The 130,581-nt window shown below is 35.4% G+C and overlaps 3 protein-coding genes across 3 annotated transcripts; 1 reads left to right on the top strand and 2 right to left on the bottom strand.

Moving 5' to 3' along the window:
- Positions 1-12,885: 12,885 nt before the first annotated feature.
- Positions 12,886-15,975, bottom strand: LOC101893685 (elongation factor Ts, mitochondrial). The gene is made up of 4 exons (XM_005179683.4): positions 15,868-15,975; positions 15,197-15,447; positions 13,721-13,969; positions 12,886-13,648 (listed from the first exon to the last, which is right to left on the bottom strand). The coding sequence occupies exons 2-4, from the start codon at positions 15,353-15,355 to the stop codon at positions 13,136-13,138; spliced, it is 921 nt and encodes a 306-aa protein (XP_005179740.1). The 5' UTR covers positions 15,356-15,447; positions 15,868-15,975; the 3' UTR covers positions 12,886-13,135.
- On the top strand, positions 15,457-117,682 carry LOC101897091 (dynein axonemal heavy chain 7). Its single transcript, XM_059123932.1, has 28 exons — positions 15,457-15,787; positions 18,611-18,931; positions 19,292-19,544; positions 19,692-19,907; positions 21,604-21,766; positions 21,824-22,057; positions 25,827-27,116; positions 27,172-27,461; positions 27,523-27,645; positions 31,735-31,888; positions 31,949-32,557; positions 35,583-35,741; positions 35,804-36,331; positions 36,390-36,950; positions 38,505-40,021; positions 40,078-40,864; positions 42,233-42,415; positions 42,475-42,821; positions 42,878-43,613; positions 43,822-43,925; positions 46,817-47,182; positions 63,262-63,549; positions 63,724-64,139; positions 67,268-67,446; positions 92,329-93,702; positions 95,071-95,443; positions 114,110-114,261; positions 117,057-117,682. The coding sequence occupies exons 1-28, from the start codon at positions 15,766-15,768 to the stop codon at positions 117,561-117,563; spliced, it is 12,252 nt and encodes a 4,083-aa protein (XP_058979915.1). The 5' UTR covers positions 15,457-15,765; the 3' UTR covers positions 117,564-117,682.
- On the bottom strand, positions 97,312-113,991 carry LOC109611953 (cilia- and flagella-associated protein 91). The gene is made up of 4 exons (XM_020035434.2): positions 113,258-113,991; positions 109,287-109,524; positions 100,604-101,399; positions 97,312-99,258 (listed from the first exon to the last, which is right to left on the bottom strand). Exons 1-4 carry the CDS (start codon positions 113,625-113,627, stop codon positions 97,375-97,377), a joined length of 3,288 nt encoding a protein of 1,095 aa, XP_019890993.1. The 5' UTR covers positions 113,628-113,991; the 3' UTR covers positions 97,312-97,374.
- Positions 117,683-130,581: the final 12,899 nt, after the last annotated feature.

Here is a 130,581-nt window from a genome sequence, read left to right as displayed (position 1 = left end):
GTTTGTGTTTGGTCAAAGAGTGCTTTTCTTTCGTTCCTCTTTGTTTTTGTTGGATTTTTTTTTGGTCATTGTCGTAGTTTGGCTGTCAGTTGGTTGGTTGGTTGCTTGTGTTTGGACACATTTTGCGTGTCGCACAATGGGATCACAATTTTGTGGAAAATTAATAATGGGAGCACACCTAACGTATGTATATAAGAAGTTGTAAATAGGTTTTAAATAAAAAGTTAGTACCCTTGGGATCCTATTTGAAATAATTTAAAATTTGACCTGTTTAAGTCTATACTTCCCGAAGTTTTGAACTCCAAATGTGCGTAAGTGCGATTGCGTTGTTATTAAACCTTAAAATCTTAAAAAAATATAATTTTCGGGGCTATGCATATTTTGTATTTTTTGGTTAATGATTTTGGTAAATGATTAGGTTGAATATTGACTTCGAAATAATCAATTCAAAATACCAAAAATTTGGCAGAGGATTTGAAGCACTTTCTTTTGAAAAGAATTCCGCCGGAAGTGCCAAAATTCACTCCATTTGGGTAAATATTACCCATTTGGTGCACAAAAAACCATAAATCGGATAAATATATATATGGGAGCTATATTCAAATCTGAACCGATCTTGACAAAATTTTAGGCACCTACTTCTGATCGGTATCTGATGTCTGGTGCCAAAGATTACTGTTGTAGAGTGCATATTTAGCATGTGAGGGATTTAAAACCCCAAATCGGATGAAACATGTATATGTGAGCTATAGCAATATCTGAACCGAATTTCACCAAAATTTGAAGTACATGCTTCTGGGCTTAATTCCGTCGGAAGTGCCAAAATTCAGTCCATTTGGGCAGATATTAGCCATTTGATAGACTATAATATGTGCTATAATGGGGCTATCTATATCCAAATCCAAACCGATCTTGACAAAATTTAAGTCACTTATTTTTGAGTGGAATCTGACATCTGGTACCAAAGATTATTGTTGTGGAGTGCATATTACGCATGTGAAGGGCTTAAAACCCAAAATCGGATGAAACATATATATGGGAGCTATAGCTATACCTTAACCGTTTCAAGTACTTGCTTCTAGGCTGAATTTCGTCGGAAGTGCCAAAATTCACTCAATTTGGATCGATATTAGCCATTTGGTGCTCAATAAACCTGAAATCGGATGAAACATATATATATCTAAATCTAAACCGATCTTGACAAAATTTTAGGCCCTTACTTCTGAGCGGTATCTGACATATGGTACCAAATATCATTCTTGTGGAGTGCACAATACTCATGTGAGGAACTTAAAACCCCAAATCGAATGAAACATATATATGGGAGCTATAGCTATAACTGAACCGAATTTAACCAAATCTGATGTACTTTCTTGTAGACTGAATTCGGTCGGGTGCCCAAAATTCAGTTCATTTGGACTTATAATGGCGATTTGGTGCACAATTAGGCCAAAATCGGTTGAAGATATATGGGAGCTATATATATAAATCTGATCCGATTATCACCAATTTCAATAGGGTTCGTCCTTGGGGCAAACAAATATTGTTTTCAAAATTTCGTCTCCATCGGATAATAAATGCGAACTGCATTTTGCTCAAAAAATACATGGACTGATACCTTAACTTATGTGGTGTAGAGTAGAAGAAACCAGGAAGTGCCGTTGTATGGGGACCATACTAATCAGTGGATCTTTATTGAATAATTTTTGCGGGGAATTTAACATACCACTTAGAAATCGTTTAACAAATTGCAGACGATTTGGTTGGATATTGGAAACGAAACCTCCAAATTTTCAAAAATTCCATTTATATGAAGGCTACACCCAAAAGTGGGCCTAAACTTAATATTTTTTCAGAAACTTAAACAGACACCTTCAAAGTACGGAAAATCAGGAGGTAACATTCTATGGATTATATTAATGCCTGTGCAACATTTCAAAGCTCTAGCGTTATTTGATAAGCGGACAGACAGACATATATCGTTATTCGACACAGTATTTTACGCTGATACTGAATATACATATATCCCATGGGATCTCCACACAATATACATATAAGTTGTTGTTAATTGAAACCTTCCATATTCAGGTGGTTTTGGAAATTCTGTTTCTAAATGTACCCCCATTTAATGACCCTTAATTAGTGATATTTCAAACCTTCCAAAAACCGACATTTGACTATAATTTGTTAAAACATACCCCACTGTGCCTCGGACGCTATTGTCCATTTCCCATTTCATGTTAAATAATCGCTCTTTATTTTGGCTCGATGGCTAATGTTGTTGTTGCTGGCATGTATTTTGGTGGTGATTATTGTCACCTCATTGTTGGAGTTTTGTGTTTGGATGTTGTTGTATTTGGATGACCGAAGCTATGTAAATTTTGTTTTTGTTGTTGTTTTTCTTTCTCCCTCTCCCTATTTTGCAAATTTGTTTCCTTTTGTTATGAACTTTTTGAGTTGCCCTACAGGTGAAATGCTCTTAAACAAATTGAGATAAAAAGATGGGTAAAATTTTGTAACTTTTCTATATGAAGTGTTCAAAAATGCCGTTAATGGGCCAACAAAACCTTATTCATGTGGTATCCGCCTACTATGTAAATATGCTTTAAAACGTAATCCCTCACTATCGTGGTGCTGATACGTATATTCCATGTCCGATATAATTTCCCATATGTTCATTAATCCCATGCATGATAAAACCGAAGTCCTTTTTAAAAAATGTCGACTTATTTTAGTTTTAAAAGAAAATATTTTACTGAACTATCCGATTTTGCTTCAACTATGCGAATCGTAACATTTACATCAATGCTAGGTCAGATACGAAAATGGACAGTATAGGTCCACTCTATCAAGTACCTCTCCACAGAGGGTCAACATTTTGAATAATTATAATTCATATAAAATGCGATATAAGTATCGGATTGCCAAATTACACACATCAAAATATTTTTATTAACCCAAGGTATGGTGTTAAGATGGAATATATCGGTACCTCCCCCACAAAGGGTCAAAATGTTGCATATCAATGAAGCTCATAAAACGCAAAATTAACATCCAATTCCATTCAGACTTGGCACATCTCAATATTTCTATCAACACAAGATCTGCTACAAAGAGATCGGACAATTGCTTTTGGTACCTCTCCCACAAAGGGTCAAAGTTTTGAATAGACAAAACGGTTATAAATCCTGAAATAAGCATCCAGCTCTATACATGTTTCACACATTCCATTTTTTCCACTAACTGAGATCAGCAGTGGAGATGGAATATATCAGTCCACTTCTTCTGGTACCTACACCACAAGGGGTCAAAATTTTGAATATCTATGAAGCTCATAAAACGTGAAAGTAACATTCGATTTCATTCAGACTTGGCATATCTTAATATCTAGATCAACATATGTTAGATCTGTTATAAATATGGTAGAGATCGGACCATTCCTTTTGGTATCTCCCCCTACAAAGGGTTAAAGTTTTGAATAACCAAAACGATCTTAGAATCCGAAATAAGCATCCGATTTTCTTCATATTTTACACATCCCATTATTTTTATTAACACAAGATCTGCTGTGAAGATTGGATATATCCGTCCAATCCTTCTAGTATCCCCCCACAAAGGGTAAAATTTTTAATATCTATGAATCTCATAAAACGCGAAATTAACACCCGTTCAGGCTTCCACCAACACAAAAACTATTATACAGGGTGCGATAAAAAACTGCAACAAAGTCAAACGCCATTATTTTTACATTTTTTTTTTAATTTTATTGAATGAAGGCAAAAAAGGTCGGAAATAGCATCAAATTTTAGAATAAGTTTAGATTTATTCGAATTGGTGAATGAAAGCGTCACACGCTGCCCGAATGTTGTTCTGCGGTATTTTGGTCCATTCCCAGCGAAGCGCTTGCTTGAGGTGATCGACACATTGGTATTTTTTAGTGCCAATCTTGATTTCCAAAATATTCCAGACAGAATAGTCCAACGGATTGGTGGCCATTGTGCCCTGGAAATGAAGCAAGGAACCTCTTTCTGTAACCATACTTGGGTGGCGCGTGCTGAGTGCGATGATGCTGAGTCCTGTTGAAATGTCCAAGGTATGTGGCCAAAATGTTTGCGTGCCCAAGACTTTAATGCACCCTCCAGAATGTTTTCGCGATAATATTCAGCATTTATTCTAATGCCACGGTCGATTAATACGAGTGGAGAGCGACCATCGGCTATTATGGCGGCCCACACCATCACCATGGCCGGCGCTTGAGTTCTGGTGGCCGACCGAAGATGCACATTTTCAGCTGACCTCTTTGGCAAGTAAACACGATCATTTTGTTTGTTTATAAACTGCTAGACAATGAATGTTTTCCCATCGGAGAAAACCAAATTCGGCAGTTCACCACTTTCGGCCAACCGAAGCAATTCTTTAGCTCTTTTGAGTCTATTTTCTTTCTTTTGCGGTGTAAGTTCTTGAACTTTTAGGAATTTCAATAGCTTTACCTCGAGCTCATTTTTCAATATTTTCCGAATGGAATATTTCGATATGTTCTGCTCACGAGCCATTTTTCGGCAACTCCGACGCGGGTTTCGATCAAATCGCTTCTGTATTTTTCGACCCATTTCTGCTGATGTTGCCGTCCACTTCCTTAACGTCGGGCTAGGCTACCAGTATCACGGTAACGAGCGATGGTAGGAGACACAAAAATTTATTCACATTTAAATGCTGGAGTGCTTTAACGATAGCCACTTGCAAGTTTCAAGCCAAATATAAAGAAATCACACTATCAGGCTTCAATTCAATCACGAATAACTTTTTTTCTAGAAAATTCTCACCAAAATGCTTTTGTACGCTTGTAAACAATATAATGAACTGTCACTGAAATAATTTTAACAGGTGTCGAACGAGTGGCTTAGAAATGACAGCAGTCAGAAATTGGTTGCAGTTTTTTCATCTCACCCTGTTTGCATCTCATATATATCATATAAAGTGAAGGAAGCAACCAATGCAGTCCAAACCTGGCACGTCACAATATTTACATCATATTTATTTAGGTCCGATATAAAATGGACAATATTGGATCATTCTTTCGGAACCTACTCCATAGAGGGTCAACAATTTGAATAAACATAAGAGAAGTCAAAATATAGTGAAATAATCGAACATTGGCTGAGGGTATACATCTGTCAGCAAAATCGGCTGATACTTTTTAAATAGTTTTAATCAATTTTGAAACATTTTCCTATAAGCTATCCCCTTTGCGCTAGCACTTCCTTTACATTCCTTCATATTTTCCGTTTTGTTTTCTGAAGCTTTACCAAATATTCCAAGTATACATATGTATATAAATGGTCAAATACTGAGGAAATTTATCTGTCAACCCACCACCTAACATTTTCTAAATTGTTCAAATTAAGTAGAGTACCTCTATAGCCACAACACCAATCCCAGCGGATATATTGCCCTTATTTCGCTTTTGGTTTTTGCACTAGGAAATGATCAAATACAAAAAATTCGCAAAATAAAAAACTTATGCCTCAAGTTGTTTTGACCAATTCGTTTGCTTTTCTTTCCTTTTTCCATTGTCTTTCGCCATTAGAATGTACCGGCGACTTGCCTCGTGATGGACATTTCTCCGGAAGAAAACAAAAAAAAAAACTAATTATTTTGCCATTATAACCATTTCTAGCCCTGGCAATGCGAAAAGTTTACAAAGTCACGTACATACGGGTGTTCGTATGTACAATGTTGTAGTTGCTGGCAGACAATGAGTGGTGATCACATCACCTCTTCGATATGGAAAAAACAGTGTCCACTAGAATGTCACCATTTTTAAGTAAACGGTGATGATGATGAAGTTTTATTTTCTGCAATAGGCCACCGGTAGCGTTAGAACACCAGCCAGCTATGTATGACCATCATATAAAACGCCTGTCTGCTGTTTGAGTTTTTGTTCTCTGCTATGGCATTGCGTGTGTACTCATTGTCTCATTTTTTTTCTTTCTTTTTTTTTTGAACGTCTGCGGTATGAGACCACTTCTGTTGGATGACATTGTTCTTATGGGGAGTACACTGGCCGTAAGTGGTCTTTGGAAGCATTATTTTAAGTAATTAAAATTGATTTAAAAAGTTTTTTTCTTCAAATTAAATAAATTAGCAATTTTTCCTCTTAAACTTCCCTTAACATCCGTTCATATTTCCCCTTTTCCTTAAAACTTATATAAATTTTGCAGAAAATTTGAATTTGAGAAAGAATAATCCGATTTTACTCTAGCTTTGTGAATCCTAATATTTGCATTAGTGCTAGGTCAGGTGCGAAAATGGACAATATCGGTCCACTCCATCAAGTACCTTCCCCACAAAGGGTCAACATTTTGAATAATTATAACTCCTGTAAAATGTTATGCAAGAGTCCGATTGTCTGCAAATTACGCATATCACAATATTTTTATTGACCCAAGGTCTGATGCGAAGATAAAATTTATAATCGCCTTGAAACGTAAACGTTCTCCCATATAATTGTTCCTCTCGGGGTCGTTTCTTCGTCGCATCACTATACTTTTTCAGAATCTTTCTTGAGTTGTTCATTAATTTTCTAAAAAAAACAAGTAAACAAGCTGTAAGTTCGGCCGGGCCGTCATTTGCAACGAATTTGCCAATTTTCAAAATAAAAAAACCATTAAAGAAAGTCTTAAAGTCGGGCGGGGCCGACTTTATGATACCCTACACCACTTTGCTAATTTAGTAGAGCTCCGCATATCTACTAAAAGTTTTATGGGAGAATTCAATCATACACGCTATGATTATAATTATAATTTAAAGTTCAATGGACTAAATATGCCGAAGCATTAATATCTTTTAAATTCGGACTTGTATTGCCCATTTGGTGCACAACTAATTTGAAATCGGATAAAAATATATATGGGAGCTATATCCAAATCGGAACCGATCTCGATAAAATTTGGCAAAGATATTTCTGAGCTGTATTTGAAATATTTCCCTGAATATCGTTGTTACGGAGTGCATAATATGGCAGTGGGTAACAAATATAACTAATCGGATGAACAGTATATATGCGAGCTATAGCTATATCTGAACCGAACTTCACCAAATTTGATATACTAGCTTCTAGACTCAATTCGGTCGTAAGTGTCAAATTTCATCCAATTTGGGCAAATATTAGACGTTTGGTGCACAATAAAAGGTAAATAGGACGAAGTTATATATGGGAGCTATATCCAAATCTGAACCGATCTCGATAAAATTTAGCAAATGTATTTCTGAGCTGTATTTGATATATTTCCACAAATATTGTTGTTACAGAGTGCATATTACGGCTGCGAAAAATAACAAATCGGATAAACAATATATATGGGAGCTATAGCTATATCTGAACCGATTTCGATAATATTTGGCATACTTATTTTCAGGCCTAATTTGGTTATATGTGCAAAATTCCATACTATTCGGGCTGATATTACACGTTTGGTGCACAATAAAAGGAAAATCGGACGAAGATATATATGGGAGCTATATCTAAATTTTTACCGATTATCTCCAATTTCAATAGGGTTCGTCCTTGGGAAAAACAAATGATTTGTGCAAAATTTCATCTTAATCGGATAAGAAATGCGACCGTCATTTTGTTCACAAGAATACATGGACAGATGGACGGACGGAAAGACTAACTGACATGCACAAATCAACTCAGAAAGTGATTCTATGGAGATCCTCAAAAGTAACTATGGGTCTATCTCGTTTCCTTTTGCCTGTTACAAACAAATGCACAAAGACAAAATACCCTGACCACCTTGTGGTGTAGGGTATAAAAAAATCAATAAATAAGATCCGTTAAAAATTCTGTTAAAATCGTAGAACTTCCGAATGTAGCCGTTATATTAGGGACCATTACAATAATGAAATGCGAAACTTGAAAAAAATCCGGTAAATAATGTCTCTTAAATCATCAAAATACCGAATATCGGGAGGTACCGTTATATGGGGGCTATACGAAGACGAGGACATGCACAGACAATTTTCTGTCTTAGGCTGTAGAATCCATTACTAACTTCAAACACCAAATTTTTAACAATTTCGGGAAATAATGTCGCTAAAATCATCAAAATACCGAATATGGGGAGGTACCATTATATGGGTGCGATACCAAAATGTGAACCTACATGGCCCATTTTCAGTACCAAGAGTCATACGGACATAATACACATTTGAGTAAAATTTTATCAACATACTTCATTTCGTTCGGAAGATAGAGTGACCGACGGACGGACATCGCTAAATCGACATAGAATTGTATGCTAATCAAGAATTTATATATACACTTTGTGGGGTCTAAAATGTATATTTCGAGGTATTACAAACGGAATGACAAACTGAATATACCCTCCATACTCTGGTGGAGGTTATAACACCACACTTCGTCTTCAAAACGATACCTTGAATTTTAACATCGAAAAGTCAATATTTACTTGCATTGAAAGCAATTATTTTTCTTCCTCCCTCCCCGACAAATACTAAGCGCAAATATATTTCACCCTCGAGTCACTGTACTTTCTCAGCACCTTTCTTTAAGCGTAGCCTTCATTTTGTGAAGAAACACTACTTTGCTTCTTGCCCACCTTCATACATCATTATGAGCATTTCGTCTACCAAACGGCAAGTTGGACTTGCCACTTCTCTTTATGCACTTCTTTTGATTGCAACCCCAAAATCCAAAGTGGAATAGAAGACGTTCTATATTCGGTGTTTTGGCCAACAGACCACCAGCCAACAACCAGCTGTTAGTCGGCACGTATACATATGTATGGACGTGCCGTGGTCTCTTTTTAACATCACCACTCTTATTGTCATGTTTTGTTTTGTTTTTTATATTCATTTGTTTATGAAATTGTTATGCATGCACCTGCTGCCGGTTGTCACTCATGCGTAGATCCCTCACTCAACTGGAGTTCAGATATCAGCACAATTGTGGAGGAAGAACTGAAAAAATAATAACAAACAAAAAAGCTATGTATTGTGATCATCACCAAACTGATGGTGACCTTTTGGAAGATAATGGAATGAAATTCAAAAAAAAAAAAAAAAAATAAGTTCTAACTTTAGAGAGGGGAAGTGAGTTTTTTATTTGTGGTAACTGAGTTCAATGAAACTCTATCCCCATCATGGCAATTATGTTTTTTTATTTTCAATTTTGTAACCTTCTGTGGAATAATTGGAAAATGTTAATGTATGATTCATAAGCTTTTATTTATTGGAGACAAAGTTCGAAAAATCAACGTAATCAGGTACACCGCTTAGAAGCAATATGAGATTACGGGTTTCCAGAAGGCTAGTATCATAGAGCCTAGTGTTTAGTATATGGGGGCTATACGAAGGCGTGGACCTGCATAGACAATTTTCTGTTATAGGCTGTAGTATCCATTAGGAACTTCAAATACCAAATTTGAAACCCTTCCGGTGATTAATGTCGCTAAAATCATCAAAATACCGAATATCGAGTGGTACCGTTATATGGGGGCTATACGAAGACGTGGACCTGCGCAGACAATCTCCTTTCATAGGCTGTAGTATCCATTACGAAGTTTAAATACCAAATTTGAAACAATTCCGGTGAATAATGTCTCTAAAATCATCAAAATACCGAATAGCGGGGAGTGTCGTTATATGGGGGCTATATGAAGGCGTGGACCTGCACAGCCAATTTTCTGTTATGTGCTGTAGTATCCATTACGATCAAGTATTTAGTATCAAGTATCTAAGTATATGGATATGTTAGGACCATTCGATCTTTTTCTTAAAATTCGAAATAATTGATTGTTTATAATCAATTTTTTCGAAAACTCGAATAATCAATTTTTTCGAATCCTAGTAAGTGTTTAATTTGAAACTAGATGTAGTCGTTGCAAAACAAGGAGGCTTAATTATTTTTTTTTTATAAAAACTACAATGACAATGTTTACTGGGGGATAAGGCAGGAAAGAGCCATCAATCCTGGACAGTTCCCTTGTTTTTTTGTTTGGGGATATTCATTCCAAAAGTTATTTACAAACCGCTCATATCACAAAAACTTTTCTACAATCAATGTCAAAAAAGTGGAATCACTACACTAATAAATAAGTGTTCTTTTTATAAAACACATAACAAAAGGATTTCAGTTCTGCCGGCCCGATTTTTTATAACTTCCACCACTGTATTTATCAAATTAAAACGAAGTAATGGAAATAGAAGAATATGTTAACTTAAAATATCAATCTGTTTTACTTAAAATAAAACAAGTAAAAAAACAGCTAACTCCGGCCGGGCCGAACTTTTTATACCCTCCACCACTCGGAAGGAGCTTGAAAATTAAAAAAAAAAAAACTGTCAAAAAATATAACTCAAATGGAAACTTTTATGTGGAGGCTATACGAAGTGGAGCTGGATAAGTATTTTGTTTTGTCATAAGATGTAGTATCGATTCCGGACTTCGTATAATAAATTCGAAACAGTTTCGATGAATAATGTCGCTAATATTATCAAAATACCGAATATGGGGAGGTAACTTTGTATTGTGGCTATACTAAGACGCGGACCTACACGGACAGTTTTCTGTCATAGGTTGTAGTACCCATTATGAACTTCAAATACAAAATTTGACGCAATTCCGGTGAATATTGTCCCGAAAATTCTGGAAATACCGAATATCTCGGGTTAGCCTTATATGGGCGCTTTAGTAAAACGTAGACCTATATAAAAATTATTTACCAGGGTGTAAAGTACTAAGAGGGAACACCTTGTGTGGATTTTCAGACTATTCCATTGAAAAATTAGGCTAAATTGATAAAAAAAAATACCGACTATCGGGGGCAACATTGTATGGGGGCTATACCATATCGTGAACCTATATAAAACTTCTCTTTCAGTGGGTAAAGTACTTAAAGAAAACTCCAGACAATACCATTGAAAAATGTGACTAAAATCATCAAAATACCGAATTTCGGGAGGTACAATTATATGGGAAATATCGTGGACCTATATGGACAATTCTTCTTCAGCGGGCGGAGTAATCACGAAGGACTCCTTGCGTAGATAATTCCATTGAAAAATTTGGTAAAAATCATAAAAATACCGAATATCGGGGGTACCGTTATGTGGGGGCTACACGATATCATGGACCTATTCCTTGACCTGGAATGACAAAAGACAGGACGATGCAAAAATTTAGTTTCCCATCTGTATTTGTTTTGACTCTAGCATGATTATAATAGGCGGATAGGCGGATGATCGTCTAAGAATTTTACGCTGGTCAAGAATATATACTTTGTTGGGAGTAAAATTATTATTTCGATGGGTTACAAACGGAATGACTAACTTAATATACCCTCCCTCCATACTATGTATGGTGGATATACAAAAAGGGTATACAAAATAATACAAATAGCGAAACTCAATTTGGTTGGAAATTGTGGCAGAAATTTTCAAAGTGCTGAAAATCTTGAGATATCGTTATATGGGGTCTATATCTATTTGTGTACCTGAATCGAACATTTTTTGCAAAGAGAGAACAGTTTTTGTAAGGGCAGAACGGACCTGGCGGGAACCCTAACTGTCAAGTTTCATCTAATTTGGTTGGAAATTTTGCAGAAACATTGAAAATTCCGTAAATCCGGAGGTACATTATACGGGGGCTATGCCAATTAATTGACCTGAATAAAACCATTTTTGCAAAGAGAGAACTGACCTACCGCGAGCCTCAATCTAATTTAGTTAGAAATTGTGACAGAAAACTGCAATATACCGAAAATTGGAAGGTACCGTTATTTTTTGCAGGGAGCGAACAGATCTAACAAGAAATGTAAAGTGTCAGCTTATTTGGTTGTAAATCGTGGTAGGAAGTTTCAAAAAACCGAAAATCTGGAGTTACCGTTATATGGGGCTATACCTAAAAGTGGTTTCATATAGCCCCTTTTCAATACCAACCAGCCTGCATATAATATTAAACTCTGTGTCAAATTTCAAAGCTCCACAAAAAAAATAGTTATTTCAACAGACGGGCGGACATCGCGAAATCCACTTAAAATTTTATGCTGATCAAGAATATATACTTTTTGGGATCTCCGACGAATATTTCGTGATGTTGCAAACGGAATGACAAATTTAATATTCGGCGTCTGTGTTCAACGTGTCCTTCGTTTTTTTTTTTTTTTTTTGGAATGATTATTTTGATGTCAGTGGCTTCAAAACTTGAAATCGGTTCGAACCTCATAAGATTTCCACATTGGAGGAACTTCGCAACTTTTTAAAATTTTTCCATTAAAATATAATTAAGCTAAACTTACCAAATTTATATAATTGTTGTACAACTCCAGGACTTTCTTGCAATTGGCAAAGGTGTAACATATTTTGGCACATACGACCGAATTCAGTGTAGAGTTGAATTTATGAGATTTGATGGAAATGAGTTCAGATATTGCTTAAGCTCCAATATATGATTCAGCAGACCAATTCAAATTAGATATTTATAACTTTGACATACAGGTTTCATCCGATTTTATATATTTAAGCCTTTGCAAAGACATAATTTTTACTCTATTGCATTAATATTTGCTATGAGAGGTCGCATGCAGCAGAATCCAGTAACTCCTTCAAACTCAGTAGAAATATATTCAAATTAAAATATGTCTCCTATCATCTTATATTAAAATCCAGTCGTTCGAAAGCCGTAAATCGCATAGAGTACCGATCATAGTTGGTACGATGTACTTTTTACAATTGCCTATATAAATATGTATCTGTTACAGGTAGTTCTGTTAATTATATGCAGTGGTGTGAGACATCCTATAGTAGGTCCCGCAATTGTTCATTCTGTTTGCCCTAAACACATAATAAAAATATAAGTAGTTTAGGTCATGGTATAGGATAACATTGTATTTTTATAACTACAGTATGTTTGTTTCATATTTATTTAAGCTTTAACAATAACATTGAATGGAAAAAGCGTCCATATGTGTAAATATATTCTGTAGCTTTTCATTTAAAATCATATACAGAAGAATAACATAGTATTCTATCAACAAATTATTAAATTTTAATTATTCACCTCTCAGACCCCTTCGGGCAGACCCTCCAATACTTTCCCCTGGCGCATTTGTCAATTGCTCATTTTGGCTTGTTCCAAATCATCATTTGTTGCCACTTCACCACATTCGAAACGTTGATAATCAATAATGGCAACATTATTCTCTTTCAATACTTCACCAACAGTTTTGTCATCATCGATCAGATATTCTTGATGTATCAGACATGTTTCTTCATCCTTATTGGAGTTGGGCTCATCCTTGCCCTCCTCGCCGACCTTTTTGGGATTCAACCCCACAATATGTTGGCAAAGATTTTTCTGTAGCTCTTCATCGATTTTATTACCACGGAATGCAACAATGGCACCATATTTACCCAACTGTGTAACATTTTGTGGACAAATGGCAGCCGATGTCTGGGGATGGGCATAACCGGAAAGTTGCAGATCATTGCTGACCTTAAAGCAAATGGCCCTCTTGATGGAGGCATTTTCACCTACGGTACCAATGAGTAGGGCCAAATGATCGGCCAAAGATTTGCCATCGGGTGTTTTGAGATTTTTCAAGGCTTCAGCTTCGAAACCGGACTTAAAATAGAAGAGAGGGAATATATGTGTTAATTATAAGATCCATAATTGTTGGGTTTTGTTACAACTTACCTTCCATAGATCTCCATCAAATTGCGTCAATTCTGTGTATTGGGCACAGACCCGGGAAACATGGTCAACGAAATTCTTGAAATTATCATTGCGAGCCACAAAATCAGTTTCACAGTTCACCTCTACCATGGCTCCAATATTACCACGTACCAAAACACCAACTAAACCTTGAGCTGTGGCCCTTTCAGCCAATTTGGTGGCCTTGGACCAGCCAAGACTTTGAGCTTGCTCTTTCAACCATTTTTCAGCCTAAAAGGAAAATAAGATTAGGAAAAAATGGAAATATTAGTAGTGGACACTGAATCGGAGGCGTGATTATAAATGTATTTGACCAGAAATCTTGATAGACAATTGGGCAGATATGTAATATCCTGCAGGTAGGAAAGGACGTCTTTTTGGGTACCACATTCAATTTGATCCAAAACAGAAAATGAGAAAAATAAAACAAGATTTCCGATATTAGAAACGATATCTTATATTGTCAGAGGTCTGTCCTACAATCCTACCCTTTATTGAGTGTATTTTAATGCAGTCTGGGCCGAGGAACTTAGATGGGATTAATTTGGAGATAAGTGTAAAGGTCACACTTATTGTCCACTTAACGATTGATTGACTTGTGAATGCTGGAAAGTACCAAAGGCGAATGATTTTTTTGTTTTTTAAAAGGATATCCTCTATGACTAAATATGTTTTAAACTGATGTTAACATAGTCAAGTTTCTGCGCCTATTTGGAGCGACTGGATTAAGATGGACTTTCAAGAGAAGTCCTAAGAGGAGGCTAAGGTCTCTCCTGTGTATGTCATTATTTTCATAATTGGAATCTCATAGGCATGTGTCGGTAGCTAGGAATAAGATAACTCGAGGCACAGGTTGAAATCACCAGGGTATATTTCGTTATACCCTTGAAGTAGAACGGCTATGTTAGGGTGAAAAGTAGCTCCATGGACTGCAAGCGAAAGAAATGTAGACGTGGTCTATTTCCTCTACGAAAGTATCCAAATGGATTTTAAGGTGGGGGAGTTATCCATGTCTTTCTAATGCAGGACTTTATAACGAAGGCAAAGCGTCTACCAAGAACCCTGATTTTACGGATTTCCATAGTTTTTCTAAGACTGTATGCTAGGAGTTCTAAAAAATAAAAGAGGAGGCAGTGTGTTAGAAAAAGGTAAAAGAATAACAAGCTTGACTATTAGAAAGGGTACGACATGGCAGCTGTGGTACGGTAGACCTCCTTTAGGTGTTTTATAGGGAGAAGTGAGACTTCTTATCAACCTTCTGCAATTATGTTTTATTTATCTCCCCAGAGAACCTATTTTGTTTCCGATATTGGTGTCCAAAGTGTTCTTCGTTTTGTTGGAAAGTTTTTTTTTTCTGATGCCAGTGGCTTCTGAACTTTAAATCGGTTCCAAATTCATAAGATTTTCACACGGATAGAACTTTGCTATTTAAGTTTTTTGAAAGATAATAAAACTTACCAAATTGATATCATTGTTGTGCAACTCCAGGGCCTTCTTGCAATTGGCAAAGGTGTAGCCGGTCTTTTTTCTCAAGGCGGCCAATGCACTTTTCTCAGCACCGGCATACACAGCACGTGTGGTGTGGAGGAATCTGGCAAACTGTTGGAAAACAACCATTGTTATGCTGTGATGGCGGTCAGTAACTCTGGGTGACGAAACTTGTTGAATTTACGTTGAATTTTCCTTAGTGCTGACAGTCCCAACACCGGCTGGTTTCCAAGGTAAAAAAATTAAATAGAAAAACAAACAAAATCAATAAAATGGCAATACAAGGAAAAACTCGTCAACGACAAAACGTCTGGAAGTGTAAAAGTTTTCAATTGGAAAAATATATTTCAATAATACATTTAATTAAAAAAATAGAAAAAAAAAAAAAACAATAACATTTAATAAGATTGTGTAAAACGCCAGATAAATCGTGAAATTATCCCCATTGAAGAATCAAACGAAAAGCCTTTGGCTGACTAGCCGAAATTTCCAACGAAACAACACTTCTCAACTCGCATATTTTCAATGATTTTACAACAATGAAACGTCGCTCGGATTCTGGTATGGTTTTTATTTCACATTTTATTTAGTTTATTTGAGATTTTTATAAAATAATTAAGAAAATTCAATTGAATTCGTACTTTTTGTGATTCTGTGTTGCACAATAAGAAATTTTTGACAGCACACGTTTTGAGAGAACGTTGTTTTTCGATAACGTAAGAGAGTAAGCCGGCGAGAAGAGAGAAAACATGTGTGATTTGACATTTCGTTTAATGCAGTGATGCCAATGTAGTGTTTTAGCAGTGTGTTTTATATGAATTATAGGTAGTGTCAAAGCTGTGGAAAAATACGTTCGAATTTGCGTGGAGTTCATTTTTATTATAGTGGGTTTATTCAGAGGTTTGTAAGATAGATAACCTAATATTTTCTACAAAATATTGTTCGATTACCTAAAAGTTCAATAAAGTGAAAGCGAGTGAAGAAAAAAAGGCAAAAAATATGTGTTCGGACAAACCATGTTGGAGGGTATATTAAGTTTGTCATTCCGTTTCGAAATATACATTTTAGACCCCACAAAGTATTTTAGACCCCAGCATAAAATTCTATGTCGATGTCTGTCCGTCTGTAGAAATCACTCTAGCTTCCGAACGAAATGAAATAGGTTGATAAAATTTTACTCAAATGTATATTATGTCTGCAGAACTTTTGGTATTGAAAATTGGCCATGTAGGTCCACGTTTTGGTATAGCCCCCACATATGTCCACGTCTTCGTAAAGCCCCCATATAACGGCACCTTCCGATATTCGGTATTTTGATGATTTAAGCGACATTATTTACCGGAATTTATTCAAATTTGGCATTTGAAGTTCGTAATGGATATTATAGTCTATGGCGGAAAATTATCTGTGCATGTCCACGTTTTGGTATAGCCCCCATATAATAGTACCTCCATATATTCGATATTTTGATGATTTTAGTTACATTATTCACCAATTTTTTTTGCAAGTTTCGCATTTGAATATTGTAATAGCTTATGACAAAATTTGCCTATGCAGGTCCACATCGTCCTATAGACCCCAATCATGGTAGAAGAATATAGGTAGGCGCATCGACACATCTGCTGGGACAATTAACTGTCAAACCAATTTTGGAATTGAAAATGTTGAATGAAAAATTATTTAAATTTGTTAAAATTGTTAAAAACCGCTTATTATAATAACCTCAGAATGACGTCGTATAAGAAAATATATAAAAATCTATTTAGTTTTGGAGCAACATTTAAAAATTGTTGACATATCAATATTCCCAAGCGTTGATGCATCTACCTGTATTCTTCTACCATGACCCCAACATAAAGGCTAAATTCGGTATTTTTAAGATGTTAACAGAATTTTTTTAAGGATTTTTTTTGAAAATTGCCTAATTCAAAGTTCGGCCCGACGAACTCAAAGCTTTTTTACTTGATTTTGTTGCATAGTTTTTGTATGTGATAATTAACTGCAACATTTCAAAATTTAAAATTTTGCGAAGACTCTAATTGTATTCATATTTTTCGATAATATCTTTGCATTTGTCAATGATAGTGCTCAATTCTTCCAAAACTCTTTCAATAGTTTCGCTATGGTGCATGTTTGTTACAATTGAACCTAGTATTTACTTTCTAAAGAGAAAAAAATGCATAATTTTCTAAAATTCGCCAACTGTTCTATAATGCGCCAAAAAAATCGCCACGTCGCCAGATCAAAAATTAAGTCGCCAAACGCACTGAAAAATCGCCACTTCGTGCAGACCCTAATATAACGGCTATATTTGGTATTTTTAAGATTTTAACAGAGTTTTTTAAAGGATTTTATTTTGTTGAAAATTGCCAAATTCATTCCAAATGGTGGGGGTTATTCAAAGTTCGGCCCGGTCGAACTTACAGCTTTTTTACTTGTTCATGGTGCTTAGTATTATGTATACGATTATTGACTGCCACATTTTAAAATTGAAAATGTTGCCAAGACTCTAAATGTATTCATATTTTCCGATATCTTTTCATTTGTCAACGGCAATGCTTAACTCATCTAAAACTTTTTTAATAATTTAAAACTTTTGTGTATTCAATTGTAACAGAAATTGAATCTTGGATTTATTTTCAGATGAGAAAAAATGTGTATTTTCCTAAAATTCGCCAACAAAATCGGCAACTGTTCTATAATGCGCCAAAAAATCGCCATGTTGCCAGATATAAAATTAAGTCGCCAATCGCATTGAAAAATCGCCACTTTTGGCAAGAAATCGCCAAATCAGACAACACTGATGGTGGAGGGTATAAAATGCATTATTTATTGTTACAAATTTTGCTTTCCCATCCCTGTTGTCAAATTCACCACCAAAGAATATTTATCAAAGTTCCATACCCAAGTGGAAATATTTTACCTGCTTTTCTCAAATAAAGATGGCGCTGCTTAGTTTAGACAAACACCGCGAAAACTAACGTACATTTGGATTGTACGACATATCGTTCAATTTTATATGAATTTAGACAGATATTTAAATATGGAAAATCATTTGCAGAATGGTTTGCTCTTTCGATTTGATATTTTTTAATTTAGTTAAGAGATACAATGTATTGATGTAAGGTGCTGAAATGGGTCAACATCAATTTTTGCTAAGGTATTGTTTTGGATATTTGGGTTTCCAAAGAATGTAGGGCAGCCTTATAAAATATGATGTATTTCAGGAATTGGTTGTATCAATTATCATCAGGTAGAGGTGGAAACGAAAAGCTTTCCAAATTGTTTTGAAAAATATATATTTTTAGGGGTTTCGATCTTTATGAAGGATACTTAGTTTAGAATGTATTTGAATATCAAACATTTCTAAATTTTTCGTTTCAGCACAACCCAAATACTATACCTCCCATCAACATGCCACGAGTAGTAGTGGTGCGAGCGGGTCAACAACTTCAGTCAAGCGTCCCTGCTCCAAGCAAAAATTTGTCTACAATCGCCCCAAGCCCGATGTCCTGCAAAGTATTCTACAATCCAAGGCCAATCCGGCCTACAATGCCCGACGCCTCTGGTATGAAATGAATATGCCCGAGTGTACAAGTGAAATATTGGATGGGAGAATGTTGTCAACTACCATACCTGAGAGTTTGCTGTGTCATAGTCGGGAAATGCGTCCTAAACGTAAGGTGCCAACAAAGAAGAAGGAACGTAAGTAGCATTAGTGGTATTATTGGAAGAAGGGGAAGATGGCAGCAGGAACAGCTGCTGGTGAAGTTTGGCAGTAGTAAGAGGATAAGTAGGAAAAGTTGGTCCTTGCAGAAACTTTGTTGTTTTGCGTTTTTGGCATTACTCCGATGTGGTCCTTACCATCATCAACGGCATCATCATCGTGGCCAATGTTGGAACATTTAAAGTAACTAACGTTTAAAGTTCCATTGGGTGATTACCACAAATAAAGGAAAACAAAAATGGAAAACAACAGCAAAACTTGTTACATTCTTCTTTATGCCGGCAACACTATTTGCCATTACTCTGCCTTGTTCTTGTCCCCCCATTTTTTTTTTGCAGGACGCCCTTCATACATGCAAATGCGCTTGGAACGAGAAAACTTTCGCAAAAAGTTGGTGGAATTAATTGCCCGTAAAGATGATGAGGCCACCACTGCCACGATAAATGATGATGGTGCCAGCGGTGCCGCCATGGACTGGGATGGCGAATTTCCCAATCAACATGAAAAGGAGGTGTTACGTTATTACTACTACATTAAGCATGGCATCGATACCATTCACGTTTCACCAATGAGCAAAAAAGTCTTAAACAGGTTAGCAAAAGAGAGGAGGATGATAATGTCATTATTGGCATTGACTTCTTCCGAAGAAAAAAAAAATCAGATCGAATGATTAGCATATAATTGGTTGTCTTTTCCCTCTTCCTCCCATTCCCATTTTTTTCTCTCTCTCCCCCGCAGAATTAAAAGTCAAATTCCACCTGTCTTAAATAAATGGGAATCAGCTCTGTCGGAGAATATCAATGAAATCAAATCGGATTATATCTTCTCGATGAAAAAAGCTGTGGTGGATTTTGTTTTGCAAAATTCTTTGACAAATCTCAAAAAGGATACAAAAGTTGCCATGACAAAGGAGAGAAAGGAAGTCAATGCCATGTCGAATAAGTGGAGATATCGGTGAGTAAAATAGGATTTTGAGAAACAGTGAGATTTTAAGCTTTTAAAGAGCTTACATAGAAAGAAGTTATTTTAATTTTCTTGTATAAAACGAAGAGCTTTTGAAAGAAGGTAACACCGACTGAAAAGCTTTTACATTTCTTCTAGAGATAAAAATCCCTTAAAATTCCTTTTATGGACAGAAGGCTTTTAAAAAATACCTCTTACAGATCGAAGAGCTTTTGAAGATAGTGTGGAGCTTCCAAAAATTTTCTGCAATAGAAAACGTTTCAAAAGCTTCTGTGGACAGACGACACCTAAAAGGCCTTCTCAATATGCTTCAAAAGCCTTTTGTAGACAGAAGAGCTTTCAAAGTTTTTCTTTAGACCATATGGCTTTAAAAATCTCCTATATAGCAAAGAGAGTGTTGAGTATTGACCTTTTGCAGATCGAAAAGCTTTTGCAGATAGTTTTGAGCTTTCATTTTTCTATAATTGGAAACGTTTAAAAGCCTCTAGGAACAGAAGACATTTCAAAGGCCTTCTCAATATCCTTCAAAAGCTTTTTATTGACAAAACAGCTTTTACAGATTACTTTAAACTATAGCGCTATAATAGGTAATTGACCCATAAAAGGTCATTGAAAGCCTACCCCAGACCTTTCAATAGCCTTTTATAGACAGATGATCTTTCCAAGTTTTTCTTTAGACAGAATAGCTTTAAGAGATCTTTTATATAGCAAGAGAGTATAGAGCTATCAAAATTCTTCTAAGGAGGACCTTTTAAAGACCTTCCCCAGGTCACTCAAGAGTCCTTAACAGCCAGAAGAGTTTTCAGAAGATTGAAAAGCTTTCAAATATTTTCTAGAGATCGAAAAGCTTTCACAGTCATTTTATAGATTAAGGAGCTTTCAAAAGTTTTTAAGAAGAATTTTCAGAAGATAAAAAAACTCTAAAATATTTTCTAGAGATCGAAAGGCTTTCACAGTTATTTTATAGATTAAGGAGCTTTCAAAAGTTTTTTCAATAGAGCAAATAACTTTCAGAGATCTTCAATCGGCCAAAGTCCCTTTGTTTTGGTTTCCACTCGAGACCTTCAAATATCTGTTTTAGATGAAGGAATCTCTTTTCGACCAAGAACTTTCAAAGTTCTCTAATAGACCTATAAGCTTTCAGATGTATTCCATTCACAGAAGGACTAAAACATAACTACAAAAAAATCCTTTATAGGCCGTTGAGCTAGAATGTGTGTTCTATAGACTGACGAGCTTTTAAAGTTTTTTTTTTTATAGTATGAAGAGCTTTTAACGATCTTTCACTATATATCGAAGGATTTTTTTAGGCCAAAGAACTTTCATAGACCGAAGCCCTTACAAAAAAAAAAAACTTCTAAAGACCTAAGATCGTTCAAAAAGCTTGTATAGAACGATTTAGGCTGAAGATCTATGGAAGACCTTTTATAGACCAAAGGGTTTTAAAAGTTTCGCAAAGACCGATGGGCTTTAAAAGATATCCTGAATATCGAAGAGCTTGCGTAGGCAATTCTAAAAACAAAAAAGCTTTACAAGTTAGAAGGCCTGTTAAAGGTAAGTCGATCTTTCAAATTTCTCCTAAAGACGGAAGACCTCTCTTAGAGCTTTTATCCGCTGAAGATCTTTCAATGGTATTTTACAGACAAAAGCCCTTCAATTATTCCCTCCTTTCTACTTTTTCCCTTAGCTACGATGAAAACCGCTGTCGTCTCAAGAAAACCCTCTTCTGCATACATCGTTCGGTGGCACACATTTTGGAGTTATGGAATACCAAATACAAGGAAATTACTTTGGTTGATGCTCGAGAACTTTCCAAAGTCACAACACCTTTTGAATTATTTGAATTTGCGGTAAGCTCCTGACCTTTTTTAAGTGGAATAAATTTAATTAATTGTTTAACTCTGCAGTATACCGTTGGGCGCCATGTTGACCAGGCCAAAAATATGCTGGAAAATCAATGGTATAGTGAGATCCATGCAATCCTATTGAGAGCCAGCAATCGTGGCCAGTTGCCAGATGTAAGGAAGACTCGGCTGATACAACGTTTCTATAATTGTGTGGCAGCTCTGATGACCCAGCAACTGGAAGATATGTGCATAAGGAGTTTGAATCGTTTTGCTCATTTTATATGTGATTATGCGGTAAGTGTGAAAAAAATAAAGATATTTTCCTTAAGGATATTTTTAGGTGACTTTAGGACCCTCAGACTATTAAACGTGGATTTTTTAAAAATATTTTTTCAAGGACTCTCAGACCATTAAACGTGGATTTTTTAAAAATATTTTTTAAGGACTCTCAGACCATTAAACGTGGATTTTTTAAAAATATTTTTTAAGGACTCTCAGACCATTAAACGTGGATTTTTTAAAAATATTTTTTAAGGACTCTCAGACCATTAAACGTGGATTTTTTAAAAATATTTTTTAAGGACTCTCAGACCATTAAACGTGAATTTTTTAAAAATATTATTTAAGGACTCTCAGACCATTAAACGTGTATTTTTTAAAAAAAATATTTTTTAAGGACTCTCAGACCATTAAACGTGGATTTTTTAAAAATATTTTTTAAGGACTCTCAGACCATTAAACGTGGATTTTTTAAAAATATTTTTTAAGGACTCCCAGACCATTAAACGTGGTTTTTTTTTTTAAATATTTTTTCAAGGACTCTCGCACCATTAAACGTTGATTTTTTAAAAATATTTTTTCAAGGACTCTCAGACCATTAAACGTGGATTTTTTTAAAAGTATTTTTTAAGGACTCTCAGACCATTAAACGTGGTTTTTTTAAAAATATTTTTTCAAGGACTCTCAGACCATTAAATGTGGATTTTATAAAAATATTTTTTAAGGACTCTCAGACCATTAAACGTGGATTTTTTTAAAATATTTTTTAAGGACTCTCAGACCATTAAACGTGGATTTTTTAAAAATATTTGTTCAAGGACTCTCAGACCATTAAACGTGGATTTTTTTAAAATATTTTTTCAAGGACTCTCAGACCATTAAACGTGGATTTTTTTAAAATATTTTTTCAAGGACTTTCTGACATTTAAATGCGGATTTGTTTTAAAATATTTTTTCTAGGACTCTCAGACCATTAAACGTGGATTTTTTAAAAATATTTTTTAAGGACTCTCAGACCATTAAACGTGGATTTTTTAAAAATATTTTTTAAGGGCTCTCAAATCATTAAACGTGGATTTTTTAAAAATATTTTTCAAGGACTCTCAGACCATTAAACGTGGATTTTTTAAAAATATTTTTTAAGGACTCTCAGACCATTAAACGTGGATTTTTTAAAAATATTTTTTAACGACTCTCAGACCATTAAACGTGGATTTTTTAAAAATATTTTTTAAGGACTCTCAGACCATTAAACGTGGTTTTTTTTTAAAAATATTTTTTCAAGGACTCTCGCACCATTAAACGTTGATTTTTTAAAAATATTTTTTCAAGGACTCTCAGACCATTAAACGTGGATTTTTTTAAAAGTATTTTTTAAGGACTCTCAGACCATTAAACGTGGTTTTTTTAAAAATATTTTTTCAAGGACTCTCGGACCATTAAACGTGGATTTTTTAAAAATATTTTTTCAAGGACTCTCAGACCATTAAACGTGGATTTTTTTAAAATATTTTTTCAAGGACTTTCTGACATTTAAATGCGGATTTGTTTTTAAATATTTTTTCAAGGACTCTCAGACCATTAAACGTGGATTTTTTAAAAATATTTTTTAAGGACTCTCAGACCATTAAACGTGGATTTTTTAAAAATATTTTTTAAGGGCTCTCAGATCATTAAACGTGGATTTTATAAAAATATTTTTTCAAGGACTCTCAGACCATTAAACGTGGATTTTTTAAAAATATTTTTCCAAGGACTCTCAGACCATTAAACGTGGATTTTTTAAAAATATTTTTTCAAGGACTTTTAGACCAATTCAAACGTGGAAAAAATATTTTTTCAAGGACTTTTAGACCATTTCAAGCGTGGATTTTTTTAAAATATTATTTAAGGACTCTCAGACCATTAAACGTGAATATTTTAAAAATATTTTTTAAGGGCTCTCAGATCATTAAACGTGGATTTTATAAAAATATTTTTTCAAGGACTCTCAGACCATTAAACGTGGATTTTTTAAAAATATTTTTCCAAGGACTCTCAGACCATTAAACGTGGATTTTTTAAAAATATTTTTCCAAGGACTCTCAGACCATTAAACGTGGATTTTTTAAAAATATTTTTTTAAGGAGTTTTAGACCATTTCAAACGGGGATTTTTTAAAAATATTTTTTCAAGGACTTTTAGACCATTTCAAGCGTGGATTTTTTTAAAATATTATTTAAGGACTCTCAGACCATTAAACGTGAATTTTTTAAAAATATTTTTAAGAACTTTTAGACCAATTCAAACGTGGAAAAAATATTTTTTCAAGGACTTTTAGACCATTTCAAACGGGGATTTTTTAAAAATATTTTTTCAAGGACTTTTAGACCATTTCAAGCGTGGATTTTTTTAAAATATTATTTAAGGACTCTCAGACCATTAAACGTGAATTTTTTAAAAATATTTTTAAGAACTTTTAGACCATTTCAAACGTGGAAAAAATATTTTTTCAAGGACTTTTAGACCATTTCAAACCTGAATTTTTTAAAAAATATTTTTTTAAGGACTCTCAGACCATTAAACGTGGATTTTTTAAAAATATTTTTTTAAGGACTCTCAGACCATTAAACGTGGATTTTTTAAAAATATTTTTTCAAGGACTCTCAGACCATTAAACGTGGATTTTTTAAAAATATTTTTTCAAGGACTCTCAGACCATTAAACGTGGATTTTTTAAAAATATTTTTTAAGGACTCTAAGACCATTAAACGTGGATTTTTTAAAAATATTTTTTCAAGGACTCTCAGACCATTAAACGTGGATTTTTTAAAAATATTTTTTAAGGACTCTAAGACCAATTAACGTGGATTTTTTAAAAATATTTTTTCAAGGACTCTCAGACCATTAAACGTGGATTTTTTAAAAATATTTTTTAAGGACTCTAAGACCATTAAACCTGAATTTTTTAAAAATATTTTTTTTAAGGACTCTAAGACCATTAAACGTGGATTTTTTAAAAATATTTTTTTAAGGACTCTCAGACCATTGAACGTGGATTTTTTAAAAATATTTTTTCAAGGACTCTCAGACCATTAAACGTGGATTTTTTAAAAATATTGTTTTTAGGACTCTCAGACCATCAAACGTGGATTTTTTAATAATATTTTTTCAAGGACTCTCAGACCATTAATCGTGGATTTTTTAAAAATATTTTTTCAAGGACTCTCAGACCATTAAACGTGGATTTTTTAATAATATTTTTTCAAGGACTCTCAGACTATTAAACGTGGATTTTTTAAAAATATTTTTTTAAGGACTCTCAGAAATTTAAATGCGGATTTTTTGAAAATATTTTTTTAAGGACTCTCAGAAATTTAAATGCGGATTTTTTAAAAATATTTTTTAAGGACTCTCAGAAATTTAAATGCGGATTTTTTAAAAATATTTTTTTATGTTGTTGCAAAATGGTCAGGCTTTATCCGTTTATTGATGTTTTTATAAAAACAACGTTTGTTTATTGGTGGACAACGATTGTAATGTTTTTTTATGGAATCTCAGTCCATCAAAGTTGGATTTTTTAAAAATATTTTAAGGATATTTTCCAAGGACTCTTTGAGTATTTTAATCGGGGTTTTTAAAAATATTTTTCAAGGACTTTTTGATTATTTTAGTCGGATTTTTTAAGAATATTTTTAATGACTCTTTGAGTTTTTTAACGGATTTTTAAGGATATTTTTCAAGGATTCTGAGTATTTTAATCGATTTTTTAAGAACAATTTTCCATGCCCATTTTCTCTTTTAGAAATCCAACCCTGGCTTCAAAATATCCCTGATGTTAGAGGATGAAGATGTCATTGTTTTCAATCCGAACTTTTCTAAGTTTCAAAGTGAAATGGTACGCATCATCGAGTCCATAGTGCTGGCAGTGCAAAATCTCCCCCGAATTGAGAGTAAACTATATACAGATTTGAAAATCTCCGACAAGTTGATATTGACTCCAGCCATACCCGAATCCCTCATAGCTGAGACCCGAAATCGTATTTGTGCTTTGCTCGAGGAGGAACGTATTGGACCCGAGCTACGGCTACAAGATTTCGATGAATATATTGATTTGATGAATGGTCGCGATGCGGAAAGGGTATCGAAATTTATTCATGCCCAACCGGAATTTGAAGCCTTCTGCCAAATGGTCCATGAATATCGAGAGAAAGAGGATAAGATATCCCGTGATATATGGGGTGTTATACGTATGGGTTTGTATGAGTTTCATAGGGAGAAATTCATTGGAAATCTGGAAAGTTTTGGGCGGTATATGCAAGAACAGCTGCTCAACCATATGGTCAATGATCAGCAGAATAAAATCTCCAAATTGGGTAAGGAATATGAGGCCATTGCCAAAAAGGCATTGACCATACCAAAGGATACGGCGGAGTTAATGAGCCTTAAGGCCTATGTCATAAATACCGAAGAGAATGTGGTGCCCGAAATGGAACAGCGTTTGAGGGTGAATATGGGCCATATATTGTGGCTGATGGACCACACCCTGTATTCGCCGCTGCAGATTAAAAATAATTCTAATACCTTTCAATGGTATTTGAAATTGCCATCAATATTTGAGGATCATAGGGTCATAATTGCCGATAAGACCATTGAGTATCAGGAGCTTCTGAAGAAAAGAATTGATAGTTTTCGTAGGGAGTTGCAGACCTATTTTGATCAGGTCCAGACCTATGATGTATGGGGCGATATTAAGCAGCTGGCGAAATATAAACGAAAGGCCAATATTCTGGATAATCGTTTGGTCATGGCCATGGACACCATTGATCGTATCAATGAAGAGGAGACTTCGTATGGCTGGGATCTTTCCCAGTATTTCATACGTAAAAAGGCCCATGACCAGCTAAAGCCGTATAAGACTCTTTTTGATGCGGGTCAGGAATTTATGGATAAATACGATTTGTGGATGAATGCCCAAGTGGGGGCATTTGATCCGGATGAAATTGAAACGGAGGTGGCGAATATGTATCGTATTATTCAAAAGCTGGAGAAGCAGATGGGTGATCACCCGACCACCATGACATTGATAAAGGATGTAGGTTATACCTCGTAGTAATTTTTGAAATCTAAAATATTTTCTTAATTTGCAGATCAAAGAACAAATTGAGGCCTTCCGTGAGCATATGCCCATAATTTCCACCTTAGGTAATCCGGGCATGAAAACACGGCACTGGGAATTGGTCTCGGAGATAATTGGTTTCCCCATCAAGGTCTCGCCTGAATTGACGCTGGCCCGCATCATTGAATATAGCCTAGAGGATTATGTACCGAAATTTGAAACGATTTCCGAAAGTGCCACCAAAGAAAATAATTTGGAAAGAGCCATGGCAAAAATGGTCTCCGAGTGGGAGGATATATCGTTTTCGGTGTCGCCATATAGGTAAGGGGGGAAATGGGGGTTTCAAATTTAAATAACTATTTATACTTGAAATCTTTTGCAGAGATACTGGCACCTATAAACTATCCGCCATTGATGATATTCAAGTTCTGCTTGATGATCAAATTATCAAGACCCAGACAATGAAGAGTTCGCCGTATATCAAACCCTTCGAAAAGGATATATTGTAAGTAGCAATTTAAATTGAACATTTAAATTTAAGGGAATTCTGAAGAGGCTTCCCTTATATTCCCTGAGGTCTAGGGCAAAATACTCGCATTCGATAATGACAAAATTTCGTAAATGGGCCATGTTGAACCACTTCTTCGTATAGCTCCCACATAAAGAAACTTGGCGATATTCGGTATTTAGATGATATTAGCGACATTATTAACCGGAAATTTTTTTGTTTGAAGTTCCGAATCGGTATCCGACTATGACAATGTCTTCGTATAGCCCCCATATTACAATAAATATTGAAATTTAAGGGAATTCTGAAGAGGTTTTCTCGTATATTCCCTGAGGTCTAGGGCAAAATGCTCGCATTCGATAACGAAAAAATTTCGTAAATGGCCCATGTTGATCCACGTCTTCGTATAGCCTCCATATAAAGAAATTTGGCGATATTCGGTATTTAGCGACATTATTAACCGAATTCTTTCAAATGTCGTATTTGAAGTTCGGAATCGGTACCCGCCTATGACAATGTCTTCGTATAGCCTCCATATTACATTAAACATTGAAATTCAAGGGAATTCTGAAGAGGGTTTCTCATATATTCTCTGAGTTCTAGGGCCAAGTACTCGCATTCGATATCGAAAAATTTCGTAAATGGGCCATATTGACCCACTTCTTCGTATAGCTCCCATATAAAGAAACTTGGCGATATTCGGTCTTTAGATGATATTAGCGACACTATTAACCGGAATCATTTCAAATTTCGTATTTGAAGTGTGGAATTGGTACCCGGCTATGACAATGCCTTCGTATAGCTCCATATTACATTAAACATTAAAATTTAAGGGAATTCTGAAGAGGTTATCTCATATATTCCCTAAGTTCTAGGGCAAAATACTCGAATTCCATAAAGAAAATATTTCGTTAATGGGCCATGTTGATCCACTTCTTCCATATAAAGAAACTTGGCGATATTCGGTATTTAGACGATCTTAGCGACACTATTAACCGGAATTGTTTCAAATTTCGTATTTGAAGTTCAGAATCGGTACCCGTCTATGACAATGTCTTCGTATAGCCCCCATTTTACATTAAACATTAAAATTTAAGGGCATTCTGAAGAGGTTTTCTTATATATTCCCTGAGTTTTTGCGACATTATTAACCGGAATTGTTTAAATTTTCAGGAGGTGTCTAGTTATCAAGAAGATTATGGTTCTCTTTGTACTGTCCAGATTTTTAGATCTCATAATCTAGTTTGTATATGAGTTATATTTGCAATTGAAACAATTGGGCGCCAGGTTCCCTATCCTTGCTTCATTCCTTTCAATATTTGAAACAGTGACCTCAATTTTTCTGTTTGAGGTTAAGATATGGAGGTGGTTTTGGAAATGTGTACCATAATTGTGCGAAAAGTACAAAATAGTACTATTTTGGTATTGGATAATGTGAATAGAGGTGGAATTCTGAAATTTTGTATCGTGGCCACTGTTGGTGCCTAGGGTGGAGAGATGGAGGTGATTTTGAACCTGTGTAGAATAACCGTATGAAATAATGCTAATAAATTTTAATTTGGTCTTAGGAAAGAGCCGATGTTGGTATATAGTTTTGAGAGAAGCAGGTGGATATGGGAATGCGTACTAGGATTGTTCGAAAAGTACTAAATTGTACCCAATTTTCCGTTGAGTGAGTGGATAGGGCTCCAATTCTGAAATTTGATATTGAGGTCACAGTTGGTTTTTAGGATTTAGATATGGTAGGGGCCAATTTGATACCCTCGGCCCTCAGGCTAGAAGGGGTATATATCATTTGATACGGCAAAAACGTGCCTAGTCGAAATTACGGTTTTAAACCCTAGGTCCCTTTGGACCAAATTCATTTCAGGACATTTGGAGTCGATCTAGCGATGTCCGTCCGTCTGTCTGTCTGGCTGGTAAGCACGATATCTCCCGCCGATTTTATCCAAACTTGGTACATCGTAACATTATTGGCAAACTTAAATCGAGTTCGGGGATGGGCAATATCGGACCACTCCTTCTGGTACCTCCCACACAAAAAGTCAACATTTTCAAAGAAAATAATTTACTGCACAGAAAGAGAAAGGATAATCCGATTTTGATCCAACTTTGCAAATTCTAATATTTGCATCAGCGCTACGTCAGGTGCGAAAATGGATAAAATCGGTTCACTCCATCCAGTACCTCACCCACAAAGGGCCAAAATTTTGAATAATTACAACTCTTATAAAATGTGATGTAAGAGTCCGATTGTCTTCAAATTTCACACATCCCAATAATTTTATAAACCCAAGGTTTGGGGTTAAGATAGAATACATTGGTCCACTCCTTCTGGTATCTCCCCCACAAAAGGTCGGAATTTTCAAAAAAAAAAAAAATATATATATTTTCTGCACAGAAAAACAAGCAATAATCCGATTCGGCTCCAACATTGCAATAATATTTCCCTCAGTTCACCCTCACCCACAGAGGGCCACAATTTTCAATACTTTTATCTGTCATAACTTTCGAAACTTGCTATTTTTTTGACAACTTGCCATATCTAAATATTTTTCTCAACCAGAAACCTGAGATGAATATGGAATTTTTTATTTCCCATAAATTGGATATATACAGGGTGAGATAAAAAACTGTAACAAAGTCAAACGCCATAATTTTTAAATTTTATTGAATGAAAGCAAAAATGTCGGAAATAGCATCAAATTTTAGAATAAGTTTAGATTTGTTCGAATTGGCCACCTATGGCACGAATTATGGCCTTCTAACGGTCAATGAAACCGTCACTCGCTGCCCGAATGTTGCTCTGCGGTATTTTGGCCCATTTCCGGCGAAGCGCTTGCTTGAGGAGATCGACATTTTGGTACGTTAGTGCCAACCTTGCTTTCCAAAATACTCCAGACACAATAGTCCAACGGATTGGTATCCGGAGGTTTTGGTGGCCATTTTGCGCTGGAAATGAAGCGAGAAACCTCATCTTGTAACCATTCTTGGGTGGCGCGTGCTGAGTGCGATGGTGCTGAGTCCTGTTGGAATGTCCAAGGTCTGCGGCCAAAATGTTTGCGTGCCCAAGGCTTTAATACACCCTCCAGAATATTTTCGCGATTATATTCGGCATTTATTCTGATGCCACGGTCGATAAATACGAGCGGAGAGCGACCATCGGCTGTTATGGCGGCCCACACAATCACCATGGCCGGCGCTTGAGTTCTGGTTGCCAATGAAGGTGTACATTTTCAGCTGACCTCTTTGGCAAGTAAACATGACCATTTTGTTTGTTTACAAACTGCTAGACAACAAATGTTTTCTTATCGGAGACGTAGAAAACCAAATTCGGCAGTTCACCACCTTCGGCAAAGCAAAGCAACTCTTTTGAGTCTATTTTCTTTCTGTTGCGGTGTTAGTTCTTGCACTTTTTGGAATTTCAATGAATTTACCCCGAGCTCATTTTTCAATATTTGCCGATTGGAATATTGTGATATATTCAGCTCACGAGCCATTTTTCGGCCCCTGCGACGGGGTTTTCGATCAAGTCGCTTCTTTACTTTTCGAACCATTTCTGCTGATGTTGCTGTTTTCTTTCGTCCACTTCCTTGACGTCGGGCTACGCTACCAGTATCACGGTAACGGTAACGAGCGATGGATTTATTTACATTTAAATGCTGGGGTGCTCTAACGATGGCCCCTTGTGGTTTCCAGCCAAATATAAAGAAATCTCCCTAACACGCTTAAATTTCATCACGAATAACTTTTTTTCTGGAAAATTCTCACCAAAACGCTTTTTTTAGCTTATAAACAATATATTGACCTATCACTGAAATAATTTTAAAAGCAATCGGGCGAGTGACATAGACATGATAGCAGTCTGAAATTGGTTGCCATTTTTTTTATTTCACCCTGTAACCCCCATTACCAGGAAACTGAGATGAATATTGGATATAAATGTTCGATTTTCTTGTAATATTGCAGAGAGATTCTTATTAACTTATTTCTATATTATTCCGATAATTTCATCAGATTGACATTCCGTATAATTGGAAATGGATCCATAACCTATTTCACATGTTTTATTGAAATTTCTTCCAGGAAATGGGAAGCCAAGTTAATTCTTCTGCAAGACATATTAGATGACTGGTTGCGGGTTCAAGCTACATGGATGTATTTGGAGCCGATATTCTCAAGTCCCGATATTCAACAGCAAATGCCCGAAGAGGGTAGGCGTTTTAGTGCAGTGGATAAGGTAAGAAATAAAACAATTCCATCCTAATGAAAAAATCTCTTATATGCCTCCCAATTTCAGATCTGGAAAGAGCTAATGAAACAAGTCAATGCCGATTGTCGTGTAATGGCCGTGGTGGAAATCGATAAAATGTCCGAGAAACTGAAAAAGGCCTTCAACCTGCTGGAGATCATACAAAAAGGTCTCAATGCTTATTTGGAAAAGAAACGTTTGTATTTTCCACGTTTCTTCTTTTTGTCCAATGATGAGCTGTTGGAAATCCTTTCGGAAACTAAAGACCCTACGCGAGTTCAACCGCATCTTAAGAAATGTTTTGAGGGTATTGCTACTTTGAAATTTACCGAAGAATTGGAAGTTACGATAATGCGTTCATCCGAACGCGAGGAAGTGGAATTGGTGGACGTCATATCGACGGCAAAGGCTCGCGGCCAAGTGGAGAAATGGCTTTTGGAATTGGAGTTGTATATGAAGAAAAGTATTCACAAGAAAATGAGTGAGGCGTTTTATAGCTATCCGAATAGCGTTCGGCATGAATGGGTACTCATTTGGCCGGGTCAGTGTGTGCAGTCGATATCGCTGACCTATTGGACCCTGAATATAACGGAGTGTTTTTTGTCCGACGATCCGTGTGGAAATTTGGAAAAATATTTGGAAACAAATATAACGCAGGTGAGTGTGATGAGAGAGAGAGAGAAGGGGGAGAGAGGGAAACAGGCGGGGAAATTAGTATCGTCTTTGGGAATTGTACGTGTGTGGTTTCTTAGAAATATTTTTGGAAGTTACATCAAGCATGTAAATGTGGATATTTTCGAAGGATTATCAAGGATATAAACTTGTCTTTAGAGATATTTCTGGAAGAGCTATAAACGTGGATATCTTGGGAGGATTATTAAGGATGAAAACGTGAATTCCTAAGGATATTTTTAAAGTGAACATCGGGGTTACAGGCATGGATTTTTGTAGGACTATTAACGACATAAATATATATTTTTCAAGGATATTTTTGAAGGAACTATTTAGGCTAAATATGTGAATTGCTTGGAAATACTATCAAGGATGTCAATGTGAATTATGAAGGGTATTTTTTGGAGGATCATCAACGCAACAAACGAGGATTTTTAAGAATTTATTTGAAAGGACCATCAAGGCTGGAAACATGTATTTATATTATAATTTTTCAAGGACTAACAGATTTTCGACTTAGTATCTTAGGAATGCAGACGTGCTTGTATTGTATATATTTTTGGAATGATTTCAAAGGATACAACGCGAACTTTTTTAATGGATATTTTTGAAGGACGATAAAGGCTTCAATCGTGTATTCTTTCAAAAAACTACCAAGACTTCAAATTTGGGTTTTTGGAAGGACCTTTAAGGATACAAACTTTCAAGGAGCCAAACTATTAGGGAATCAAACGTGGTTTTTTAATGAATACTTTTTGAGGGACTCTGAAAAAAACAAATGCAGCTCTTTTATGAATATTTTTGGAACGACTCTGAAGGGTACGAACATTGTTTTTTAAGAATACTTTTGGAGGGATTTTCAGGGATACTAACGTGGATTTTTAAAGAATTTTTTTGGAAGGATAGAGTATTTTTAAAGAATATTACTAGCAACGATAGAAACGCTTAGTTATGTAGAATATTTTTGGAAGGACAGCCATGGTGAATTGTTATTGTTATCGGAAGGACTCTGAAGAATATAGTCATGGATTTTTATGAATGTTTTTGGAAATACTCTAAAAGATATAAATTTGATTTTTTTATGAAAATTTTTGGAAGGTTTTTATGAAAATATTCAAAAGGTTTCAGGAGGGTACAAACGTAGATTTCTAAGAATATTTTTGGAAGGACTCTAAAGGATATAATGGTGATTTTTTTAGAAAGACTCTGAAGGATATAATCGAGAATTTTTTATGAATATTTTTGGGAAGGACTGTGGAGTATACAAACGTAGATTTTTGAGAATATTTTCGGAAGGATTCTGAAGCATATAAACATAACTTTTTTGTGAATATTTTTGGAAGATTTCTGAATGATATTAACGTAGATTTTTAAGGATTCTGAAGGATATAAACGTGAATTTATTTCATAAATTATGTACAAGTTTCTGAAGACTGCAAACGTCGGTTTTCAAGAATATTTTTGGAAGGATTCTAAAGGATATCAATTTGGTTTTTAATAATATTTTTGGAAGGACGCTGAAGGATATAAATGTGCTTTTTTATGAATAGTTATAGAAGGACTCTGAAGGATATAAACGCGCATTTTTATGAATATTTTTAGAAGGACTTTGAAGGATATAAAGCTGAATTTTTTATGAATATTTTTGGAAGCTTTCTGAAGGACACAAACGTAGATTTTTAAGAATATTTTTGGAAAGACTCTGAAGGGTATAAAAGTGGATTTTTCTATGAATATTTTTGGAAGGACTCTGAAGGACAAAAACGCGATTTTAAAAAATATTTTTGGAAAGACTTCAAAGAATATAATCGTGAGTTTTAAAAGACTTCCAATTTTTTCAAGAATGTTTTTTTATATAGTTTTCAAGGCTTCAATCTTGGATATGAGGAGGACTCTTAAGGCTTTAAAGGTGGAAATTTTGGATGGGCTTTGGATTTTTTTATGAATATTTTTCGAAGGAGTATCAAGGACACAAACGTTGATTTTTCAATATCAGAAGAACGTTGACTTTTTCAGATTATATTTGGAAGTATTATATAATAAACGTGGTTTTTGAAGGATATTTTTGGAAGGACGCAAGGCTTTCAACGTGTGTTTTTTGAGATCATTTTTGGAGGGCGATACAAATGTGAAATTTTGAAAAATGTTTTGGAAGAACTCTCAGCGATAAAATTTTTTTAAGAACATTTAGACTATTAAACTTGGAATTTTTTCAAGAATATTTAGAATATTTTTCAAGGGCATTCAGGACAATTAACAGAAATTTTTTCCAGGAATATTTTCAAGGTCTTTCAGGCCAATAAAGATGATGTTTTTAGAATATTTTCAAGCACACTCAGGCTAACGCGCAAGAATTAGTTTAGAATCTGTTCAAGGACATATTTCAAGAATATTTTCCAGGACTTTTCCGGCAATAAAAGAAGATGTTTAAAATTATTATTCAAGGGAATTTTTAAAGAACTTTAAGGCCGATAAGGTTATGTTATTTTGAAATACAGATTTTTTTTTAGATTTTCTCAAGGAAATTTTTTAATTTTCATATTTTCAAAATCCCCCTATAAACGGGGATTTTTAAGAAAGGACATTTTCCAAGAATATTTTCAAGGACATTCAGGCAAACATGATTAACTTTTGGGATATTTTTAAGGACATTTTTTAAAAATATTTTTCAAAGACTTTCAGGTAAAAAAAGTTTTGTTTTTAATATTTTCAAGGACATTTTTTAAAAATAATTTTCAAGGTCTTTCAGGCCAATAAAAGATAATTTTTAAAAAATAATTTTCAAGGGTTTTAGGACAATAAACGTGGATTTTTAAATGATTTTGCAAGGATTTTTAGGCCAATCAACGTGGATTTTTTAAAATATTATTTTTAAGGAGTTTCAAAATCCTGTTTTTAAATACTTTTTAAGGACTTTCAGACCCAAAATGACGATTTTCTTAAGGACTTCAGACCAAAATCTGAGTTTTTCTATAAATAATTCTCAAGTCGCCTTCGCTTCTTTTTTCAGATCAATCGCATCGTGGACTTGGTACGCGGTGATTTGAGTGCCCAGAATCGCATTACATTGGGAGCCTTGGTGGTGTTGGATGTACATGCCCGTGATGTCTTGGCCGAGATTGTGGAGAAGAAAGTATCCGAACTCAATGATTTTCAGTGGTTGTGTCAGGTGAGAACTTTCCCCTAAAAGAACTTTGCATTTTCGAACCCATCTAATATCATGTCACACAGCTTCGTTACTATTGGGAGGACAACAATTTGGATACCCGCATGATCAATTGCTCTCTAAAATATGGCTATGAATATTTGGGAAATACCACCCGGTTGGTGGTAACCCCTCTAACAGATCGTTGTTATCGCACCCTCTTCAGTGCCTTACATTTACATTTGGGTGGTGCCCCTGAAGGACCTGCGGGTACGGGTAAAACAGAGACCACCAAAGATTTGGCCAAAGCTGTGGCCAAACAATGTGTTGTGTTCAATTGTTCCGATGGTCTGGATTATATCGGTTTGGGGAAATTCTTCAAGGGTTTAGCTTCGTGCGGAGCCTGGTCATGTTTTGATGAATTCAATCGCATTGATTTGGAGGTGCTATCAGTGGTGGCTCAACAAATTTTGACCATACAAAGGGGTATTAATTCCGGTAGTCCAACACTGGTGTTTGAGGGTACCACATTGACATTGGATCCCACGTGTGCGGTGTTTATTACCATGAATCCTGGCTATGCGGGGCGATCGGAATTGCCGGATAATTTGAAGGTGAGTAGAGGACAATTTTCTTTTTAATGGAAATTAAGAAATTAAATCTCCTTTCTAGGCCCTCTTCCGCTCTGTGGCCATGATGGTGCCTGACTATGCCTTGATTTCGGAAATTGAGTTATATTCCTATGGCTTCCTGACAGCCAAACCTTTATCTGTCAAAATCGTGGCCACCTATCGTTTGTGTTCCGAACAGCTCAGCACCCAATGTCATTACGATTATGGCATGCGAGCTGTGAAGTCAGTCCTCAAGGCAGCTGGGGCCTTGAAATTACGTTATCGCGATGAAAATGAAGATATCCTGGTGTTGCGTTCAATTAAGGATGTAAATTTACCGAAATTCCTGAACCAAGATGTCCCCCTGTTCCAGGGAATAACATCGGATCTGTTTCCTGGTACTGTCCTACCCGAAGCCGACTATGTCATCTTCAACGAATGCTGTCGTGAGGCTTGCGAGAGAAATAATAAGCAATGCACCGATTTCTTTTTGGAGAAGGTCCAACAGTTGTATGAGATGATTGTTGTACGACATGGTTTGATGTTGGTCGGACTGCCGTTCGGTGGCAAGACAACGTGTTATAGGATTTTGGCTGAAACACTGGAGAATATGGAGAAGAGGGTGAGTGTAGAGGGGATTTATGGCCTTGAGAAGAGTTGTATCTACGGCATTTAAAAATGTTTCTACACCATTAAAACTATGTAGAAAGTGTATCTATGCCAAGACAGCGACATAAAATGTGTATCTGCTCTATAGAAATGGTATAGGTCATGTATCTACGTCAGTAAGATCATTTTCAAAATGTATCTACGTCCATAAATTCAATAGATAGTGTATCTGCGAGATTTGAAAAGTGTATCTACGCCATGACAGTGACGTAACATAAGTATCTACGCTATTTAAATGGTAAAGGTAATGTATCTACGTCCTTAAAATGGAGTAGATATTGTATCTAGGTTAATGAATAGTGCAGCTAATGTATCTACGTTATTGGAAATTTTGTTCTACGTCCTTAAAATGCCATAGAAGTTGTATCTACGTCATTTGATAATGTATCTGCGCCATGACAGTGGCATAAAATATGTATCTACGCTATGGAAATGGTATAGGAAATGTATCTACGCCATCGAAATTGTATAGGAAATGTATCTATGTCATTAAAATTATTTTCAAAATGTATCTGCGCCCATACAATGGTGTAGATAATGTATCTACGCCGTTAGAATGGTGTAGATAGTGTATCTACGCCATTAAAATGGAGTATATAGTGTATCTACGCCATGAAAGTAACATGAAATATGTATCTACTCTTATGAAATTGTGTAGATAACGTATCTACATTATTAAAATAAAATTAAAATGCATCTACGTTATTTTAATAGTGTTAAAAATGTATCTACGTAATCAAGCTGATATATTTGGTGCATTAACGTCATTCAAATGGTGTAGATATTGTATCTACTCTATTAAAATGAAATGGCGTATATAAAGTATCTACGTTATTAAAACTATATTGAAAATGTATCTATGTCATTAAACTGGCATTGAAGGTGTATCTACGCCATTAAATAATGTATCTACATCCTTTAAACGGTATATATAGTGTATCTACGCTATAAAAATGTCCGAAAGTATGTATCTACGCTACTTTGAGGTGTAGATAATTTATCTATGTTATTGAATTGGCGGTTAAAATGTATCTACGTCATTAAGCTGGCATAGATGGCGTATCTAAGTCATTGTATAATGTATGAAAATGTTGTAGATGATGTACTAACATGATGTACAAAATGTATCTGCGCCGCTGAACTGCTATAAGAAAATAAATCTATGTTATATAAATATTGCATACGTCATTTAAATGTGGTAGATAATGTATCTACGTTATTGAAATAGCTTACTTAGGGTATCTACGTCATACTGAAAGTATCTACGTCGTTAAAATGACAAATTTTATGTATCTACGTTGCGTAGATACTCTGCAAAATGCACCTTTCCTATGTAGTTTCCTTGTGAATATTCCTACGATTTTTATTTGACGAAGAAAATATATCCATGCCATTAGGATAATGTATATTTGTCATTTAGATGCCATATATAAAATGAGATGTTGTAGATAAAATGTTTTTTCCCTTAGTGCCATACCTCCTAATCCAATCCCCTCCTTTCTTACAGAACGCCGGTGAAAATCGTGCCATCTACACCATCATCAACCCCAAGGCCATTACCATGGGTCAGCTGTACGGGCAATTCGATGCCGTTTCCCACGAATGGAGTGATGGTGTGCTGGCGGTGAGTTATCGGCAATTTGCCGTTTCAGAGACACCGGATCGCAAGTGGCTAATATTTGATGGTCCAGTCGATGCCATATGGATTGAAAATATGAATACCGTGCTGGATGATAACAAGAAGTTGTGTCTGATGTCGGGAGAAATTATACAATTGTCGCCGACGACAAATCTTATATTTGAACCCATGGATTTGGAGGTGGCCTCACCGGCCACAGTGTCACGTTGTGGTATGATTTATATGGAGCCGGCATCTTTGGGTTGGGAACCTTTGGTGACTTCGTGGAAAAATCGTTTGCCCGCCAGTTTTCATGCCGTGGCCAAGCAATTGGTGACGGCGTTGATAAAGCGATTCTGTCCCATATTGTTGTATATTGTGAGGAAGGCTTCACTGTTTGAGATTGCTCCCACATCGGACGCCAATCTCATGGTGGCCTTGATGAATTTGTTCGACTGCTTCCTGGATGATTTTAAGGATGAAAAATATGTACAAAATATCAGTGATTTGGATATGAGGGCTCAGATAGAGGGTGTGTTTTTATTTTCCTGTATCTGGTCCATTGGAGCATCACTGGATTCGAATAGCCGAGAGAAATTTAATTTAGTTTTCCGTGGCCTCATGGAAAAGAATTTCCCCGAGAATTTGTATGAGTCCTTTGGCATACCGGAGGAGTTGTATGTTCCCGCCTTGCCGAAGCCTTTTATTTTTCCCATACCCAAACAGGGTTCGGTGTTTGATTATCGCTTCATAAAGGAAGGTAAGGGTAAGTGGAAACCATGGCAGGATGATGTGGCAGCAGCGCCGGCCATAAGTCGTGACATACCGGTAAATCAAATTATCATTGTGACCAATGAGAATGTGAGAAGTACTGCCGTGCTGGATTTACTGGTCAGGCATGGAAAACCGGTGTTGTTTGTGGGTCCCACGGGAACGGGAAAGAGTTGTTATATCATCGATTATATGTTGAAGAAAATGGATTTGATGACCTACAAGCCATTGCTGATCAATTTCTCGGCCCAGACTTCGGCCAATCAGACCCAGGATATAATCATGTCCAAGTTGGATAAGAGACGTAAAGGTGTCTATGGGCCTCCGCTGAACAAGCGCTTTGTCATTTTTGTCGATGATGTGTCGATGCCTTTGAAAGAGAATTATGGCGCCCAACCTGCAATTGAGTTGCTGCGAATGATGATGGATCACTGGATGTGGTATGATAGGAAAGCGATAGTACCTTTAAAATTGATCGACATACAAATGATTTGTGCCATGGGTCCGCCATCAACGGGAAATACAATTACACCACGCTTCCAGCGGCATTTCAATGTGGTGGCCATTGATGAGTTCAATGATGATATTTTGAAGACGATTTTCAGTAAAATAATTCTATGGCATTTGGATACAAGGTAGAGGTCCTAACTTTTTTTGGAAATTGAAATATTAAATAATTTTTTTTTTGCAGAGGCTTCTCCAAAGAATTCGATCCCTGTATTGAGGAGATTGTCAATGCCACCTTGACAATTTACAACAAGGCCAAAATGAATCTGCTGCCCACGCCAGCCAAGTCCCATTATCTCTTCAATTTGCGTGACTTTTCTCGCGTCATCCAAGGTGTTTTACTTTCGGTACCCGAAGCCACGGAAGATCTGAACTCCATGCGCCGCCTCTGGGTCCATGAAGTTTTTCGGGTCTATGGCGATCGCCTGGTTGAAGATTCGGATCGCAGCTGGCTTTTCAATGCCCTCTGTGAACAAATGCGTTCCAGTTTTGCCATTGAACCCGAAGAACTTTTCGAACGATTCGTCCAGAAGGGAGAAAAGCTAAGCGAAGCCGATTTTCGTAATTTGATATTTTGTGATTTTACCAATCCCAAGGCTGATACGAAAAACTACATCGAAGTACAGGATTTGGAGGAGCTACGCAATGTCGTCGAATCTTACCTGGTGGAATACAACAACATGTCCAAGAAACCCATGAATTTGGTATTGTTCCGCTTTGCCGTGGAACATTTATCGAGAATCTGTCGCATTATAAAGCAGCCACGTAGTCATGCTCTACTGATCGGTGTCGGTGGCTCCGGACGTCAGAGCTTAACTCGTCTGGCTTCGCATATATGTGACTATGAATTATTTCAAGTGGAAATATCTCGATCATATGGACCAAATGAATGGCATGAGGATATCAAGGGTATCTTGCGTAAGATCAGTTCGTCGGAAATGCATGGGGTGTTCTTGTTCACAGATGTGCAGGTAAGGTATCAAGGAAGGTTAAAAGTAATCTTGAATCAAAAATTCTTTAAAAATCCAAGTTTCTTGATCAGATGGTCCTTTGGAAAAATTCTTTAAAAAATCCACGTTTATAGCCTTGATGGTCCTTTGGAAAAATTCTTTAAAAAATCCACGTTTATAGCCTTGATGGTCCTTTGGAAAAATTCTTTAAAAAATCCACGTTTATAGCCTTGATGGTCCTTTGGAAAAATTCTTTAAAAAATCCACGTTTATAGCCTTGATGGTCCTTTGGAAAAATTCTTTAAAAAATCCACGTTTATAGCCTTGATGGTCCTTTGGAAAAATTCTTTAAAAAATCCACGTTTATAGCCTTGATGGTCCTTTGGAAAAATTCTTTAAAAAATCCACGTTTATAGCCTTGATGGTCCTTTGGAAAAATTCTTTCAAAAAAAACCACGTTTATAGCCTTGATGGTCCTTTTGAAAAATTCTTTAAAAAATCCACGTTTATAGCCTTGATGGTCCTTTTGAAAAATTCTTTAAAAAATCCATGTTTATAGCCTTGATGGTCCTTTTGAAAAATTCTTTAAAAAATCCACGTTTATAGCCTTGATGGTCCTTTTGAAAAATTCTTTAAAAAATCCATGTTTATAGCCTTGATGGTCCTTTTGAAAAATTCTTTAAAAAATCCACGTTTATAGCCTTGATGGTTCTTTTGAAAAATTCTTTAAAAAATCCACGTTTATAGCCTTGATGGTCCTTTTGAAAAATTCTTTAAAAAATCCACGTTTATAGCCTTGATGGTCCTTTTGAAAAATTCTTTAAAAAATCCACGTTTATAGCCTTGATGGTCCTTTTGAAAAATTCTTTAAAAAATCCACGTTTACAGCCTTGATGGTTCTTTTGAAAAATTCTTTAAAAAATCCACGTTTATAGCCTTGATGGTTCTTTTGAAAAATTCTTTAAAAAATCCACGTTTATAGCCTTGATGGTCCTTTTGAAAAATTCTTTAAAAAATCCACGTTTATAGCCTTGATGGTTCTTTTGAAAAATTCTTTAAAAAGTCCACGTTTATAGCCTTGATGGTCCTTTTGAAAAATTCTTAAAAAAAATCCACGTTTATAGCCTTGATGGTCCTTTAGAAAAATTCTTTAAAAAATCTACGTTTATAGCCTTGATGGTCCTTTGGAAAAATTCTTAAAAAAATCCACGTTTATAGCCTTGATGTTCCTTTGGAAAAAATCTTAAAAAAATCACGTTTATAGCCTTGATGGTCCTTTGGAAAAATTCTTTAAAAAATCATAGCTTTCGGAGATTTTTGTTTGGGAGAAAGCCCAACTGTCCTTTAGTTATCCTTGACTCCTTGAATAACCCAATTTATTTACCTCAGATCAAAGATGAATCCTTTTTGGAAGATATAAACAATTTATTGAATTCTGGTGAAGTTCCAAATCTGTTTAGCAATGAGGAGAAAATGGAGGTGGTGGAGAAAATGGCCCAGATTGACAAGCAACGTGACAAGGCTGTGCAAACCGATGGCAGTCCCGTGGCCCTGTTTAATTTCTTTGTCACGGTATGTTCCCGAACACCAAATGAGTTTTCATTCTCTACAAATTTTTGACAATCCTTTAGACCTGTAAGGATCAGCTGCATGTGGTCCTTGCCATGTCGCCTATTGGTGAGGCTTTGCGTATAAGGATACGAAAGTTCCCCTCCATTGTGAATTGCTGTACCATTGATTGGTTCCAGGCGTGGCCAGAGGATGCATTGCTGGCAGTGTCGACCCGCTTCTTGGCCCAGGAGGATCTAACCGATTTGGAAAGGCGGGCAGCCATAGATATGTGCATGGAATTCCATACATCTACCCAGGCCTTATCGGAGGCCTTCTATTTGAGACTGAAACGTCATAACTATGTGACCCCCACCTCATATTTGGAATTGATACAGACTTTTAAGACATTGCTGAACAAGAAGAGGGCGTAAGGGCAGGTTAATCTAATCAAAGAAAAAGGATAATAATTTTCGTTTTTTATAGGTCCGTCATGCTCAACAAAAATCGCTATCTAACCGGCATATCCCAACTGGACATCGCCGCCCAACAGGTGGGTGTTATGCAGGAGCAGCTGGAGGCCTTGGAGCCAAAAATCAAAGCAGCTGCCGAAACGGTGGCCATACAAGTTGCCAAAGTCACAGAGGATAGTAAAGCTGCCGAGGAGCAACGTGAAATTGTCAAGCGTGACGAAGCAATGGCTGCGGAGCAAGCCCAATTGGCCCAGGCCATTAAGGATGAATGTGATGCTAAGTTGGGTGAAGCTTTACCCATACTTAATGAGGCCATGGCTGCCTTGAATACCTTAACAACAGCTGATATTGCCGTCGTCAAGACCATGAAAAGTCCTCCGGTGGGAGTGCGTATTGTCATGGAAGCTGTTTGCATTTTGAAGGAGGTTAAACCGGAACGTATTGCCAATCCCAGTGGTGTGGGCATGATTGAAGACTATTGGGGTCCCTCGAAGAAGGTTTTGAGCGATATTAAATTTCTGGATAGTTTATTGAATTTCGACAAGGATAATATACCACCGGCTGTGATAAAGAAGCTGCAGGAGAGAGTCTTGACGAATGAGGCTTTTGATCCGGAGAAAATTAAAACGGCGTCTACAGCCTGTGAGGGTCTGTGTAAATGGGTTATTGCCTTGACCAAATATGATGTGGTGGCCAAGATTGTGGCGCCCAAGAAAATTGCCCTGGCCGAGGCGGAAGCTACCTATAATGTAAGTTTGTGATGGGAAACTACTATTAAATTATACTTAGGTGAATGTCCTATGGAGACCAAAATCATAAACAATCATGTCATATTTCATCATAGTCAATTGAATTGTATGAATTGAATGAATTGATTGAATTGATTAATTTGTTTCAATTGATTGAATTGATTAAATTGTTTGATTAAATTTAAAACCTTAAATTTTCCTTTTACAGGCAGCCCAAAAAACACTGAACGAGAAACTGGCCCAACTAGCTCGAGTCGAGGCGAACTTGGCAGCTATTCAAAAGGTTTTGGACAAACAAATGAAGGAATATGGGTGAGTCGAAAATTGAAACCCAAGAAAAAAGAACTTCTATGGAATAACGAAAGGCATTCGGTATACAATTCCGACAAGAACTATGGAAGGTTTTTAAGAAATGAAACTCCCAAAGCTCTTCAACAGTTCTAAAAGAGATACCTAGAGGTAGAACTTTTCCAGGACATCCAGAAAGACTTCTGGCTTCCGACGGTCCGACAAGAACTATGGAAGGTCTTTTAGAAATAAAACCCCTACATTTTTTCCATAAAATCAAACTCTTTACAAGTTCTAAAAGATATACCTAGAGGTACACATTTTCCAATATCTCCAGAGGTTCTTCTATGTTTGGAAAATCCGAAAAAGAGTCATATCTTCACTCGGTCTGCAGAAGCTCTTCTAAGTACCGAAAACCTCCAAAAGCTCTTCCTTGTATGTAAAAATTTTTCTTTGTATAAAAACCTACAGAAGGCCCTACCGAATTACTTCTCAAGGACTTCTAAGTATAAAAGACTCCGAGGAGATTTTTCTAGGCTTATTATATCTTTAAGAGCTTTATGTGTAACTTTTTTATGTATAAATGACTTATAGAAGATCTTCATGGTGTAGATTACCTCCAAAACCGTTTCCATGTACATAAGATCTATAAAAGCTCTATTATGTATATAATACTTCTGTCGTCAAATACATGCAAAAGCTGGTCTACGTATGGAAAGTGTCCTCTGCAAAAGCTCGTCTGTGTATAGAAAGTGTCCTCTGTGTATAAAAGACCTACAAAAGGTTTTCACAACATAGAATTACTTCTCAAAGACTTCTAAGTATAACAGACCCCCAGGAGCTTTTTCTGAGCTTAGAATACCCCTGAGAGCTCTTTGTGTGAAATACCTCCAAAAGCTTTTTTTAATATATAAAAGATCTTATAGGGGGATCTTACAGGTGTAGAATATATCCAAAAGTTTTTCTATGCTCTCTTTTAGGTTTGGAGAACCTCCAGAAGTTTTTCTACGTTTAGAAGATTTCCAAAAGATCTTCCATGTATAGACGACCTCTTCGATGCATGGAAGGCCTCTGGAAACTGGAAACGTATATCAATAGAAAAAATCTAGAAGCCAATTTTATAAATAGAAAAACCACCATAAGCACTTGCATGAATAGTAGACATTCAAAAGATCTCTAGAAACTCTTCCATGAATAGAAGACCTCTAGAAGATTTCCAAAAGATCTCCCATGTATAGGCGACCTCTTCGATGTATAGAAGACGTCAGGAAGCTATTTATGAACCAACAAAACCTTCATTACCTCTTCCATGAATATTATATCTTTAGAAGATGACCAGTAGTTTTTTTCATGAATAGAATACCTTTAGAGGCTCTTTTATGAATAGAAGACTTCTATGGATAAAATACCTCCAGAACTCTTCTACAAAAATAATGTCTATAGAAACTTTTGTATAAAGCTCCAGTAGTTCTTGTATGAATAAAAGACCTCTATAAGCTTTTCTGTAAAAAGAAGACCTTTAGGAACTTTTCTATAAATAAAAGTCCTCCAGAAGCTCTTCTTTAAAAAGAAGACCTTCAAAAGTTCCCCTATGAAAAATTCTTTCGAGCTCTCTGTGGATAGAAGACCTCCAGAAGCTCTTCTATAAAAAGAATGCCATCAGAAACTTTTGTATAAAGCTCCAGTAGCTCTTCTATAAATAAAAGACCTCCATAAGCTCTTCTGTAAAAAAGAAGACCTTTAGGAACTTTTCTATAAATAAAAGACCTCCAGAAGCTCTTCTTTAAAAAGAAGACCTTCAAAAGCTCCTCTATAAATAAAAGACTTTCAAAAGCTCCTCTATAAATATAAGACTTCCTAGACCTCTATGGATTAAAGCTCTTCTATGGATAGAAGCTCTTCTATGGATGAAAGCTCTTCTATGTATAGAAGCTCTTCTATTGATAAAAGCTTTTCTATGGATAATAGCCAAGACCTTCAGAAGCTCTTCTATAAATAGAAGACCTTCAAAAGCTCCCCTATAAATAGAAGATCTCCAGAATGACAAAGAGTTCAGAAGCTCTTCTATAAATAGAAGCTCTCCAGAAGTTCTTCTATAAATAGAAGGCTCCCAAAAGCTCTTCTATAAATAGAATACCTTCAGATGCTATTCCATGAATAGAATATCTCCATAAGCTGTTATATATATAGAAGACCTCCATAGACCCTCAAAGGCTTTTTGTTAAAAGAAGACATTCAGAAAATCTTCTATGAAAAGAAAACCACTTCTATCCATAGAAGAACTTTTGGGGTCTTCTAGTCATTGAAAAGCTTCTTGGGGTCCTCTATTCACAGAAAAACTTTTAAGAAGATTTCTATTCATCCAAAAGCCTCTGGAAGTTTTCAATGTTTGGAGGAGCTTTTAGAGTCTAGTTTCCATAGAAAAGCTTTTGGATGTTCCATATCTTTCTTCCTTCCCTCCAGCATTCTGCAAGCTAAACACGAAGCCTATACGAAAAAACTACAACGACCTCCAGAAATTCTTCTATAACTAAAAGACCTCCAAAACCTCTTCTATAACTAAAATACCCCCAAGAGATCTTCTATAAATAGAAAACCTTCAGAAACTCTTCTATGAAAAGAAAACCACTTCTATCTATAGAAGAACTTATGGGGTCTTCTAGTCATTGAAAAGCTTCTTGGGGTCTTCTATTGACAGAAGAATTTCTAGAAGAATTCTATTCATCCAAAAGCCTCTGGAAGTTTCCAATGTTTGGAGGAGCTTTTGGATGTTTGGTGCTCTTCTGCATGCACGCAAGAGCTTGTGGAAGTCTTTGTTCGATCTCCTGGAGTTCTATACTTACCTTCTACACGATTTTTTTTTCAGCTTAAGATCTGCTATGTTAATGTTCCATATCTTTCTTCCTTCCCTCCAGCATCCTGCAAGCGGAACATGAAGCCTGCACCAAAAAATTACAACGTGCTCAAGACCTCATTTCCGGTCTGGGTGGTGAGCGTACACGATGGTCGGAAACGGCAAAGCAATTGGGGCGCATTTACAACACTCTCACCGGAGATGTGCTAATTTCCTCGGGAGTTGTCTCCTATTTGGGACCCTTTACCATTGAATATCGTGTCGATCAAACTCGCAAATGGGCAGAGAAATGTGCCAGTTTTGGTATAGTTTGTAGTCAAGATTTCCAATTGGTCAGCGTGCTGGGTGAACCCGTTGAAATACGTAATTGGAATATATGTGGACTGCCAACTGATTCGTTTTCGATTGAGAGTGCCATTATGATGCAGTAAGTATTAAAACGAAGCACAAAATTGATATCCTTTGATATTCCGTAAATCCCTTTGGGCTATTTGTTAAGGGATGTGATGGGAATGGCAATGGGATGCGAAAAATGTAATATGAGACAAGATAACATCAATTACAGACAATACAACAACGACATGATGGAAGGGAGGGGGGGAGGAAGGGGAATAAACTTCAAATAAAAATGTTTTCAGGCGTTTCGTTTCGTTTTGTAGTCTGTCATTATTAAATTTCCCAACGCTAATCCCTTTTTCACAAAAACGTTTACATCAAAAGCAACACATCAGTTGGTTGGCGGATTAGGGGTAGGGGAAGTTAAGCCATACATCTCCCAACTCTATTTCGTTTTTCTACTACAACAACTCTTGTTGTTTGTGCCAGACACATCTTTTGCTAAAACTCTTTCCCTCACTCCCTTCCCTTCCTCCTCACCTCCTACTTTGTTTCTGGCATTTAATTATAGAAGTTTTCCCATTCGCTGCCACTATTTATTTGTAGCATCATCTTAAGCCAACAACAACAACATCTACAGCTACAACAACAACAAGAAAAATTAATTACATTTACATTACAAGATATTTTAATTACAGAGCATCTTAGCGCAGCAACGCACACCGCCATGTAATGCAAGGACACTGAAAATATGTGTGTGTGCACGCTGCAAGGATAATAAAGGAGGGCCACCGTTACAAGGATACTTTATGGTATTGTAATAGTCGTTAGCGCTGGAGTAGTAGTAGTAGTTGTTGTTGTTGCTTTTGCAATTTTCTCAATGAGTAGTAATTTGGATTGGTTTTCTCTTTAATTTCCCCGTTGGTCCTTTGCGTTCGTGGTTGGGCCTTGGCCTTTGCCATGGCAGTGGAAAAATATTGACAGTAATTAGACATAAAAGGGGAACTCATAACAATAATGACATGGCCGGAATTCTCGACCTCGGAACTGAGAAGGGCAATATTTAAATGGAAGGATTTTTGTAATTCCGTTTGCAATACCTTTGTCCTTAGGATACTTCATAAAATATCTATATACAGAGTGAGATATAAAAAAACTGCAACAAAGTCAAACGTCATAATTTTTACATTTATTTTTTAAGTATAACATTTTAGAATATGTTTAGATTTGTTCGAATGTCACCTTTGGCACGAATTATGGCCTTCAAACGGATAATGTAACCGTCACACGCTGCCCGAATTTTGCTTGGTCCGTCCTCGGCGAAGCGCTTGGCCATTGTGATCTGGAAATGAAGCGAGGAACCTCATTTTGTAACCATTCTTGGGTGGCGCGTGCTGAGTGCGATGGTGCTGGGTCCTGTTGGAATGTGCCCAAGGCTTTAATACACCCTGCAGAATATTTTCACGATAATATTCGGCATTTATTCTGATGCCAGGGTCGATTAATACGAGCGGAGAGCGACCGTCGGCTGTTATGCCGGTGCTTGAGTTTTGGTGGCCAACCGAAGAGTCACTTTTTCAGCTGACCTCTTTGGGAAGTAAATGCGATCTTTTTGTTTGTTTACAAACTGCTTGGCAGCGAATGTTTTGTCATCGGAGACGGAGAATACCAAATTCGGCAGTTCACCACTTTTGGCCAAGTGAAGCAACTCTTTAGCTCTTTTGAGTCTATTTTCTTTCTGTTGCGGTATAAGTTCTTGCACTTTTTTGAATTTCAATGGCTTTACCCCAAGTTAATTTTTTAATATTTGCCGAATGAAATATTGCGATCCACTTTTCGGCCACTGCGATGTGGGTTTCGATCATGTCGCTTCTTTACTTTTCGAACCATTTCTGCTGATGTTGCTGTTTTTTTCCGTCCACTTCCTTGACATCGTAACGGTAACGATCCTGGAGTGCTCTAACAATAGCCACTTGTGGTTTTCCAGCTAAATATAAAGAAATCACACTATCACGCTTGAATTCCTCCGTCACGAATAACTTTTCTGGAAAATTCTCACCAAAATGCTTCTGTACGCTTGTAAAAAATATAATGAGCTGTCACTGGAAGTTGGTTGCATTTTTTTCATCTCATCCTGTAAAAGAGTCGTCTGAAGCTCGAATCTTCAAATTTGCATGTGGGGGTATGTTGGTAAATAGGGGGTTAGAAAAGGCTGGGTATTGCGAAATTTGGACTATAAGTGTACTAGAAGTATTAAAAGTACTCAAAGGTACTAAAAATTAAATCCGTTGTATTTGGGCAAACGGATAAAGCTACAATACTGAAATTTGGAAATTCGAAGTATGTTTGTACTAAAATGTGCCAAATTTGGTACCACTTGTTGTTAAGATAGATAGAACTAAAATCGTGATATAAGGTACTTACAATTGAAAATATTGTATTTGGTAATCGTACAGATGTACAATTCTAAAATTTAAAAATTCGAACTGTGACTGTACTAAAAGTACTAAAAAGTGCTAAATTTGGTACCATTTGGTATTAAGGGATTGGATAGAACAAAATTCTTGATATAATGTAAAAGAATTAAATTTGGAAAATTTGCTTGATATAAGGAGGTAGTGTTAAAAACGTGTACCAGGTGTAAGAACTGTACTATGTGGTACTAAATTTAGTACAATTTAACTTGAAGGAATAACTGTGTGAAGGAATGCAACTGGAAATATGATTTATTGGTAATTGGTTATTATCCCTATCCGCGAGGGTTGAAATAAAGAGTTAGTTTAGAAAATGAGTACTACAAGTATACGAAAAGTACTAAATAGTACTAAATTTGGTGTTGGGTGAGCGGGTAGTGTTTTTGAATCTGCAATTGGGCATTGGGTTGAGATTTCGAGGAGGTTTTGCAAATATGTTCTAAATAACTATTAAAAGTACTAATTTCGTACCGTAATTAATTATTTCGGAGAGGACTAGAGAAGGAAATCTAAAATTTGACATTGGGATCATTTTTTGTAACGTAGGTTTGATAAATGGAGGTGGATTTGAGAATATTTACCAAAAAGTACAAAAAGTCTAAAAAATGGTATTTGAGAAAAGGAAAGAAGATGGAAATCTGAAATTTGGAAGAGGTTCTTTGATGCTTTCGTAGAATATGTGAACTAAAGGGCTTTTACCAAGAATATTAGAATGCTCCAACTTTAGTACCATTTGCAATTATGTGAAAGAATTTGAGAAAACTATAGGAGTAATATATTTCTGAATTGCCTTCGTTGGACACCTTAGGTTTGAGAAGTTTCTCTAGGTCTTGCAAAGATGGAAGACCTAAAAATGAAAGACTCATATGAGTCTTTTATCGAGAAAATCTTCTGGTCTTCTATGAAGAAGACCTCTGGGTCTTGAAGACCTGCCGAAGATGGATCCCCATTTACAAGTAATTTAAGATTTTATAAATCCAGTTTTATCGTACTTATACTATAATGGATCTATCTTTAATATATTTTTTATAATAATTCAAACTTCTCATCCCTGGCTTAAACACGCAACTCGTGTTAGACAAGTGATATTTAATACGAGTGTGTGTTGTGTTTACGGTAATTACGATAAAATGAGAAGCTTTACGAGTCTTTTATGTTTTGTTTTCGACATTTTTATGCTAACGAACATGGATGGCAATAACAACGACAACAACAGCACGAAACACCCAGATATTGCTACAAAAGCTCATCAGGGGTCTGGTTACATGCGAAAATGAAACATGTTTGTGCTACTCAGAAAAAACTTGTTATAAAATTTCAATTAAATTTACAATTTACATAAAAATGGCATAAAAACTTGTGACTTACAAATAATTTTAGCGGAAAATTCAAGAGTGGCAGATTTTAAGGACCAAATTATAAAGCAAGTGGGAAAAAGGAGAAAATTAACGAAATAAGAAATATTTCCTTTGGATACTAGATTTCTGTTAAATCCTTAAGTTTTCCATCGCGATTCTAAAAAATTTTCCGATTGTTATTTCAAAATATATTTACCATTGTTCGTCGTGCATCTGATGTTGATGTGTAACTTCTTTAATGTGGCTTGTTGATAAACTTCGCTGAAATTAGAAAAGGGGGGAAAATAACCGCCCCCATCACTGGCGGAAGTTATGCTGTTGTCACCATTTAGTAAAATTTATGTGGGGGTGTTTGTGGGAAGGGTGAAGTGTGGGAGGAATACAATGACTTGTAATTGATTGCTCGAAGCAGCAAACCTTACGCACTCTTCTGTCGCCAACATCCGCAATTAACAAAAGGGTAACTTTTGCCAAAGGCGTCGATATACTTCTCGGAGTGGAGGTATTAAAAATACACATAAAGACAGTAAAAGATATAAAGAAGATAAAGAAACAGTATCAACGGTCTTCTCGGAGAAAAACCCTAAAGTCTTCCTCACAGAGGATCCAAAAGTTTTTTTTTTTTTCAAAAAAATCCAAAGGTCTTTTCCATTATTAACTCGAGAGTCTTCTTCATTGAATACCGGAAGAATATATACTTTAAAGAAAAGGACGCAAAGGTCTTCTCCATAGAAGACCAAAAATTGTATTCCACAGGTCACATAAAGTTTCTTCTCGACATATGCTTAAAAAGTGTTTTAAAGTAGACCTTCAATTCTTTACAACAGAAGGCCACAGGATATCCTCGGTGGAAGCCCTAATGGTTTCCTCTATAGAATCCCTAAAGGTCTTCTCGATTGTAGACCTACAGGCTTTCTCAATAGAAGCCCAAATGGTCATTTGAATAGGGACCTTACGGTCTTCTAGAGATCTTCTTCATGGAAGACCTAAACGTCTTCTCCATGGAAAACATAGAGGTCTTCTCTATAGAAGGCCTTTAGTGGTCTTCTCCATATAGAAGACGCAGAGGTCTTCTCAATTGAAGATAAGAAGTTCTTTTCGATAGAAGACCAGAAGATCTTCTTCATAGATCCAAAGGTGTTCTTCACAGAAGACGCAAAGGTCTTCTTCATAGAAGTCCTAGATTTCATCTTCATAGCAGTACCAAAAGTCTTCTTCATGGAAGAAGACCATCGACCTGGTCATGGAAGACCTAGAGGTCTTCTTCATTAATGACACAAAGGTATTTTTTATAGGAGACCTAGAGGTCTTCTTCATAGAAGACCTTGAGCTTTCCTCGATAAAAGACGTTCAGGACGCTGGTCTTTTTGATAGAAGACCTTATAAGACCAACATATGGTCTTCTTCTCTATAAAAGAACCAGAGGTCTTCTGCAGAGAAAACCTATAAGTCTTCTCCATAGAAGACATAACAATCTTTTCGATAGAAAACCAGAAGAACATCTCGATAGAAGAGATAGAGGTCGCTTTCATAGAGGACCCAGGTCTTCTTTATAAAAAATCCAGAGGTCTTCTTCACAGAAGACGCAGAGGTCTTCTCAATAGAAGATCAGAAGATCTTCTCGATAGAAGACCAGATCTTCTTCAGGTCTTCTTTTTGGAAGACCTAGTGGTCTTCTTCATAGAAGACTAAATGGTCTTCCTCATAGAAAACCTAGTGGACTTCTTGATAGAAGTCTTCTCCATAGAAGGCCAAGAAGTCTTCTTCATAGAAGACCCATAGGACTTCTTCATATAAGACTTAGAGGTATTCTTCATTGAAGATATAGATGACTTCTTCATAGAAGACTTGGAGGTCTTTTTCATAGACGATCTAGCGGTCTTCTTCATAAAAGACCTGAGGTCTTCTTCATAGCAGCCCCAAAAGAGGTTCTCTTCATGGAACACCTAGAGGTCTTCTTTATGGAGGACCTAGAGTTCCTAGAATACCTTGAGGATAGAAGACCCAGAGGTCTTTTGCTTAGAAGACCAGGACGATAGTATTCTCCATAGAAAACCAGGACGCTAGTCTTCTCCATAGAACACCAGGACGCTGGTCTTCTCCATAGAAGCACAGGATGGTGGTCTTCTCTATGTAATACAAGGACGATGGTCTTCTCCCTGGAAGACGATGGTCTACTTCATTCAACATCACAAAATAATTTCCTCCATAGAAAACCAGGACAATGGTCTTCCCTATAAAAGACCAGATGATGGTCTTTTCTATAGAAGACCGTAGAATTGTCTTCTACACAGGAGACTAGAAGATAATTTTCTCCATAGAAGACCAAGCGGTCATATCTTTCTCATCGAGGACCAGAAGGAATTCTTCATGGGATATTCCTTAAGAGATTCTTTTATTTTGAGTCAAACCGTATCAACAAATATTAGCGAAGCAATTTTCTGTTGCAATAATGGTCCATCTATAAATTCTCCACCCAAAAATACACCTCTCACATCCTCCCATAAACCCCACCTTCGATGGCATATTTTTGCGTGGAAAACTACAACATCTTTTGACCGAATATAAATCGTTTCTTATTCCGCATCAAAGCTCACGCACGCACGCAATAACGAACGAATAAATGAAATGTTTAAAGCATTTAATTTGTATTCGTAATGGCCACGTACCAATCAGGCCAATATTGCCAGAACGCACACACACACACACCGATTCAGGGAAATATATTAATGTAAGCATAAGGAAACACGTCGAGGTACAAACTACAAATTCCAATTCACCTACCTTTTTACTCACCTCCCCAACCACTCTCCTTTACTCGCTTGCTCGCCTACTACGCAATTCCGCCATTGGCAATTTCACGGACGCAGATGAAAATCGCAAGATGACGATGAACAAATTGAAAGGTCCACATCTGTTGTTCGATGGCAATTTTCTCATAAGGTAAGGATACAATCGGATGATGCTGTATGGATGGTGGTTGTTGGTAAGGGTTGGGGTAGTGGAGTTGTCGGTGGTGTTGCCAACGATGATGTTGGTGTTGTTGTTAGAATACGCTCAACTAACTCTCAATCTTCTCTCCCCCCAGCCCTGTGTGGTAAATGCATTTAATTTTTTTCTTATTCGAACATCTGTTACCCAGCACAGTGGATGGATAAGTCATCCAAGGTGGGTGATACGCACCACCCTATCAGTGACTTCCATTTAAATTATCAGCATTCATACTTTATGCGTACGAAAATAATCATGACACAGGATTTTGTATTTTTAGTACTTTTTGGTACTATTTTCCCTTAGTCCCCACTGTACCATTTCCGTCATTAGATTTCACCGAATGTCTCGCCAACGAGCGGTAATGTTTCACGGTAACTCATTTACACGTACGCATATCGGGGCAGCATGAATGATATTCCAAAGGACTATCAGCATTGCCACCAAACATGAAATTTGCTCCATCCCCACAAGGACCACCGTCAAATTACAACAACAACAGTAAGTAAGAGAAGATGAAAGAAAAAAAAAATGATTAATGTGTTGTATGGCAGATTAAAGGAATACCAACGTCATTCCACACACCTACACCTCCCACCCATACACACATATTCTGCCATTAAACACGGAGACCCACACACTCACACATGAAGAATGTATGCCTCGAAATAAATGAATGAATGAATGAATTTCGGGGAAAAGAATGGCAAGAATTGAACTCAGCGAATCGAATAAATGAAACGAACCCTCTAACATTCATCAAACGGTATGACATGAAAGCGGACTGGGCGGACTGCCCGCCCGCCTGCCTGCCAAGATGCATTGCCAAAGTGTTGCTGTATAAAAGGGACATTGTAAGAGTGTATGTGCTTTGATATGTTATCCAATGATTCATATCGCCTCTCGACCATTTGCCATGACAACCCCATCCATGGCAAATAACTTTGAAGAAATTCTTCCACTTTTTTCGTTGGTCAAATTCGCCGCTCTTCTTTTTTCATTAAAGAAATACATCATTTGTCATGGCAAACATTTGTTGGAAAATTCATATTAGAATTTTTTGTTGGGCGGATGTGGCGTGGGAATGAAGGGGGAGCACATATTTTTAAATTTAATGGAAAAACATTAAATTAAAATAACATTTGTCCTTTAGTACAAAATAAGTGGTCTCAAGGACCAATATATAAACTAATTTTTTTTAAAATTCAGTTTCCAGTTTGTGCCAATTCCTCCCCCTTTTCCCAGAAATGTTATTTATTTTTTTGTCAGGAAATTTAAAAAATTCTACGATTTGTAGTAGAGGATTTTTGAAAACGACTATTCCTATTCCTAATATTTTTTTCAAGGACTCTCAGGACAATTATCGTAGATTATTAAATAATATATTTTCAAGGATTCTCAGGAATATAATCTTGATTTGTTTCAACGATTCTCAGGACAATACTTTATATGATATTCCCCGAAGGATTCTTCGGATTTTGAAAAAATATTTTCTAAGGATTCTCAGGACAATAATCGTGGACTTTCAAATAATAATATTCAGGACAATAAACGTTGATTTTAAAAAAATTGTTTAAGGATTCTCCGGACAATAATCGTGGATTTCTGAATATTTTCTCAAGACAATTAATGTGGATTTTTAAATATAATTTTTTAGGATTCTCAGGACAATAACTATGGATTTTTAAATAATATTTTTTAATAAACATGACACTAAACTTGAATTTTTAAATAATATTTTGTTCAAGGATTCTCAGGACGAAGATTTTAAAATAATTTTTTCAAGGATTCTCAGGACATTAATCGTGGATTTTTAAATAATACTTTGTTCAAGGATTCTCAGGACAATAAACGTGGACTTTTTAGTAAAATTTTGTCCAAGGATTCTCAGGACAATAATCGTGGATTTTAAATGATATTCGTCGAAGGATTCTCAGTACGATAAACTGGATTTTCGAATAATATTTTGGGTGGGTTTTTAAAAATGTTTTGTTCAAGGATTCTCAGGACAATAAAAGTGTATTTTAAAATAATACGTTTTCAAAGATTCTCAGGACAATAATCTTACATATTATTATAAATGTCACATTTATTTAAGGATTTTATAAATATTTTTTTCAAGGATTCTGAGGACAATAGTCGTTGATTTTTAAATAATATTTTTTTCAAGGATTCTCAGGACGTGGATTTTAAAATAATATTTTTTTTTTCAAAGATCCTCAGGACGTGGATTCTATAATAATATATTTTTAAGGATTCTTAGGGCGTGGATTCTTAAAAAATATTTTTTTTCAAGAATTCTTAGGACTTGGATTTTTAAATACTATTATTCCAAGGATTCTTAGGACGTGGATTTTTAAATAATATTTTTCCAAGGATTCTTAGGACGTGGATTTTAAAATAATATTTTTCCATTCATAGGACGTGGATATTTAAATAATATTTTTCCATTCTTAGAACGTGGATATTTAAATAATATTTTTCCATTCTTAGAACGTGGATTTTTAAATAATATTTTTCTAAGGATTCTTAGGACGTGGATTTTTAAATAATATTTTTCCAAGGATTCTTAGGACGTGGATTTTAAAATAATATTCTATCAAAGATTCTTAGGACGCGGATTTAAAATAACATTCTATCAAGGATTCTCAGGATTATTTTAAAATAATATTCTATCAAGGATTCTCAGGACGTGGATTTTAAAATAATATTTTATCAAGGATTCGTAGGACGTGGATTTTAAAATAATATTTTATCAAGGATTCGTAGGACGTGGATTCTTAAAAAATTTTTTTTTCAAGGATTCTCAGTACGTGGATTCTTGAAACATATTTTTTCAAGGATTCTCAGGACGTGGATTCTTGGAACATATTTTTTCAAGGATTTTCAGGACGTGGATTATTAAAAACTATATTTTTTTCAAAGAATTTTCAGGACGTGGATTCTTAAAAGAATATTTTTTTCAAGTATTCTCAGGACGTGGATTTTAAAAGAATATTTTTCAAGGATTCTGAGGACAATAGTAGTTGATTTTTAAATAATGTTTTTTTTTTTTTAAGGATTCCGAGAACAATAGTATTATATAGAGAACAATAGTATTATAAATAATATTTTTTTAAGGATTCCGAGAACAATAGTATTATATAGAGAACAATAGTATTATAAATAATATTTTTTTAAGGATTCCGAGGATAAATAGTCGTTGATTTTTAAATAATATTTTTTTAAGGATTCTCAGGACGTGGGATTTAAGATAATATTTTTGCTTCAAAGATTCTCAGTACGTGGATTCTTAAAATATATTTTTAGGATTCTCAGGACGTGGATTCTTAGAATATATTTTTTTTGGGTTCTCAGGACGTGGATTTTAAGAAAATATTTTTTATTCAAAAATTCTCTGGACAATAAACGTGGATTTTTAAATAACATTTTTCGGCAAGGATTCTCAGGACAATATACATGGATTTTTAAATAATATTTTGTTCAAGGATTCTCAGGACAATAATTGTGGATTTTAAATGATATTCGTCAAAGAATTCTGAGGACATTAATAGCGAAAATCATATTTTCTAAGGGTTTTCAGGAAGATAATCGTGGATTTTAAGATAGTACTTTTTCATGGATTCTCGTGGATTTAAAAAATTATTTTTTCAAGGATTCACGTCGATTTTAAAATAATTTTTTTTAAAGATTCTCAGGACAATAATCTTAAATAAATATTATATTTTTTCAATAATTCTCGGGACAATAATGCGGATTTTAAAATATTATATATTCAAAGATTCCAATGACAATAATCGTGGAATATTGAATATAATTTTTAAATAATTGTCGGGAGAATAATTTTGGATTTTTAAATAATAAATTTTCAAGAATTCTCAGGAAAATAATCACGGTTTTTAAAATAAAAAAAATTTCTAGATGTCTAAGGACAATTATCTTAAACAAATATAATTATGAATGTTATATTTATTAAAGGATTATCAGGACAAAAATCCTGGTTTTTAAAATAATATTTTTTCAAGGACTTCCAGGACGTGGATTTTACAATATTTTTTTTAAGGATTCCCAGGAAGTTGGTTTTATAATAATATTTTTTCAAGGACTATCGTGGATTTTTAATAATTGTGGATTAGTCGGTATGGCGAATTTTTACTCCTGACGCCTACAAACTGCTAAAATTGAGAATAATTTTTTAGTTCCTCATAATGGGGAGGAAGTAACGGTATCGGTATTATTTTTATTGAATTTATGTTCGATTCCAAATGTTTTCAATGAAACAAAGATGACGCTTAAAACTCGCATATATTCTATATACATTTTTTAAGATTAAAGACTTTCATTTAAGACCTTCATTTGTTTGGGGTACACATCTGTTGACAAACCGACTTATATTTTCTAAAATTCTTTATTTAGGTATTTTATGGAAAAGTAAATATTTTGTTTCCCACCCGTTGCATGGTGAACATGTGTGCGTGTCCATGGCTAATATAATATTTTTTCTCATTATAATTAAATTTCCAACATTTCCAATAAGAAGATTCATTCCGCATCACCATCACATAATTATAATCCTTGTCACAACTAGCTGCCTTATCATCAGGCCTGTCATTGCCAAAGGATTCCAAAAATGTTATTTTCTCCGCCAACTTTCAATTAGGTTACGTTACAAATGTTAATGCTCTTACACAACGCATTCGAATATGTGAATTTGAATGAATGTGCGAGTGTTCCCGTCTAGCTTTAGCTGGGAATTTGATCATATGACGGTTGGTGGAGGCGACCTACGAACAAATGTCCTTTTTTATGAACGGCAATTATTTGCTCGGGCTACATTGTAGGAGGATCTATGAAGATTGATTGTATGTGATGATGGCGATGATGCTGCTACTGTAATGTCGTTGTTGTTGCTGCTCACAGTAGTGGTGGTGGTGTGTGTGTGTTTGTGTGAAAATTGTATTTGTAACATGTGCGTTATTTTACGGATTATAACCGAGAGTAAATTAGTTCCTATTTTTTCATCCTTCCATCCTGCCATCCTTTTCGCTTTTCGTCGTAATCTCATTTCATTTCGATAATCATTTTTCTCCATTTTACTTGTCTGCCTCGACATTCGTTTCGCTGCAAAGCCTTTTAGCATTAAAAATATTTTCTTTCTCGATTGGCGTCCGCATGTTCCGCATTCATTTATTACTACGGTTTCATGCATTACTAATGCAGCGGAGTTGATTGGAAATGAAGGGTGCAGGGAGAGAGATGAGAGACTGGGGGGATTCGATGAGTTATCACAGTGTTGTGAATTGAAAGATTTTATGTTTTTTTTGCAGATTTTTTATAAATAATTATTCAAGGACTCTCAGGACAATAATCGTGGATTTTTTATAAATAATTTTTCAAGGGCTCTCAGGACAATGCTCGTGGATTTTTTTATAAATATTTTTTCAAGGACTCTCATGACAAAATATTTGAGTTTTCATAAATAATTTTTCAAGGACTTTCAGGACAATAATCGTGGATTTTTTATAAATATTTTTTAAAGGACTCTCATGACAAAATTGTTGAGTTTTCATAAATAATTTTTCAAGGACTTTCAGGACAATAATCGTGGATTTTTTATAAATAATATTTGAAGGACTCTCAGGACAATAATCGTGGATTTTTTATAAATATTTTTTCAAGGACTCTCAGGACTATTATCGTGGATTTTTTAAAAATAATTTTTCAAGGACTGTTAGGACAATAATCTTGGATTTTTTATAAATAATTTTTCAAGGACTCTTAGGACAATAATCTTGGATTTTTTATAAATAATTTTTCAAGGAATTTCAGGACAACAATCGTGGATTTAAAATAATAATAAATATAATTATGAATATTTTTTCAAGGACTCACAGAACAATAAATGTGGATTTTTTTTTAAATTTTCAAGGACTTTTAGGACAATAATCGAGGATTTTTTATAAATAATTTTTAAAGGACTCTCAGGACAATAATCGTGGATTTTTTATAAATAATTTTTAAAGGACTCTCCGGACAATAATCGTGGATTTTTCATAAATAATTTTTCAAGGACTCTCCGGACAATAATCGTGGATTTTTCATAAATAATTTTTCAAGGACTCTCGGGACAATAATCGGGGATTTTCAAAGAAAAAATAAATAATGGACAAAAATTTTCATGCACTTGCATTTTACAAGGACTTAAAGGATAATAATCGTGAACTTTGAGGACAATAATCGTGGGCTTTCTGGACAATAATCGTGGACTTTGAGGACAATAATCGTGGGCTTTCTGGGCAATAATTGTGAACTTTCGGGGAAATAATTTTCATGGACTTTCGAGGAGATAATTTTCAAGGACTTTCAGGTTTATTGTCCTGACCTTCCGCGGACCTTCAGGAAGAAAAAATTAACTTTCAGGACAACTTAACTTTCATGTCAGTAATTTTAAAGAACATTGAGAACAATACTCGTGGACTATTAGGTCAGCAATTTTCAAGGACTTTTGGACGGTCAAGGACTTTGGACTAAGTCAGCAATTTTCAAGGGCTTTCAGGAAAATAATCCCAGATTTCAGGACAGTATTTCAAAGGGCTTTTAGAACAAATGTTATGGAAGACTGGCAGAATAATAATAACTTTTAGGACAATAATCGTGACTATTAGAACAATAATTTTCAAGGTCCTTCGGTATAATAACCGTGGACTTAAAGGATAATAATTGTGGACATTTTGAACAATACTTTACAAGGACTTTCAGTACAATATTCGCGGACTATTAGGACAGCAACTTTTCAATGACTTGCAGGACAATAATCGTAGTCTTTCTGCACAGTATTTAAAAGGACTTTAAGGAAAATAATTTTCAAAGATTCACAGGACAATAATCGTGGACTTTCAGGACTATAATTTTCAAGGAGTTTCTGGACAATAACCGTGGATTTCCACGGCCACATGTTTCAGTTCAATAATCGTCGATTTTAAAGGAATATTTATTAGGGATTCCCAGGACAATAGTTGTGGATATTAAAATGAATAGCTTTTCAAGGACTCTCCGGACAATAGTCTTGGGTTTTAGAAGAATATGTTTTTTTGAAGCACTCAGGAAAATAACTTTCTTTTTTTGAAAATGGTTTTAAAAGATGATAAGATTTTTTTTCAGGATTTGTAAGAAATATTTTAAAAGGACTCAGTCGTGTAAATATATATTTTTTTGTGGAGTACTTTCAATATTTTTTCGAGGGCTCTCAGGACAGTATTTATTTTGAGAATATTTTTTTCCTAGGAATCAAAGGATATTTTTTGCTTAGGAAGATTATCGTTAATTTTTAAAGAAAAGTTTTGAAAGGTATTTCAGCACTATAATCTTGAATTTCCGAAGAAAAATGGTTGAAGGACTCTAAATATATTTTTTAAGTCGTAGATTTCTAAAAAAAAATTGTTTCAAGAACACTTAATCGTGGATTTTTGGTGATTTTTTGAGGACTCTCAGGAAAATTCGGAAGGGCTTAAAGGAACATGTTGAGGCAAAAAATGGTTGATTTTTAAAGGATATTGTTTCAAGTTTAAAAGTCGTGAATTTAAAAAAATATATATTTTTGGATGACTTTGGGAATTTTTCAAGGAATGTCGGGACACTAAGCTTGTATTTTTATAGTTTTTTTTTAAGAATTCTCAGAACAATAATCGTGGATTAAAAAAAAACATTTTTACCCTATTTCCTATGCAATAATATTGGGTTATTGAAGTATGGTTTGGATGTTAATCAGGATATTTTTTGATTACTTTCAGGGTAATAAAAGTGGAATTTTAAATACATTTTTTAGAACCCTCTGGATATTTTTTTTTTTTTTTGAAGACTTTCATTTATTTTATTTTAAAGGGCTTTCAGAACAAACATTTTCATGGACTCTCAGTACAATAAAATGGATATTCCTTCCATAAAAAATCTGTGGCAGACTCTCCCTCTCTTATCTTTTTTTTCTTTTTCAAATTTTCTCCATACCTAGCCACTGTAAACTTTAGTGTGTGCATTTGTGTGCTCGTCAAATGAATTTCATGCAGGAAGCGTAACGAATTTTGCGGTATAATATATTGAAAACACACGCGCACACACCGAAATACACCTCTTTCTCAATGGCTTCCATAGTAACCAAGTTCCTAGCTCTGATATTGAAGAAAATGTAAACGGCAGTGGTTGTGGTGGACGGCATGCCGATCGATTGGTCGCATAGCACAAATTACCGTAATCGCTTTTATTGATTGGAATTATTACATTTGCCTGCTACTTATTGATGCTTTAGATGGTTTGCTATGGCAGCTAAGTAAAGTGTGGTAATCGTTCCGCCGTTTTGTTCCGCTGCCCCCTGCTCTTTAGTTAAAAGTGGCATACGTTTTTTAAAGCTTTGAAACTAATTTTTATTTTAGTATGCTTATATTCGTTGCTTCCTTTACTGTCGCCTATTAATTTTCTATATCAAAATTTAGTGTGCAATTGAAATTTTATTAGTTACTTTGATTTATCATACACTTGTTTAGTATACTGAGAGTCCTAGAAAAATATTTTATTTAAAAATCCACGTTATTGTCCTGAGAATCCTTAAATACTATTCTTTAAAAATCCACGTTTATTGTCCTGAGAATGCTTAAAACTATTCTTTAAAAAATCCACATTTATTGTCTGATAATCCTTAAAAAGTATCATTTAAAAAAATTAAGTTTGTTGTCCTTAAAGTCCTTGAACATTGACATTTTATTATTTAAAAAATCAACGTTTGTTGTCCTGAAAGTCATTGACATTTTATTATTTAAAAAATCAACGTTTGTTGTCCTGAAAGTCATTGACATTTTATTATTTAAAAAATCCACGTTTGATGTCCTGAAAGTCATTGACATTTTATTATTTAAAAAATCCACGTTTGTTGTCTTGAGAATTCTTGAAAAAATATTCTTAAAAATCCACATTCATTGTTCTAAGAATCCTTGAAAAAATATTCGTTAAAAATCCACGTTTATTGTCCTGAGAATCCTGGAAGAAATATTCGTTAAAAATCCACGTTTATTATCCTGAGAATCCTTGAAAAAATATTATTTAAAAACCCACGTTTATTATCCTGAAAATACTTGAAAAAAATAATTTAAAAAATCCACGTTTATTGTCCTGAAAGTCATTGAAAAATTTTTCTTTAAATAATCCACATTTATTGTCTTGAAAGACCTTTAAAAATCGAATTTTCCTTTAAAATTCACTTTATTGTCCTGAGAATCCTTAAAAATATATTGTAATATAGTCTATATATCCTGATCCAGATTTAAAATAATTGTTTTTAATTTTAATGCCTCTTCCAGAAATGCCCGTCGCTGGCCCTTGATGATAGATCCTCAGGGTCAGGCCAATAAATGGATTAAGAATTTGGAAAAGAACAATAAACTTTGTGTGATACGCCTGAATCAACCCGATTACACTAGGGTTTTGGAAAATGCCATTCAATTTGGACTGCCAGTGCTGCTGGAAAATATTGGCGAAGAATTGGATCCGCTACTGGAATCAATTTTGCTCAAACAACTTTTTAAGCAGGGAGGAGCTTTGTGTATTAAACTGGGTGATTCGGTTATTGAATACAACCACAATTTTAAGTGAGTAAATATGGAATTCGGCTGTTTGGTCAGCCCAAAATTTCGATGGGGATTATGAAGTCTAGAATACCTTTGAATGAAAATGAACTAAAATCTAGATTCGAACTAATTAAACTCCATAGTCCCGTTATTTATATCCGAAATTTTATGATTTTTGAAAAAATTCCCTTTCAGATTCTATATGACAACAAAGCTACGCAATCCCCACTACTTGCCCGAGGTTGCAGTCAAGGTCACTCTCTTGAATTTCATGATTACCACCCAAGGTCTGCAAGATCAATTATTGGGTATTACGGTGGCTCGTGAACGTCCCGATCTGGAGGCCGAGAAGAATACTCTCATTGTCCAGGGTGCCGAAAATAAACGAATGTTAAAAGAGACTGAAGATCAAATTCTGGAAGTTTTATCATCAGCTGAAAATATTCTCGAAGATGAGACGGCTGTACAGGTTCTCAGCTCAGCCAAGGCTTTGGCAAATGACATCAACGAGAAACAGGTTGTCACTGAGGCTACGGAGAAGCAAATTGATACGGCCCGTCTGAGTTATGTCCCCATTGCGGAACATTCGACTATTTTGTTCTTTACGATTGGTGAGTTGGGAAACGATCGAAGATAATTTTATGGTCCTTTTGAAATTCTCTTTAAAAACCCAGGATTATTGGTCTAATGGTCCTTTTGCATTTTTTTATTCACGTTTCTTGGTCAGATGGTCCTTTTGAAATTATCTTTAAAAATCCAGAATTTTTGGTCTGAAATGCTTTTGAAATTCTCTTTAAAAATCCAGGATTATCAGTCTAATGGTCCTTTTGAATTTTTTTTAAAATCCACATTTCTTGGTCAGATGGTCCTTTTGAAATTTTCTTTAAAAATCCACGTTTTTTGGTCTGGTTGTCCTTTTGAAAAATTCTTTAAAAAATCGACGTTTCTTAGTCCGATGGTCCTTTGGAAAAATTATTTAAAAAATCGACGTTTCTTAGTCCGATGGTCCTTTGGAAAAATTATTTAAAAAATCGATGTTTCTTAGTCCGATGGTCCTTTTGAAAAATTCTTTAAAAAATCAACGTTTCTGGGTCTATTAATCCTTTTGAAAAATTCTTTAAAAAATCAACGTTTCTTGATCTGTTTATCCTTTTAAAGAATTCTTTAAAAAACCCACATTTCTTGGTCTGAGACCATCCTTTGAAGATTTTTCAATTTCCCCCGAAATCACTAATTATTCTCCCAAAAAAAAGATGTAATTGGCACACAATTTAAATTTTTTCCTCGAAAATTTGTTGCTGCTATTCAATTTGTTCCTCTTCTTGTGAGAACATAAACTCAAAACCAATATCCTGTGCTCTTCAGAAAAGCAGCTTTTACACTCCTTTTTGTTAATGGTAACCTCATGCTACCTTTGTAAGCTTTCAAGGATAATAACAGCAACAACAGTTTCCAGTCAATAACACAGTTGGTTGCTGGTCCTTGTGTATGCGTGTGTGTAGTTGTGTTCGTTAGAAGGTCCTTTGTTGTCTAAGTGTTTATAGTTTTTAATTTCCGCTTTATTGTGCTACTGATAGGTTTACAGCTTCCAGGGTATGGTTGCAGAGGTGGCACCAATGTTGCAAAATGTGGCGAAAAAGGACACTCGTGGACATGGGGGTTTCAGTATTTTGGCAAAAATACATTTTTGAGAGGAGACATTTGATATAGATACTGTTACACCCTACGATTCGGGTAAGAAAGTCCTTACAAAAATATTCTTAAACACAGCCAATTTGAAGTCTTTTTGGTCCTTGTTCTTTAAAAAATATTCTTAAAAAATCCACTGAGAGTTCTTTAAAAAATTCACTATTGAAGCCTGTTTGGTCCTAGAAAAATATTCTTTAAAAAATTCACTATTGAAGCCTGTTTGGTCCTTGAAAAATATTCTTTAAAAAATCCACGTTTAAGGCCTTTATGGTCCTTGAAAATTTTTCTTTAAAAAATCCACATTTAAGGTCCTTGAAAATTTTTCTTTAAAAAATCCACATTTAAGGCCTTTTTTGGTCCTTGAAAAATATTCTTTAAAAAATCAACATTTAAGGCCTTTTTGGTCCTTGGAAACAATTCTTTAAAAAATCCACGTTTAAGGACTTTTTGGTCCTTGAAATTTTTTCTTTAAAAAATCCACATTTAAGGACTTTTTGGTCCTTGAAAAATATTTAAAAAATCCACGTCTAAGGATTAACAGACCAAGAAACGAGAATGTTTAAAGAATTTTTCAAAAGAAAAATATTCTTTAAGAAATCCACGATTATAGTGTTGATAAACCTTTCGAAGAATTCATAAAAAATCTGAGAATTATTCGAATAATTCTTAAAAAAATTCACGATTAAAGCCTTGATAGTCCTTTTGAAAAATTCTTTAAAAATCCACATTTATAGACTTGATCCTGTTGATTAATTTTTGAAAATCCACTTTTAGAGCCTTGTTGGTCCTTTGGAAAATTCTTAAAAAGCCCGTAGTTTATAGGCTTGATGGTCATTGAAAAATATTTTTAAAAAATCCAACTGAGAGTTATTTAAAAATATTTTTCAAAAAGCCTGTTTAGTCCTTGGGAAAAATTCTTTAAAAAATCCATAGTTTATAGCCTGATGGTCCTTGAAAATTTTTCTTAAAAAATCCAAGTTTCTAGCATTGAGAGTCATTTAAAAAAAAAAAACCTTTTTGGTCCTTGGAAAATATTTTAAAAAAATCTGCATTGATAGCCTTGATGGTCCTTTTGAAAAATTCTTGTTCTGAATACACGTTTTCGGTATGGAGAGTCCTTCCAAAAATATTCTTAAAAAATCTAGTTTCTAGTTTCGTTCGTCCTTGAGCAATTATTTCTTAAAAATCTAAGGTTCATGATCTTGTTGGTCCTCAAAACAATTTCTTAAAATATATACTTTTCAAAAATCCGCCTTCTCCTAATAGTCCTTATCTTAACCCATGGTCCATATCAATTAACCCCCTGCCTTGTGTAGGGTATGGGAAAACGTTGGAATAAAGTCAATGTCTGTTTCTGACATTTACCATTAAAGCTTGTCAAAACAGCAGGATACTTTGTTTGGGGGCTCCATTCATCTCACTTTTTTTCTATGAAAATTCCATTAAATTTTTAAAGCATTTAATTTCCAAGGCTTTAAAGGATATTGAGGATAGGTGCGAGTGTGTGCGTTTTATTTAATCTGTTTCAGTTAAATGCCATTTGAATTGCTCTCCCTCCGCCCCCTCTTTACCGCTAGTAATTCCAATTAAAATTCGTTACAATTTCACAATCATATCCGGCGCTTATCGGTGGCACGCACACACGGGCGTGTGGCTTTTACAATGAATGAATGCGTTTTGTAAAAATGTCTGCGGTTTTGGGATTGTATTTGAAATGATTCTGCTGCTGGTGCCTTGGTCCTGCACCCAATCAACCTGCCATCCTTTCCTCCTCCAATTTTCCATTCTACAACCACGACATTCAAGTGTCATTTAGCATTTTAACAAATCCATTGCTTTTATCCGCCAGGCCCCCACCATCATCCATCCAAACGTCATTTATTGCACTTTACTTCGTTTCATTTGGCGGCAGCGGATTTACTTGGCAACTGGCCGCAGCCATATGGCCCACAAGCCATGGCGACTTGGTGCCTGGCTGCTCCACAATATTATTATCATTCTAAATTAATACTCGAGAATGAATGAAAAATCTCATTAATTTTCATTACAGTCGAATTGGCCAACATCGATCCGATGTATCAATACAGCTTAGCCTGGTTTGTGGGTTTGTACACGGCCTCCATTGACAATACGGAAAAGGTCGATGATATTGTGGAGCGTTTAAAGGATTTGCGAGCGCATTTCACCTACAGCCTGTATGTGAACATATGCCGGAGTTTGTTCGAGAGGGTAAGTACAAAAAACAAATTATTTGAAAAATCGGCCTTTATAGCCTTTTGAAAAATGATCCTTTTGAAAAATTCCTTAAAAAATCCACGTTTCTTGATATGTTAATCCTTTAAAAAATTCTTTAAAAAACCACGTATCTTGGTCTGATGGTTCTTTTGAAAAATTCTTTAAAAAATCCACGTTTCTTGGTCAGATAGTCCTTTTGAAAAATTCTTTAAAAAATCCACGTTTCTTGGTCAGATAGTCCTTTTGAAAAATTCTTTAAAAAATCCACGTTTCTTGGTCAGATAGTCCTTTTGAAAAATTCTTTAAAAAATCCACGTTTCTTGGTCAGATAGTCCTTTTGAAAAATTCTTTAAAAAATCCACGTTTCTTGGTCAGATAGTCCTTTTGAAAAATTCTTTAAAAAATCCACGTTTCTTGGTCAGATAGTCCTTTTGAAAAATTCTTTAAAAAATCCACGTTTCTTGGTCAGATAGTCCTTTTGAAAAAATCTTTAAAAAATCCACGTTTCTTGTTCTGTTAGTCCTCTTGAAAAAATCTTTAAAAAATCCACGTTTCTTGCTCTGTTAATCCTTTTGAAAAAATCTTTAAAAAATCCACGTTTTCTGTTCTGTTAGACCTCTTGAAAAAATCTTTAAAAAATCCAAATTCTTGGTCTGCTAGTCCTTTAAAAAATTCATGTTTATAGCCTTGATGTTGCTTTTGAAAAATTCTTTAAAAACTCCATGTTTATAGCCTTGATGTTGCTTTTGAAAAATTCTTTAAAAACTCCATGTTAATAGCCTTGATGTTGCTTTTGAAAAATTCTTTAAAAATCACGTTTATAGCCTTGATGTTGCTTTTGAAAAATTCTTTAAAAAATCCACGTTTATAGCCTTGATGTTGCATTTGAAAAATCCTTTAAAAAATCCACGTTTATAGCTTTGATGTTGCTTTTCAAAAATTCTTTAAAAAATCCACGTTTATAGCCTTGATGTTGCTTTTCAAAAATGTTTTAAAAAATCCACGTTTATAGTCTTGATGTTGCTTTTCAAAAATGTTTTAAAAAATCCACGTTTATAGCCTTGATGTTGCTTTTGAAAAATTTTTTAAAAAATCCACGTCTATAGCCTTGATGTTGCTTTTGAAAAATTTTTTAAAAAATCACATTTATAGTTTTGATGTTGCTTGTCAAAAAATGCTTTAATAAATCCATATTTATAGCCTTGATGTTGCCTTTGAAAAATTCTTTAAAAAATCCACGTTTATAGCCTTGATTTTGCTTTTCAAAATTTCTTTAAAAAATCTACGTTTATAGCTTTAATGTTGCTTTTGAAAAAATCCACGTCTATAGCCTTGATTTTGCTTTTCAAGATTTCTTTAAAAAATCCACGTTTATAGCTTTGATGTTGCTTTTCAAAAATTCTTTAAAAAATCCACGCTTATAGCCTTGATGTTGCTTTTCAAAAATTCTTTAAAAAATCCACGTTTATAGCTTTGATGTTGCTTTTCAAAAATTCTTTAAAAAATCCACGCTTATAGCCTTGATGTTGCTTTTCAAAAATTCTTTAAAAAATCCACGTTTATAGCTTTGATGTTGCTTTTCAAAAATTCTTTAAAAAATCCACGCTTATAGCCTTGATGTTGCTTTTAAAAAAATTCTTTAAAAAATCCACGTTTATAGCCTTGATGTTGCTTTTAAAAAAATTCTTTAAAAAATCCACGTTTATAGTCTTGATATTACTTTTAAAAAAATTCTTTAATAAATCCACTTTTATAGCCTTGATGTTGCTTTTGAAAAATTCTTTAAAAAAAATCCACGTTTTAGCCTTGATGTTGCTTTTGAAAAATTCTTTAAAAAATCCACGTTTATAGCCTTGATGTTGCTTTTAAAAAAATTCTTTAAAAAATCCACGTTTATAGTCTTGATATTACTTTTAAAAAAATTCTTTAATAAATCCACTTTTATAGCCTTGATGTTGCTTTTGAAAAATTCTTTAAAAAAAAATCCACGTTTTAGCCTTGATGTTGCTTTTGAAAAATTCTTTAAAAAATCCACGTTTATAGCCTTGATGTTGCTTTTGAAAAATTCTTTATAAAATCCACGTTTATAGCCTTGATGTTGGTTTTCAAAAATTCTTTAAAAAATCCACGTTTATAGCCTTGATGTTGGTTTTCAAAAATTCTTTAAAAAATCCACGTTTATAGCCTTGATGTTGGTTTTCAAAAATTCTTTAAAAAATCCACGTTTATAGCCTTGATGTTGGTTTTCAAAAATTCTTTAAAAAATCCACGTTTATAGCCTTGATGTTGGTTTTCAAAAATTCTTTAAAAAATCCACGTTTATAGCCTTGATGTTGGTGTTCAAAAATTCTTTAAAAAATCCACGTTTATAGCCTTGATGTTGGTTTTCAAAAATTCTTTAAAAAATCCACGTTTATAGCCTTGATGTTGGTTTTCAAAAATTCTTTAAAAAATCCACGTTTATAGCCTTGATGTTGGTTTTCAAAAATTCCTTAAAAAATCCACGTTTATAGCCTTGATGTTGGTTTTCAAAAATTCTTTAAAAAATCCAAGTTTATAGCCTTGATGTTGCTTTTCAAAAATTCTTTAAAAAATCCACGTTTATAGCCTTGAGGGTCCTCTGGAAAAATTCTTTAAAAAAATCCACGTTCATAGCCTTGATGTTGCTTTTCAAAAATTCTTTAAAAAATCCACGTTTATGGCCTTGTGGGTTCTCTGGAAAAATTCTTTAAAAAATCCACGTTTATAGCCTTGATGTGGCATTTCAAGAATTCTTTAAAACATCCACGTTTATAGCCTTGATGTTGCTTTTCAAAAATTCTTTAAAAAATCCACGTTTATAGCCTAGATGGTCCTTTTAATTGTCCCTGGCCCTGTTTGGTGCAATTTAATCCTGCCCTCTCCTTTCATTAGCTCAGTTGTGGCTAATTAAGTTAATTAATGTAAAAAAAATATTCAAATTAATTTGAAAAGTTCACAAAAGCATTGGGTCTGTCGTATGTATGTCTGCCTGTGCGGAATTGTAAATTGACATTATGTAAATCGGCTTGTGGATATCTCCGGTGGACATTTGTTGTTTTTTGTGTTTGACATTTGTTGTATTTTGGCTGGCTTTACTGGTCGTGACATTTGTCATTGCCCATTTGCCATGTAACTTAATTGCAAATTTGTGGAAAATGTAATTGAGCCGTTCTAGTCCCACAAGAGAAGGAACGATTGGGGAATATTGAGAAATCGGATGAAAACTTTAGTGCGTTACATTCATGAGAAAAAATAAAAACTTTTTCGTGGAAGTTCAAAAATTTCAAATTGCATTTTTCTCTTAATTAAACCCCATTTTTCCATCCAAAAAGATGGCTTTGTGGTTTTTACTGCTTAAAAAAATACCTTAACCTCTGATGACAATCTGCCTCAAATTTACCAACATTTGCAATCAGTTTCAATTTTTTTTTTTTTCTCATGAAACCTTTATTTTGTAATAACATTTCCAGATAAGTTTATTATAGTTTTTCTCTAGTTTTTATTTTAACATTTCCATATATCCTTTCAACATCATTTAATTTGAAATATGTGTATTTAACGAATGCATTTGCATTGCATACTTTTTTCTCTCGTTCTCGCTCTCTCTTTCTCTCCCACTCACACAACTACAATTGATTTACTTTTTCCGTTGCATTCCAAGTCCCCTTTAGTTTTCCATTAAAATTGCAACTTTCACTTACATGTCAAATGTGATGGTGCTATTTGTTTTTGTTATTGTTGCTGTTGGTTCTAGGATATTGCATAAAATTGAAATTATATTTCACACACAGACACACACACACATACATCCGCACACAAAAAATGCAATTTTCATCACTGTCAACTCAGTCAAGTGGAAAAATAAAATTCCAAAGAATTCAATGTGCATTCAGTCACAACCATACACATGCACCGCCACACACACACATATGCAGAGATACCAACTGACAGTCATTGAAAATTCTAAAAAAAATAGAAAAAAAGATGGAAAGTAATGCAAATACAAGCCCAGAAAAAATCTGATATTAAAATGGAAAGGTAACAAACGAGATTTAGGAAGTGGGGTCGACTTGAAAATGTTTTAAATGGCAACAGCTTTATCTAGAAACTTTGCTATAAAGGCCTCTGACGGGATTTTTGGAAATTCTTTGTTGAAAGGGTACAAAAAGTACAAAATGTTACGGCATTATCATTACAGACCGTAAAGGTTCAACTAGACGTGACATAAAATTTTGCCGAAATTTATGTCATATTGGAACTTTTCATTTGGAAGGAACTTGAAAAATATCAAAAAACTTCCGGAAACTACCACTTAAATAAAAATTGAAAAAAAAAATGGAGACTATACGAAGACGTGGACCTGCTTACGAAAATTTTTGTCATAGGTTGTAGTACCCATTACCAACTTCAAATACCAAATTTGAAACAATTCCTGTGAATAATTTCGCTAAAATCATAAAAATACCGAATATCAGAAGGTACCGTTATGTCAGGGCTATACGAAGACGTGGACCTTCATACGAAATTTTTTTCCATAGATTGTAGTAACCATTAAGATCTCTCAATACGAAATTTGAAACGATTCCGGTGAATAATGTTGTTGAAATAATGAAAGTACCGAATTTCGGGAGCTTTGAGGGAGAATTTATAGAGCTTTACGAAGACGTGGACCTGCATACAAAAATGTTTATCATAGGCTGTTGCACCCATTATGAACTTCAAATACAAAATTTAAAATAATTCCGGTAAAATATTTCGCTGAAATCATGAAAATACCGAATATCGGGAGGAACCTTTATATGGAGGCTATACGAAGACGTGGACCTGCATACAAAAATTTTTGCTATAGGCTATAGTACCCATTACGAACTTTAAATATGAAATTTGAAATAATTCCGGAAAATACTGTCCCTAAAAGCATGAAAATATCGAATATCGGGAGGTAACGTTATATAGGGTCTATACGAAGACGTGGACCTTCATACGAATTTTTTTCCATAGGCTGTAGCACCCATTGCGAACTTCAAATACAAAATTTGAAATAATTCCGGTAAATACTGTCGCTAAAATCATGAAAATACCGAATAATCTGAGGTGCCGTTATAAAGGGGCTACGGCGACGTGGACCTTCATACGATTTTTTTTCAATATTTTGTAGTAACCATTAAGATCTCCCAATACGAAATTTGAAACGATTACTGTGCATAATTTTGCTGAAATCATGAAAAGACCGAATATCGGGAGGTACCGTCATCCGCGGGCTATACGAAAATGTGGACCGACATAGCCCATTTACGAACTTAACCTGCCTACTGTTAAACTATGCATGTATGCAACATTTTTGCCTTCTATCTCAATTCGTTCGAACAATAGTGTGATTACACCCGACAGACAGACGGACATCGCTAGATCGTCTTGGAATTTTACGCTGATCCAGAATATACATGGTGAGATAAAAAAAAAACTGCAACAAAGTGAAACGCCATCATTTTTACATATTTTTCTTTATATTTAATTGAATGAAAGCTAAAAATGTCGGAAATAGCATCAAACTTTAGAATAAGTTTAGATTTGTTCGAATCGGTCAACTTTGGCACGAATTATGGCCTTCAAACGGCCAATGAAACCGTTGCACGCTGCCCGAATGTTGCTCTGCGGTATTTTTGGTCCATTCCAGGCGGAGCGCTTGCTTGAGGTGATCGACACTTTGTTATTTTTTAGTGGCAACCTTGATTTCCAAAATACTCCAGACACAATATGCCAATCGACCGTGGCATCAGAATTAATGCCGAATATTATCGCGAAAAATTCCGGAGGGTGTATTTAAGCCTTGGACACGCAAAAAATTCAAAAGGTACTAAAAGGTACAAAATGGTACAATTTGTTAATGATCAATCGATAAGAGCTACGAACAGCACTTAAAGATATAGGATGTGCTTCCAAAAATTTTCTCCAAATAATTCTGATTGTAGCCCCAAATTGCTGGCCTTCCATAAATATTTTTAAAAGTCAGCTAGCCTCCCTCCTCGTTAATAATCGACCGAGAAACTCTAAAAATTTAAATTCATCACAAGAGACCCTCTTAGTGTAGAAGTGTGTGATACGGCGAGATTTTCGAATCTTCGTACTTTAAAGTCACTAAAAGTACAAAAAAAACATATTGAGACACTATAAAATATAAATGAAAATTTCAACCCAATTGATGCTCCTTAAGCCACAGCTCTTAATAGTACAAGTTGTATTTCTTTCTTTATAACCAAAATCTCTTTTCCTACTATTCCTCTAAAGCTAAACACTCCACACACACATTTTTATTGTCAATGTGGTAAATGCTGGAAAATTTATTTTCCTCTTAGTTGTATTTGCAGTTGTTGGTTATTCTTTATTTTGTATTGTACAACAGCAACACACACACATACAGTGCATCAAATACACCTGTACTCCACGAATGCACAAACTGGCAACCCGGATGGATGTACGAATACAAAATTCCATCGGTTATACATCATAGAGAGATCTGGTATTCGTTGTAAATAAAATACGGAATACACAACAAAATGTGGGAGCAAGCACACAGTGGTGTGGAAATGAAGTTGGAAAAGTATGTTCAAAATGAAAATATTTAATATCACTATATTTTATATTCATAATTTTTAAGGACTATAAACATACAATAATGAAATATTTTTAAAACGACAAAAATGTTACAATAGTATTATTTTCAAAATATGTTTTCAGTAGCAATCATAAGTGTAACTGCGGAATTTTAATATTGCTGAAAGGTATATTAAGTCAAAAATAGTTGCTTTTTAAACAACAGCGCATAGTAGATTTTTTTTAATTTTATTGAAAGCATTAACAACAATACAAATGTCTTCAACAAAAAACCTGGTATTTTGAACACAATTTTTGGAAGTTCTATCTAGGCTACAAACTTTCGATTTAAAGAAAATTTGTATAATTTCCCAAGGATTTTTGCATATCTGGATTTTTATACTCTACACCACAAGGTGGTCAGGGTATTATGTCTTTGTTCATTTGTTTGTAACAGGCAAAAGGAAACGAGATAGACCAATAGTTCTTTTTGATGATCTGCATAGAATCACATTCTGAGTCGATTTATGCATGTCGGTCCGTCCGTCTGTCTGTCCGTCTGTCTGTCCGTCTGTCCATGTATTTTTGTAAACAAAGTACTGTTCGCATTTATTGCCGTATCTAGGTGAAATTTTACACAAATCATTTGTTTGGTCCAAGGACGAATCCTATTGAAATTGGAGATAATCGGTCAAAATTTAGATATAGCTCCCATATCTATCTTCGTCCGATTTGCCTTTTATTGTGCACCAAACGTGTAATATCAGCCCGAATAGTATGAAATTTTGCACATACAACCAAATTAGGCCTGAAAATAAGTATGTCAAATTTGATCGAAATCGGTTCAGATATAGCTATAGCTCCCATATATATTGTTCATCCGATTTGTTATTTTTGTCCTCCGCAGCCGTAATATGCACTCTGTAACAACAATATTTGGAGAAATATATCAAATGCAGCTCAGAAATACCTTTGCTAAATTTTGTCGAGATCGGTTCAGATTTGGATATAGCTCCCATATATAACTTCGTCCGACTTACCTTTTATTGTACACCAAACGTCTAATATTTGTCCAAATGGGATGGAAGTTAGCACATGCGGCCGAATTAAGTCTAGAAGCTAGTATATCAAATTTGGTGAAGATCGGTTCAGATATAACTATAGCTCCCATATATACTGTTCATCCGATTTGTTATATTTGTTACCCACAGCCGTAATATGCACTCCGTAACAACGATATTCAGGAAAATATATCAAATACTGCGCAGAAACATCTTTGCCAAATTTTATCGAAATCGGTTCTGATTTGGATATAGCTCTCATACATATCTTTATCCGATTTCGATTTAATTGTGCACCAAATGGGCAATATAAGTCCGAATTTAAAAGATACAAATGCTTCGGCATATTTAGTCCTTTCAACTTTAAATTATAATTATAGCGTGTATGATTGAATTCTCCCATAAAAACTTTTAATTGTTTTGCGGAGCTCTACTAAATTAGCAAAGTGGTGTAGGGTACCATAAAGTCGACCCCGCCCGACTTTAAGACTTTCTTTACTGGTTAAGAATATTTTTGTGGGACTAAAGAGTTTCAATCAGGGTTTTAAAAAAAATTTTAAGGTCTAGCTAGCTAGGTATTTTAAGAAACATTTTTAGAGGGTAAGAATTGTTTCGGACTATCAAGGCCTCATCTTTTTGTTTGTTATTATGTTTGGAAGTTCTTCATTTATTTTATAAATATTTTTTGGAGGAATTGTAGGGTCATAATTGGTCCGTGAATATTTTGCAATATACATACATGAAGATACACACAAAAACTGTCGAGATCAATGAGGGCCCATATCGGTCCATTACTTTTGGAAACAAGATCCCAGTCAAAACATCAGTCCCTCAAAAAGGCTCAACATTTTTAGTAATTGGACTACTCCCCGATTTCCAGAACTTCTATACACCTCAATATTTCTCTGAATATTACAGATAGGGCGTGTGAATTTAAATACTAAACAAGTAAAACTTACAACTTGTTCGACCGGGCCGAACTTTTAATACCCTCCACCATTTGGTATAAATTTGGCAATTTTCAAAAAAATTAAAAATTCTGTTAAAATCTTAAAAATACCGAATGTAGCCGTATATTGGGGTCTATACGACGACGTGGACCTGCATAGGCAACTTTTGTCATAAGCTATTATAATATAAAAAATGCTAAACTTGAAAAAAATATGTTTATAATGTAGCTAAAATAAATGAAATACCGAATATAGGGAGGTACCATACGTGGACCTGCACAGGCAATTTTCTGGTATAGACTGTAGTATCCATTACCAACTTCAAATAAAAATTTGAAATAATACAGGTAAATGATGTCGCTAAAATCATCCGAATACCGAATATCGGGGGTACTGTTATATGGGGGCTATACGAAGACGTGGACCTACATAGCCCATTTTCAATACCAAAAGGTCCTGCAGACATAATACACATTTGAGTAAATTTTTATCAACTCACTTTATTTCGTTCGGAAGCTAGAGTGATTTCCACAGACGGATATATGGACAGACGGACGGACATTGATAAATCGACATAGAATTGTATGGTGATCAAGAAAACGTATACTTTGTGGAGTCTAAAATGTATATTTCGAGGTGTTACAAACGGAATGACAAATTTAATATACCCTCCATACTATGGTGGAGGGTATAACAAGAAATATAAAAATCCTATTACTAAAGGTTGTTTTTGATAGTATCATCAAGGTTTGTTGTATATTCCCTAGTATTTGTCCGGGCTATACAAGAATATTTTAGAAATGACCATCAAATCATAAACTCTGTGCTGTGCAATATTGACTTTTGTGGATTTTCTTAAAAACATAAAAGTTTGCTGCAGAAAAAACCCATATTGAGAGCTTCCATAAATAGAAAACTTTTACGTAGAAGACCCTCATTTAATCGTACATACAGATAATCCCATACAGAAGAGTTTTAATGCATCTTTTGTAGGCTAAAGACATTCTATGGATTCTTTGATGCCTTTTTGTTACATTTTTAAATTTTTCATGTTCAACATTCTGTGTCCAACTCCCTACATAGCCGCGACCACAGTACACCCCTCTCTTTTTGTGACTTATGTACTCTTTTGTAAATACCAACATACATATATACATGTCTTTTACTTTCCTCATACATATCTCTACATTAGTATGATTTGCTTGCAACTGAACGTAAAATTCATGCAGGTGCCCATGTATATATGTACACAAGTATATACACATACATACACACCTACACACGGCTGTATGTAGTTGCATAGATGTGCCCGGAATGAAACACTACAAAAAGGCGGATGTGCGCCATTTTATGCACTTTAAAGTCTTAATTGCTGCAAATGATGTTAACGCTTACTTTGCTCTCTAAGTGGTTTTAATGGAAACATTATGAACAAAATATCCCAAAAATGTTGCAGGATGGATGGATGGATGGGTGGATGAATGGATGGCAGGTGGAATGAAAGATGACTGGGTGGACGAATGCTTGATTGTAGCCAAAAGACACTTGCTGAATAAGTAAGTGAAAGATAGAGAGTACCAACATTCAGATGACGGCAGTTAATATTAAAACATAAAAAACTATTTATTTTAAAGACAGGGCCTTATGAAATTTGTCCGCTTCAAAGCTGTAAGGATTTTGGGTATATTGTCTTTTGTTGAGTTCAGCATGTTGGAAGGGAGGATATGTTTAGTTCCTCCAATTTCTTTGTGAAATAAAGAATAAAATCTAACTTCTAGCTGATTGAAACTGCTGTTTATTGTAGTATTATTCAACATTTTTTTTGTCGTCGCACCTGAAAATGTGATACTGCTTTTTCTCCGATTACATATGATTCTGATATGCAAATAATTTCTAAAAACTATGGCAATTCCCTCCACTTGGTGAGCGAAATGTTTATACCATAGATATGCCATTCAATCTTTGATATATTGCATTCGAGAATGAATGAATCAAACATTCCAAAATGAACGTCGATTATAATTTTTCAAAATTTTTGCTACTTGTGGGGGTTGGGAGAAAGACTGAAGGACTAAAATTCAATCCATAAATGAGTTGTGCGAGGTTTGAACCACATCCGATACTTCATACGCTTGATATATTTATATTTCCTTGAAATTTTTGAACATTAATATGGCCAAAAGGGGAGCATATTTTATATGTCCTTAGCGGGACATTTCTAAATCATCTGCAAATACTAAATACATTTAAATCAGAACTTCAGCTCTTCCGGATTACAAACTACCAATTGTACGATATTTAGTAAATTTTTGTACTTTTAGCTCGATATTAGTACGAATTTCCCGAAATACTTTCGGTACACAATTTTGAACCAGGAATAATGATCTCCAAAACTTAAAAGTATGATGTATACAGGGAAGGGTGTCCTGTCCAATCGGACATGGAGACCTGAATTTGTAGAGATGGATCTTTTGCCTACAGTCAGGTTCAGCTAGGCAATATTGATCCAGGTTTTCGTATAGACCCCACCCACCTTAATGGCACCCCCGATGTCCCGATTCCACTTCATTTTTTAGTCATATTGCTCAAAGTTTTATATTTAAAGTTTGTAATATATACAGGGTTAGATAAAAAAACTGCGACAAAATCAAACGCCATAATTTTTGCTTTTTTTTTAAATTTTAATGAATGAAGCAAAAAATGTCGGAAATAGCATCAAATTTTAGAACAAGTTTAGATTTGTTCGAATTGGTCACCTTTGGAACGAATTTTGGCCTTCACACGGCCAATGAAACCGTCACACGCTGCTCGAATGTTGCTCTGCGGTATTTTGGTCCATTCTCGACGAAGCGCTTGCTTGAGGTAATCGACACTTTGGTATTTTTTAGTGCCATCCTTGCTTTCCAAAATACTCCAGACACAATAGTCCAACGGATTGGTATCCGGAGATATTGGTGGCCATTATGCGCTGGAAATAAAGCGAGGAACCTCATTTTGTAACCATTCTTGGGTGGCGCGTGCTGAGTCCTGCTGAAATGTTCAATGCTTGCGTCCAAAATGTTTTCGTGCCCAAGGCTCTAATACACCCTCCAGAATATTTTCGCTATAATATTCGACATTTATTCTGAAGCCACGGTCGATTAATACGAGCGGAGAGCGACCATCGGCTGTTATGGCGGCCCACACCATCGCCATGGCCGGCACTTGAGTTCTGGTGGCCAACCGAATCTGCATTTTCTCACATTTTCAGCTGTTTACAAACTGCTGGACAACGAATGTTTTCTCATCGGAAAAAACCAAATTCAGCAGTTCACCACTTTCGAGCAAGTGAAGCAACTCTTTAGCTCTTTTGATTCTATTTTCTTTCTGTAGCGGTGTAAGTTCTTGCACTTTTTGGAATTTCAATGGCTTTACCCCGAGCTAATTTTTCAATATTTGCCAAATGGAATATTTCGATATGTTCAGCTCACCAGCCATTTTTCGGCCACTGCGACGCGGGTTTCGATCAAGTCGCTTCTTTACTTTTCGAACCATTTCTACTGATGTTGCTGTTTTTTTTTTTCGTTTATTCACATTTAAATGCTGGAGAGCTCTAACGATAGCCACTTGTGGTTTTCCAGCCAAATATAAAGAAATCACACTATCACGCTTGAATTCCACCACGAATAACTTTTTTTCTGGAAAATTCTCACCAAAATGCTTTTGTACGTTTGTAAACAATATAAAGGGCTGTCACTGGAACAATTTGAACAGCTGTCGGACGAGTGGCTTAGAAATGAGAGCAGTCTGAAGTTGTTTGCAGTTTTTTCATCTCACTCTGTATGCAATTGCGCCAAAACAGTATTTTTTGTACACTAATAGTCTAAACTTCCAGAAACCCAGACATATCCCACCTCTACACATCAACATCGGCCCATTTGCAAAATTTCAGGATTCTGGGTTAAGCTGTTCCGCCTGGGCATTGAAACAGTAAGTCTGTGTAAAATATGTTTCAAAATGAATACATAAAAATGGCTATAACTCATAAATCAATACACAGACACTCATAATCAATATACACATAGACATTGGGATTGATGTCACCTTTCATACGAAATTCTCAAAAACAGAATCGGTTCACACGTTCCAATAAACATCAATGACTAACACAATGCTATTTACATATACATATTTTATATTCTTGCATTCGAACAAATTTTCGAATGTTTTCTCTCCCTCTTGGTGCAGAGTATCAAAAGTGCGGTTTTGCCGAACTAAACTCCTTGGTTACTTTGTATGGAAAATCCACTTAACATGTGCTCATTCAGCCCATCTTCGCACCTACCTCCCCAGCTTTCATTCCGAATTAAATAGTAATTTCTTTAAAGAGCTTGGTCCACAAAAAAAAAAAAAAAACATGGAAAAATTAACGCTATACAAATGCGTTTTAATTAAATTTCATGAAGACAAAACCCCAACAACCGCATCAAACGAAGGCTGTAGAGCAAAGTTGTTGGTTGGCGGTTTGCCTGTTGACAGTGACAAAGGACCATAATTATCTTCCGTGTTGTTGGGATAAAAGCGTTGCGTTCGTTGTTTTTTTTTCACTCTCTCGCCGTACAATGTTAGCCATGTGTGAAATGAGTTTACGCCGCATATTGTCTTGTCTATCTTACTGTTATTCCAGCTCCTCCTCCGCCACCACTGCATTGCGAACGTAAGACGGAAAAATTATGCTTAAATTTGCAATTTTGAATAAGACCTCATAAATCCATTGGAATTTATGATGTAGCCATGTATACGCATCATTTTAATGAAAAAACATCACCTCAGCCATGTAAAACAAATTGCGAGAGTTTTCATCGTGAAGAAGATATGGGGGAGGAGTGGGCACGATAACCTGCGGGAAAAATGTGGGGCTCATCATAATATTTTTTATTGCCGTGGCTTGTTTTGTGGCATTTTTTTCCTTCCTATATTTTGGGGGGTGCCAGCAAGATGAAATGTTTTATCGATAATAATCTGCCATGGCATTCCAATTTGGAAATTTATTTTATTTACTACGCAGCAAGGTAGTGTGTACTGATAAAGCACCAAGACGGTAGCTAACACGTTTTTATTTATTCACAGATACTTAGTTTTCTTGTGGGCAAATAGACATCAATCAACATACAATATTTTCGAATCCTTTCCAAATTTCCTAAAAATGTAATTTTCAAGAGGGGGAAAAACGTGGTCCCATTTTTGTTACGCCTCTGTTGGCCATTATTGTCGGTAGTAACATACGAATTGGTATTTTATTTGTTATGCCGTTTTTCACCCAAAACACTTGGTCTCGTGAAATTGAAAGACATTTATCTTGTTACTGTAATAAATTGTAGCATATTTCAGCTTATCAAGCATTTTCACAGGGTGTGACATAAAAGCTGCTCTATTCGATGGTTTTTATACAACAAACACAAATTTTGTCAAATTTAAATTTAAGAAGTAAACAAGTTAAAAAGCAGTAAGTTCGGCCGAGCTCATCTTTGAATACCCTCCACCATTTGGAACGAATTTCAAAAACCAAAAAGAAAAAAACAGTAAAGAAAGTCCTAAAGTCGGGCGGGGGCGATTTTATGATAAACCACACCACTTTGCTAATTTAGTTGAGCTCCTCATAACAATTAAAAGTTTTTTATGGGAGAATTCAATCATACACCCTGTGATTATAATTTAAAATTCAAAGGACTAAATATGCCGAAGCATTTGTATCTTTTAAATTCGGACCTGTATTGCCCATTTGGTGCAAAATTAATTTGAAATCGGATAAAGATTTATATGGGAGCTATATCCAAATCTGAGCCGATCTCAATAAAGTTTTGCAAAGATATTTCTGAGCTGTATTTGATATATTTCCCTGAATATCGTTGTTACGGAGTGCATATTACGACTGTGGGTAACAAATATAACAAATCGGATGAACAATATATATGGGTGATATAGCTATATCTGAACCGATCTTCACCAAATTTGGCATACTAGCTTCTAGACTCAATTCGGTCGTAAGTGCCAAATTCCATCCCATTTGGGCAAATATTAGACGTTAAAATCGCACAATAAAAGGTAAATTGGACGAAGTTATATATGGGAGCTATATCCAAATCTCAACCGATCTCGATAAAATTTAGCAAAGGTTTATCTGAGCTGCATTTGATATATTTCCCCAAATATTGTTGTTACAGAGTGCATATTACGGCTGTGGAGGACAAAAATAACAAATCGGATGAAAAATATATATGGGAGCTATAGCTATATCTGAACCGATTTCGATCAAATTTAGCACACTTATTTTCAGGCCTAATTTGGTTGTATGTGCAAAACTCCATACTATTCGGGCTGATATTACACGTTTGGTGCACAATAAAAGGCAAATCAGACGAAGATATATATGGGAGCTATATCTAAATTTTTACCGATTATCTCCAATTTCAATAGGGTTCGTCCTTGGGCCAAACAAATGTTGTTTGGAAAATTTCGTCTCAATCGGATAATAAATGCGACCTGCATTTTGTTCACAAGAATACATGGACAGACGGACGGACGAACAGACGGACTGACATGCATAAATCAACTCAGAAAGTGATTCTATGCAGATCATCAAACGGAACTATGGGTCTATTTCGTTTCCTTTTGCCTGTTACAAACAAATGCACAAAGACATAATCAGACCTTGTGGTGTAGGGTATAAAAAATCGTTGAAAATTCTATTAAAATATTAAAAATACAATAACTACTACTACTATATAAATAATTATGGTCTATACGATGACGTGGACCTCCATAGGCAACTTTTGTCATAAGCCATTACAATATTTAAATGCGAAAAAGATTCGGCGAATAATGTCGCAAAAATCATCAAAATACCGAATATCGGGAGATACCGTTGTATGGGAGTTATACGAAGACGTTGATCTGCACACAAAATTTTCTGTCATAGGCTGTAGTATCCATTATGAACTTCAAACATTTCCGGTGAAAAGTATATCCCCATTATATTGGGGATATACCAAAACGTGGGCCTACCTGACCCGTTTTTGAATACCAAAAGTCCTGCAGACATAATATACATTTGAGTAAAATTTTATCAACCTACTTCATTTCGTTCGGAAGCTAGAGTGATTTCCACAGACGGACGGACATCGGTAAATCGACATAGAATTTTATGCTGATCAAGAATATATGGACTTTGTGGGGTCGGAACGGTATATTTCGAGGTGTGTCCGATCTCTATTATCTTTATAACAGATCTTGTGTTAATAAATATATGGAGATGTACCAAGACTGAATGGAATCGGATGTTGATTTCGCGTTTTATGAACTTCATGCTTATTCCAAATTTTGAGCCTTTTTCGGGGAGGTATCGGATGGAGTGGACCGATATATCACATCTTCACAGCAGATCTTGTGTTAGTACAAATAAAGGGATGTCTGAAATACGAAGAGAACCGAATGCTAATTTCGGATTTTATGATCATTTTGGTAGTTCAAAATTTTGACCCTTTGTGTGGGAGGTATCAAAAAGAATGATCCGATCTCTACCCTTTTTCATTACAGATCCGGTGTTGATAGAAATATTCAGATGTGCCAAGCCTGAATGAAATCGGATGTCAATTTCGCGTTTTATGGGCGACCTTTTGTGGGGCAGGTACTAGAAGGAGTAGACCGTTATATTCCACCTTAACACCTGATCATGGGTTTATAAAAACATTGGGATGTGTAAAAATTTAAGACAATTAGACTTATATATCACATTTTATATAAGTGGTAATTATTCAAAATTCTGACCCTTTGTGGGGAGGTACTTGATGCAGTGGACCGATATTAGGATTTGGAAAGTTGGAACAAAAGCGGATTATCGTTTCTCTTTCTGCGCAGAAAATATTTATTTTGAAAATTTTGACCTTTTGTGGGGGAGGTACTAGAAGGAGTGGACCATTTTCTTAGCAGATCTTGTGTTTATAAAAATGTTGTGATCTGTGAAATTTGAAGACAATTGGACTCTTGAACCATATTTTATAAGAGTTATAATCATTCAAAATGTTGACCTTTTGTGGGGGAGGTACTTGATGCAGAGGACCGATATTGTACACTTTCGCGTCTGACCTTGAAATGACGCAATATTAGGATTTGAAAAGTTGGAGCAAAATTTGATTTTCATATCTTTTTCTGCGTCGTAAAATATTTTTTTGAAAATTTCGACCAAAAACAGTGAACTGATATTGCATATCTCCGAACTTCATCTTAGTTAGATAATAATATCACGATGTACCAAGTTTAGACCGAATTGGCTACTCCCTTCAAAGTTATCGTGCGCATCAGCCAGACAGACAGACGGACAGACATCGCTAGATCGACTCCAAATATCCTGAAACGGATCTGGTCCAAAGAAACCTAGGGTCAAAAATTGTTATTTCAATGAGGACGTTCTGGCCGTATCAAATGATAGCCATGTGGCTGAGAGTATAAAATTCCAAATTTTTCTGGACAGGAGGTCCTGAAAACCATAAAAACCCACAATTTTTTTCAGGCCAGCCTTTTTTAAATTATTAAAAAAAAAGATCTAGGATTGTGTGTAAGGGTATTATGTCTTTGGGCATTTTTTTGTAACTAGGAGAAGGAAGCGAGATATACCCATAGTTATTTCTAAGGATATTCATAGAATCACACTCTGAGTCGATTTATGCATTCAGTCTGTCCGTCCATGTATTCTTGTGAACAAAATATAGGTCACATTTATTATCCGATTGACGAACCCCATTGAAATTGTTGCTAATCGGATCAGATTTTGATATAGCTCCCATATATCTTCAACCGAATGGGCAATATAAGTCCTAATTTTGGTACATTTGACCGAATTCAGTCTAGAAGCAAGTACATCAAATGTTGGAGAAAACCGGTTCAGATATAGTTATAGCTCCCATACATGTGTTTCATCCGATTTGGGGTTTAAAGTCCCTCACATATGCACTCCTCAACAATGATATTTGGTACTAAATGTCACATACATCCCAAAAAATACCTCTGTCTAATTTTATTAAGATCGGTTCAGATTTGGATATAGCTCCCATATATATCTTCAACGGATTTCGGGTTAATTGTGCGCCATATGGCCAATATCAGTTCAAATAACCTGAATTCTGGAATTTGTGACGGAATTTGGTCAACAAGTAAATTTTTCAAATAATATTGAAATCTATTCGAAATGTCTTAAAAACGGATTTCGTCCAAGAACACTTGGGGTCTAAACTCATTTTTCCTGTTAGGCCAGTTTTTTGTTGTCAAATTATATACATCCTCAATAAAACCATAATGGGATTAAAAATATAATATCTTGGAAAAAATTTTAACTTTTTCTTTACACATCAACCCTCTTCTCTCTCCTTGCAACCTCCCACTTTCACCCTAAACTGACTCATTTGATTACATATTTTAAGACTCTCTAAAAAACCGCCACTTTATTATATCAATTTAAATATCAAATAAGAATTGAATGTGAACAAAAAAAAAAAAAAAACGCAACCCACGAAAATTGGATAAAGTTTATTACCAACGCCATCTTGAAAGGCGACCTTCTTCACACACACAAAAAAATGAAGAAGAATACGATGTTCGGAGCAAAAAATAACGTCTTTGTGAAGCTTCATTCACTTTGATATGCCTGTAGGCAGTATTTTCTCCCCCTCACCCCCAGCCTCTATGTGTCAGAATGTGTACAATGTTGTCAAAAGAAATTTTCCAAGTTTAATGAGGGTTGTTGCTGGCTGTTCGATGCGATTATATGGAGATTGATATTGTGGTTTGGTGCATATGAGATATTCACAACAGACATACATATATACGAAGTGAAGATGACGGCGGAATATATGTTAATTTTAATATATATTAAATTGTATATTAAATGTTTGAGAATGTGTGGGTGTCTTGTGAGGTTGTTGTTGTGGGAAGGGCTTTTGATGTTTTTATAATATTTCAGAAGTTTATTACGACTTTGGAGAATTTTAAGACATTTTTATTAATATTGATATTTTAAAAAAATTCGAGATAATCCGTGGAAAGAGAATTTTACATTTGGCAAGACGTTTTTATTATTGCAATGGTAAGACAGATTCGGTTTTGTATTTCACTCTGGTTTAATTTTATATTTAACAATCAAAAAAGCTGTAAGTTCGGCCGGGCCGCAATTTGAATACCCTCCACCATTTGGAACAAATTAGGCAATTCTCAAAAACAATAAAATCCGTTAAAAATTCTGTTAAAATCTTAAAAATACCAAATGTAGCTGTTATATTAGGGTCTATACGACGACGTGGACCTGCATAGGTAACATTTGTCACACGCCATTACAATATTCAAATGCGAAACTTAAAAAAAATCGGTAATAATGTAGATAAAATCATCAAAATACCGAATATCAGGAAGTACCTTTTATGGGGACCTGCGTGGACCTGCACAGACAATTTTCTGTCTTAGGCTGTACTGTCTATTACGAACTTTAAATTCCAAATTTGGATCAATTCCGGTGAATAAATTCGCTAAAATCATCAAAATACCGAATATCGGGAGGTGCCGTTATATGGGGGCTGTACGAAGACGAGGACCTGCACAGGCAATTTTCTGTCATAGGTGGTTGTATCTATTACTGACTTCAAATACCAAATTTGAAACAATTCCGGTGAATAATATTGCCAAAATCATCAAAATACCGAGTAATGGGAGGTACCGTTATATGGGGGCTATACGAAGACGTGGACCTGCACAGACAATCTCCTGTCATAGGCTGTAGCATCCTTTACAAACATCAAATATCAAATTTGAAACAATTGCGGTGAATAATGTCGCTAAAATCATCAAAATACCGAATATCGGGAGCTATTCCGAATATGGGGGCTATAACAAAACGTGGACCTACATGGCCCATTTTCAATACCAAAAGCCCTGCAGGCATGACATACATTTGAGTAAAATGTTATCAATCTACTTCAATTCTTTCGGAAGCTAGAGCGATTTCCGCAGACGGACATACGGATAGACGGACAGACGGACGGACATCGCTAAATTGACATAGAATTTTATGCTGATCAAAAATTTATATACTTTGTGGGGTCTAAAATGTGTATTTCGAGGTGTTACAAACGGAATGACAAACTTAATATACCCTCCGTTCGGAATTAACAACATTGCCACTTGTTGTTTGCAAAACCATTTTTATTGTTAATATGAAAATGCTGAGGACCTTCATCCCTGAATGCCTCCTATATTGTTTGTGGCAACGTTTATATTTCTCAGCACACCACACGGAATATTTTCAGATCCAATATCGATTTTCAATTTCATGTTTATTTTTATGCTTTGCAATTTTTGGCAACCAAAGCTTCTTTTGTTCTTTTGTTACTGTCAGAATATTTTCATGTGGTTCGTTTTCATTTGAATTTTTCGTGAAAAAGCGTGAATGCGTAGCTTGGAATTCTGTCAAATTAACTTCATTTTGATGGGGAATAAATTAAGGTGAATTCTTGGTTATGGAAAGGGAGATTTTTACTACCAGGAAAAAACATATTTTTTTGGAGAATAACAAGTGTAAAAAATGAAGTTTTGATAAACTTCATAATAAAATATAATAAAGACTTCCACACAATGGTACCTTAAATATGAAGTAGCAGACAATCTCTTTGTTAATAGAAGGTGAACTCCTTAAATAAATATTGAGTGGTTCGGAATTGAACTTGTAATCAAAAAAAAAAAAAAAAAAAAAACGTACAAGTACGACCCTAACTATGGGATATGTTACCCTTAATTTTAAGGTTTCCCAAACCATACCATGAAATTTCGTAATTTACATTAGGGGAGAATTAAATAGAGACTCATTTCCTAACATCTTCTCTTGCCAAGAAAATAACAATTGCGACAATTAAAGATTTTAGAACAAATCCTAAAATACTAAAGGTTTTTCAAATTTCCCTCAAACCTTGCTATTTCAGTAATTTTACCCATTAGATCTTGATTGAAGATGGAATAAATTGGTAACTCTCTCTCTGGCACCTCCACCCAAAAATAGGTGTATTTTGAACGAATTAATTTCGTATACCCAGTAGTCCTGCCAATATTAGATCTAGTGGGAAAGTGAGAAAAAGCTCACATATTTACTCTTCAAATAAGAAAGCTACAAGTGGTAAAATTTCGAAAGAAATCTGATCTATATGTAAGGGGAATATCGGGTTTGTTTCAAACTTCGAATTTCAGAAAAAACAAGTAAAAAACATTAATTTCGGCCGGACCAAATTTTTAATACCCTCCACCTTAGGGTAAAGTAAACATTAGAAGAAATGTGGCAAAAACCATTAAAATACCCAATATTGGCCGGTACCGTTATATTGGGGCTATACCAAATCGTGGACCTACACATACAATGTTTCGGCAAAGGAGCTAGATCCCATTATGACCTACAAATACCAATTTTCAGACAAATCCGTAAAAAAATGTGGCAAAAATCATCAAATTACCCAATATCGGCAGGTACCGTTATATGGAGGCTACACCAAAACGTGGACCTATAATTACAATGACTCGCTACACGAACTAGGACCCATTGTGATCTACAACTACCAATTTTCAGAGAAATTCTTGAAAACATGTGTCAAAAGTGATCACAATACCGAATGTTGGGAGGTACCGTTATATGTGGACTATATCAAAACGTGGACCTATACATGCAATGTTTCGCCACCGGAGCTGGAACCCATTATGACCAACGAATACCAATTTATAGACAAATCCGTGAAAAAATGTGGCAAAAAAAAAAAAGAATATCGGGAAGTACCTTTATATGGGGGCTATACCAAAACGAGAACCCATACATGCAATGTTTTGCCACACGCACAGGGACCCGTTATGACCTACAAATACCAATTTCCAGACAAATCCGTGAAAAAATGTGGCATAAATCATCAAAATACCGAATATCGGGAGGTACCGTTATATGGGGACTGTACCAGAACGTTGACGACATATCTCATTTTCAATACCAACCATCCTAGACACAATATAAATTGCTCTGCTAAATTTTGGCGCTCTACGACAAATAATGTGGGCTGTATCGTGATTTCAACAGACGGACAGACAGACAGACGGACAGACAGATAGACAGACGTACATCGTTAAATCGACTTAGAATTTTATGCTGATTATGAATATATATACTTTATGGGGTCTACGACGAATATTCAAGGATGTTTCCAAGGTGGAGGGTATAAAAATATATATTAAGTTTAGATCATTTTTTTAAATGGAAAGACGAATTAATGACTTGTGACCACGATTTCAGGATTTCGTAATTATCTTTCAATGCTTCTCATTGGTCTCCTGAAGAAAAATGGTATACGTGTTGCCAGAAAATCGTCTTTAGATATATGTCAGAAAATTCCTGCAAAGCCTTCTTGTACCAAAATGTGTGTTTTCAGAAAAGGACTTACTACAAATCCTGGATGTTCTGAAGAAAATCATATAAAAAATATTGAAATAAAAAATTCCTAGCCAACAATTTTGTTTTTTTTTTTTGAAGGTCTTCCTATGAAATGAATGAATTGAATTGAACTTGAATTTCCTTAGAGAACATTACAACGACTTTTTAACCGGAAATTTAGAAGGGTTTTTATTTTTTTTTTCGAGAACTGCGCCCAAGAACTGTGATATTTTAAATATTTATCTTTTGGAGGTTTCATTACCAATAATCTTTAATTTTTAATAGTATTTTAAATATTATATTAAAAGTTATTATTATTTCCTTAATTGGAAGTCCATGTACTATTAAGGACATGGATTTAAAAAAAAATGTTCCCCAAAAAGATTCTTCCTCTTGACAAAAAATTGTGGATGATTTTAGATTTTTCTTGGGAACTTTATGTCCAACAATTGTGAATTATTAAGATTTTTTTTAAATTAATTCTTTGTGGCATAAAAACGAGTTTTCAAGGACATGCTGTCAAAAAAAAAAAGAAAAAAAAATCATGGAATTTTGTTAAATAATTTTGAATATGTGGACCCAAGGTCTGCTGTGAAAATGGAATATATCAGTTCACCTCTTCTGGTATCTCCCCCACAAAGAGTCAAAATTTTAAATATAAAAATTAACATCTGATTCTATTCGGACTTTATTTTTAATATTTTTAATATTTCCATAAACATAAAAAACTGTTGTAAATATGGTAGAGATCCGACCATTCCTTCTTGTACTTCCCACACAAAAGGTCAAAGTTCGGAATAACCAAAGCGATCATAAAATCCGAAATAGGCATCCGGTTCTCTTTAAATTACAAGCATCATAATATTTTTATTAACCCAAAGTCTAGTGTGAAAATGTGTTATATCGGTCCACTTCTTCCGATACCTCTTCATAAAGGGTAAACATTTTGAATATCCTTGAAGCTTACAAAACGCGAAATTAACATTAGATTCCATTCAGACTTGGTACATTCCAATATTTCCCTAAACGCAAGATCTTTTATAAAGATGGTACAGATCGGACCATTTTCTGGTGGTTCTCATAGAGTTCCAAATGTTTGAAAAGCAAAACGCTCGAAGAGAGCAAAATAAGCACCCAATTCTCTTCAAGATCTTCAACTTTCTATAGCAAGATCTGTTGTGAAGATGATATATATCTACCAATCCCTTCCGTAACTGTAGCCACACAGGTTCACAATTTTTAATACTTACAGGGTGAGATGAAAAAACTGCAACCAATTTCAAACTGCTGTAATTTCTAAGCCATTCGTCCGACAGTTGTTAAAATTATTCCAGTGACAACTCATCATATTGTTTAAAAGGATACAAAAGCATTTTGGTGAGAATTTTCCAGAAAAATATTATTCGTGATGGAATTTAAGCGTGACAGTGTGATTTCTATATATAGCTCGTGAGCTGAATATATTTCAATATTGCATTCCAAAAAAATGAAAGAACTTACACCGCAACAGAAAGAGAATACACCCAAAAGAGCTAAAGAGTTGCTTCGCTTGGCCGAAAGCGGTGAACTGCCGAATTTGGTTTTCTCCGATGAGAAATCATTCGTTGTTCAGCAGTTTGTAAACAAACAAAATGATCGTGTTTACTTGCCAAAGAGGTCAGCTGAAAATGTGCACCATCGGTTGGCCACCAGAACTCAAGCGCGAGCCATGGTGATGGTGTGGACCGCCATAACAGCCGATAGTTGCTCTCCGCTCGTATTAATCGACCGTGGCATTAGAATAAATGCCGAATATTATCGCGAAAATATTCTGAAGGGTGTATTAAATCCTTGGGCACGCAAACATTTTGGCTGCAGACCTTGGACATTCCAACAGGACTGAGCACCATCGCTCTCAGCACGTGCCACCCAAGAATAATAACAAAATGTGGTTCCTCGCTTCATTTCCAGCGCACAATGGCCACCAAATTCTCCGAATATCAATCCGTCGGACTATTGTGTTTGGAGTATTTTGGAAAGCAAGGTTGGCACTAAAAAATACCAAAGTGTCGATCACCTCAAGCAAGCGCTTCGCCGGGAATGGACCAAAATACCGCAGAGCAACATTCGGGCAGTGTGTGACGGTTTCATTGGCCGTTTGAAGGTAATAATTTGTGCCACAGATGACCAATTCGAACAAATCTAAACGGTTTCTAAAATTTTATGCTAATTCCGACTTTTTGCTTTTATTCAAAAAAAAAAAAAAAAAAAACAAAAAAAAAAAATTTTGCCGTTTGACTTTGTTACAGTTTTTTTTATCTCACCCTCTAATTAAATTTTATATATTTAAAAGTTATACCGAATTTATTTGAATATTATGTTATTTTTTGTAAAAGCTCCTGGGGCGTATTGGTTACAAAACTAAATGCTCATACGCACCATAGGCAGCGTTACCCTCCTCAACTTTTAACAAGTTTGCGTTTTCTCATTAAATGCTGACTAAGGTTCAACAGATAGCTGTTCATGATTAAATGAAAAACGTAAACACACACCTCGATGTTCAATGAGAGATCGACAGCTATTCTCAATATTCATTGAGAGAGAGAGAGAGAGAGAAAGGGAGAGAGAGAGAAAGCGAAAATTACTCCTACATCGGTCGAATTTGTGTGAAAACTATTGCTCATACATTGGTTGCCGGTCCCTGATCTTAATACAAATCTCTAAGCTCCTTGCGAATGCTTTAAAAATTCTAAAAAACTTAAAAATCTCAATTTCCTTCTTCTCATTATAGGATAAGCTATTATTCTCTCTCATCCTGAATATCAATTTAATGAAAGCCGAGGGCCGGATTGACAACAGCGAATGGATGTTTTTACTGACCGGTGGAATTGGTCTAGACAACCCCCACAAGAATCCCGCCAAATGGTTGGGCATACAAAGTTGGAATGAACTATGTCGTCTGGCGGAGTTGCAGCACTTCAAGGGACTTCGGGAAAATTTCACCGAAAATTTAGACGAGTGGAAACAATTTTTCGAATCCGATATACCACATTATTTCGAAACTCTACCAAAGCCCTGGGATAAAATGTTGATGTTGGAAAAGCTGTTATTGCTGCGGGTGTTTCGTCCCGATAAATTGGTGCCGGCCATATTGAAATTTGTAGCCCTGGAAATGGGAGAGAAATTTGTTGATCCTCCGCAATTTGATTTGGCTGCCTCCTTTGGAGATTCCCATTGTTGTATTCCGTTGATATTTATTTTAACACCAGGCTCGGATCCCACGGCTACACTGCTGAAATTTGCGGATGAGCAAGGTTTTGGTTCGAATCGTTTGTTTTCTTTGTCGCTGGGTCAAGGTCAGGGCCCCATTGCAGTGAAAATGATAGAGGAAGGCGTTAAGCAGGGCAATTGGGTGGTGTTACAAAATTGCCATTTGGCAAAGAGTTTTATGCCCACCCTGGAGAAAATATGTGAAGGAATGGTTCCCGACTCCACACATCCTGATTTTCGCCTCTGGCTGACTTCATACCCAGCCGAACATTTCCCCGTTGTGGTTCTACAAAATGGCATAAAAATGACCAATGAACCGCCAAAGGGATTGAGATCGAACATTACACGATCCATGCTATCCGACCCCATTTCCGATCCGGAGTGGTATGAGTCGTGCAAACAGAATCAGACTTTCAAACAACTGATCTACTCGTTGTGCTTCTTCCATGCTGTGATTCAGGAGAGAAGGTATTTCGGGCCGATTGGTTGGAATATACCGTATGAGTTCAATGAGACCGACCTACGGATAAGTTTGATGCAACTGAAAATGTTCTTGGATCAGTATGAGGGTGTAAATTATGATGCCCTGCGTTACCTCACTGGGGAGTGTAATTATGGCGGCCGTGTAACGGATGATTGGGATCGTCGAACGTTGAAAACTTTGCTGAATCGCTACTATTGCCCGGAGGTTTTAGATATGGAGACACCGTTTTTCTTTGATGATAAGCAGATTTATTATATACCAGTGTATAAGGAGGTGGAGAACTATTTGACATATACTAAAGAGCTGCCACAGCAAACGGTACCGGCTATATTTGGTTTTCATGCCAATGCGGATATTATGAAGGATCAACAGGAGACGGATATGTTGCTGAGTCATACATTGTTGACACAGGTGAGTTGAGGGATATAAACATAATGAGACAGAGGTGTGGGGTAAAAGAATGAGACCAAGAAATACATAAAGAAGTTCTGAAAAATTTCTTTCAATGAGTCTTAAAAGACAGTCTTTATAGGCTCACATAAAGAAGTACTTATAGACTCCTACAAAGAAGAATTCATAGGCTCTTAATATGCTCCTATAAAAGAGTCTTTATAGGCTCCTATAAAGAAGCCTATAGGCTCCTATAAAGGAGTCTTTATAGGCTTCTACAAAGGAGTCTTTATAGGCTCCTACAAAGGAGTCTTTATAGGTTTCTATAAAGGAGTCTTTATAGGCTCCTATAAAGGTGCCTCTATAGGCTCCTATAAATGAGTCTTTACAGGGAATGAGTCTCCTATGATAGAGTTTTTTAAGGTTCCCATATAGAGGGTCTTTGAAGGCCTTTGAAGGAGTCTTTATAGGCTCCTATAAAGGAGTCTATAGACTCTTATAAAGAAGTCTTTATAGGCTCCTATAAAGGAGTCTTTATAGGCTCCTAAAAACGAGTCTTTATTGGATCCTATAGAGGAATCTATATAGGCTCCTTTAAAACAGTCTTTATAGGCTCCTGTAAAGGAGGGTTTATAGGCTGCTATAAAGGAGTCTGTATAGGCTCCTATAAAGGGGTCTGTATAAGATCCTATTAAGGAGTGTTTATAGGCTCCTTCAAAAGAGTACTTATAGGATCCTATAAAGGAGTCTTTATAGACACCCATAAAGGAGTCTTTACAGGCTCCTATAAAGAAGTCTATAGGATCCTATAAAGAAGTCTTTATAGGCTTTTAGGACGGAATTTTTATAGGCTCCTTTAAAGGAGTCCTTATAGGCTCCTATAAAGGTGTCTTTATAGGCAACTATGAAGGAGTCTTCATAGGCCCTTATAAAGGAGTCTTTATAGGCTCCTATGAAGAAGTCTTCATAGGTCCCTTATAATGGAGACTTTCTAGTCCTATCAAGACTTCGACTAGTTATCTCGTCTATAGGGACCGGTCTTCAAATCATCTGTAGAAACTTCCACAGAATTCTTTTCAACTGGCTCTACACCTCTGTAGATAATATCAACCCATTCATGACTAACAGTTACGCACTTACAATACCTTAAAATATTGCTTAAATACTCAAAAACCAATTATTTACTCTGACATGCATAACAGGATCGTGTGGTAAGTTTTAACTTTTGTAAAATAAGTTTCTCTCCACGAACTATTAACACATCTCTCCCCAAAACAACCTCACCTAGGATCTACACGAGAAAAGGGTAAGCTGTCCACTTCAAAACATTCCTCAATAGACATATTTCTAATACTTTACATTTGACACCCCCTGCCCACCAACCCACAGTTACTACAAAAATCTCAACCGCATTACATCGAGACACTATCGAAACGCTTCCCCGAAAATCTACTGCTACCAAATTGTCCCACATCTCCTGAATTTATATCCCTCTACTATTTACAAAAGGACACCTCAGCGGCGGCAGATGATGGTGAGGGAGCCGGCGAACGTTTAACACCCGAGGAGGTTGTCATAAATGTTGCCACCGATATTTTGGAACGTTTGCCAAAGGATTTTGATCGTGATGCAGCATTGGCCCGATATCCCACTAGCTATCATCAGAGCATGAATACGGTTTTGGTACAGGAAATGGTACGGTTTAATGTTTTGCTCAATACAATACGCTCAAGTTTGCTGACGCTGAGGAAGGCCATTAAGGGTGAGTCATAACTGTTTAATTTTAGCAAGACCACAGGTCAAATTTTTTTTCAATAGAAAAAATTTGTAGGGTTTTGAAACTGAAAATTTTCTATAAAAAACGCAGGACTCAGGTCCAACATTTTTTCCAGTTTTTTTTCTATTGAAAATTGATGAGGTCCTGTGGATTTCATCGGGTCCACATCAGTTCCCTTTTTTTTTCTATAGGAAAAAATCTACAGGACATCAGATACGATTTCGCAGGACGCGAGGACCAAGTTTTTTCTATAGAAAAAAATTCGCAGGTAGTCAGAACCATGTTTTTTCGATAAAAAAATCGCAGGCCCCGTCAGGACCAAGTTTTTTCTATAGGAAAAAATCCACAGGACCTTAGGCCCCAATCTTTTTCTATAGGGAAAAAATCATAGGACCTCAGGTTCCGATTTTTTGTCTATAGGAAAAAATTCACAGGACCTCAGGTCCCAATTTTTTGTCTATAGGAAAAAATTCACAGGACCTCAGGTCCCAATTTTTTTCTATAGGAAAAAATTCACAGGACTTTAGGTCCAAATATTTTTCTGTAGGAAAAAATCCACAGGACCTCAGGTCCCAATTTTTTTCTATAGGAAAAAATTCACAGGACCTCAGGTCCCAATTTTTTTTACAGGACCTCAGGTCCCAATTTTTTTCTATAAGAAAAAATTCACAGGACCTCAGGTCCCAATTTTTTTCTATTGGAAAAAATTCACAGGACCTCAGGTCCCAATTTTTTTCTATAGGAAAAAATTCACAGGACCTCAGGTCCCAATTTTTTTCTATAGGAAAAAATTCACAGGACCTCAGGTCCCAATTTTTTTCTATAGGAAAAAATTCACAGGACCTCAGGTCCCAATTTTTTTCTATAGGAAAAAATCCACCGAACCTCACAGGTCCTAATTTTTTTTGAGGAAAACATCCACAGGACCTCAGGTCCAAATTTTTTTCTAAAGGAAAAAATTTACAGGACCTCAGGTCCCAATTTTTTTCTATGGGAAAAAATTCGCAGGACCTCAGGTCCCAATTTTTTTCTATAGGAAAAAATTCACAGGACCTCAGGTCCCAATTTTTTTCTATAGGAAAAAATTCACAGGACCTCAGGTCCCAATTTTTTTCTATAGGAAAAAATTCACAGGACCTCAGGTCCCAATTTTTTTCTATAGGAAAAAATTCACAGGACCTCAGGTCCCAATTTTTTCTATAGGAAAAAATTCACAGGACCTCAGGTCCCAATTTTTTTCTATAGGAAAAAATTCACAGGACCTCAGGTCCCAATTTTTTTCTATAGGAAAAAATTCACAGGACCTCAGGTCCCAATTTTTTTCTATGGGAAAAAATTCGCAGGACCTCAGGTCCCAATTTTTTTCTATGGGAAAAAATTCGCAGGACCTCAGGTCCCAATTTTTTTCTATAGGAAAAAATTCGCAGGACCTCAGGTCCCAATTTTTTTCTATAGGAAAAAATTCGCAGGACCTCAGGTCCCAATTTTTTTCTATAGGAAAAAATTCACAGGACCTCAGGTCCCAATTTTTTTCTATAGGAAAAAATTCACAGGACCTCAGGTCCCAATTTTTTTCTATAGGAAAAAATCCACAGGAGCTCAGGTCCCAATTTTTTTCTATAGGAAAAAATCCACAGGACCTCAGGTCCCAATTTTGTTTCTATACGAAAAAATCAACAGGACCTCAGGTCCCAATTTTGTTTCTATAGGAAAAAATCCACAGGACATCAGGTAACGATTTTTTTTCTATAAAAAAAAATCCACAGGACATCAGGTCCGATTTTTTTCTATGGGAAAAAGATTCGCTGGACTTCATAACAAAACATTTTATGTTTAATGATGTGTTCTCAAAAATAAAATATATTTATTATTTCAAAATGATTAAAAATAAAACTAATTTATTATATTTCTCCCGCTCACATCTCCTCACTCTCTTCTTTTTCATCCGAATGACGTTCCATTGTCATTTCAAAATTGGACGGTACTGGGACGGTAAATTTGACAGTGGGATCATAGGAAAATGCCACGGGTATAACACCAACAACATCGTCATCATCAGCAACGATTTCATCATCCTCACTCTGGGATTGCACTGGTTCGATTATCTCCTCCACTTTGGGATGATCATCAAAATGCACTTGCGAATCGATTTTTCTGGGACCCAACTCACTTGGATGTGTGTTTTCTTCTTCGGTATATTCTTCCTCAATTTTCCCCTCATAGTCTCCATGGGAAGAGGATATTTCTATCGATTCCAAGTCAATATCTTCTTGTTTGGAACTCTCTTCTGGTACTTCCTCCACTCCATCATCAGAAGAGGTACGACAATAGTTGGGAGTTTTATCAAAATCCCAAACACTAGAAATATCATGGGTACTCGGTATGGGATGGACAATGGGTGGATTGGGTTTCTGTTTCGGACTTGCATATTTATCCATGGTCATTATAAATTTATCGGCAGATATTTGATCTGTATCGGCCAACAAAAGCTGTTCTTCTCTCTCTAGGGTCTTGGTAACATCTTCAAGTTCGGTTGGAGGCAATTCTCCCAGGGTTTTAATTTTGCAATAATCCTGGGATCCAATACTTCCACCATCCTGAGAGGCATCTGAAAAATATGATTCTCTCATTTGGCCACCACCCAAATCGAGGTAGGAGAATTTTTGTTCTGCTTCCATCATGTCCAATTCGGCGTTGTCACCCTTGGCAATAACTCTCTCAAAGACCTCATCTAAAATATCCTTGACATTTTCATCCACCATTCGTTCCGTTGAGGTACGCCATCGTCTGCCTGGGACAGAGTGCCGTATAAGTTTCCTCAAAATTGCCCTGGCTTCTTTTTGAGCTCCACTACACGAACAGTAAGCCGAACATTCACATTCCGAACAACATCCCTCCGAGGAACTTCGATGAAGATCCGTGTCAATCAAACGGTCAATGAAATTTGTTGCAACGGAAAAGGACACGTCATAGGATTCCAGTTGCTCATAGACCTGAGGCAAAAGGACCTCATTAATAATATACCGCACACAATTATCCCTCTCCAAGCGATGGAGAATATTCTCCACATCGGGTATGGCAATATCTCTCAAAGCATGTCTCAGCTGATGATAATTCATGGGAGTTTGAACATCCTCTATCGATCTCAGCCAGCCACAAATTTCCTTATCCAACTCTTTGGCCTGTGTCACCACATGATTTTCGGCTTGCTGTTCCGCAAAATCCCTAATATCTTCCTCCAATATGGATTGAATATATCTTTCCGACATTTCAAAATTTGTTTGGTTACACTCCTGATAAATTTTCTCATAGGTGTCGCGCATTACATTCTCCTTTTGTCGAAGGCCAGCCTCGGCGGCCTCACGATGCCAGCGTTCGCGTTTCGCAAGCATGGTATAGAAATGCAATTTCCTTTGCTCCTTAAGCCGACTCATTTCTTCCGAAAGGAAACGCATTAGCCAGCCAATTGTATTGCCTTCATAGGCTTGGATCAGGACCTCGAATTCTTCCTTGCCCATCTCACGTTGCAGGTGTTCGCGTAGCTGTCGTTCGTTTTGTTTTTCCTGGCGTACTTCTTGTAGATATTCTTGATATTCCTGTTCTTCGCGAAGCCTACGAACGTCGGAGCCCTCTGTGGAACTCTCCTCCATGGGATATTCATAGGCGGCAACTTCATCTGTAATTGTGACTCTAGTGCTGCGAGGTGATGGACTTTCTTGTGGACCTTCTTCCGTGGGTTTTTCTTTAGCTTTCAGACACAGGGGTGTGGTTTTGGGTCTATTACTAGTTTCACGTAGAACCTGAAATAAAAAGCAAAGTAAAGGAAACATTATCTCCTCGGACAAAGTCAAAGAAAACAATTCCGAGGGTCCAATTCCAACAGGTCCTAGTTTTTTCCACAGAAAAGAATTCTCGTGACCTCTGGTCCAAGTTTTTTCTATAGAAAAAAATTCTCGGGGACATCTGGTCCAAGTTTTTTCTATAGAAAAAAATTCTCGGTGACCTCTGGTCCAAGTTTTTTCTATAAAAAAAAAATTCGTTGGGAACTCTGGTCCAAGTTTTTTCTATAGAAAAAAATTCTCGGGGACCTCTGGTCCAAGTTTTTTCTATAGAAAAAAATTCTCGGGGACCTCTGGTCCAAGTTTTTTCTATAGAAAAAAATTCTCGGGGACCTCTGGTCCAAGTTTTTTCTATAGAAAAAAATTCTCGGGGACCTCTGGTCCAAGTTTTTTCTATAGAAAAAAATTCTCGGGGACCTCTGGTCCAAGTTTTTTCTATAGAAAAAAATTCTCGGGGACCTCTGGTCCAAGTTTTTTCTATAGAAAAAAATTCTCGGGGACCTCTGGTCCAAGTTTTTTCTATAGAAAAAAATTCTCGGGGACCTCTGGTCCAAGTTTTTTCTATAGAAAAAAAATTCTCTGGGACCTCTGGTCCAAGTTTTTTCTATAGAAACAAATTCTCGCGGACCTCAGGTCCACATTATTTTGCTATAGAAAAAAATTCTTGCGGACCACTGGTCCAATTTTTTTCAATAGAAAAAAATTCTCGGGACCTCAGGTCCAATTTTTTTCAATAGAAAAAAATTCTCGGGACCTCAGGTCCAATTTTTTTCAATAGAAAAAAATTCTCGGGACCTCAGGTCCAATTTTTTTTAATAGAAAAAAATTCTCGGGACCTCAGGTCCAAATTTTTTCAATAGAAAAAAATTCTCGGGACATTTGGTCCAAGTTTTTTCTATAGAAAAAAATTCTCGGGACCTTTGGTCCAAGTTTTTTTCTATAGAAAAAAATTCTCGGGACCTTTGGTCCAAGTTTTTTCTATAGAAAAAAATTCTCGGGACCTTTGGTCCAAGTTTTTTCTATAGAAACAAATTCTCGGGACCTTTGGTCCAAGTTTTTTCTATAGGAAAAAATTCTCGGAACCTTTGGTCCAAGTTTTTTCTATAGAAAAAAATTCTCGGGACCTCTGGTCCAAGTTTTTTCTATAGAAAAAAATTCTCGGGACCTCTGGTCCAAGTTTTTTCTATAGAAAAAAATTCTCGGGACCTCTGGTCCAAGTTTTTTCTATAGAAAAAAATTCTTGCGGACCTCTGGTCGAAGTTGTTTTTGCTATAAAATTTTTTTTCTCTATGTTTATTGTGCTCACCCTCAAACTTTCATAGAGTTTCTTTAGATTATTTTCCGAGCAGAAATTCTGTTCCACCTCTTGCACCAGCTCCTTGGGTTTGGACCAAGAACGTAATTTGGCAAAGGGACACTTCAAGTTGCGCGGATCCATTTTCACAGTTTTCCTTTCTAAATCATCCATACGCATATCGAAACCTTTGCGTGAAGCCACAAAGTGACGCCTACTCGGATCAATACCATGACGTATTTTAGGGGCATAAAACTCCGAGGTGGGATCACCAAATCCCTGGCTAATGTGTTCCTTACGCCAGTGTCGGGGCTGCTTTTTGTGCTGCATTTCAAGGCGACGCATGGCTCGATTAAATTCAGTTTCATTTTTCCTCAAAGCTGCCTGACGTTGTGCCTCAATTCGGGCACAACTTTGCTGTATCCTCAGATGAGAGGCACTGCGCATTTCCCTCTCTCGCTGATCAAACATGCGAATGAGAATTTCCAAGCGTAGCATTTGACATTCTTGTATATTCTCTTCACGTTCAATCCAATGCTCCCATTCGAATGCCTCGAGAATGTGATCATGGGGTGGTAACTTGATTTGCTCTTCTCTGGCTTGAGCCAGCTGTTGGCGAAAGTTCTCCTTTAGGGCCTTGGCAAAGGCCCAGCGTTTGCGTGCCCTTTCCAATACCTCAACTTCATAGAGACCCGGTGGTCCAGTGCCGGGGAGAATTGTGGGTAATTTAAATAATTCCAGGCTTTCCAACTCGTCTGGGTCATTGGAAACGGCTGGGAGGTAGGGTAAGGTTTGGGCGGATGATTCACTGAAAGGGAGAAAGAGAAAGAGGAGGGGAAAGGGAAAATTGGTTATTACTTTTTAAAGGTAATTAAAATTTATGACTTAAATGATGCTGCTCCCCACCTCCCCAAGCTATTTACATTTTACTATCTTTTGCTTTCTCTCTCCCCTCCCCTCTCTCTCTCTCTTTCTCTGTGGGGAATTTTGAGGACTTTTAATGGGTCTTTGTTTAGTTTTTATGATTTACAATCAGTTCATATTTTGTTTCCAGCATAACTTCCACTTGACTGAGTTTTACGCTTTGTTTGTTGACGTTTGCGTTGTGGCTGTATTGGTGAATGGTTGGATGCTGTCGTTTGGCTTCAAACCCAACTGACTGACTGTTGCTGCTGAACTTTGCCAGCCAAAGCCAACGTCAGCAGCATCACTGCTCCCTTTAGTCGGGGGGATCGATGGGAGCATCAGTCATTTTAAATTGTAAAGAATATTTGTATGCGTATATGAGCAGTACATACATATATATGAATGTGTGAGTGTATGTGTGTGTGTGTGTGAAATGTTGTTGTGTTTGTGTTTGCCGTCATCGTCCCTTTTTTTTCGTAGCTGGGTAATTATGGAGCTTCATTAAACATTATCTTTTAGTTTAATGGCCATTCGCCATTCACAAAGAGATTGAAGATAATGTCGAGCGATGCTGAAGGTTGGCTGATGGCGGTGGTGACTGGGACAACCAGCTGGAGATAGAGTTTGGCTGGCTGGCATTATTGCTGTTGTTGTAAATCATCACAAGTGAAACGTGTGTAGTTCGCTCGTTCGTTCGTTCGCTCGTTTCATTCGATTTTTTTTCCAGGCGGGGGTAACTATTGAATTCAATTAAAGAATTCTCAACGGATGAATGCTTTTGAAATACCAAAGAATGCCATTAAGCAGGGCAAAGAAAAGGTGGTGGTGGTGTCGAGGTGGTTGCATATTAAACGAAGACTGGGTAATAGGCATTCATATTAAAGACGAGTTTTTAATGTTTATCTAATAAGTTTGCTATTTGTCTTGGAAAACTCTGCGTAAATTTGTTGCGGAGCAGTTAAGCAAAAGGGGTTAGGATAATGGCAATTATGTTTGATGCTAATGGAAATTTCGTAGATGGGGTTTGGAAAATTTCCATCGCAGTCTAATTACAATTTGGGAAAAGTTTATGCTTGTAGACAATTTAAGAAAAATATCGAAGAAAGCTTGAACTTTACAATTTTTGATGGAAGCCATTTTTTTTTGGAAAATATTGGACCAGATGAAATAAATCCATGATATTCTAATTAATGAATTCTTCTGTAGAGATCTTAAAACCGGCCAACATTTCTTGTACCCCCAGCTTCAAGTGTACGGAGGGTATATGTATGTGGCCAAAATGTTTTTCATCGACCCTAGTTCTATTTGAACGACACCCATTTCAGGACATGTCTCTTAAAGGAAGATGATTAGCCTGGGTCTAGTCCTGTTCATATTCTTCCCAATAAAGGGTCACAATGCGGAGTTCAGGTCAGGTTTTCTGGTAGGCTCTCCAATAAGAGGCTCCATTTTGGTTTTCAATGAATTTTTTTTTAGGAAAATTATCAAATGTTTATTTTATAATAAAGTGGAAGGTATGCCGTTGAAAGTCAGTAACTATAACATCCAAATTCATAAAATTTGAACTAAATCTCAAAATGTCATCAATAGTTGGTGTAGGCTTTATTATACCCTCCACCATACTACGAAGGGTATATTAAATGTTTAATTTCGTTTGTAAAACCTGAAATACTCCTGTTAGACCCAAAAGCAAAATGTTTATATTCTTGAGCAGCGTAAAATTCCAAGTCAATTTGGCGATGTCCGTCTGTCTGCATATATGTGTATTTGGTCAGTAGGCAGGTTCAGGCCCCTATTGGAGGTGGTGCTTCCAAATATTTGGAATTTTGGTGTTTTAGCCAAATTTTTAAATATATATTTTTTTAATTTGGAATTTGAAACTCGCAACAGGAAAACGGTACCATCGAATTTTTTAAGCACCTTCTTGTCAAGGAGCTTTTGGCACGATAACTCTCAAACGGAAACAACAGGAAACCGGTACCATCGAATTTTTTAAGCACTTTCTTGCCAAGGAGCTTCTGGCACGATAACTCTTGAATGGAGTATTCGATTTGATTCAAACTTGGTACATTGTAATAGTTTTGTTAAATTTACATAGAGTTCGTAGATGGTCAATATTAGTCCACTCCTCCTCCCTCACAAAAGATCGAAATTTTCAAAGAAAATTATTTACTGCACAGAAAGAGAACGAATAAACCGATTTTGTTCCAACTTTGCATATCATAATATTTGAATCAGTGCTAGGTAAGGTGCGAAAATGGAAAATATCGGTCTACTCCATCAAATACCTCCTCCACAAAGGCCTAAAATTGTGAATAATTATAACTCTTATAAAATGTGATGCATTCGTCCGATTGTCTTCAAATTACACACATCAGAATATTTGTATTAACTCATGGTCTGGTATGAAGATGGGATATATCGGTCCTCTTCTTCTGGTACCTCCCCCACAAAGGGACATTTTTTTTATTCATGAAGCTCATAAAACACGAAATTACCATCCGATTCCATTTCGACCTGACACATCTCAATATTTCTATCAGCACAAGATCTGTTATAAAAATGGTAGAGATCGGACCATTTCTTCTGGTACCTCCCCCCGCAAAAGGATCAAAGTTCTGAATGACCAAAACGATCATAAAATCCGAAATAAGCATCCGGTTCTCTCCATATATCACACATCCCATTATTTTCACTAACTCAGGTTCTGGTGTGAAGATGGAATATATCGGTCCACTACTTCTGGCACCTCCCGCACAAAGGGTCAAAATTTTGATTAACTATGAAGCTCATAAAATGCTAATTTAACATCCGATTCCATTCGGACATCTCAATATTTCCATAAACATAATATTTGTTATAAAGATGGTACAGATCGGACCATTTCTTCTAGCACCTCCCCCACATAGGGTTCCAAATTTTGGAAAAAAGAAACTCTCAAAGAAAGTCAAGTAAGCATCCAACTCTCTTCAACTTTCACACATACAAACATTTTACAGGGTGAGATAAAAAAATGCAACAAAGTCAAAGTCCATAATTTTTACCCTCTTCTTAAATTTTATCGAATAAAAGCAAAAAATGTCGGAAACAGCATCGAATTTTAGAATAAATTCAGATTTGTTCGAATTGGTCACCTTTGGCGCGAATTATGGCCTTCAAGTGACCAATGAAACCGTCACAAGCTGCTCGAATGTAGCTCTGCGGTATTTTGGCCCATTCCCGGCAAAGCGCTTGCTTGAGGTGATCGACACTTTGGTATTTTTTAGTGTCAACTTTACTTTCCAAAATACTCCAGACACAATAGTTCAACGGATTGGTATCCGTCGATTTTGGTGGCCATTGTGAGCTGGAAATGAAGCGAGGAACCTCATTTTAAGACCATTCTTGGGTGGCGAGTGCTTAGTACGATGGTGCTGAGTCCTATTTGAATATCCAAGGTCTGCGGCCAAAATGTTTACGTGCCCAAGGCTTTAATACACCCTTCAGAATATTTTCGTGATAATATTCGACATTTATTCTGATAAAAATGGCTCCCCACACCATCACCATGGCCGGCGCTTGAGTTCTGGTGGCCAACCGAAGGTGCACATTTTCAGCTGACCTCTTTGGCAAGTAAACACGATCATTTTGTTTGTTTACAAACGGAGAAAACAAAAATTCGGCAGTTCACCACTTTCGGCCAAGCGAAGCAACTCTTTAGCTCTTTTGAGCCTATTTTCTTTCTGTTGCGATGTCAGTTCTTGCACTTTGGAATTTCAATGGCTTTACTCCGAGCTCATTTTTCAATACTTGCCGAATGGAATATTGCGATATGTCTCGCCGAGCTGAGTCGATCCAGCTACGTATGTCTGCCCGTCCTGCTATGTATGGACAGACGTTCATGTTAATTTGTAATCACTCTACAGGTCGCAATTATAGGCCGATCCTCAGGAACATTAGCATAGAGGTGGGGCTAGGGTCAGAATAGAAGCCCATTGCTTTTGGAGGTTATCGCATAATATTTAGGGATTGAAATGGACCAAAAACAGAAAAATTCAGTGATTTTGCTTTTGCTGTACAGGTCGCAATAATAGACCAATCGACACGGAATTTAACATGGGGCTACCTTATTGTTTGGTTATCGGACAATATTTAGCGGGTAAAGTAGACTACATATTTTATGTAAAAAAACGAAAATTTCCACTAAACCGCGAATATTTTTAATCCTGGCAGAATCACAAATGCACGAAAATGTGAGTTCTGACCGTTACATTGATGCTCATATCCAAGATATCCGATATATAGCAAAATATATACAATCTCATATATCAATGAAGTGAATGTTAGTTAGACCGCTTATAACTCAAGAACGGCTAGATGGATTTGGACAATTCCCACAAATTCGAAATGCCCTCTTGCCAGAAAAGGATAAAATCGAAGAAAATCGCGTGAAAATATGCCAATAAAAAACTGAATATATTTTTTATTTTTTATTTTTATTTTTATACCCTCCACCATACTATGGAGGGTATATTCGTTATTTTGATGATTTGAGCTACATTATAAACAGATTTTTCTTCAAGTTTCGCATTTAAATATTGTAATAACTTATGACAGAAGTTGCCTGTGCAGGTCCACGTCGTCGTATAAGCATTTGGCACTTTTAAGTTTTTTACAGAATTTTTAACGGATTTTTTTCGGAAATTGCCAAATTTGTACCAAATGGTGGAGGGTATTTAAAGTTCGGCCCGGCCGAAATTACAGCTTTTTTACTTGTTTGTCATAATTTTTATCGCATGAGATTTTTTCATATTCGACTTACGATATTGAATTATGTGTTTGGTAATATTTTTCACCTTACTACGCTATGTTTTGGGAGTGGTATATTCAAGTCGCAATTATTGTCCGATTCTCAAGAAATTTTGCATGGAGATATAATTAGGGTCAGAATTAAAGCCTAAATTATTTTGTATACCTTTCAACTCGACATAGAGGGTAAACATAAGGAAAATATCCTCGGTAAAAAATCAGAGGTAAGATTTCTGCAGGACAGTATGACATTACTTCAAATAATCCACTAAAATGTGTTTGGATCTAAGGAGGTTTTCCCAACTCATTATAGTGTTGTTGGAAATCACATGGTAGACCCCGCACTACTTACTTGTTTTAACAAAAAATCAAATTGGCATCTCTAATCCACCGTTCTATCAATTGTAAATCTATCTATATGCCTGTCAATATTGTTGATTTTTTAAAAGTTCTGTTTCTCCGGCTTTTGTTCGATTATACTCTCCATTAAAATTATTAAATATTTTTTTTCTATATATCTCAATTGCTCAAATTTTTTATTGGTTTTAAATTATATTTGTGTTCTATTCAAATCTAGCCAATCTTTGCTTTTTGCTTTCCCAAAATAAATATGCTTCCGAATATTAACTTGAAAAACTTTATAATCCCTTTAGAACTGAACAAAACATTTTTTAAACTCATCTTCGCTTAACTCATCCTCCATCCCATTACTTTTTTCAAAATCTCGAAGACAGTAAAACGAAAATAAATAACAAATAATGAAAGAGCTTCGGGCATACCAGTCAGTCATCATCATCATTTTATCTGCCATCAGCAGCCATAGGAAAATAAATAAAATAGCAGAAATAACAACAACAGAAGATACAAAAGTGTCTTCATATTTGTTAAAAACATTAGCTGATTTTCTATCATAAATCATTGTTACAACCAACCCCTGAAGGAATGAGGGGGAGGAGGGAAGATAAGAGGGGAAATTGCAGACCAACCTTTGTTCCGTTTCTTCGGTTATCATCTGGAATTGTTATCTACATTTAAGGATATTTATGCGTTTGAAGATATTAAAGATGTGCCGTTGAAATTATTTAATGGCAGTAGAATTTAACCCACGAATATCCAAATTTTATCCTTGAAGATCCGGACAAAAAAGCATTATAACAAATTTTGGCTTTTCATAATGAACTATAAAATTCAGCAGTCGATGATGCCAAAATCCTTTTTTATACCCTCCACCATACATAGTATGGAGGGTATATTAAGTTGGTCATTCCGTTGGTAACTCATCGAAATAATCATTTTAGACCCAACAAAGTATATATATTCTTGATCAGCGTAAAATTCTAGACGATTTAGCCATGTCCGTCCGTCTGTCCGTCTGTTGTAATCACGCTACAGTCTAAACGACTTAAGATAGGAAGCTAAAATTTTGCACAGATCCCTCTTTTGTCTGCAGGCAGGTTAAGTCCGAAGATGGGCTATATCGGTCCACGATATCGTATATAACGGTACCCCCCGATATTCGGTATTTTTATGATTTTAGCCACATTTTTCAACGGAATTGTCTGATAATCTACACAAGGAGTTCCTCGTGGGTACTTTATCCCTTGAAAGAGAATTTTCTATATAGATCCACGATATCGTATAACCCCCCCGATATTCGGCATTTTTATGATTTTAGCCACATTTTTCAACGGAATTGTCTGATAATCTACACAAGGAGTTCCTCGTGGGTACTTTATCCCTTGAAAGAGAATTTTCTATATAGATCCACGATATCGTATAACCCCCCCGATATTCGGCATTTTGATGATTTTTGCCATATTTTTCAACGGAATTGTCTGAAAATCCACACAAGGAATACCTTGTGGGTATTTTATACCTCGGAAGAGAATTGTCTATATAGGTCCACGATATCGTATAACCCCATTATAACGGTACCCCCCGATATTCGGTATTTTGATGATTTTTGCCATATTTTTCAACGGAATTGTCTGAAAATCCACACAAGGAATACCTTGTGGGTACTTTATACCTCGGAAGAGAATTGTCTATATAGGTCCACGATATCGTATAGCCCTCATATAACGGTACCTCTGATATTCGGTATATTGATGATTTCAGCCACATTTTTCAACTGAATTGTCTGAAATTCCACACGAGGAGTTCATTGTGAGTACTTTATCGCTTGGAAGAAAATTATCTATATAGGTCCACGATATCGTTAGCCCCCCATAAAACGGTACCCCCGATATTCGGTATTTTGATGATTTTAGTTAAATTTTTCAACGGAATTGTCTTAAATTTTATACAAGAGGTTCTTTGTGAGCAATTTACCCCCTGACAGAGAATTCTCTATATAGGTTAACGATATCGCATATCCCCCATATAACGGTATCCCCCATATTCGGTATTTTAATGATTTTAGCCATGTTTTCCTATGGTATTGTCTGAAAATCCACACAAGGAGTTCTTGGTGAGCACTTTAACCCCTGAAAGGTAATTGTCTATATAGGTTCCCATATATTGGCACCTTCCGATATTTTAAAAATTTTAACTGAATTTTTAATGGATTTTATTTTTTGAAAATTTTCTAATTCGTTCCAAATGGTGGAGGGTATTCAAAGTTCGGCCCGGCCGAACCTACTGCTTTTTTACTTGTTAAATTTTAAGAAAGTTTGTATCCCCCAAACGATATTGGCATTTTTAATGAATGGATAATGCTGGGGTGAGTTTCAGTCACTGATATTTATGACTCAATTGTTTAAAAATTGGTTTCTAAATTTTGTTTAGGGTCCATTTATTATTTTTTAAACCAACCTATTAAAGTAATAAATTTAAAGTCCTATTTTTTACAGTAAATATGTTTTAAATGCGTTTCAATGTATTTTTATTGACTTCAAAGAAATAACGCCCAAATAAACCCCCAAGTGAGCACTAAGGGTTAATCTCTTCTTCTGCTTAATTTCCACTCCCAAAAAAAACCCCATGCATATTATGAACTCACCGATACAACGACTGTGTGCCACGTGTCCTGCGGCTGGGTGAACGAGCTTTTGTTTGCATTTTCCTCAAATCGCATCGTTGATGACTTTTCTTCATTTCCTTCGTTTTCATCATTGAAAGGCTGATGATATTGACCTTTGGCTTTGGTTCAAAGTAACTCATGCCAGGTGCTTTGATTTCACATTGACTGGGCGATATTGAGAGTAGTTTGTCGAGTTTCTGCTGGCCACGCGTTGCTCCTAGATAGTGTCAGAGATGAGAAAAAAGAAATAAAAAATTACTTTAAGTTCAACTGGGTCGAATATTTTTAAATACTTGTCTTATGGCCAAATGGAATACACTCCAAGCCACTAAAATTTGGAAGCACCGTTTTATGGGGGTTGTTGGATTTTGTAATAGGATTTTTAAGGATAATTTTAAATTAACCTTAGAAGCTGAAACATCAAATTACATCGTAGCAATACCTCCAAAATCTCAAAAATACGGCGGTATAATTTTTTTGGGGACATTTATTATATTTGGAGAGGAGGTTATGTATCCACAGAGATTCCGAAGTGCCATTTTGAAGCTGGGTTGTTTGAAAATTGACAGTGAATCCCTAAAAATATCGATAATCAGGAGGAGTGGTCCTTCAATGAGAATTTTTTTTCTAGCAGTAAATCCACCAAATTGTGGCTAATTTCGGGAAAATTGGGACGGGAATCTCCGAAAGACCCGAAAATCAGGAGGTAGCATTATATGAAAGTCCTTTTGATAGTATTTCATCTGTAAAATTCCTTTTAGAGGCCTTCATCTTTTGATAGGCTTCTATCTTTGACGAACTTTTAAATTGCTTTCCTTTATGGAGGACCTTCTGAGATTCTTCTGTATGAAGACCCTTTAAAAGTGTTTTTATTCCCTCCACCATAATATGGAGGGTACATTAAGATTGTCATTCCTTTAGACCCTACATAGTATATATATTCTTGATCAGCATAAAATTCTATGTCGAAATAGCGATGTCCGTCCGTCTATCTGTCCGTCTGTGGAAATCACTCTAGCTTCCGAACAAAATAAAGTAGATTGATAACATTTTACAAATGTATATTATGTCTGCAGGACTTTTGGTATTTTGGTATAAAATGGGCCATGTAGGTCCAAGTTTTGGTATAGTCCCCATATAAGAGTACTTCCATATTTGCGGTATTTTGATGATTTTAGCGACATTATTCACCGGAATTGTTTCAAATTTGGTATTTGAAGTTCGTAATGGATACTACAACCTATGACGGAAAATTGTCTGTGCAGGTCCAGGTCTCCATATAGCTCCAATATAACGGTACCTCACGAAATTTGGTACTTTGTTGATTTTAGCGACATTACTCACCGGAATTGTTTCAAATTTGGTATTTAAAGTTCGTAATGGATACTACAGACTATGACAGGAGATTGTCCGTGCCGGTCCTCGTCTTCTTATAGCCTCCATATAACGGTACCTCCCGATATTCGGTATTTTGATGATTTTATCGACATTATTCACCGGAAATGTTTCAAATATGGTAGTTGAAGTTCGTAACGGAGACTACAGCCTAAGACAGGAAATTGTCTGTGCAGGTCCATATTTTGGTATAGCCCCCATATAAGAGTACCTCCCTATATTGATGATTTAATTTTTTTCAACGATTTATTTTCAAGTTTCGCATTTGAATATTGTAATGGCTTATGGCGTATTGATCCTAATATGACGGCTACATTTTATTTATTTTAATGGTGGAGGGTATCCAAATGGTGGAGGGTATTCAAAGTTCGGCCTGGCCGAACTTACAGCTATTTTACTTGTTTCTTTAAAGGACCTCTTAGAGTTATTCTATCCATTGCAGACGTTTTGTAAAAGTCTTCTGTCTGTAAAATAGAAGATCTTTGCATTTATTTAAACTCAGAAGGTCCGTTTAGTCTTTGAGACTTTAATTTGGGTCAGGCTTATCAGAGCTTTTGCCATTGAAGTTTTCTTTTTATATGGAATGATAGCTGATAGTATTCTCCCTATGAAAGCCCTTCTCTTTAGATGATTTTTTGAGAGGCTTCTATCTTCTGAGATTAGTTTGTAAGTAGAAGGCCCTTGGAAGGTCTTTTGTCTTTAAAGGACCTCTTCCATCTGTATAATTCCTTTTGGGAGCCTTCACTGGTAATGATATTTGAATTGCACGTAGAAAGTCTTTCTCTCCTCTAAGATATTCTATCCATTGTAGGCATTTTATAAGATAATAATTTATAAATAACCTTTTCAAGGTGTTCTTTGAGAAGATATTTAAAAAACCTTCTATTGGTAGATTATATTCTCAAGAAATTTTAATTGTAGAAGGGTTTCAAAGGTCCTTTAATTGAAGATTCTTGTTTATATAAAAGTCCCTTGGAAGATATTCTATCTGTAAGGGGCGTTTTGAAAAATACCCTATTGGGCTTTTCTTTTCTGAAGATCTGTTGATAGTCTTATACCTGTTGATGTTTCAAAGGCCTTCTATTTACTAAAGTCGTTATGAGAATCGTCCTGTGAAGGTCATCTAAATGTAGGAAACCATAAAAATGTTTTTTTTTAAGATGATGTCACCTTGGAAGGTAGCTTGCTAATCTTCTTTGTATAGAAGAACCTTTGAAGAACTACAGCCTATTGACGACTTTGGAATGTCTTTTATCTTTAAAAGAATTTTGATTTGTATTCTGTCTGTAGAAGATCCGTTGAATGCCTTCTAAATATGTGACAGATTCTTCTATTTTAGATGATATTGTAAGGACTTATTTATTTTGAAAAACTTCTGAAAGTCTTCAATATGTAGGAACTCCTTTTGAAGATTTACCATCTTTTCCTTCCTTAAGAAAATATTGTTAAAAATCCACGCTTAAAAGGTCCTTGGAAAAATATGTTTAAAATTCCACGCTTAGAAGGTCCTTGAAAAAATATTTTGAAAGATCCACGCTTAGAATGTCCTTGGAAAAATATTTTTGAAAAGTTTACGTTTATAGCTTAGAAGGTCCTTGGAAAAATTTTTTGAAAAAAACCAAGCTTAGAAGGTCCTTAATTTTTTTTTTAAATCCACGCTTAAAAAGTCTTTGAAAAATATATTTTTAGATATCCACGCTTAGAATGTCCTTGGAAAATATTTTTTAAAAATCCACGTCTAGAAGGTCCTTGGAAAAATATTTTTAAAAATTCACGCTTAGAAGGTCCTTGGAAAAATATTTTTAAAAATTCACGCTTAGAAGGTCCTTGGAAAAACTTTTTATTTAAAAATCCACGCTTAGAGGGTCCCTGGAAAAATATTTTGAAATATCCACGCTTAGAAGGTCCTTGGAAAATATTTTGAAAAATCCAAGCTTAAAAGGTTCTTGGAAAAATATTTTGAAAGATCCACGCTTAGAAGGTCCTTAAAAATATTTTTAAAAATCAACGCCTAGAAGGTCCTTGAAAAAAATATTTTTAAAAATCCACGCTTAGAAGGTCCTTGAAAAAATATTGTTGATAATATCCACTTTTTTAGCTTAGAAGGTCTTTGAAAAAATATTATTAAAAAAAATCCACGTTATTAGCTTAAAAGGTCCTTGAAAAATATTGTTAAAAAGCTTAGAAGGTCCTTGAAAAAATATTGGTAGAAATGCAACTTTATAACTTACGAGATTCTTGAAAAATCTTGGTTAAAACTCCACATTAATGGCTTATAATAGTGTTAAAAATCCGAGGGTATAGTTCAAAAGGCCCTTTAAACACATTATTTATAAACCACCGTTTTTTGCTTACAAGGTCCTTGAAAAAATATTGTAAAAAATCTATGTTTCTTTCTTCGGAAGATTTTTCGAAGGTCTCCTACGTGAATCTATTTTCAAAATCTTCAATATTAGGCAGAATTCTTTAAAAAACATTCAATGGCCACCTTTTCATAGAATACCTCTTCTTGGCTTTCCGTCTATAGCAATTTGAATTTTTTTAAAATCTCTTACCTCCAGACAATCTCCTGGTTTTGGCCTTTCCATTACTTCCCTGACTATGTAGGCTACCACCATCATCGTCATGATTCTTATCATTCATCCATCTCCCTGGAGTATCTTGACCGTTTCCATTGCCATCCTCATCAACATAAGGTAAATTGGTATTTGAAGTTGAGACAAACATATTTTCATAGTTGATTACGATTTTATTTTTCAAATTCTTGTTCTGCTGGTCATTTGTTGTTGTCGTTATTGTTGCTGGTGGTATGGGTTTCCTGTTATTGCCATTTGGCATTCTCGTCATTCCATAATGGCTATCAGTCGAATAGTTTGACCCTTTGGCCGGCTTTACTGGGATTTCCTTAATTGGCATTTTTACCATTGACAAAATTGGCTAAATATTGGCTATAGGCTTGGGGTTTTCTATTGGGGTGAGTTTCAAGACTTTTCCGTTTCCTTTTTATTTCGCTGAAGGGTTGAGGGTGCAGGAGATTGGTTTCCGTTTACTGCTTTCTTAGTTTAGTTTCTTATGACCTTAATTTGGTTCTTCTTTTTTGCCGATAAACTTTGCCAAATTAAAAGCTTAAATGTCCTTCTCCCCCCGTTGATCTAAATCCAATGCAAAATGTCCGTGGAGAGTTGGGCGGGGGAGAAAAAATACAAACACACACACATGCACGTATTAAATATTTAAACTTCAATTTGCTGTAATGACATTTTTACCATTTCGTTTTTCGCCTATCATTCGGTATCAGTTATTTTTGTTTTTTTTTATTTTGTTTACTTTTCTTTATGCCACTGTTGCCATATCTCCTCCAATTTGACCTTTATAAATTTAAATATTTATTTTTCTTGCATTTTCAGGTTTGGTGGTAATGTCCGCTCAATACGAGGCCGTCTATAAGTCCATTTTAATTAGCCGCATACCAGCTATGTGGGCTGCCAAATCCTATCCAAGTTTAAAGCCTCTGGGTGCCTATATCACAGATTTTCTGCGACGTTTGGCATTTTTGCAGGTAAGTGAAAAGTGGAAAGCCAATTTCCCCAGGTTACTTGGCAACATTTGTTGTTTATTTAGGTGGGGTGATGGGTGGCAGTTCCGCCCGCCTGTGATAGGTTCATTAGTGTAATTCTACGGAAATGCCATGTTCCCTATGTAAATGTGTCTGTATAAGAGATGGGAAGGAAGAGAGCTTGGCATGTAATTTGTATTAAATGTAAACATGCTGTTAATTAATATTGAATGACTTGTTTTTCCCTCTAGAGATTTATCACCAGTGGCAGTGATATTCCCCGGCAGGAAACAGACATGGAAAAGATAATCTGCAGTGACATTAATTATGGGTAAATTAAATGAAAATAAGAGCAAAAGGCCCTTGAAATTTTTTTTTCACAAATCCACGTTTATAGCTTAGAAGGTGCTTAAAAAAATATTGTTAAAAATACACATTTATAGCAAAGAAGGTCCTTAAAAAATATTTAAATCCACATTTAGAGTCTCAAAAGCCCTTGAAAAAAAATTGACAAAAATTTTATTTATTTTAATTTTAGTCTAGAATGTCCTTGAAAAAATACTGTTAAAAAATCCACGTTTATACCTTAGGAGGTCCTTGAAAAATATTGCTAAAAAAATCCACGTTTATACCTTAGAAGCTCCATGAAAAATATTCCTTAAAAATCCACGTTTATAGAGGTCCTTGAAAAATATCCTTTAAAAATCCAAGTTTATAGCTTGCATGGTCCTTAAAAAATTCTTTAAAAATCCGAGTTTAGATAGGTCCTTGAAAAATATTATTTAAAAATCTACGTTTATTTAGGTCCTTGAAAAAATATTCCTTAAAAATCCACGTTTATATAGGTCCTTGAAAAAATATCCTTTAAAAATCCAAGTTTATAGCTTGCATGGTCCTTAAAAAATTCTTTAAAAATCCGCGTTTAGATAGGTCCTTGAAAAATATTATTTAAAAATCCACGTTTATTTAGGTCCTTGAAAAAATATTCCTTAAAAATCCACGTTCATTGCTTGGATGGTCCTTGAAAAAATATCCTTTAAAAATCCGCGTTTATAAAATATTATTTAAAAATCCAAGTTTATAATTTTTAAGGTCCTTGAAAAAATATTATTTTAAAATCCACGTTTGTAGCTTAGAAGGTCCTTGAAAAAATATTATTTAAAAATCCACGTTTGTAGCTTAGAAGGTCCTTGAAAAAATATTATTTAAAAATCCACGTTTGTAGCTTAGAAGGTCCTTGAAAAAATATTATTTAAAAATCCGCGTTTAGAAAATATTATTTAAAAATCCAAGTTTATAATTTTTAAGGTCCTTGAAAAAATATTATTTAAAAATCCACGATTGTAGCTTAGCAGGTCCTTGAAAAAATATTCTTTAAAAATCCACGTTTGTAGCTTAGAAGGTCCTTGAAAAAATATTCTTTAAAAATCCACGTTTATAGCTTAGAAGGTCCTTAAAAAAATATTTTTTAAAAATCCACGTTTATAGCTTAGAAGATCCTTGAAAAATATTCTTTAAAAATCCACGTTTATAGCTTAGATGGTTCTTGAAAAAATTTTATTATAAAATCCACATTTATGGCTTAGAAGGTCCTTGAACAAATTTTATTATAAAATCCACGTTTATAGCTTGGATTGTCCTTGAAAAATATTCTTTAAAAATCCACGTTTATAGCTTAGATGGTCCTTGGAAAAATTTTATTATAAAATCCACGTTTATGGCTTAGAGGGTCCTTGAAAAAAAAATTATTATAAAATACACGTTTATGGCTTAGAAAGTCCTTGAAAAAAAATTATTGTAAAATTCACGTTTATGGCTTAGTAGGTCCTTGAAAAAGTTTTATTATAAAATCCACGTTTATGGCTTAGTAGGTCCTTGAAAAAATTTTATTAAAAATTCCAAGTTTATACCTTAGAAGTTTCTTGAAAAAATATTGTTAAAAAATACACGTTTATAGATTTAGAAGTCCTTGAACAAACTTTTATCAAAAAATTCCACGTTGATAGCTTAGAAGATCCTCGAAAAAAATATTTAAAAATCCGAGTAAGAAGGTCATAAGGTCCTTGAAAAAAAAAATTAAAAAATCAACATTTGTAGGTCATAAGGTCCTTGAAAAAATTGTATTAAAAATCAATCCCTGTAGGTCATAAAGTCCTTGAAAAAGTTGTATTAAAAATCCATGCCTGTAGGTCATAAGGTATTTGAAAAAAACTTTATTAAAAATCCACATTTGTAGGGCCTAAGGTCATTGAAAAATTTTTATTAAAAAATTCACGTTTGTAGGTCATAAGGTCCTTGAAAAAATTTCATTAAAAATCCACGGTTGAAAGTCATAAGGTCCTTGAAAATATGTATTGAAAAATCACGTTTATAGCTGAAAAGATCCTTGAAAAAATAATGTTAAAAAAATCATCTTTATAGCTTAAAAGGGAAAATACACGTTTTTAGGTCATAAGGTCCTTGAAAAAATTTTGTTAAAAAATCGACATCTGTTGATCATAAGATCCTTGAACAATTTTTATTAAAAGAACTACGAAGGTCCTTAAAAAATTTTTATTAAAAAAAAATCACGTTTGTAGATCGGAAGGATCTTTAGAACATATTGTTAAAATATAGCTTGGATGGTCCTTGAAAAATATTGTTAAAAATCCAGGAGGTCCTTGGTAAAATATTTTTTAAAAAATATTATTTACAAAACGACGTTTATAGCTTAGAAGGTCCTATGAAAAGTTATAAAAATATTTTTTTTGTAACTTTATAAAAATATTAAAAATTCGTGTGTCTTTTTCTCCTTTCAGAAATGGTACGACGAGGGACCACCCTCAACATTCTGGCTATCCGGCTTCTTCTTTACGCAGGCTTTCCTGACGGGAGCCCAGCAGAATTTCGCCCGAAAATATGTGATACCAATTGATTTACTAGTGTTCGACTATGAAGTTTTACGCATCGAAGAAGACCAGGCTGGCGAAATGACAGCTCCTGCAGATGGGGTTTATGTTTATGGTATATTCTTGGAGGGAGCTCGCTGGGATCGTGTTGAAAATTATTTAGCTGAATCCCATCCAAGGGAGTTATTCGATCGCATGCCACTGATATGGATGAAGCCGGTGAAAAAATCGGATTTAAAGGAACGTCATGTTTATGTTTGTCCTTTGTATAAGACGGCGGAGCGTAGGGGTGTACTCTCCACAACGGGTCATAGTACCAATTTTGTGGTGGCCATGCTACTGGAATGTAATCCCAAAACAGAGACCTCACATTGGATAATACGGGGTACGGCTCTGCTGTGTCAATTGAGTTATTAGGATGATGATCCAGGAATATCGACTGAACTTGATGAGCTATGTTATGAATCCTGAAAATATACGATATTGCCTTTTGTATATTTTATAAATACTAAATATATTTAGATTAAAAAAATGTATTGTAATTGATTTTTTATAACATTACGTGACAGTGAGGGCCCTGGTACTGAGAATCGTAAAATGTTCCCTCTCAGTTTCGGATGTCGTATTACTCTAAAACATGTATTGAGTTCGTACATTTTCTAAAAAAAAGATACAGAGGCAATTTTTCCTATGGGTTCGTAAAGTTTCAGAAGATGCTTGATAAAATCCACGTTTATAGGTGTGAAGGTCCTTGAAAAAATATTTTGATAAAATCCACGTTTATAGGTGTGAAGGTCCTTGAAAAAATATTTTGATAAAATGCACGTTTATAGGTGTGAAGGTCCTTGAAAAAATATTTTGATAAAATCCACGTTTATAGGTGTGAAGGTCCTTGAAAAAATATTTTGATAAAATCCACGTTTATAGGTGTGAAGGTCCTTGAAAAAATATTTTGATAAATTCCACGTTTATAGGTGAGAAGGTCCTTAAAAAATATTTTGATAAAATCCACGTTTATAGGCGTGAAGGTCCTTAAAAAAATATTTTGATAAATCCACGTTTATAGGTGTGAAGGTCCTTGAAAAAATATTTTGATAAAATCCACGTTTATAGGTGAGAAGGTCCTTGAAAATATATTGTGATAAAATCCAATTTATATGTAAGAAGGTCCTTCAAAAATATTGTGATTAAGTCAGAAAATTGAGATCGAGTTTCTTCCCCTATGGGAAAAAAAGGACCTCAGAGAACTGAGGTCGAGTTTTTTCTCTTGTGGGTTAAAGGGACCTCAGCGAACTGAGGTCGAGTTTCCCCCCCCCCATGGGGAAAAGAGGACCTCAGCGAACTGAGGTCGAGTTTTTTCCCCCCTATGGGGAAAAGAGGACCTCAGCGAACTGAGGTCGAGTTTTTTCCCCCCCTATGGGGAAAAGAGGACCTCAGCGAACTGAGGTCGAGTTTTTTCCCCCCCTATGGGGAAAAGAGGACCTCAGCGAACTGAGGTCGAGTTTTTTCCCCCCCTATGGGGAAAAGAGGACCTCAGCGAACTGAGGTCGAGTTTTTTCCCCCCCTATGGGGAAAAGAGGACCTCAGCGAACTGAGGTCGAGTTTTTCCCCCCCTATGGGGAAAAGAGGACCTCAGCGAACTGAGGTCGAGTTTTTTCCCCCCTATGGGGAAAAGAGGACCTCAGCGAACTGAGGTCGAGTTTTTTCCCCCCATGAGGAAAAGAGGAACTCAGCGAACTGAGGTCGAGTTTTTTTTCCCCCTATGGGGAAAAGAGGACCTCAGCGAACTGAGGTCGAGTTTTTTCCCCCCATGAGGAAAAGAGGACCTCAGAGAACTGAGGTCGAGTTTTTTCACCCCTATGGGAAAAAGAGGACCTCAGAGAACTGAGGTCGAGTTTTTTCACCCCTATGGGGAAAAGCGGACCTCAGAGAACTGAGGTCGAGTTTTTTCCCCATATGGAGAAAACAGGACCTCAGAGAACTGAGGTCGAGTTTTTTCCCCCCTATGGGAAAAAGAGGACCTCAGAGAACTGAGGTCGAGTTTTTTCCCTTATGGGAAAAAGAGGACCTCAGAGAACTGAGGTCGAGTTTTTTCCGCAATGGAGAGAAAACAACCTCTGAAAACTGAGGTCGAGTTTTTTCCCCTATGGGAAAAAGGGACCTCAGAGAAAGGACCTCCAGTTCCTCCCCTCCACTGTCATAAATTTATGTCTCCCATTTCCATGCCACGCCATTAAAAATCTATTTTATGTCGGCTTAGCTAAAACAACAAACCTGATTGACCACAAATTATTCAGCATTTTTCGATTCATAAACGAGATTACCTCCCCCTTTGGAATGATTTCCCTCTGCACAAATGGAAAACTACAATAACAACAACACGAAAAAAATTAATAAGATTATCTTCGGCGAAAAGCAAACTCCAGTCGCCACTTAAATAAAGACATATGGCTAGAAATGAAATTGGGATCAGCCTATTTTTTCCTCCATTTTCTTTTTTGGATGCGATGAGGGCTAAGTGCTACGCAGTTTCTTCATTGGACCATTTTAAGTGCCTGTCGCCGGATGAAATGTCAACGCCATTTGCCATCACTTTTTCCAACACGAACTTTGGCCGGGCGATTGTGTTGCACTTTTTTCCATTGTCGCTTTTTGAGTTGAGTTGTGTTAATATATGCAAATTCCACAAAAGCCATTTCGTCCAGTCCAATCATGGGGATGGCCAGGCGGCCACACAGACAGTCAGTCATCCAGCCAGACATTGAAAATTGTAGGGATGTTGGTTGTGCAATCTCCGGCATATGCCTTTTTGAACTGTTCACTTTTTTCTGTTTTGTTTTGTTCTCTTCTCTTCTGTTCGGCTTTGGTTTGTAGTCTGGACTATGGCTCCGGTTTCCGGTTTGAATAAAAGAATAGCTTCATCAAAAATGTTAATAAATGCCAAATGACTAATGGCCTAATGGTGCTTATTCGTCGTTTTTTTCCATTTTTTTGCTGGCTGATGATGGAACCACGAATTCATCATTATGAACGCCATCAACCAAGCATGCCTCATGACCATCCTTATCATCATCAGAATGGCAAAAAAATACAACTTTCGCAGACATTGCAGAATACCAGGATTTGGGAGACAAGCTCTCTCCCTCTCTCTCTCACACACACACGCCCATAACTTTATGAAACACCAAACGGCGATGACAACAAAAGCACGCGTTTAGTGCGTGTCCTTTGTTGTGATAACAGAGGACCAGCAGCCATCCTGGGGAATGGGCATTGGCATGGGCAGCAGCTGCCTCGTTGAAATGCCAATTCGATTCTTCTTTTTTTCGTATTTTTATTAAATTCCATTTTTCCTCATCACATTCATGCTAACGCAGCGTTGAATAATGCCCGAATGAAAAAAAAAAACTAACATAGCTTGACCAGTGGCAAGGGAAGGGGAGTTACTAAGAGAATGTCGGTTGGTATCTGGCGAACAACAAACTTTGGTGGACAACGAGCATTGTTTCCATTTGTGATTTAATAGAAATAACACGTGGAATCAAATGGAAATGGCGAAGAGAGAACATTTCGAATTTGAATGTTGTTTCTTTGTTGTTTTTTATGGCATTATCAAATAAGCGTGGACAAATAATCACAGGAAGTGGGATGTTGTGTTGACGTAGACGAGGGTCAACTGGAAATTTAGGGAAGTAATTGTTATGTGGATGTAAAAAAAATATAAAAGGATATATACCAGAATTTCTGAATGGAAACGGTTAAGAAAATTTGTTTCCTGTGACAAAGTTGACATTCTTGGAATAACTATTTGATTATTTGATCTTAACAAAACATATTTTCAAAATTTCTAGTGCCTTCTAGGATTTTAAATTCAGAAGAACAGATTACAATTATTATACCCTCCACCATACTATGGAGGGTATATTAATTTTGTCATTCCGTTTGTAACTCCTCGAAATACTCATGTCAGACCCAACACCCCCGATATTTGGTATTTTGATGATTTTAGCGACATTATTTACCTGAATCGTTTCAAATGTGGTACTTGAAGTTTGTAATGGATACTACATCCTAAGTCAAAAAATGAGCCATGCTAATCCAACTTTTAAAGAAACGTGGATTTTTTAAAGAAATTTTCCAAAGGGCTAACTGTTAAAGAAACGTGGATTTTTAAAGAAATTTTCCAAAGGACCAACTGTTAAAGAAACGTGGATTTTTAAAGAAATTTTCCAAAGGACCATCCAACCAATAAACGTGGATTTTTTAAAGAAATTTTCCAAAGGCTATAAGCGTGGATTTTTTAAAGAAATTTTCCAAAGGCTATAAACGTGGATTTTTTAAAGAAATTTTCCAAAGGACCATCAAGGCTATAAACGTGGATTTTTTAAAGATTTTTTCCAAAGGACCATCAAGGCTATAAACGTGGATTTTTTAAAGAATTTTTCCAAAGGACCATCAAGGCTATAAAAGTGGATTTTTTAAAGAATTTTTCCAAAGGACCATCAAGGCTATAAACGTGGATTTTTTAAAGAATTTTTCCAAAGGACCATCAAGGCTATAAACGTGGATTTTTTAAAGAATTTTTCCAAAGAAACCATCAAGGCTATAAACGGGGATTTTTTAAAGAATTTTTCCAAAGGACCATCAAGGCTATAAACGTGGATTTTTTAAAGAATTTTTCCAAAGGACCATCAAGGCTATAAACGTGGATTTTTTTAAGAATTTTTCCAAAGGATCATCAAGGCTATAAACGTGGATTTTTTAAAGAATTTTTCCAAAGAACCATCAAGGCTATAAACGTGGATTTTTTAAAGAATTTTTCCAAAGGACCATCAAGGCTATAAACGTGGATTTTTTAAAGAATTTTTCCAAAGGACCATCAAGGCTATAAACGTGGATTTTTTAAAGAATTTTTCCAAAGGACCATCAAGGCTATAAACGGGGATTTGTTAATGAAATTTTCCAAAGGACCAACTGTTAAAGAAACGTGGATTTTTTAAAGAAATGTTCCAAAGGACCAACTGTTAAAGTAAAGTGGATTTTTTAAAGAAATTTTAGCACCCATATACCGTACCCCCCAATATTCGGTATTTTGATGATTTTAGCGACATTATTTAACGGAATCATAACAAATTTGGTATCTGAAGTTCATTATAGATACTGCAGCATAAAACAAAAATGGACCATGTAGGTCCACGTCTTCATATACCCCCACATATAACGGCACCCCCCGATATTCGGTATTTTGATGATTTTAGCGACATTATTTACCGGGATTGTTTTAAATTTCGAATGCGAAGTTCATAATGGATACTTCAGCCCATGCCAGAAAATTGTCTGTGTAGGTCCAGGTCTTCGTATAGCCCCCATGTAACGGCACCCCCTATATTCGGTATTTTGATGATTTTAGCTACATTATAAACAGATTTTTCTTCAAGTTTCGCATTGAAAATATTGCAATAACTTATGACAAAAGTTGACTATGCAGGTCCACGTCGTCGTATAGGCATTCGGTATTTTTAAGATTTTAACAGAATTTTCAACGGATTTTATTTTTTTTTTTTTGAAAATTGCCAAATTTGTAACAAATGGTGGAGGATATTGAAAGTTCGGCCCGGCCAAACTTACAGCTTTTTTACTTGTTCAGGGAAGATGAAAAAATTTTAGACTGCTGTCACTTCTAAGCCACTCGTCCGACAGCTGTTAAAATTATTCCAGTGACAGCTCATTATATTGTTTACAAGCGTACAAAAGCATTTTGATGAGAATTGTCCAGAAAAAAAGCTATTCGTGATGGAATTCAAGCGTGATAGTGTGATTTCTTTATATTTGGCTGGAAAACAACAAGTGGCTATCGTTAGAGCACTCCAGCATTTAAATGTGAATAAATCTTTTGTGTTTCGTACCATCGCTTGTTACCGTGATACAAGTAGCGTAGCCCGACGCCAAAGAAGTGAACGGAAGAAAACAGCAACATCATCAGAAATGGTGCGAAAAGTAAAGAAGCGACTTGATCGAAACCCACGTCGCTGTGGCCGAAAATATTAATATTATTGCCGAAATAAAATATTATTCGGCAAATATTGAAAAATGAGCGCGGGGTAAAGCTATATAAATTCCAAAAAGTGCAAGGACTTACATCGCAACAGCAAGAAAATAGACCCAAAAGAGCTAAAGCGTGGCTTGGTTACAAAATTAGGTTCCTCTCCTCCTTTTCAGCGTACATTGGCCACCAAAATCCCTGGACACCAATTTGACTACTGTATCTGAAGTATTTTGGAAAGGAAGGTTGGCAAGCGCTTCGTCGGGAATGGGCCAAAATACCGCAGAGCAACATTTGGACTGCGTGTGACGGTTTCATTGGCCCTTTGAAGGCCATAATTCATGCCAAAGGTGACCAATTCGAACAAATCTTTACTTACTCTAAAATTTGATGCTATTTCCGACATTTTTACTTTCATTCAAAAAAATTTTAAAAAAATGTAAGAATTATGACATTTGACTTTGTTGCAGTTTTTTTATCTCACCCTGTATAGCATCTGATACGGCCAAAACGTGCCTCATCGAAATAACGAAAAAACAATATCTGTTGTCAAGGTGGGATATATCGGCCAGTCCTTCTGGTACCTCCCCCACATAGGGTTCAAGATTTTGATAAACAAAACACTTAAAGAAAGCGAAATAAGCTAAATAGACGAACAAGAAAAGAGTTCATCTCGGCTTGAAGGGCGAGTATGGTGAACATTTTATTTTATGTTTGGAACTAATTAACCGCCTAGATCGTGCCTCTACACTTTTTTTGTAAAGAATTTTTGGTCGCTAAATGTGAGATTTTTTGTGGCAAAATTGTAAAATAAATTTAAAATGCAGGGGAGATACCGGATGGTTCTTTGTAAGAAAATTACAATGTAGCGATTTTGGGCTAAATCTGATACTACCTTCCAGAGTTATTGTGGGCAGCCCCCAGATAAATAGACGGACAAAGAGATCGGTGTGGCTAAACCAACTATTTTGGTCTCAGTGATCCAAAATACATTTTTAGCTCAATGCAAAAAAGTAAAATAACGTTCTCACATTTCCCATTACCGGCCGATCCTCTCTAAATTTTGCATGGAGGTAGGAATAGGGTCAGAATTGAAGTCCATTGTCTAGGGAGATGATCGCAAGATAGTTATTATTATGCATGAAGTTTAGGTTTGGGAAAAACCCTACCAATTTGAATGGTCAGCGAATAATATTAAAAAAAAAATAAATAATTGTTCAAAAGAAGGTTCAATATTTTTATTATGTAGTAGACATGGGTTTTCAGATCTACAGAAACTTTAAATTTTTAAATATGGGTTAAGGGGTCAAAATATTCCAAAATTTACAAATTTAAATATTTTCCTTTTTTATAGTATTTATGCAATATCCAAGGATACATACGTATAAATTGATTTTAAGATATGTCTCAAACCCCGAGGACACTAAAGAAATAGAAAAAGTGACGGAAATTCGAATAAGAGTTTGATTCACGTTATTTCGAATAAAGTGTGATCTATGGGATAATTTCATGTTTATACCAACCCTAATTTCTCCACCATCGTACTTTTTCATTAAATTGTAGCAATAATTTGCATTGCATTGTTTAAAATCATATCAACGTTAATCTTCAAAAGCGTAGTCGCATTCATCCCCTGGAGTCATAATTATACAACGTTCACGTCCGCTTTGATGGACAGTTGTGCTTCATTTCGCTTCGCTTTTTTTTGCTATAGTATTTTATTAATTTTGCTTTTGTTGTGTTTTTTTTAAATTTAAAATAATAACAATAATGAGACTATGCAACACGCACAAAACCTGTTTTCATTAGCAACGCATGCAACAACAACTGCTGCTGCAGGATAATAAAGAGGGGAAAATCACGAGGATAATTTGAAATCAAACATTGAGACAAATGTAATATCATAATCCTTGACGGGCATTGTGTGTGTGGATGAAGTTAAGGGCGGACAAAATTCAAATGTACAGTTTGGAGAACAAAAGAAATGGCATAAAGTCGGAACGGGAAACAAAGAATTAGCTTCCAAAATTATTCTAAAAAAAATCGCAACTTTTATTCTGAAGATCCGAAAAATTTTTTGATTAAAAAAAATTTAATTTGAAAATTATAAATTTTAAATTTGAAATTTATTTTTACAAAATCTTCAAATATAACAGGATGAGATGAAAAAACTGCAACAATTGCAAGCGCCATAATTTTAACATTTTTTTTTTTAATTTATTGAATGAATGCAAAAAATTTCGGAAATAGCATCAAATTTTAATATAAGTTTAGATTTGTTACAATTGGTCACCTTTGGCACGAATTATGGCCTTGAAATGACCAATGAAACCCATCCACGCTGCCTGAATATTGTTCTGCGGGGAAAAGCTTGCTTGAGGTGATCGACATTTTGGTATTTTTTAGTGCCAACCTTCATTTCCACAATACTCCAGACACAATAGTCCAACGTATTGGCATACGGAGATTTTGGTGGCCATTGTGCGCTGGAAATGAAGAGAGGAACCTCATTTTGTAAAAATTCTTGGGTGGCGCGTCTAGAGTTCCTGTTGGAATGTCCAAGGTATGCGGCCAAAATGTTTCCGTGTCCAAGGCTTTAATACACCCTCCAGAAAATTTTCGCGGTAATATTCGGCATTTTTCTGATGCCACGGTCGATTAATACGAGCGGAGGGCGACCATCGGCTGTAATGGCGGGCCTCACCATCACCATGACGAGCGCTTGAGTTCTGGTGGCCAACCGAAGGTGCACATTTTCAGCTGACCTGTTTGGCAAGTAAGCACGATCATTTTGTTTGTTTACAAGCTGCTGGACTACGAATGTTTTCTCATCGAGAAAATCAAATTCGTCAGTTCACCACTTTTGGCCAAGCGAAGCAACTCTTTAGCTCTTTTGAGTCTATTTTCTTTCCTTTACGGTGTAAGTTCTTGCCCTTTTTTTTATGCCCTCCATCATTCTATGGATGATATATTAACTTTGTCATTCCGTTTGTAACTCCTCGAAATGTTCATAAGCGTAATATTCTAAGACGATCTAGCGATGTCTGTCCGTCCGCTTGTCCGTCTGTTGTATTCACGCTATCTTTCGAATGAATTGAGATAGATGGCAAACATTTTGCTTACATTCATAGCTTACCAGTAGGTAGGTTAAGTTCGTATAGGGGCCATGTCGGTCCACGTTTTCGTATAGCTCCCATATAACTGTACCTGCCGATATTCGGTATTTTCATTATTTTTGCGACATTATTTGGCGGAATTATTTAAAATTTCGTATTTGAAGTTCGTAATGGGTACTACAGCCTATGACAAAAATTTTTGTCCTCATATAGCCCCATAAAACGGTACCGATATTCGGTATTTTGATGATTTCAGCAACATTATTCACCGGAATCGTTTCAAATTTCGTACAGGAAGTTCCTAATGGGTACTACAGCCTATGACAAAAATTTTTATATGCTGGTCCAAGTCTTCGTATAGGCCCCATATAGCGATACCTCCCGATATTCGGTATTTTAGTGATTTCACCAACATTATTAACCGGAATTGTAAAAATTTCGTATTTTTTTTTGAAAATTTTCAATTTTCATCTAAATGGTGGAGTGCATTTAAAGTTCCGCCCAGCCGAACTTAGCTTCTTTTTTACTAGTTGGAATTTCCGTTGGTTTGCCCCGAGCTCATTATATGCCGAATGGAATATTGTGATATGTTCAGCTCACTCACCATTTTTCGGCCACTCAGACGCGGGTTTCGATCAAGTCGCTTCTTTACTTTTCGAACCATTTCTGCTGATGTTGCTGTTTTCTTCCGTCCGCTTCCTTGACGTCGGGCTACGCTACCAGTATCACGGTAACGAGCGACGGCACGAGACATAAAAGATTTATTCACATTTAAATGCTGGAGTTCTCTAACGATAGCCACTTGTGGTTCTCCAGTATCACGCTTGAATTCCATCACGAATAACTTTTTTTCTGGAAAATTCTCACCAAAATGCTTTTGTGCGCTTATAAACAATATAATGAGCTATCACTGGAATAATTCTAACAACTTTCGGACAAGTGGCTTAGAAATGACAGCAGTCTGAATTTGGTTACAGTTTTTTTCATCTCAACCTGAGAGAAAACCTTTCTAAGTTCTTTTTAAGAATCATATGAAATGATCCTTTTTGCTTTGAAATTCTTAGAAAAAATGTTGAAAAACAGATTTCGATAGGGGATCTGAAACATAGCCCGAATTTTAAGGAATTGTCTTAAAAATTATTTATAAAAAATCACATTTGATTTTTAAAAAATCTCTTTAGTATTTTTTTTCAAACTTTTAATTAAACATTAAGGATTTAAATTTGCAATTATGGATTTCATACAAATAAATTTAGATAATTTAAACTCATATACACAGTCAAAGGAGCTTATATCCTTGGACCGTTCATATGAATACCTTCTTCTGCCTCAATGAAGTCGTAAAGTAAACGAAATATGACGATTGCGAGCAACCAACCTCTATACAAAACCATAAAGATTTTAATTTTAATTGCGAAAAGAAATAAAATCCCATGGAAATTTTAATAATTCAAGCGTAAATATTTCACCACAAAGGGAAAGTTACAAACATGCGACCAAGAGAGCCGGCCGGCCAGCCGACCGACTGACATACACACACCCTCACATAAATTCCAATCTCATTTCAAAAGACAATTTAATGGCGCCGCTGTTTCCCTCAAGTCAGTCACCATCACAAATTGAAGACAATGACAGTTTAAATCTCAGCATAAGCCTATAAGTATGCTATAATAATGTTGAAACAATCAAAAGGATATCCTTAAAATGTGTCCTTTTTGGAGACGGGTAAGGGGGGAGGTTATACACTTACAAATATCTTTACCTTTATTTCGTTTACTAATCCCATTTAATTAAAGGCAAGTTCAATTCGAATAAATATTTGAAACAAAATTGAATTTTTCATTTTTGCCCTTCGATTATTTTCATTATTTAGGAGGGGATTTATCAAGGATTTTGTGAGAAGTTGTGTGTGCCTCAAGAGCTTTGGGAATTGATATTTTTTCTGGCCATTTTATTATTTCGAAATTTTTGAAACAGAGGTGTCACCAGATGTTTCTCAACACAAGACACGCATAATGCATCTGTCAAGGCTTCAACAAATTGAAATCGATTTTCGTCAAGGGACAAGCTATCAATAGTTTGTTGACGAAGAAGAAGGACATTTGTTTTGTTAGTGACAGCCACAAAAAATATAAAAATTAGAGAAAATCAATTTATTTAATACATTTTGAACCAAAAGGGTTATGATTTCAGAAAACATCCTTAAAAATTCATGTTTATGGCTTGGATGTCCTTTGATAAAATTTTCTTTAAAAATCCACGTTTATGGCTTGGATGGACTTTGAAAAAATATTCTTTAAAAATCCACGTTTATGGCTTGGATGGACTTTGAAAAAATATTCTTTAAAAATCCACGTTTAAATAGGTCCTTGAAAAAATATTCTTTAAAAATCCACGTTTATATAGGTCCTTGAAAAAATATTCTTTAAAAATCCAAGTTTATATAGGTCCTTGAAAAAATATTCTTTAAAAATCCACGTTTATATAGGTCCTTGAAAAAATATTCTTTAAAAATCCACGTTTATATAGGTTAGGATAAAATCCACGTTTATAGCTTAGGAGGTCCTTGAAAAAATATTCTTTTAAAATCCACGTTTATTATTCTGTAGGTCCTTGAAAAAATATTCTATAAAAATACACGTTTTTATAGGTTAGGATAAAATCCACGTTTATAGCTTAGGAGGTCCTTGAAAAAATATTCCTTTAAAATCCACGTTTATAGTTCTGTAGGTCCTTGAAAAAATATTCTTTTAAAATCCACGTTTATAGTTCTGTAGGTCCTTGAAAAAATATTCTTTTAAAATCCACGTTTACAGTTTAAAAGGTCCTTGAAAAAATATTCTTTAAAAATCCACGTTTGTTGTTCTGTAGGTCCTTGAAAAAATATTCTTTAAAAATCCACGTTTATAGTTCTGTAGGTCCTTGAAAAAATATTCTTTAAAAATCCACGTCTGTTGTTCTGTAGGTCCTTGAAAAAATATTCTTTAAAAATCCACGTTTGTTGTTCTGTAGGTCCTTGAAAAAATATTCTTTAAAAATCCACGTCTGTTGTTCTGTAGGTCCTTGAAAAAATATTCTTTAAAAATCCACGTTTGTTGTTCTGTAGGTCCTTGAAAAAATATTCTTTAAAAATCCACGTTTATAGGTTGGTTGGTCCTTGAAAAAACATTCTTTAAAAATCCACGTTTATAGGTTGGTTGGTCCTTGAAAAAATATTCTTTAAAAATCCACGTTTATAGGTTGGTTGGTCGTTGAAAAAATATTCTTTAAAAATCCACGTTTATAGGTTGGTTGGTCCTTGAAAAAATATTCTTTAAAAATCCACGTTTGTTGTTCTGTAGGTCCTTGAAAAAATATTCTTTAAAAATCCACGTTTATAGGTTGGTTGGTCCTTGAAAAAATATTCTTTAAAAATCCACGTTTATAGGTTGGTTGGTCCTTGAAAAAATATTCTTTAAAAATCCACGTTTATAGGTTGGTTGGTCCTTGAAAAAATATTCTTTAAAAATCCACGTTTATAAAGGTCCTTGAAAAAATATTCTTTAAAAATCCACGCTTATAAAGGTCCTTGAAAAAATATTCTTTAAAAATTCACGTTTATAATTCTGTAAGTCCTTGAAAAAATATTCTTTAAAAATCCACGTTTCTATAGGTCCTTGAAAAAATATTCTTTAAAAATCCACGTTTCTATAGGTCCTTGAAAAAATATTCTTTAAAAATCCACGTTTATAATTCTGTAAGTCCTTGAAAAAATATTCTTTAAAAATCCACGTTTATAATTCTGTAAGTCCTTGAAAAAATATTCATTAAATATCCACGTTTATAATTCTGTAAGTCCTTGAAAAAATATTCTTTAAAAATCCACGTTTATAATTCTGTAGGTCCTTGAAAAAATATTCTTTAAAAATCCACATTTATTTATCTATTGGTCCTTGAAAAAATATTCTTTAAAAATCCACGTTTATAATTCTGTAGGTCCTTGAAAAAATATTCTTTAAAAATCCACATTTATTTATCTATTGGTCCTTGAAAAAATATTATTTAAAAATCCACGTTTATTTATCTATTGGTCCTTGAAAAAATATTCTTTAAAAATCCACGTTTATTTATCTATTGGTCCTTGAAAAAATATTATTTAAAAATCCACGTTTATTTATCTATTGGTCCTTGAAAAAATATTCTTTAAACATCCACGTTTATTTATCTATTGGTCCTTGAAAAAATATTCTTTAAAAATCCAGGTTTATTTATCTATTGGTCCTTAAAAAAAATATTC

Source organism: Musca domestica, unplaced genomic scaffold, assembly GCF_030504385.1.
Source record: "Musca domestica strain aabys unplaced genomic scaffold, Musca_domestica.polishedcontigs.V.1.1 26, whole genome shotgun sequence".
In the NCBI taxonomy this organism is placed as follows: domain Eukaryota; kingdom Metazoa; phylum Arthropoda; class Insecta; order Diptera; family Muscidae; genus Musca; species Musca domestica.
This window is presented reverse-complemented; position numbering and strand designations above follow the sequence as displayed.

Excerpts from the sequence above, each read along its gene's own strand:
- LOC101897091 (XM_059123932.1), top strand. The coding sequence starts at position 15,766 with ATGAAACGTCGCTCGGATTCTG. Across the intron at positions 15,788-18,610 it reads GAAACGTCGCTCGGATTCTG|CACAACCCAAATACTATACC; the intron begins GTATGGTTTTTA and ends TTTTCGTTTCAG. Across the intron at positions 36,951-38,504 it reads TGGAGAATATGGAGAAGAGG|AACGCCGGTGAAAATCGTGC; the intron begins GTGAGTGTAGAG and ends CCTTTCTTACAG.
- LOC101893685 (XM_005179683.4), bottom strand. The coding sequence starts at position 15,355 with ATGGTTGTTTTCCAACAGTTTGCCAGATTCCTCCACACCACACGTGCT. Across the intron at positions 13,970-15,196 it reads ACAACAATGATATCAATTTG|GCTGAAAAATGGTTGAAAGA; the intron begins GTAAGTTTTATT and ends TTTTCCTTTTAG. Across the intron at positions 13,649-13,720 it reads TTGATGGAGATCTATGGAAG|TCCGGTTTCGAAGCTGAAGC; the intron begins GTAAGTTGTAAC and ends TTCTATTTTAAG.
- LOC109611953 (XM_020035434.2), bottom strand. The coding sequence starts at position 113,627 with ATGGTAAAAATGCCAATTAAGGAAATCCCAGTAAAGCCGGCCAAAGGG. Across the intron at positions 109,525-113,257 it reads AACCAGGAGATTGTCTGGAG|GAGCAACGCGTGGCCAGCAG; the intron begins GTAAGAGATTTT and ends GACACTATCTAG. Across the intron at positions 99,259-100,603 it reads AACTCTATGAAAGTTTGAGG|GTTCTACGTGAAACTAGTAA; the intron begins GTGAGCACAATA and ends TTTTTATTTCAG.